A 121896-nucleotide genomic window follows, 5' to 3' on the forward strand; every position below is an offset into this window, starting at 1 on the left:
CTACTGTGACTGTAAATCATCAGTTGGAAGCTACATAGTGTGATACAGAAATTGCTCTCATGATAAGCAGCTTTCCCTTGTACTGAAAACCTGGCTTGACTGGACTCCTGGCCAACATTTAAATGATGACCATGTTTTTCAGTCACTTTCTGAATCCAATTCCTAATTTCATTTGATATGATGAGGGCATCTGTTTTTATATGAGCAGCATGTGACGCCTGCTGTACCTAAATCACTGAATGAAGAGCAACCATTGTGTTGCATTGTCACAGGAATATGCGTGTATTCATTTGGTGATTTATTAGATGTATAAATGTTATTATACTTGATTCTAATCTGCTGCTGAGTCTCTTACACTGATGAAAATGCAGATAGCACAGAACACACATCACGATAAATCGACTTTGATCTGTGGCAAACCATTCGTCTCTTGTCCTGTTTTATGACATTGTTGCATTTGACTGGTATATTTTTATGCCCTTTCATTTTAACCTACAAGCATAATTTTCTGTGGAAGAACATGGATAATGTGTTGATAGGAGTTATGTGACAGATATGACCCAAGAATTAGATCCGCGGATCAATCATAGATGAGTTTCATACGCCTGTGCTGGGAAACCATGGGTTAATTTAGAGAGCCGATAACGAGCTTTGTGTGACCATTTATCCTGGTCCCAGTGTTAGGGTCAGTGATTCCAGATAACAGAAAGATATCCTGGATATGCTGAATTTCCTACTTGGTATACAGGGCTCTAAAGTAGCATCTACCAAGTCAGGTACAATTAAACCTAACAGTTAGTACATGACAGAAAACCAATGTTATCTCTTTTATTAAAGATTATGCGTGTATACACAGTTCATGCTGATTATTGAACAAAAAAACAAAAACAAAGATGAGATATTAATAGGATGTATTTGCTCTCTCCCTTAAATATGTTTTTAATGTTAGTTTTAATTCAAAATTTGGACTGAAACAACTATGACACATACGAACGTCAGGAGACAAAGACCTGACAGTTATAACCTCAGTAAATAAAGTCAGTGTTCTACCTCTGAGAGGTGGCAGTCAGCGGGGGTTTATGCAAGTTGTCTTCTGGGAGCTGCGCTTTTTCAGCGGTATAACAACTCGACTGTTTGTGAAGCAAACTAGTCTATTACATGCTTTGCTGTGATACCGGGCTGGGCAGACCTCTCCGAAATCATGTAAGCACTTTGGCAAATAGGCTCTTTCTTGACAAACCGACCAGATATCTGAAGATTAAACCACTAAATTCTGCTAAAGAAATATTAAAAGTGTATTTGGTGACACACAAACAGGGTATTTCAAATTATAGTTTAGTTGGTTTTCATATGTCCATTGTTGGTGTTGAGAAATGCCCACTGAAACAGTGGTTTTCACTCGATCAGGTTTTAACCCTTCCCCCTTTGATCGGTGGGAGTGACAGATAAACACAACTCATGAACACAGCCGCAGGGCCAGGAGTGCCAAATGAATTAAATAAATACATCAATAAATAAGTAAATGTGTCAATAACTAATGTTACAAAATCAGTTTTACCCCGTTTCTTTTATTCGTCGAAACTTCCAGAGATGCCACCGGAACTCAGTAGTCATTTCACAAAACCTTTATTCATCTTTATTCATCTTCATTTAAGCATGCACTTCTAGAAGGGAAGACGAGGCCGGTGTGTCCCTCTGCAAAAAATCTTCACTCCTTTGTCTGTGAAACACAGTTTTATAGGGGCGAGCCTATCATAAAACCCCCCACGGTGTGCTGCAAACTCTGTCTGTGTTTATGTGCACGAGCACATGAATGCCTACATGTGCGCTTTCCCACGTGTCTATGTGAGTGCTCGTGTGTGACTGTGTACGCATACCTGTGTCTATGTGTGTGCACATGAGTGAGTGTGCGTGTGGATGTGTGTGCATGACAGTTAAAACACTGTGGGTGTAGGTGACTCCCTAGGTCATAAAACCCATCTCCCTTCCAGACCACAGTTATCCAGTTACAAATGTTGAGACCCCCACCCAAACATTCTCTGGGGAATTTCCACTCAGCATTAACTCCTCTCTGTTTTACTTTCACAGTTCAAGTGGGGGAGGGGTCTCCTACAATCTACTCCTAAGTTCACGACACAGTGACGCCTTTATTACATTGAGGGCAGTGTCAATGTCTCTACAATAGTTCTACATTCTATGATAACACATTTCTAAACTCTAAAATAAGCTAAACATTCCTACACTAACTAATTAAAGCTATTTAAAGTGCGTGTTCTCAACGATATGGTCTGCAATTTGTTGCAATCCACTTGGCACTGTGTGAGTCAATATCTCCGAGGTAGTCTTACTGAGTCCCCGGTGCTCCGTGAGTGGTTTGTCCTTACCTTTGTGCATAATACTTTACGTCAGTCGACTGCTCCATTTTGTTATTTTTTTAATACTCAAATTTCCCATTGAGAGGGCCAATGTGCGTTTATCATCTTCCAAATTGAGTTGATTGGTTCAGCTGTCCGTCACTACCAGATCAACTGCCCATTTGCACATGTGCGAAGGTAACTCTACTTGGACAAACTGCCCGAAATGCGTTGACAGAAACATTTCAGGGATATTTTGAGTCATTCTGCACTCGAGATACGTTAATAGCGTTACATTTTTTTTATCGCATTAATCGTGATGACGGCTTAATTAGGAAGTATTTTTTGTACCAGCACTTTCAAGATTACCTTTTTTATTTTTCCAAGAAATGATATTTGAAAGAAGTTGTAAACATTTTCCTTGTGTCCTTAAAGTCAAGATTGACCATCATACAGGCTCTGTCTCATGCTGCAGAATGACAGAGATCATCCAGTGTAGTGTTATTCAAAGAAACGTAATCAACACCAAGTGAATTACAGGAGCATCAAGAAACCTCAGCATTACTTTTCATACTGCAGTGTTTTGAAGGGTATTTTGATTCAGGCACCGCCCAAGTTATTCACACTGCCCATAGTGCCCTGATATTCCTATCTTGCATAGATAATATCAATCAAAGGCTTATGCACTGGTCATTATTGCTGCCAAATTTTAACACTGAGTTACCGCCTAAAGGGAACCAATAACATAGTGATAGACACTCTGTTTCAGGGAGGCTCTTAAAGCAAAAATGTAATATTCATTTTTTCATTCTGTTTGTGCTCTCCAGCTTTGCTAATGTGGAAAAATTTCCCTTATTTATAACCCAATAGAGAGCAACTTCTTCAGATTTCATTGATATAAAACAAGGTTAAATAATATTCTTGCATGACCAGAAAGTTTAGGTTTGTATAAATATTTAAAATGCATTTATAAATTGATTTCAATAAAAGTTTTCAATAAAGGGTAAGGCTTATTCATTTTATTTTATAGGTTGTGTGTGTTTTGTTGTTTTCTTTCTTTCTTTTGTTTTTGTTTTGTTTTTTCCTTTTCTTTGTTTTTGGAAAATTAGCTTTCAGGTTACCATCATAACTTCACTTGGTGTTGCACCTATAGAAAACAACCACAAAGAAATGTTCCATTCAGCAGGCCAATCACAACTCACATTTCCTTTAATGGAAAATGTTCATGTGTCATGACATCTGTTAATAGGACGTGTTGCTGTCTTCTAACTCCAAGTTATCGTCATTAGACATGGACGGGGTGCATGCATTTCTGGTTGTTCTTTTCGGTAAATCGTCTAAACATTTTGAAGATATCCATTTTGGTCCCATTTTAACAATGAACATTTTTTCATTCTGAATTTTTTTTTTAAAAATGTGCATATGTGAACATTTTTTTGTTTCTATCTTCCAGGAGCTTTATCTTCGAGTCAAGATCTGAGAAATGAATCAGTGATAGAGATGAGAGTGAGACCAGGAGAAAACATCACTCTCTACTGTGATTGTAAATCATCAGTTGGAGTATACATAGTGTGGTACAGGACTTGCTCTCATGAGAAGCAGCCTTCCCTGGTATTAAAAACCTGGCTGTATCGGAGATATGGTGACCCACACTCAGATTATGAGTCTACTTTCTTCCATCTCCTGAATCCATTTCCTGATTTTCATCTGGTAAAGAACAATTTCTCTCAATCTTATGACCTGCTGATCACAAACATCACTGAGACTGATGAAGGCCTTTACTACTGTGGAACTGAACAGCTCGAGGTTAAGGATGAAGAGAAAATTATCCAAAGATATGTGCGCACATATAGTAATATCACAACAAAGATCCTGCTTCATAAGGATTCTGGTGAGTCTTGCATTATCTGTGCACTGTTTTTTAGCCCTTTGAAAAACTAACCACAGTAAGAAGATATGATCCTACATTATGATGCATTTTAAAATGGACAGTTTGATTGTTTAGTAGATAGTAGGTGAATGATTATGATGATTTGCATGCCACCAGAATAAATTTAAAATGAAACAAGAAAGATGCAATTTTTTTTTATTTTTTGACAAACGGAGTTGTAAATGAAATGCAAATTTTTTGTGTTTTCTTTGTGGTGTTTTAACACTTTCCGTCCCTCAGAATGCTTTGCTTGGCCTTAAATAAAGCTGTCTTAAGCTTTTGCCAGTAAGCAAACTGCATTCTAAACTGAAATCAAGTCAATGACGTGGCCGTTACTAAATATTTTATTTATTTATTTATTCATTTTACTTCTTTAAAACAAGCTAGATGCTGTTACAGCACATTCTGGGTTATCCTCTATAATATCAACTACATCTGTAAAAGGCCCTCATCTTTGTGGCTAAAAGATGAGCCTGGTGTCAGAATGTAGGTAAAAATGAGAACATTTATACTGTACAACTTCGTCTGAAGTTTTAAAGCACATATCTTGCAAGGTTATATGATCTTTTGTACTCTAATTTCTACTTTGTTATGATAATTCATAGACAATTAGTTTTACTATTGAAACTATCATATATAGTAATGTTCAATGCTGGCATTAGAGCAATAGAATAAAAAATAAACTTGAGCTTCAGATTTTGAGATTACTTAAAAACTGTTTTTCTTGCAACTTTGGTTGCAATTTTTTAGAGGAGCTAATAAGTTTATTTCGAACATAAAAATTTTATATCACTTGCTCCTATATTTAAAAGTTGTATTTTGTGTTGTGATTCACTGTCCACAACCTAAATAGCATTTGGCTTAATCTGAGCTGAAAGCAGTTGAGATTTTGGTGAGGTCTGATGCAAAAATTCACAGAGGGTTCCTGCATTTGTTTGGATTTTCACTCATTCACACAGGGTCAAAATTATATGTACAGGTTCAAATATGTACAGTGGTGGCTGTGACACATTAAAAAATAACACATTACTGTAATCACATTATATTTTCCAGTAACATTTTACTGTACAAATTCAATAATGCAGCACATTACAGTTACAATTATGTTGTCACTTGCGTTACAAAGGTTCATTCATTTGCTGTGCGGCAGAAACCATTTGCACATTGTTAAAATCAGGTGATTTCAGTTCATGTCTGAGAGGAGAAAATTGGTGGAGCAGTACAGCAATACAGCTTTTGAGGAGTGGACATTAATTACATTTTTATTGCACAAAAGGACACAAGCACGATGGTCAAGCGGAAACAGCTTCCAGGACAGAAACAACCACATTATACTGCTAACACAACATTAACTCTTTGCAAGCATCTACATACACAACATGCTAACACAAAGCTAGACAAGAACTGAGAGAAATTTTAAAGCTGAGAACAAACTGACTGATCTTCAACAGGGACAAAAAACAGTGATGAGCATTGAGGCTAATAGTCACCATTTCTACCTGTTCATGTTTCTAAAGTAGAATGACTGTGTCGATCATTTTCAAGTTTCTTTGAGCTGGTTTTAATCTTTGCTTTGTGTTGTCAGCTTAGTGTTCCTATCTAAAAACTGAAAGAAATATTGTACGTGTGTCCCCATTAAGATCGAGATTTGTGTTGGTACATGAGGCTGTAGCCTACATTAGCTGGTTATTATCAAACGATGTGTTTCAGGTCATTTTATGGAGTAATGACTAACTTAATGTAACATATGAGTAGTGTAACAAATAATTTTTCCTGGCAAGTAATTATGCAAAGCATAGCATTACTTTTAAGTAAAGTAACAAGTAATGTATTAAAAAGAGGTGCTGAAGGTTCTACAATGTCTTTGAACCCGATAAAGTCAAGGCATATTAATGTCTCATTAGTGATCACAACTGACTACATTTGGTAGTTTCTTTTTGCAAACATAACAATTTGTACAATAATTATAACCATAATAATTTATTTGTTAGCAATCTTTGGATTGACCAAACTCAGAACAATGGGAAAGTCCAAGGAACTAAGTGAAGACCTAAGAAAGAGAATTGTATAAGTTGGGAAGGTCTCTTGGAGACCTTTCTAAATGACTGTAGAGTCCAAGATTATCAGTTGAGACAATTATAAATAAGTGCAACTTATTTGGATGTTTCCATTTTGCCAAGGAAGAAGACCCAGACAAACCCTGAAATAAGAGGAATCTGGTTAAGATGTTCAGGGGCAATTCAGTGCTCAAACATGCCATGAACTGAAAACTCCTCAAATGCCAGCATCACTGCCCACAGTGAATTGAGTTTTACATTGCCATGGACTGAGAGGGTGTTGACCAGTAAAGAAGTCCCTGCTCCAAAATCGACATCTTCAAGCTCGACTGACATATGCAGCTGCCTATGATGAGTTTATGTGAACCACAACTGTAGAAAGTATATCCCTCTACACGTCAGAATCATTAGGTTTATGTGACATATTCACAAACAGAACTGGACAGTGTGCACTATTTCTTACATGTGATGCCATATGCATGGATCAAGAATTTTAATTGTTTCATTCCAGAGTTTCAAAATTGTCACAGTTTCTTGTATCATCAGTCTACACAATGAGCTAACCTCGATAACTTCTGTTTTTCAGGTTCAAGTGAGAACCGCTGTTTTACAGCTTCAAGTGAGCACCATCATGAAACTTGCTGGATGCTACTTTATTCCTTGTGTCCCGCTTTTGCTGTTATCTCATCACTTCTCTCTTCTCTTTTGATTTATTACTGTCAGAAGACAAGTAAGTCCTCAACGTTTAATTTGTCTACCAAATTATTTTTCATCTCTTTATTTCCGTGCTCATTTTGCCATCATGATTAAATTAAGTTTTTGTCTCTAAAATTGAAATATTTTCACTTTCTCTATAATTCTGATATTATAATTTTACTATGATTTTTCCTTTAATCTGGTTCTAGTTGTTTTCTTTTGGTGTACTGAATTATAATAACACTATGTTAATTTCTATAGCTAAGACACCTCAGGATGATGAGAAAAGATACAGCAAAAGAGTACAGAAAAGATGGAATGAGGTAATTAAGAACTTTCATCAGTCTTTATATGTACTGATATTTAATATTTATAATACCGTATTTTCTGCACTATAAGGCGCACTTAAAATCCTAATTTTCTCAAAAATCGACAGTGCGCCTTATAATCCGGTGCGCCTTATGTATGAATTCTTCTTCATCTGTTAATTAGCATTAGATTTTTTAACATGAGCGCATATGGATGTATCATGTCTATCCCCATTCTTTTAATGATATATGCTACTCAAGCAGAACGTGTCTATTTTAAAAATTGTTTTAAAATCATTTTTAACTAGTACTCACTATTAAGTTTTCTTAACTAAATAAAAAAAACTATTTTGAAATTTCATGAACTAATTGATTGTAATAGCAGTGATAATTCTAAATAACAAATGTCGTATTGTTTTTTTTAGGATGAAGACTTATGTTTAACACAAGTGTTGTTCTGGGCTCAGGATAGATATAAACATCAATAAACAAGATGAAGAAAACAGTGGGAATTTTCCACATTTTCACAGAAAAATTAAAATCCCAGTGTATTACTTAATAGTTGTGACTTGCCAGTCTTATTGTCATGGTCCGGAGTCTGGTGATTCCATGTTTGTGTTTTTTGATTATTAATATTCTTTAGTTAGTTTCTGGTTTTCTTTAATGATTTTAAGATCTTAGGTTTTGTCATTGTGCCTCTCTTGTGTCTCACGTCTTGTCAAGTTATGTTTTCATGTTTGTGCTTCTCATGGTTTTCTTGTCAAGTCTGTTTCTCCATGCCTGACTTGTCTTTCCTATTTTACTTTGATAGTCTTGTGTCCTGTGTTCAGTGTTTTGAGTTCTGATTCCCCCTTGTCTCATTATGACAGATTAGTCCCAATTGTGTTTCCCTCCTGTTTCCCATTCCCTCATTACTCCCTTGTGTATTTAAACCATGTGTTTTCTTCTGTCCTTTGTTGTGTTGAACACCCTCGTTGCTGTGTGTCTCCTCTGTGCACCTGACAATTCCTAGTTTTCTGCTCTTGGTTTGTTTTCTAGTTTTGAGTTTCTTGTTTCTAGTTCCCAGTTAGTCTTTGTATTAGATGTCTGAGTTATCCCCAGCAAATAAAGCTGCCATTTTGAGTTCAAACTTTTGCTTGAGTCCTGTGTTTGGGTCCTCATCCTGCCTGCCACACAGCCGCACGTGACGGTTTTGCAGTTTTAGCTTCTATCTTCTTTTTTGCTGCTTTTCATTTCAATGAATTGTGAAGTGGCAGCACGGTGGCACAGTGGTTAGCACTGTTGCCGCACAGCAAGAAGGTCCTGAGTTCAATTCCACCATCAGGCCGGGGTCTTTCTGTGAGGAGTTTGCATGTTCTCCCCGTGTTTGCGTGGGTTCTCTCCGGGTACTCCAGCTTCCTCCCACTGTCCAAAGACATGCACTTAGTGGGGATAGGTTAATTGGTTAATCCAAATTGCCCATAGGTGTGAATGTGAGTGCGAATGGTTGTCTGTCCCTGTGTGTTGGCCCTGCGACAGAAACCTGCGACTGCAACCTGTCCAGGGTGTACCCCGCCTCTCGCCCTATGACAGCTGGGATAGGCTCCAGCACCCCCCGCGAACCTGAAAAGGATAAGCGGATGTGAATGGATGGATGGATGAATTGTGAAGTGTTAAAAAAATAGTTGTAGTTGTTAATGTTCACACATCCAGAAACTATAATATAGTCTGTTTTTTTTATTGTATACTCTTGCATATTGATTGTAATGGACTGCAGTACTTAATATTTGGGGAAAAAACCTTTACAAATTACAAAAAAATGTCTGCCTGTCAGATAAGTATTTTTCTGGTCAGAATATGTATTAATGAAATGTCATTACAAAATAAATTTTCTTTGTCGTCCATTGTTTTCTTTCTTTGTATGTTTTTTTTTTTTTTTTTTTGTCTTTTAAACCTCAGGGGACTCTCATGTTTCCTCAAATCCTCTCACCGAGGTTTCCTAGACTGTTTCTCTACAACAGGTTGCTTTTCTGCAACTCTGGGCAGCCTAGGCAGAGTCCTGCCACTACACAAATAATATAATGGATTGCATTTATATAGTGCTTTTCAGGACCCCTCAAAGCGCTTTACAATACCACTATTCATTCACTCACACATTCACACACTGGTGAAGGCAGACTGACAGAGGCGAGGCTGCCATATTGCGCCATCGGCCCCTCTGGCCATCACCAGTAGGCGGTAGGTGAAGTGTCTTGCCCAAGGACACAACGACCGAGACTGTCCGAGCCAGGGCTCAAACCGGCAACCTTCCGATTACAAAACAAACACCCAACTCTTAAGCCACGATCACCCACTGTATACACACACACAGATACCAAAAGAGGAGAGGCAGAAAACTATAAGGTGGAGTGAAAAAAAAAGGAAATTGGCAGGTCCACATGGATATCAAAACATCTTTCTTCATTACTAGTTATGTAATTCATTTACTCAAATTGAATTGTTATTGCAACTATACAATAAAAATAGCATATTTTAAAGATGAAAAATCAATACTTTTCCTTAACAAAACTTGCAACTTTGGTCCCAAAGTTTGTGGTTATGAGGTTGAGAATGTAGATTGACCAGTAACTCGACAGTATCATTACTAAGCTCAGCTCTCTGTTACCACAACAGACAGGACACTTTCTGTATCACTGTTAACACTGCACCAATCAGTCTGTTAATTTCCTGATCAACTCTCCTTTGAAATATGAACAAGACCCAATAATACTTAAACTCCACAATTTGTTCCTGCCCCACATTAGGTACTCCACCTTTTACTGGCTGAGAAGCATAGCATGGATGTGCTAATTCTCCTCCCAACAAGTTCACACTGATCTTCTAACCCCACCACGTACACACTGGGGTTGATGCATCAAATTGTGTGACTGAAGCCAAATGCTACCTTATCAAAGTTGGTTGCCTGTCCACTTTATGTAGTCTGGCAGTTACACTGCATGTTTCCCATCCAACATTAGTTTAACTATTTAGACACTGCTGGTACCACCACTTAACACTTACAATCTATTTTCAAAATATCTGATATTTCTACCCTGATTTTGGTAACATAAATCCACAGTGTTTAACATGATATACATTTACATCTCATTCTTTTCTCTTGTTGATTTCTTCTTGTGCGTATTTCAAACAGCTACATTACATTCACTTTCATGTCACAAGATAATAGAGCTCACAAACCACAACCATTTTGTATGTGAGCAGCAGGCTTACAGCAAAACCACAGAAACAAACAACCCAAACAACGAATACAACAGACCAGTGGTGGTGGTCCAATGCATTTGTGCACCCCTCTTTTTTTCAGTCTTCATTCTTTATTTTTAGAAGCCACATGCATATGATGCCGAAAACACACACAAAACTGATTTCCGAGCAGAGGGATGCAGTCAGTTGTTTCAAATACAGATATTTGGTGCGCCTGCTTGCTGCTGCTGCTCATACACAACACAAAGGGGAGGGAGTGGGCTGCTTCCCATGCACATTTAATTCATAATGTTGTAAATCCAAGCCCACTATGTATTAATTACAGTGGGATTCAAAAGTTTGGGCAACCTTGTTAATAGTCATTATTTTCTTATATAAATCGTTGGCTGTTACAATAAAAAATGTCAGTTAAATATATCATATAGGAGATACACACAGTGATATTTGAGAAGTGAAATGAAGTTTATTGGATTTACAGAAAGTGTGCAATAATTGTTTAAACAAAATCAGGCAGGTGCATAAATTTGGGCACAACAAAAAAAGAAATGAAATCAGTATTTAGTAGATCCGCCTTTTGCAGAAATTACAGCCTCCAAACGCTTCCTGTAGGTTTCAATGAGAGTCTGGATTGTGGTTGAAGGTATTTTGGGCCATTCCTCTTTACAAAACATCTCCAGTTCATTCAGGTTTGATGGCTTCCGAGCATGGACAGCTCTCTTTAACTCACACCACAGGTTTTCAATAATATTCAGGTCTGGGCTGAGATGGCCATTCCAGAACGTTGTACTTGTTCCTCTGCATGAATGCCTTAGTGGATTTTGAGCAGTGTTTTTGGGGCGTTGTCTTGTTGAAAGATCCAGCCCCGTTGCAGCTTCAGCTTTGTCACTGATTCCTGGACATTGGTCTCCAGAATTTGCTGATACTGAATGGAATCCATGTATCCCCCAACTTTGACAAGATTCCCAGTCCCTGCACTGGCCACACAGCCCCACAGCATGGTGGAACCACCACCATATTTTACTGTAGGTAGCAGATGTTTTTCTTGGAATGCTGTGTTCTTTTTCCTCCATGCATAACGCCCCTTGTTAAGCCCAGATAACTCAATCTTAGTTTCATCAGTCCACAGCACCTTATTCCAGAATGATGCTGGCTTGTCCAAATGTGCTTTAGTATACCTCAAGAGGCTCTGTTTGTGCTGTAGGCGGAGAAAAGGCTTCCTCTGCATCACTCTCACGTACAGCATTTCCTTGTGTAAAGTGCACCGAATGGTTGAACGATGCACAGTGACTCCATCTGCTGCAAGATGATGTTGTAGGTCTTTGGTGCTGGTCTGTGGATCGACTCTGACTGTTCTCACCATTCGTCACTTCTGTCTATCCGAGATTTTTCTTGGTCTGCCACTTTGAGCCTTAACTTGAACTGAGCCTGTGGTCTTCCATTTCCTCAATATGTTCCTAACTGTGGAAACAGACAGCTTGAATCTCTGAGACAGCTTTCTGTATCCTTCCCCTAAACTATAATGGTGAACAATCTTTGTCTTCAGGTCATTTGAGAGTTGTTTTGAGACCCCCATGTTGCTACTCTTCAGAGAAAATTAAAAGAGGAGGGAAACTTAAAATTGACCCCCTTAAATACTCTTTCTCATGATTGGATTCACCTGTGTATGTAAGTCAGGGGTCACTGAGCTTACCAAGCTAATTTGAGTTCCAATAATTAGTTCTAAAGGTTTTGGAATCAATAAAATGACAACAGTGCCCAAATTTATGCACCTGCCTGATTTTGTTTAAACAATTATTGCACAATTTCTGTAAATCAGAAATCTAATGTGTTCTCAGCTTGTTTTACTTCTAGACAAAGGGGAGTAGCAATTTTAATACATAAAAATTTTAATTTCACAGTACTCGATACAGTTATAGATGCAGAGGGCAGATTCTTAATCATTAAAATATCTATACTTGATAAAAAGCTATGTGTTGTAAGTGTATATGGTCCAAATGTTGATGATCCCTCATTCTTTCACGTTTTTTCAGTGCACTCTCTGAACACTTAGATGGCACACTTGTTCTTGGAGGCGACCTCAACCTTGGACTAAATGAAGAAATGGATAGGCTCAATACAGCGGGAACTCAGCGTAATTGGCAGTCCACAAATATAATCAAACAGTATATGAGCGACTTTGGTCTTTGCGATGTATGGCGCTCCCTTCACCCCACCAGTAAGGAATATACTTTTCTCACATGTTCATCACTCCTACTCTCGTCTGGATTATTTTTTGGTCGGCAGCTCACTGCTGAGCGACATTTCAGACACTGAGATTCACCCTATAGCTGTCAGCGATCATGCTCCTGTATCTTTAACACTAATGCACAAGAATAACACTACGCCAGGTAAAAACTGGAGATTGAATACATCACTGCTTAAAGATGAAGACTTTATTAAATATTTTTAAAAAGGAATGGACTCTATATTTAGACTTTAATGACACTCCCGGAACATCAGCTTCTGTCCTATGGGAAGCAGAGAAAGCTGTGTTGAGAGGTAAAATAATTTCTTTCTCATCACATGAAAAGAAAGAAGAAAACAAAAATATTCAGGAATTAGAAAAAACCATCAAATCCCTTTAAGAAGCCTACGTGTCACACCAAGATCAGGAAACATTGAGCAAAATACGCAAAACAAAACTAGAATGAAATGAGATAATTAATAAAAAAAACAAAATTCTTAGTACAAAGACTACGCCTACAAAATTATGAACATGGTAATAAATCCAGTCAATTTCTAACGAACCAGCTAAAAATAAATAAAGAAAAAACAACTATATGTGCTGTTCAAGATTTATCTGGGAACACATGATATGACCCGGAAAAAATAAACAACATTTTCAGGGATTTCTATAAAACTTAGTATTTGTCAATATAAAATTGTACTTAGTAGTCAGTATAAGCTTTTAATGATATAAGTTTGCATATGATAGAATACTGCATGATGACCTTTTTATGACTTAGTCTGTTGTCCACTACAAGACTTGTTTTATAAATTCTTTCTCACAGCAATAATAGCTGAACAAGCTGTTATTATTTCACTCCTGCCAGGAAGAGGAGAGCTGGACACTCTTATCTGCACTCCCTAACAAGAAAAGGGGCCACGTCCTTCAGAATCACACACACACACACACACACATACACATACATACGCACTAACATTCTTCTGTCTATGAATAGATGTATTCACTGTTGTATTATTTTTGTATATAAATAAAGACAAGTGCAGGAACAGAGCGCACATCACAGGGCCCCCACTCTGGTGTGAGCGTTCTGTGATCGCCCTTGCAAGTAAAAGCTGCAGCGTCTGTGTGTGTCTTCACTCTTAGACTCTCAGCTGAAGAAGTGTCATTTAGAATAAATCTCTTGACATTTATTCACCACAAATAAACCCATCTAAAAACGAAACTGATCAGTTTTTGAACAACATAACGCTTCCAAAATTATTAGACACTCAAGCAATGGCACTGGATTCGCCACTGACGCCAGGTGAACTCCAGGAAGCCTTGATAAGTGTGCCCAATAATAAAGCTCCAGGTCCAGACGGCTTTCCTGCAGAATTCTACAAAGAATTGTAATTAATTCATTAATTCATCCTGACCAAACTGGTTTCATAAAAGGTAGGCACTCATCAACAAATACACGTAGATTACTTAATTTGATGGACTACTCATACAGTAAAAACATCGAAACTACAATATTTTCTTTAGATTCAGAAAAAGCGTTTGACGGAGTTAACTGGAAATTTCTATTTGCAACTTTACACAAATTTGGTTTTGGTGGACGGGGCTTTACAATTCCCCAACAGCTTGTGTCAAAACAATAGTGATGTGTCGGTTGCAAACGAAATGGCTCTTAGAGCCGGGTCTTTGACATGAACGACGCAAGCCGGCTCCTTATCGCGAGCCATGGTTTGTTTTTTTTCTTTCTCTCACCCTCTCTCTCGCACTTTTTTCCCACTTCACTCCACATGCGAGCCTTGTGCTTTGTGCTGGGCAGAGGGGGGAGGGGCGGTAGTTACACTCTCAGTAGCACAGGAACAGAACAGGAGGGAGAGAGAGAGAAAGAGAGCCAGGGACAACAACGTCACATTAGAAAGGTATAGTAATCATCCACAACTATTTTCAGTTGCGGATGATAAAGGATTCAGAAAGTTTATTCATGCAGGTCCATATGACAGAGAATATGAATCTTCTTTTTGTTTTCATATTTTAATTTATATTTAATTGTGTTGTGGTTTGCAGCGTTTTGTGTTATTTCATTTTAAAAGGAAAAAGCTGAAAATTTAAATAGTTGAAAGTTGAACTGTGACTAGTTGGTTTTTGCGTTATATGATTATTTTATTACATTTTATGTGGAGTGAATAAATAAATGTATATTTATGGTGGCCCCTAGAAACAAAACACGTAAAAACTTCAAAACACGTACAAACCCTGAAGCACGTACAAAACACAACAGAAGTGCTCCAGGATGCTAGGCCCTGAGCTTTTGTTACCTAGAGGCTACACAAGCCAGCAAGTACCAACGACCGGATTTGGTGTGTGGTAGTAACAGGTAAATGAAATTTTTTTTTTAATTTTTTGAATATATATATGAGTGCTTGTGTATAAATACACAAACAATACACATATGCTTTCAATCTTGTAATATAAGTGATCTAGGTAGCTCTGCTTTGGAAGTTCAGTTAACGCTAGAAATGTGTTTTGGAGTTTGTATGTGCTTTGTCTCTAGGGGCCACTGTATATATTTATATATAAACATATATAAATAAAACCACTTTTTTTTACATTAGTAATTCCTTTTGTGCATAATTTTATATTATTGTTAATAATAAATTAATTAAAGCAACAAAACAACCTGAAGAGCTGGTTCTTTTTAGTGATCCGAGCCGAAAGAGCCGGAAATCCCATCACTACAAAACAAATGACCAGACATCCTCCAGCTTCTGTCTCCTGAGGGGCACCAGGCAGGGATGCCCACTCTCCCCTTGACTGTTTGCAATTTTTATTGAACCACTAGCAGCAGCAATTAGACAGAATACAGTAATTAAGGGCATAAAATGCAAGAACGTGGAACATAAAATCAGCCTTTATGCGGATGATGTGTTACTTTTAAAGAAAGTAGAAGGCGATCTGGCTAGATGCAAAGGTCTAACCATATCACTCATGGGAAGGGTTGCCACTATAAAAATGATGGTCTTACTAAAAATAAATTATTTATTTTCAATGATCCCAACTAAACCTCCTGGGTTTTATGTGGCTCCCCACACCCTCTAGCAGATCATTACATGAATGAACCTTTTAAATACAAGCGCGCTCATACTCACAAGTGTGCTCACAGACACAAACTCACAGACACAAACTACACCCTTTTTGGCTCCTACCTCAAAGCACACTATGCGCTGTCGATTCTACGTGCTGCACAATAATATTCAATATTTAGTATTTACTGTTATATTCACATAGATCGTCACGATGATGTTGTTTATTATATTGCTCTCTCTCTTTTTGCTTTTTTTCTCTTTTTCTTTCTTAGCAGGTGATCCAGGTGATTGATATATGTTTTTTTTGTCTGTTTGTTTTGTTGGTTTTTACCCTTTATCACCGTTCCTCTTCTCCGCTGTTTTTCTTTCCCTCTTTCTTTCTCCCTTTTCTTTCGCCCAGTCATGTCTGTCCCATGTGTAGCAAGTGAAAATAAAATAAAATAAACAATAAAAGCAAAGGTGAATCAAATAGACCAATATGGCAAGGCCGGGATGGTCCATTTGGTAAAGTAAATCCATTGGGCATCTTTCTTTGCCTTTAGACAATAATTCTGATGGCAAAAGAACCAAACGGGACAGGCGGGTAGACTGCAACATCAGCAGAATACTTTCATGAAAGCTACAGCCCAAAATAATGCAACACTGAAAGCTAGCTTTGTTGTGGCTGGAGAAATGGCCCAAGTTTCAAGTATTTCTTGGAGGGTGCATTTTTTAGGTGCTGCATGCCAAAGGTGAGCAGGTAAGTCCCAAACACTACACTTGCTACATTCTTTTTGAAAGCTATAAATTTACAGTTGTGTATTTTTTCATAATACACATCAGACAATTGAAGTGTGAAACTGTCAAGACTGCAAAAAACACAACCAAGGGTAACGCTATGTTCCTAGTAACTTAATACAGAGACGTTTTTGACTGACACTCTACTTAAGTATCATCTGGAAAAAAACTTTGCTCTTGATGTCTAGACAGTCACAAAACATCACACCAATAGAAAACAACCACAGAATGAAAGGTTTCATTCAACTAGCCAATCACGACTTGCATTTCCTTAAATGGAAAAGTTTGTGCAGGCAACACCCAAGAGTCAAGAAAGATGCCAGTTTTAGTGTCTTTTTGCTGCAAGTCATCAAACATGGAGAGGCTTAACACCCTTCTTGTCCTTCTTTTAGGTAATACATTAGTACTTTTAATAAACTATTTATTATACTGATTCTATTTGGCAATCTACATTCACTTCTGTACTCAACAGCTACAAGCATTTAGTATGATAAAAAAACACTGCCGACATTTGCTGTTGTGTTTGTATTTCAGGACATCGTTGGATTTTTGGATCAGTAGTGAATGTGACAGTGGGATCAGGAGAAAACATTACTCTGTACTGTGACTGTAAAATATTGACTGATGAAATTATTATGTGGTACAGAAACTGTACACATGAAAATCAGCCTCCTCTTGTTCTAGAAAAAGAAAAGGATCCATTCAAACCCACCAGTGGCCGTGCAACTCTAGTGAATTTGCTACCTCGCTTCCATTTTGTAGAAAATCAGTCCTCTAGTTCCTATGATCTACTGATCATGAATACTTCTGATTCTGATGAGGGCCTCTATTACTGTGGAACTGAGCGGTCACAATCAGTTGGTGGAAATAAACACAAATATATTTACGGATATAGCAATGCTACAACACGGATCCGATTCAGTAAGTACTCTTCTATTCTTCAATTTTTTTTAAAATAATGCCTTTGCCTATGACAAATAAGAGAGTGTGCTCTTGTATTTAGTGGAAATTATATTCGATGGTTTAACATAACCCTCTTGAGGTTGCACCGAGCTTAAACTACATATACAGTAATAGAATATGTATATAAATATGGTTTATTTGAACAAGTTGAAAGTCAAAAGCAAAACGACTTGTGCTAGACAATAAAATGAAGGAGGCTAGAAGGAAAAATGCCGATGCTAATTATGTGATTATTTTATTATTTTTGCTATTTTAATTTTAAAAAGCCATCAAATACTAAAATTTTAAATAAATTTTATACACATGTGCAGGTTAAATACCCCACGGATAGCTGCACTGCTGTGCATTGTGCACATAATGGCAATGTTGACTCATTATTAGCAAAGAAGAGCTTTTTATGAAAAACACCTTTGTGGTATAAAAGCAGAAAAAATGGTTGCTATGTGTTTAATCTCTTTAAATAGCTGTTATCTGGTACTGATGTATGAGATTTGTGTAAAAGAGAAGTATAAAAATATACACAGAGCTAACTGAAACAGTTTGTGAACAATTTAGAGGCCAGTGAACAAATTTCAACTGATCACCCAACTCTACAAGACTGCAGCATATGTTGGAAGCTGCTGTTCATCCTGTGTCCAACTTTTGCTGTTCTGTCCTCTCTACTTATCTCCCTTCTTGTTCATCGCCTCTGCCAGAAAACAGGTAAATACTAAATGAAGTAGTTTTATTCACTGGATCCTTTACTTAATTCCATGACTTAGTTTTGTGATTGGTTCTATATGCAATATCAATTTTTTTTCTGAAGTCTAAAAGGACTTTTAATTACACAATAAAGCTTCACATACAATTGCTACTAAAGTCATTTGTAATGTTAGATGTTATTGTTTAATAATGTTGTATTCCTTTTTGTGGCTAAAAGATGATCAGCCCAGATTTCAAACCAGTGGGCAAACAAGAAGGAATCAGGTAAATTACATCAGTATCAAATTTGATTTTTATATGTGTATTGTTTTAGATTATGTTTTAGTCACTTTCATAATTCATTCCCTCTCAATTTTTTCTTTCCCTAAACAAACCAAATGTACAGGGTGGGCCATTTATATGGATACACCGTAATAACATGGGAATGGTTGGTGATATTAAAGTCCAAACAAAGAGAAACTTGTAAATAACTCATGAAAGAATAAAGCTACTTTGAAACCAAGCACACCATTGTTTTTCTTGTGACATTACCAATAAGTTTGATGTGTCACATGGCCCTCTTCCTATTGAATAAACAAAAGTTGTATCCAAGATGGCCGACTTCTAAATGGCCACCATGGTCACCACCCATCTTGAGGAGTTTGCCCCCTCACATATACTAATGTGCCACAAACAGGACTTTAATATCACCAACCATTCCCATTTTATTACGGTGTATCCATATAAATGGCCCACCCTGTATAATGTCTGCAGTGAGTTATATGTATATGCAATATATGCAGACTTTGTATCTCTGATAATTACTCATCATAAACAGCATTCTATGTATTTTCTGCAGCAACAATCGCAAATAATAATTTGACATTATATTAACTTCTGTACCTACTTACCTATACATCATACCCTGTGTAGACATTAAAAAAATCTTCCCTGGTATAGTGCCATGAAATTAGACTGTGAGCAACAAAATCCAGCAATGATACATAAATACTTATATACACACATAAGATGTGAACTACAGTGAATAATTTTAGGTGGTTAAGATTACTTTAAAGCTACCTGCTAGAAATGGTAGCCAAGTACTCACTGAGGAAGGAGGGAGGAGATTATTAAGCATAACAGAAAAGTACAGCTGTCTGGGTTAGGGTTAGGGTCGTCAGCATAGCAATGATAGGAAAATGACACAGGGGTAACTTATAAACTGAGCACAGAAGCGATCTAAGGATTGAGCCTTGAGGGACCACATCTATACAGGGTGGTTTATATTAATAACATACAGCTATTTATTTAAATTTGGTAATGTCTATCAAATCAGTATGAATAGCATTTGAGAGCAGTGTCAGAGATGCCAACCCAGTTTTATAATCTGTCAATCAAAATAGCATGACTATTGGTGAAAAACTGTGCACCTGAGTCAAATGGAATATTTGACTTTATCCAAACTCAAAAGAATATTGTCAGTAATTTTTAGTAATATTGTTTCAGTGTTTTCAGTACCCAGATTGGAATTTATTAAATATTGTTTTCCTTAACCGATCCAAGAGAAGGAACGATAGAAGAGTGATCTCAAGATTTTTTTAAATGATGGGATCTAGGGAGGGTTTTGTTATTAAAAGGGAAAATGCTGGTTGTTACAAACGTGAGGCTTCACCTTCGTAATTCTGACCAGAAAAATGTGAGTGAGTGCTAAGCATCTGATTATGACTGTAAACAACAAATGTCCCCTCACAGGATGAAGATGTGTTTTATGCTACAGTGGAAACCCGTCAAGCAGCACACAAATCAAAGAAGATAACCTATAGTTCTGACATCTGCACCTATTCTGCTATCAACACCTCTGGCATATAGATTTAACAGTATTTCATGTTGTGAATTTGTCAGCATTCTTAGCTTTACCACAAGAATTGACAAGCGCTGGCCTTTTGCCGTTATGGAGAAGTTACCTCACTGAAAGATGAAGCAACTTGATTATTTGCAACATTGCAATAGGCCTGTGCTGCTGGAGTGTTTCTTCTTAACTAAACTTTTTTCACTCTCTGTGTTTGTACTTTGCATTTAGTCGTTTGTTATTATTAATCTTTTTTCCTGTCTTCCTCACCTTGTATCCTACTGGTTGTGCCAGATTGCTCCCCATCCCTGAACCTGGTTCTGCTGGAGCTTTTTCCCTGTTAGGGGAATTTCGCCTGCCTACATTAGTGCTTGCTCATTGAAGGTGATCTGATTTTTTTGTGTTTTCTCTGCATTATAGAAGCGTCTTTACCTTACAATGTAAAGTGCCCTGAGGTGACAGTTGTTTTGTTTGGCACCATGTAAATAAATTTGAATTGAATACTAAAATGTGATTTTATTTGTGATGTGACACTGTTTGCAGTGTCTGTTGTTTTGTGGTATAATTAGTAGTATAAGTAATAAACATGAAAAGGAACACGTACATGAAATATATGCTACACTTAAGAATTTTTTGTTCTTATTTATAACAAAATTCCTTCTGTCAGTTGGTGCAGGGTCTTTGGCACTCTGTATCAAGCATTTCTTAGCATTAAAATCATGAACTAACTACACAAGATAGTAATTATATATACATTTTGCTATATATATATTTTTTTCTTTTTTTAATTGTTAATATTGTATTATTAATAATATTTGAAATTAAGTTCGACAAAGACCTCAGCCATCATGAAATGTAGTCTGTGTGATCATTAAGCTATACAGGAATTCCACACCGACATGAGTATCAGTTACCTGACAAACAGATCCACTTGTGGCTACAAACAAAAACTAGGCTCATGAAAATCACTTTCTTCAAGAGTTAACTATTATCCAAGCATGAAGCCTTGAATGCTTATACAGAAAAAACAGACATTAGACCTAATGAGGTTGCACTTCCCTCTGAATGAGTCTCATTTACAGTGTTTCTTTCATCACTAATTAGTTGACTAATGTTCATGAATTGACAACAAAAACATTTTCAATTGGTAATTGGATTTGTAAAAGCTTTCAACACAGAAACAAAAATGTTACTGCAGAACTTAGTCATTTCTGCAGTAACCTTGGGCATTTTAACATGAGACTTTACAACACACAGGCCCCAGAGTTTTTGAGAATTAACACATACTGTACATACTAAAATACCTCCTGTTGTATAACATATTTAAACACCAGGTATAGATATATTGCATCTTATGTAATGGTTAGCACTGTTTGCAATATAAGCTCTGTTCTTTTTTTTTTCTTCTTTTTTTTGACAAACTACTGATGTCATAGCTGTTGGAGTCAGAGGCTTACATGGATTGCTGTTTTCGGTTGCCTGCTTGAAATCATCTTGTATAAAAGTTACTGTAGCATTGCACGTTGTGCCATGGGTTCCCCAGTTTCACACATTGTGGCCAACTTGTACATGGAAGATGTGGAAAAGAAGGCTCTGTTATCCTACCCTGAAAAACCACTGGTCATTGGTTCAGGTATGTGGATGACACCTGGGTGAAAATCAAATCGCAGGACATACCGCAATTCACTAATCACATTAACTCGGTGAACCAGCACGTCAAATTCACCAGAGAGGCTATGAAAAGTGGCAGGTTAGCCTTCTGAGACTATGAGATTTCTATAAGTAATGGGGGTCATCTAGTCTATCCTGTCCTAGCCTATCAGTCTATTTACACCTACAAGCCACTCTTTCAGTAATGACAATGTGCACATCCTGCACAACGAGGAATGCTGGTTTGAGCATAGAACAAGGGGATCACTTATCTGCAAAACGAATGAGTTGAGTAGAGGACCTAAGGTTACTTGTTTCACCATTTTACAATGCTTTGACTGCATCCATTCCCCAACTCTCTATGAATGGTATTCATGGCCACTGATCAATTGTCATTAATCAGTAGTCTTTGATCAGTGGTTGTTGATTAGTGGTCATGACAATTTGCATATTACTGATCATGAAACTGACCTCATGGCCCATTGTTCATTCAGTGGTGAAGTTGTTCATTCAGTGGTAGTTTCAGTCATTGTGCAAATGCACTGTTTACAACAAAGGCTGTGGAAACCTGCAGTCAGCTGAGACTGAAGAAGCCACTTGGATGAGTGACAAAACATTTCTTCCATGAAAACACTATTTGCAGATAAAAAGAATGAACTATTTGGGATTTCCTTACCTGGATGATTGAGCATGCATCAAACCATATTTAGAGGAGTGGCTGAGCTTCAGTCAATGTTGGATCATTAAATGTCCAATATTCAGTAAAATCCTGGTTCATGAGTAAAGGTTTGTCTTAGCAACCCTTGGTAGAAACTTACCTTTCATTCTCCTTTCTGTTTAGGAAAACTGTGGAGCAATTTTGGAGAGAGAGCATTGGCCTTTGCACATAATCGCTCTTGGGAGATGAATTACTGGGAGCTGGGATTATCACTGCTCAATGAAATCACATGTCATTGATTGATTTCTGCTTTTCCCTAGTGGAAAAACTGACAATTTGTCATGTTGTATTTGTTCTATTTTTAATTTTGTGTTGCTTTTAAATCTGTAATTGTACTATGAATTGGTAAAAGATTTTGTGAGTCATGTCATTGAGCAGTGCTAAACAAATATATTTTGCTTGCTCTTTCCTAGACTGAATATTGGGTGGATTAATCTTATTGTTGATCAGCATCAGGAATTTAAAAGATGTTTGCATGTTTTCTTTGCCAATTTGTTATCAGACTGTTCATGCTCTAACGGTTAAGACTGAAAAGTACATATCTGACACACTGTCATCTTGAACACAAAAAAAATTGTATACTGTTACAACAGTAACGTCAACAGAAAACAACCACAGAACAAAAGGTTCCACTCAACGAGCCAATCACAGCAAGCATTACCTTTAATGGAAAAGTCTGCGCAGACCATGACATTCAAGAGTCAGGCAAGCTTTAGTGTCTTTTTACTGCAGATCATCATCAAACATGGATAGACTTCACGTTGTTCTTGTCCTGCTTTTAGGTATTAAACAATACATTATTTAATTGATTATATTTACAATCAAAATAAAATTTTGTATTTAACAGTTAAAAGCATTTGGCATGGTTTTGTGTTTGTATTTCAGGAGGTCATTTGATTTCTGGATCAGTGGTGGATTTGACAGTGACAACAGGACAGAACGTCACTCTGAATTGTGACTGTGAAGCATTATCTGAGGAATATATTGTGTGGTACAGAAATTGTACCCATGAAAATCAGCCTCCTCTTGTTCTGAAACTAAAAGAAGATGCATGGAAAAAAATCAGTGACCGAGCAATTTCAGTGAATTCTCTATTACGCTTCCACTTTATAAAGAATCAGTCCTCTGGATCCTATGATCTGCTGATCATGAATATTTCTGATTCTGATGAGGGCCTCTATTACTGTGGAACTGAAAAGGAACAGTGGGCAGATGCCACAGACATTCAGGTCAGATATGACCACAGATATGCCAGTGTCGCAACAAGAATCTTAATCAGTAAGTACTCATCTGATTTTTTTTTCAATGATCTAAAGGAATATATCCATGACTTAGCAATTAACATTATAGGGAAGTGTTCTCAGGTATTCAGTAGAGAATTATTTATTTATTAATGATGAAGTGACAAATGACCATTATAAAGTCAAATTCGGTATATTTAAGTGAGTTCAACCATACACTATTATGTCAGAGTAATATATCTGATTGCTCAGTAGTTTTCTTTTTCAAAGAGAACAACAGGGTGACCAATATAAAGCAAACTATCTGTATCTTAACAGAAAATAACAGTCAGGATCGTTTTCAGAAAGCATTTTTATAAAGGACAAAAGTGAAGTTAATAATACAATACAATACAATACAGTTTTATTTATATTGCACATTTATAAACCCGAAGGCACACCAAAGTGCTTCACAATAATACAGAAAACCAACATAAATCAAGTCAACTTGCTCTTGATTTTCAATTTTTTACTGTAAGGGAAGAGTAATATACCATGATTGATCAATATGGTTATTTTTTCAAAGAAACCCACAGTGTGACCAAAAAAAAGGAAACCAAATTTGTATCTTAAAAAGTAACACTCAGATGAACAGAATCAACCTTTTGGTAACTATTTGGCAATTTTTATTTTAAAAATCCCTTAATATTAAAATGTTAAACACATGTTGCGTATATATCCAATTGATTACTCTGCAAATAGGACATACTGTGCAGTGTTTACACAATGGCTAAGTTAGATCGTTATTACAGAAAAAAGAATTGTTTACAAGCAGACAAATATTTTTTTATTGACATGGCATAATTCTTTTGAAACTAGACTGACAGGGTACTAATGTTTGAGTTTTGTGTAAAAGAGAAGTATCATAAATATACTCATACCTAACTGAAACATGTTTGTGAACAATTAAGATGCCAGTGATACAACTTCAACCCATGAGAGGACTCCACAGGTTGAAGATTGCACCATGTGTTGGAAACTGCTCTTTGTCCTGTGTCCAACTTTTGCCATTCTCCCCTCTCTTCTTGTCTCGCTTCTTGTCCATCACTATTGCCAGAAAACAGGTAATTACTATAAATTGTACTTGTATTCAATTAGTCCATCATCAGTTCACTACATCACTGAGGTTTTTGATATACTCAGTTTACAATCTCAAATTATTGATCAAAATCTAAGAGTATTTTTAATCCCATAGTAATGTTGGATGTTGTTGCCTAATGATGTTGTATAATAATTTCTGTGGCTGAAAGTTTATCACCAAAGACCTGAAACCAGCAAGCAAACAAGAAGAAATCAGGTAAATTACATTCATATTCAATTTCTGTAATAGCACAGATAATTTTTTCATAATTATTTCTCTTTTTTTTTTTATTCTACATATGGCATTTGTAATGGCAGCAATCTACTTGGCAATTGTGCTTGATGACACACTAGTATGTAAAATTTATTGTGAATTCTCTTTAACAAGAACTAATCATGAACAGTGTCCTAATGATAGTGATTAAAAAAAACTTTATTTGTACTTTTAGTCCTTTAAAACATACACACAGTTAAAAAGTGCTTCGCAGTTTGGATACAATAACATATTAAATATAAGTGATCATGTCCCACTGTACAAATATATATTCAAATACATTGTCTTACATTAATTCTGACATAAATAATTCTATACACATATTAGATGTGAACTATAAAGAAAAATAATGGGTAAAAGATTAAGTAAAAGCTAATCTATAAAAAAAATCGCAATGAAGTTTTCACTGAGATTGGAGAAGCTATCAAGGTTGTTAGGCTTAACAAAAAAGTACAGCTTTGTATCACTAGCATAGCAATGATAGGAGATGGCTTTGCAGCTAATAATTACATATCCCATGGGTAACATATAAAGTGAGAACAAAACTGGTCCACGGATTTAGCTTTGCGTGACCCCTCATACAAGGGGCACAGGAGAGGACAAATTGGGATTTATATTAATTTTATGTCAGATGAATATGATGAGAACCAAATGAGAATAGAGCCAGAGATGCCCACTCTGTTCCAAATCTGTCAATCAGACTAGCTCAATTATTGGTGAAAAAGTGTTCAGACAAAAAGGAAATTTACCTTTTACCAAGTTATACAATACAATACAACTTTATTTATAGAGCAAATTTAAAAACAAACAGTGTGCTTCACATAAAAGACAGAAAATAAGACATACTTTTTTTTTTAAATATCACAGAGAAGTGATGTGTTTCTGTCAATAACTAAATTGGGATTTAGCAAGTATCCCATGTCGCTCAACCAGTCAAAGTAACTGATGAGCAATGACTTTCTCAAAAAAAAATTCAAATGAATGGAAGTTTGGAAATGTAATTATCTAACACTGTGGGCGCTAACAAAGTTTCTGTTTTTTTAACAATATGTAATACACTAGCTCTTTTTATTTTGAGGCTTAAAATTCTGGTTGCCAGATTTAAATGTCAATATAAAGACTTAAAGAACATTATCACTGTCAAGCATTGGAGCATTTGGCTACTGTCCTGACTGTAAATAACAAATGTCCGTTCACAGGATGAAGATGTCTTTTATGCTACAGTGGAAACCAGTCAAGCAACACAGAAATCAAAGAAGAAGATAATGCATAGTTCTGATTTCTGTACCTATTCTGCTATCAACACCTCTAGGGTCTAGATTTAACTTTGTTTCATTCAATTATGCATAATGAATTATGTTTGTTAAACCAACTTTAATAATCCGCAAGGATTGACAGTAGGTCCTTTGCTTTTCCCCTCATCTATAAATGAGTGAAAACTGTAGTGACCTGACTGTGTGCACATAGCCTAAACCACAATCTCCTCGCTGTCCTGTTTAGGCATCATATCAGAATCTCTAGGTGCCAGTACTAGATGTTGATGCCAGTAAATTAAAGTTATGCATCTTATCTGTGAATGTTCATGCTTTGGATCATTGGTATATACATGCAAAACAATTTGTATCATTTGTCTCGTTTTTTTTATTGTTGTTCATTTATATATTTTTAAGCAATTATAATAGCAAAATCTAAATAGTTTTAGCTTTATACATTACATTTTTGCTTCTCCCTGAGTAAAATGTGTAATTATATATTTTAATTGAATAACTTAACAGCTGAAAAAAGAAACATTTACTAAACAAAAAACAGAATTTAAACAGAAACAGAAGTAGTTTACCAATGCAGAGATGTAATGTTATCTGTTGATGCAGTTAACATACTAGAGTGTGATTGTATTTGTGGTCTGATGCTCCTTGTAGTTAATTTTTATTTTGTTTATTTTGTCTAATTAGTAGTTTAAATAACAAACATACAATTGTAAACAAATTCCACACTTAAATACCCTGTGACAACTAGAGCAGGGTCATAAACACTGTGTTAGAAATTTATAAGTACAGTGGTCCCTTCCTATGACGCAGTTCACCTCTTGCAGCCTCGCTGTTTCGCGGATTTTTTTTGGTGCAATTTTGCATGCTTTTTTTTAACAGCGTATTGTGTTCTGGGTCTTGATTGGCTTCAGACCATTGTCAATTAATCTCCTCTGTGTCGTGTCTCCTCTCAGTACAAAATGCGCTCAGCTTGTCAAATTTACATAAATCTTCGATCGCTAGTAGTGTGACTCTGAAGTGCTGTACTGTATGTTTGTAAGTTTTCTCCCAAACGAACACAACAATATCGACGAAACGTTTTGCACCGTAAAAAGGCACCTGCGGTAGTTCCAAAAAGGCAAAGGAAGATGCTAACCATCGCGCAAAAAGTTGGACTTCTGGACATGCTAAAGGAAGGTAGAAGTTACCATATATTTTGGACAATAAGGCACACCGCATTATAAGGCGCATTAAGCAAAACAAAACAGTCAGATAAGTCAAACTTTACTCAACTCATTCTTCTTGCTTCCTCCACTTGATTCATTAATGTTGAATTCTCTCGCAGCTGTTCTATTCCCATGTTCTGGACCTGAAAACAGGGTTTGCTCTTTGGTTTCATTCTATAATACTGGATTTGCTTTTCTATGAAGGTTTGAACTTTGGGAGCGTTTAAGCAAGAGAGAAAAGTGTGAAAATGTTCATTCCTGTCTAAAAGTGTATAAAGTGTGTAGTGACAACTTTTGCGGCCTTAAAACATCTATAAAAATTGTAAAAATAAATAAATAGAGCTGGCTACTTCACGATACGATTTCACCTATCGTGGGTTATTTTTAGAACATAACTCCCACGATAAACAAGGGAACACTGTAATGAAATTTGAAAAATAAAACAATACTTCGTGCATGGAACTGTGGTTTCATATTTTGTATATATTTTTTTAATTATGAATGTTAGAGAAGAATAGAAAAACCCTTTTTTGTCATTGTACTGTAGATGTACCATGTAATTATGCGTGCTCCACACCAACTGTGTCATGGTACTGGGTCATGTGACCCAGTATGTGGGTTGTTAGTGTGTCATTTTGTATTCATTTGTGTTCTAGTTTCAGTTTAGCTCATTCAGTCAATTTCTAGGTTGCTGTTAGTCCTTTGTTTCTTCCCCTGTGTTAAAGTTCATCTTGTTGTTTATTGGGTGTTATTGCTCATGTTTCTTGCCTGCCTGGTTAATGTTGTCAAGTTCGTGTCATGCCAGCTTCTTGTCATGTTTTCCTGTTTATTTTGAAAGTCCAGTTTTCATATCTTTGTGTTTGGGTTTACATTTCCTGTGCATCATTATGTTCATCCTAGTCAGCTGTTTCCTCGTGTGTCTCCACTCCCCCTGATCACCTCATTGTGTATATTTAAGTCCTTTGTCTCTTACCGTTCTTTGTCAGATCGTCTGTTATCCTCGCCACAGATTTCATAGTTTTTCCTCTTTGTTTCACTGTGTTTCATAGCATTCCTAGTTACTCTGCGTTCATAGTTTTTCATAGTTCTTTCACAGAGTGTCATAGTCTTTTAGTTTACACAATCTTCTTAGTCCCCTTAGTTTTCCCAGTTTCAGTGTGTCTCTAGAGTTGTTCTCATGCCATTAGCCACAGTAAAGGCTCGCTTTATTTTTGGAAACTTAGTTCTGTCTCCACCGTGCTTTTGGGTCTACCTCATCTACACATCGGCGCAGCCCGCCGTGACAAACTGTGCAGGAATAAAATATAAATAGTAAGAGGGAGTAAATAACAAACAGGAGAAATATATATACATATATATACACATACATATATACATACATTTATATATATATATATACATATATATATATATATATATATATATATACATACACATATACATATATATATATACACACATATACATATATATATATATACACATATACATACACATATACATATATATATATACACACATATACATATATATATATATACACATATACATACACATATACATATATATATATACACACATATACATATATATATATATACACATATACATATATATATATATATATATATATATATATACATACACATATACATATATATATATACACACATATACATATATATATATACACATATACATACACATATACATATATATATATACACACATATACATATATATATATATACACATATACATATATATATATATATATATATATATATATATATATATATACATACATATATACATATATATATACATATATACATATATATATACATATATATATGTGTGTGTGTGTGTGTGTGTGTGTGTGTGTGTGTGTGTGTGTGTATATATTTGTATATATATATGTGTGTATGTGTATATATTTAAAAACAAGAGAAAGGCCCACAGTGGAGAACAAAGGGCTTGGAAGTGTCAGGGTACCTGGGTCCCTGACACAGTGCTTTTAGTTTGGACTTTTGTCACTGTTTATTTTCCCATGTGTTTCCTGTTTTATTTTGATAACCTTTTGGTCGCGTGCATTATTTTTAGTTTTACTTCCTGTGTTCCATTAGTTAGATTCATTCCAGCTGTGTTCTTACCTGTTTCCAGTCCTTTTTATTCAGTCTATGTGTTTTTCCGTGTTTTTCCTGTTCGCTCAGTCATCCGTCTTTAAACACCAGGCACTTTCTTAGCAGTCCTGCACTTGGGACCTATCTTTTCATTCTCCACACATCCGACCTTGACAGAGCGACGAGACCCGTGCTGCTAACATGGAATGGAACCAGTGGACTTCAAACTATATGAGCGGCAGCAGGCAGCGCTTTCCCTGTTGGAGGGGAAGCTGAGGTGGAAACCATGACTCATATAAGCATATCTTCTACAGGACTCATCTGGCTCTGGGGGGTCCTTGAAGCAGGCGCTCCTCCACCTGCTGCCCCGTCTGCACCCAAGCCTCCACAGCGGAGAGTGGGCATTACTCGATGATATTCGGCTGCTCACTCTTCTGCCTCTCTGCTTCACGCCACTCATCCACCTGCCTCCTCATCAACCAACTCGTCTGCCTCTTTTTCAATTCTCCACACACCTGACCATGACAGGAAGTAGTGCAAAGGACTTGGACTGAGTTTAGAGTCCATATTTGAGTGGCTTGAGTAATGAGGATACTCAGACCATGGCTCAGATTGGTGAGGTGAGTGAGCAGGGGTGGGGTGTGGGGGGATAGTATTTGTTAACAGTCCAAATGGCCCAGGAAAAGAACCTACTTGTGAGTCTGGAGGTGTGGAACCTGGTGGACCTGAGATGCAAACCAGAGGGCAGCAGGTCAAACAGGTGGTGGCCGAGGTGTAATTGGTCTCCTGTGATGGTCTTGTTTTTCCTGAGACAGGAGGATGGCCTCTGGGGGTGGCAGAGGGGAGCCACTGATTAATCTACAGTAGACTGAAACAATTTCATACAAAAAAAACCATTAAAAACATGTAATATAGATACCAAAAGAACTGATGTAAGAACTATTTTTGAATGCTATTACTCAGATATTATGTTGGTTCTTACATGGTAAATACCACTCTACAGCAGCTGGGATAGGCTCCAGCTCCCCCGCAATCCTGACTTGGACAAAGTATTGGATGGATGGACATGGTAAAAACATGGTGTTAATAATATCCTTATTTACACATTGTTTTCTCAATAGTACCACATCATTACCGACTGTGCTATAAAGTTAATAAAACCTCTTTTGTTGTTGTGCGTCTTCTTTTGTTTTATTTCTGAAGTAAAAAAAAACAAAAAAAAAACTAGGATTACATGTGAAGATATAAAAGCCCAAGTCAGGTAATTATTAGGCTTTATGCTAAACATTTGACTGGTTATAACACACATGTTAAATAATAAATTGATCAATCATCAAATGTTAGTAAAAACGTTATAACCCAAATACAGCTGTGTTTTATGATCTCAGGTGTAACAATGCTCCCAACATGTTCTACATTTAGAGCAAAATATAATTAAATTAGCAACACAGTGCTATATGACAAACTATAGCCTTTTTTTTCCACACACAGAAACGGTGACAAGCACAAAATCTAATCTTCTTACAAAGACAAAAACACAAGTTATGTAAATAAATTTAGCTTGCGTTTTTTAGACTGATGACTAGGATGGATGGATGGGTGATTATGACATGTTTTCACGTATCCCAGTCACATTCTTTGTGAAAGCTACTAAGTTTATCTCATTTTGCATCATAAACATCAGACTCTTCGTGTGTCTAATGGTTAAGACTGAAATGTGAATGTCTGACACACTGTCGTCTAAAAAAAAAGAACACAGCATACCATTACATTCACAGAAAACAACCACAGAACAAAAGGTTCCACTCAACGAGCCAATCACATCTAGAATTACCTTTAATGGAAAAGTCTGCACAGGTCATGAAATTTGAGAATTAGGCCGGTTTTACTGTCTCTTTACTGCATGTCATCGTCAAGCATGGAAAGACTTCACATTGTTCTTGTTCTGCTTTTAGGTAATATTTAGAATGGGTAATTAAATATACAATTTATTATAGAATAAACTATTTAATTAATTATATATAACATTCTAAATTAACTTTTTTACTCAACAGTTACAACCATTTGGTGTGGTTTTAAACACTGGCCACATATGTTGTTGTGTTTGTATTACAGGAGGCCATTGGATTTCTGGATCAGTGGTGGATTTGAGAGTGACATCAGGACAGAACGTCACTCTGAATTGTGACTGTAAAACATCAACAAACATCAAGGAATATATTGTTTGGTACAGAAATTGTACGCATGAAAACCAGCCTCCTCTTGTTTTAAAGCAAAAAGAAGATCCATGGGAACAAATCAGCGACCAAAAAAGTCTGCTGAATTCTCTAGCCCGCTTCCACTTTGTAGAGAATAACTTGTCTGGATCGTATGATCTGCTGATCATGAATATTTCTGATTCTGATGAGGGTCTCTATTACTGTGGAACTGAGAAGGAACACTGGAAGGAGGAGGATAAAAGTGTTCAGGTCAAATATGTTCACAGATACAGCAACATCAGAACAAGAATCCTAATCAGTAAGTACTTGTGTGATAAATATGTATATTAAGGAATTTAACTATGACTAACTGATGAACTAATGAATGTGTGCTTGTGTTCAGTTTAAAGTAAATTTTAATGATCGAGTCACAAACAACCATTATGAGGTTGTATTATTTTTGTAGTAAATATTTGAGTAGAATTTTGTACACATACAATTGCTTAAATTTAATCTTTTAAATGTTAAGTAAGAGAAATTTCTGGATCCTAAAAACAGTAACACTCGGGATCATTGTCAGAAAGCATTTTTATTTTTATGAAGAAAAAATACTGAAGTTAATTGTATGATCATGGAATTTTTTGGCAGTTTTTAATTTAAAAAGCCATTAAATACTAAAATGTTAGATACATTTTATATGTACATGCATTGTGCACATAATGGCTATCCAAAAGAGACGAAGAATGGTTTTCCAAACAATCCTCTGCAGCTTAGAGGCAGAAAAAATATTTTGATTGGCATCTATTTATCTATTTAAACTACATTTACTGGGTACTGATTTTTGAGATCTGTATAATAGTGAAGTACCAAGAATATACACACAGACCATAACTGAAACATGTTTATTAACAATTTAGAGGCCAGTGATACAACTCCAACCCATGAGAGGACTCCACAGGTTGAAGCTTGCGGCATGTGTTGGAAACTGCTGCTTGTCCTGTGCCCAACTTTTGCTGTTGTCCCCTCTCTTCTTGTCTCACTTCTTGTTCATCACTACTGCCAGAAAACAGGTAATTGCTAGTAATGGTACTTTTATTTAATTTTGTTTATTGTATCAATTCTGTCATCAGTTCACTACATCACTGTTCACTACATCAGTTTGTAATCTCAAATTATTGTCCAAAATCTGGTATTTTAAGTATTAAGTATTTTAATCACCAAGTAAAGCTTCACACACATTACATACTATATTTAAGTCTGTCTGATGTTTGATATTATTTTTTATTATTTTGTTGTATTCCTTTCTTTCTGTGACCAAAAGTTGATCACCAACGACCTAAAACCAGTCAGCAAACAAGAAAAAAATCAGGTAAATCACATTCATATTCAATTTTTGGTATTTTCATAACTAATTCTCCTACTAATAATTAAAATTTACATATAGCATTTATAATGGCAGAATTTGTATTTATACTGATCTATTTGGAAATTGTACTTGATAGCGTATTTATCAAGTACAATTTGACACATGGTATGCGGAACCTGCACATCTTGTAAAAAAATGTATTGTAAATATTCTGTACCAATTACTCATCATGATCAGTGTCCTATCCCTTTCCTGCAATAATAAGGAAAAATGACTTAATGTGTTATAGATTCACATATTTTCATTATTTCATCGATAAAAAGAATATAAATAATAAGAATAACTTCATTTGTTTTGCATCTTAAAACACACACACAGTTTTAAAAAGTGCTTAACAGTTTGGATAAAACTGCACATTAAATATAAAGTAAACATGTACCAGCATACAGACACAAGCTCAAACAAATAGTCTTATATTTACTCCTACATAAATAGATGTGAACTATAGCTAAAAAAAATAATGCCAGAAAGTTTAAGGAAAAGCTAACCTCGAAAAATGACCATTCTGTTACATTAAATTAAATTGTATTTATATAGCTCCAAATCACAACAACAGTTGCCTCAAAGCGCTTTATATTGTATTGTAAAAGCCCTACAATAATACACAGAAAACAGACAAGGCACAATCACTCAGTGAAGCATTCACTGAGGTAGGAGAAGCTATTGGGGTGGTTAAGAGAAAAGTACAGCTTTGTCTTACCAACATAGTGATAATAGGAGATGCCTTTGGAGCAATAGTGCATGAGCCTGAGGTAACATATAAGGTGAGAACATTTAGAACCATTGGATCTGCCGTGTTTCTTTAATCAGAGAGAAGATGCTGGCTGTTTTAATTGTGATGCTTAACACTCACAATGGCGACCAGATTTATATGCCCCTAGAAAGATTTATAGACAATCATGTCATGCATTTGACCATCTGATTATTGACTGTAAATGACAGATGTTCATTCACAGGATGAAGATGTGTTTTATGCTACAGTGGAAACCCGTCAAGCCACACAAAGACAAAAGAAGAAGATAACGCATAGTTCTGACTTCTGTACTTATTCTGCTATCAACACCTCTGGGCTCTAGATTGTTCATTGTTTCATTTAAAAAATGCATAATGAATTATGCTGGTTAAACCAAAAACTTCTGCAAGGATTGAGATTAGCACAATCCTATGCAAAGCTATTCTAGAGCCTATAGAGCTTTTAATCACTGAGGATGATGTCTGGTGTAAACTGCAAGGAAGCCAAACACACAGTGCTGTTGATGCAAGATAATTAATATTTTTCATCTTCTCTGTGAATGATCGTGGTTTGGATGATCGGTGTATACATGTAAACAATTAGTATCATTTGTATTCCTGTTTTGTTTTGTTTTAATTCTAAGATTGTTCATTTGTGTATTTTTTTCGCCATTTTTAATAGCAAAATCAGTAGCTTTAGCTTTTTAGATTACATGTTTGTTTTTTCTTTGTTAAAATGTTTAATTATATATTTTTGCTTAATCATCTAAAAGATGACAAAAGAAACGTATCATAAACAACAAACAGTGGTGTTTGTCGTTTATGATGTTTGAGTGTTTTGTTTTTTCAAATCAGTTGTAGTAGTTTACAGTATACCAAAGAATACAGACCTTTACAGAAGTTTACTGAAGCAGAAATATTATGTTATCTGTTCATGCAGCTAATATATTAAATTGCGATTGTATTTGTGGTGCGATTCTCCTTCTACTGTTTTTTTAAGCCTCTCTAATTAGTAGTATAAATAATAAATGTGATTGTAAAAAATTCGACACTTCTTCCTTGTCCTTGATAACAAAATGCACAGTTTCAACCACAGCAAGGTCTTTTACACTGTACTGAGAAATTATTAAGCACTGAAATTTGAAAAATAATCCACAACTAACTTGATTAATATTAAAATCGTTCTTTTCTGCTGACATTAGTTTTTAAAGCCTTCCAGGAGTGGACATCACAGGAAATTTACCAAAGGGTGAGACTCTGCAACAAAAATGCAAAAACAAAACCCAAAAGGAATAAAAAATTAAAATAAAATAAAGGTGTTCCAGCTGTTACTCTTCAAAAACAATACTTCTTCTCAACTGTCAAACATAGTGGTAGAGAGGTGATGATTTGGACTTGTTTTCCAGCCGCAGGATTTGGGCACTGAATAGACAACGAACTCCTCTGTATAACAAACTATTCTATTCTTGTGAGCTTTTGAAGTGAAATGAGGCCTTGAGGTGACTTTTGTTGTGATTTGGCGCTATATAAATAAAATTGAATTGAATTGAATTGAAATGTGAGGCCATCTGTCTGATGTTTATAGCTCAGTTCAGGCAAGGGTCAAGGAGCATGCTCGGAGCAGTGCTAGCAGTTAAACCAACTTTATTGTGGAATAGGCAGGTGTAAAGGGGCAGGGTTATGAGGAACACGACAGGGCTCAACTTAAGGGTGGTCTCAGGAGTTCTGTCAAAATTAATTCATTAATCAATTCATTAATTCATTAATCAATTAATTAAATTAAGCTGGATTCTGCCTTAGTGTTTTACCAGGCCGGACAAGCGTGGGGGGAGTTGGCAGTTGACAATACTGTTCCAAATTATAGCCAAGTGGTGAGTAAACAGGTAGATTAAGGATGGGCTTAGCAGAAGTATTACCAGAGGTGCCAGAGAGAAGAAGGTGTGCAGATGAAGTCAAATGTGGTATTCTGGACAGAAAGATCCTGAACAAGGTTTCCAGACATGGATGAGCAGAAAAGACGGGTAGCTGGGCAGGCAGGCAGGGGTGAAGTAAGGGAATCTCAAACCAAAAGGGGCTGATTATCACCATGATGGTGGAGAATAACCACGCAGTTCAGCACCAGTTTAATTCATATTAAAACCAAAATTCATATTATAGATTATTAAAAGATCTGAAATGAAACCTCATATATTTCTACACTGTGTTATGTTCCTGAATTGACTGATATGTGTCTTTGCTACACCATGAAGGCAAAACAAAAAAATTCAGATCAAAATGTGAGTCTGAAATCTGTAGGAGTGAGGTAAAGATTAAACTTTTCATTCTGTTTACTAACAGCTACAAGACAAAATGCAAGATATGTATTTTTCAAAGAATCCCCCATTTACCATTTGGTTGGCAGAAATGTGCACAATGTTGATTCTTAACATAAAACAAGACTCTTTTTTTTCTTGTAATTTTTTTTAAGCTACGCTTTAAATTTCCACTTCAGCTTTAACGCATGCCCCATATTTTTGGAAACTCTCACAAGTTGAAGGTGCTCACAAACCACCACCATTGTAGACAATATAGTGAGCAGTAGGCTCACAGGAAAACCACAGAAACAAATGTCTACTTGGACGACAGAATGCAACATGTTTTGGTGAACCCCGTACTTTATTCAATCTTTATTTTTTAATTCTAAAACCAAAAGACAGAACAGATTTCTGATAAGAAACAACTCTGTTGTTTCAAGTACAGAAATCACCATCACTATAGACATATGTCGTATTTTTATAACTCTATGCTAAGTGAGTTTGACCAACTCACGACAAAAACGTTACTCTTCAGTTGTTGAATGTTCCACTAAATTTACCAGCTCATAGCTTTTTATGCTGTTTTTGGAAAATAGTGTTTTCGATCATTGCTGTAAGACTGAGCCAAAGCAGTAAATCTACAGGCCATTGAGGCGACTTTTGTTGTGATTTGGCGCTATATAAATAAAAATGAATTGAATTGAATTAAACTAAAAAAAGAATAACTGAAACATTTTAGTAGTAATAGAAGTAGTTTCGAGTCAGATAAAGTTTACATCTGTATTCATATGCATCTAGCAACTTGATTTGTTCATTTTTATTGAAGTATGAAGCGGATATGCTAGCACACTGAAAATAGTTTGTAACGTGGAGATTTGTGCAAGTGTCACACTAGATCTTGGTAAACCTCCCCCAACCCTCTCCCTGCGTGGCACACAGAAGGTAACCTACAGCTGATAAAACCAAATGTTTCTGTCATGTGTTCTCTAAATAAATTACATTGTCACATAGTCATCATTTAATGAACTTAGATGGTCACATAGATGAACTAGAATACACGACATATTACACTGTGTCTTTATCTTAATAAATAATAATCAGTTCTGTTTGTTTGTCTGTTTGTTTTTTCAAATTGGGTCAAGAACACACCAGATGTAAAAATCAATAAAAGTTTTTATGGATCGCCTTCAAACTTCACAGTATGCTAGACCTTGGGGTACATGAGTATCTAGGTTGGCTAAGCATTTCACCTTGGCCTTTATATTGTTAGTGCTCAAGGTCAAAGTTGACCTTAAATAAAGTTTCAAGGATGCATATCAAGTAATATGTCATTTTACTGTACAGCAAACTTTTAACCTTTTTAATATGATACCATATGACATCAGAATGATGCCATAAAAGACTGATGTCAGAATGTTGTAATAAAAAAAATCATAGCTCATCAAAATTCGTGTGTACCTCTTGTCCTTTGGGAGAAGATGTAATCCCTGAGTGTTCTTGTTCATGTCTATAATGGCTAAGACTGAAAAGCATGTTGAAAAGCAGTCTGTCATGTTAAAAGAACTTTAATTTTTACATCCAGACCATCACATGACATTGCACTGACACAGTGTAACCACAGAATAGAAGGTTCCACTCCACCACCCGATCGCAACTTGCATTTCCTTTAGTGGAAAAGTTATGCGTAGGCGATGACATTCGAGAGTCACACTATTCTTACTGTCTTTTAACTGCAGGTAATCATCAAACATGGACAGCCTTCATGTCATTCTTGTCCTTCTTTTAGGTAATATTTTGTACAACTAATTAAATTATACATTAATATTATAAAACATTAAATGAATGTGTCAACTCTATTTGGAATTCTACATCACATCTTGTACTCAACACTGGCAAAATTTGTTATTGTGTTTGTATTTCAGGAGGTCATTGGATTTCTGGATCAGTGGTGGATTTGACAGTGACATCAGGACAGAACGTCACTCTGAATTGTGACTGTGAAGCATTTTCTGAGGAATATATTGTGTGGTACAGAAATTGTACCCATGAAAATCAGCCTCCTCTTGTTCTGAAACTAAAAGAAGATGCATGGAAAAAAATAAGTGACCGAGCAATTTCAGTGAATTCTCTATTACGCTTCCACTTTAAAAAGAATCAGTCCTCTGGATCCTATGATCTGCTGATCATGAATATTTCTGATTCTGATGAGGGCCTCTATTACTGTGGAACTGAAAAGGAACAGTGGGTAGATGGCACAAGCGTTCAGGTCAGATATGACCACAGATATGCCAGTATCGCAACAAGAATCTTAATCAGTAAGTACTCATGTGTGATTGGGGTTTTTTTGTTGGTTTGTTATATATATGCATACAGTACTGTGAAAAACTTTTAGGCAGGTGAGGAAAAATGCTGTAAACAAAGAACGCTTTCAGAAATGGAAGTGTTAATCATTTATTTTCATCAATCCACAAAATGCAGTAAATGAACAAATGAAAGATAAATCTCAATCAAATCAATATTTGGTGTGACCAACTTTAAAACAGCATCAAATCTTCTAGGTAAACTTGCACACAGTTTTTGAAGGAACTCGGCTGGTAGGTTGTTCCAAACATGTTGGAGAACTAACCACAGATCTCCTGTGGATGTTGGCTTCCTCACATCCTTCTGTCTTTTCATACACTCGATGGTGAGATCATGGCTCTGTGGGGGCCATACCATCACTTCTAGTACTTCTTGTTCTTCTTTAGGCTGAAGATAGTTCTTAATGACTTTGACTGTAGGTTTGGGGACATTGTCCTGCTGAAGTCTGTTTAACAAAGACATTGCTTCTGTGCATCTACTGTATTTAATTCTGACATAAGCAAAAATCTTTACCCATCCCTCATTTTTATTTATTTTTTATTTTGTCCCTGATTTTCAGTGCAACTCTTGGGTAATTTGGCCAGTTCTTTGGTAGAAAGAGCTAAAATTGCTCTTATGATGTTGAAAGTTGCCGACCCCTAGCCTAGGTGAACCATACATGTATCAACTGAAGGGCCAGCTGCATTTCCAGCTGCAAGTCTTGGTGGATTGTTTTTTAACATTTTCTTAAGGAAATCACTTTCAAATGCAGTTCATTTGGTGTAGATAGTGTTTTAGGTCTTCCACTTCTTTTGTCCTGCACTTGTCCAGTTTCCACAAACTTTTAAGTACACACTGCACACCAAGTTTTTGGCTATTGTTTTTGCATCACCTTCTTAGTTAAAAAACACTCATGTTTAATATCCAGTAAAATACGTAAAGGAAAATAATAAACTGCAAATGATGTTAATATTATTAAACCTGAATTTTTTTCAAATGGGAATGCAAAGGTAAGTCTTGCTGTAAAAAATGTTTCTTAATGTGTTTATAATTTTATTTGCTGGTTTGAAGTGTTTGAATATGCATTATGGTATTACTTTTGTAAATAATAGTCCGTTTAGAGTAGAAAAGACGATGAAGCAGGATATACTTTAGCGTGGGGCTTTCTTGTGATTGAAAGTCATCTTACATGAAGTAAACAGAGCAGTGTGCTTGCCACTTAAGACGTACAATAACTAAAGTCAGTACTAAACTAGATTGCTACACAGTGTTTCTATATTGTGTAAACTAAACACACTATACAAAGCACTATACATAAGTGGATTGTAGTAAAAATGTAGATCTAATACACAACTTATTTCATGCAGATTCACCTCACACAAGTCCTTGCCCTGATTCCAGTCCTTGCCCTGACTCCACTCTTCACTCTGACTCCAATACTCGACCTGACTCCACTCCTCGTGCTGTCTACGACAGAACCTGTGGTTCCAGTCTCGTGCCCTGGCTGATGATGTTTACACCAGGATTTTCTATTCTCATTTCATTTTTTTCCTTTATTTTTATTTATCAGTTGTGTCGGAAAACAGGTACTGTATATTTTAATTATTAGAATTTAATTTTTCGAATTGTTTGACTCACCTTCAAACACACACACACACACACACAGTCCTCCACAAAACTATCTACAACCATTAAATGGCAAATTCTTAATGGCACTGTTGCTGCTGAATGCTCCAGTATGATAGTGCATTTTTGTTTATGCAGAAAAAGAACTTCAATTTTTTCAGAACAGACCAGATCACAATAATCAAAGGAGACAGAATGAGGTAAACTTTCTCTTCTTCATTTTCTTATCTACACTTGTTTTTGTTTTTTTTTATTGCATAAACAGCTGTGTGTGGGTCACTATTCAAAAGAGTAATGTAATACACATTATTATCAATTACTTACTATAAGATCATCAATTACTGTACAAAATTACAAAATGATGGATAATTTTTTTAGCTAGTCATTACAATGTTTTTACATCACATAGCTAGCAGTTAACTATATAAACCTTCTGTTACAGTCCCACACATTAACATAATCTCTATCCTAATGGGAATGAACCCAGGTGATTAACTTTTAACATAAAGAAAAGGAAAGGGGAAAAAAACTTTTAACAAAAAGCTGACAGCGTTAGAAAACAGACCAAATAGAATAGAATAGAATAGATCTTTATTGTCACTGTTACAAGAACAATGAGACACAGTTTTGCACCATGTAGATTTAGATTCGAATTCTTTTAGGATAGGAGAATAAGATAAAATAGACTTAAGTTTCTGCAAAGTTACATAAGTATCTACACAAAAAAAAGGATTGTTGTTGTGGCCTGGGCACAGTTTCAACTCTGTCACCACATGCATGTCTTTTTGTGAAATAAAAATATCCAGTCTCTTTAAAATCTGTAGACTGCTGTACAGTTTATCGTTTCCCACCACATACTCTAAAGTGAGCTCATTATACCACAAATGCAAGGGGGGATAATTACTGATGTGACTCATGTGATTACTGAATTTATTACAGTTATTCATTACATTACTATACTTGGGAATTGAGTAGAACCAACTCTTCTCAGTAGTTCAGTTCCTTGGAATTCAGTTCACTTCCTTGGAAATTAACTAGTCTGCAGCCTTTATATAGACATTACTTTTAGTTTTAATGCACAAAAGGATGAGAGCAGGAGCAGAAGTGCAAACTGTGTCCAGAACAGAAACAATTGTATTATGCAAATAACATAACTTCAGTGCTTTGAAAGCATGCCAACGCTACCTAGTGCTAAGATAGCCAAAATCCCGGAGTAACATTAAAGTTAAATGAGTGCTGACCCCAGCAAAACAGCCAGACCCTGAACTTATATAACAAAAGAAGTGATTAGCAGTCAGGCTGAAGCCTCCATTTCTACCTGTTCATGTTTCAACAGAATCAAGTCTGTTTGTGCTTGTTTTCAACTTTGCTATGTGCTGTCAGCTTTGGGTTCATACCTAAAAACTAAGAGAAAGATCAATTGTGTGTCCTTATTAACACAAGTACTTGTATTGTGTGTGAGTGGGTGGGGTGGGGGGGCTGTAGCTCGTAGGTTTATATTGTTAAATGACCACTAATATCAGATAATTTCAGGATAAATGCGAATGTAATGTAATAAATTAATTTCATTAATACACTATTTCATTAGAGGAATGACTGCAACACTGATCACAACAAAGAGGGGAAATACCTGCAACATTCGCAGACATTAGTCCACACAGCATGAATAACTTGCACAAATGTAATGTCTTTGATATGTTTCTTACTGATGGTGCTGGCTCTCAAAGTGGAGCCGATAAGGAATAAAATTGATAAGTGATATCAATAATGGAATCAGAATTGCTAAATTCTTATCAATTCCCATCCCTAACTATAATGTGATTATAACAGTTTATTAGTTTGTAATACATTACACACAACACTGATAAACACAAATAATGTGTCAGTACTTTTTTAATGACATATGGCATTCAAACAGAACGTCCTTTTTAAAATTCCATATTGTTCTAATGATTGCAGTATTCATTTAAGTAATTACTTAATATCAGAAGAAGTTATGATTCTAAATGTCAAATTGTTTCTCAGGATGAAGATTTGTGTTTAACACAAGTCTGGTTCCAGGCTCAAAATGGACAAAAAAATCTTTAGACGGATTCAAGATGGAGAAAACGCTGTCTTCCACTGAAAATTATATACGTAGTTTGTTTTATTTATTTGTAACTGAACAGAGTTAGTCATTATTGAATTTTAATTTTTAGTTTTAATTGTTCTTTATGTTTTCCTTAAATTGTAGTTTTGGTGACTGATGCATGTAAATAACTTTAGAAGTAAAACTAACAAAGTATCCAGAAAAAGAGTGATGAATTCTGATGATTTTGTCAGATTTGTGTAAATTACAGCGCTTATTATAGGAAACAAAATTTTTTAAATAAAAAATATCTTTTCGTACCCATGGTCTGTTGAATGTCTTTAAAGAGTATACTTCCTTTGCCTTTTTTTTAATTGTTGATTTAGACTAATCCTTGAAATTATATACTCTCTAAAATTATTATCACTATTTTTTTAGATTTCAATCAGTTTTTGGTTATCTTTTGTGTCTGCGGACACACCACCACAAGCCTCAATATGCAAACATATTTTCACTGTTGTACTTTATAAAGATATTTATGCACAAGCATAACATCTCATACCAAACCAATGCTGTGTTCTAATATTTTCCTTGGCCTTTATTTGGAAATAAATTGCCATGCAAACTATAATTACAAAACATATCATATCAAATCAAAGCAACACAAAGCAGCTCACGGGATTTGGAATATGACGATGTCTGCGATATCAAAAATACATAGATGGTTCATTTCTGAGAGAGACGCAAATGCAAAAGAAGGTAGATGGAACTGAGACAGGGTGAGCACATGGGACAGCAGTCATATCCTGGAAGACCCAGACAAAGTGTGTCAGCAATGCTGATCTTGTTACCCTCTGATAAGCAGTGTTGGGTAAGTTACTTTAAATTAGTAACTTAGTTACATTACTAGTTACTTCTATCAAAAGTAACTCAGTTACTTCAAGTTACTCGTTACTTTCAGAGTAACTAGTTACTAGGGAAAGTAACTTTGGTTTTTCTCAGAATTCTCTTGTTAATGTGTTGCTTCCGTAACTGGATATCCAGCAAGATTGCCAGTCTTCTAGCTTGCTTACTTGCCACAAGTGCACTGTGCCACCTACCAATAGAAAGGAAAAGATAATGTGCACATTTCCACGAGAGAAATCCCACGCCTGATTCTATCCTAGCCTGTTTTTTACATCCAACACAAAAACTGCAGTGGTGGTGCTTTCGATTGTACTCAGAACTCTGAAATTCTGCCTTCTGAATAGGAAGATGTAGGTAACACCAGACTGAAGATGAGCTGCATACAGAGCTGGACTGGGACAAAAAAATCGTCCCGGGCATTTTGACTAGAGACCGGCCCACCATTATAGGAAAACTCATAAAGCCTTTGAATAAAAATAAACACTGTTGTGACAGTGATGTACACTGTTCTGATGATATATATGTATCAATCTGGCCAGAGGGGCCGATGGCGCGATATGGCAGCCTCGCTTCTGTCAGTCTGCCCCAGGGCAGCTGTGGCTACAACTGTAGCTGCCTCCACCAGTGTATGAATGTGAGAGTGAATGAATAGTGGTATTGTAAAGCGCTTTGGGTGCCTAGAAAAGCGCTATATAAAAATCCAATCCATTATAATCTATCAATTGTTTGTTGCAAGACTCAGATAATTATTTTTTTAAAAGTGAGACATTTTAAATGAGAATAAGAAAGTATTTCCTTGTGCCCCCCTTTCCCTTTTAATGCCCTACATGGACCCCTGGCAACACTTTGCTAGACCCGCCCCTGCATAGTTACCAGCTGTCAGCTACTTAGAAAAGGATCCTGGTGTTATTTGTCTCTCAGAAACAGTTCATAACTTCCCTTCAACTCATTCATGTCACCTAAAAGGTAAGGATGATCTGATATCCTCGTGTTGGTGTTGTTCCCAGACCATCATGAAAATGTTGTTCTAGGTTCAACATTGCAAGTGACCAATCACATTGTTGTGACGTTATTCTTTTGCGCGCCAAGCCATTCCTGCATTTATGAAATTCCAATGTTGCAAGGACAATATCAATTCTGCTTACTGTTTATTAAAGGGTTACGGTTAGGGTTAGGGTTAGGGTCCGTTGATCGGCGGACAGAGGCGGTTTCACGCAGCTTTAGTACAGTTTTTTGTTTTACGCCGGTTTTTCCCGAAGTCGCAAAAGTATGACGTCACAACATTCTGATTGGTCACTTGCAATGTTGATCCTGGAACAACATTTAGTATGATGATCTGGGAACAACACCAACACGAGGATATCAGATCAACCTAAAAGGTAAACCTGTTTCTCCATCACAGCTCTGATGATTCAGTAAGGACATCTCCTGGTTTCATCTTCATGTTTCCCTCTCATCACATAACCAAACCGATATCATGACCAGCAGGTTTACAGCTGTGGCTCCAGCCAACATCAGCAGATACTAGAAATTAATATTAAATGAATTCTAACAACAGCTGATCAAGCTTAAAAGTGCTGCTGTTGTTTACCGCGACATCCGCTGGTTTCCTCTTTCTGGCGCAAAGTGGGCGATAAATAAACAAGAGAGAAAAGCCGATCAGCTGATCATTGATCAGTTTCATGATTGAAGTAGAAACAGGAGAGGGAGGGTGAGAGGATGAGAGAAGAAGAGGCAGCTGTGCAGCGTAAACACAGAATAACTCCAGCTTTGTGTCTTTTTCATTGTAGCTGAAGTCCGGGACAAACTGTTCCTTTTCACCTCAATACGAAACCCGTAATATTTTCTCTGAATACGAGACGATTCCATTTTTTACGGGATGGTTGGCAACTCTAATAATTAACCTTATGAACAAAATAAAGTTCAACATCAGTAACATAGCACCCACCAGCCCGTTCTCACTCCCGAGGCGTAACATGTCGACGTTTTGTCACGTCCCGCGGCGTTCCTGAGGAACGCGAAAGGAGACCTTCGGCGTTCTTATGGTACGCAGCGGGCTATGGCTGGAATCCAGTGCAATGACGCTCCCGCTTCGGGTCTCTCCTCCCTTTTCCTTCATCCACCTGCTGGCCTCCACCACTTGCTAATGTTATTGAATCTGTGGAAGCTCCGCGATAGCCACCACACGAAGTAACGAATAACGAGCCTATCTAAATCCCAGTAACGAGTAACGCGTTCCCGGTTTTGGCATAATAACTAGTTACCGTGCTCGTTACCACAATAATAACGTAGTTACTGTAACGCGTTACTTAATAACGCGTTAGTCCCAACACTGCTGATAAGGGGACATTCTTCAAGACAGAAGGGGTGAAACAACAGTCTCCACCATATTTTCTTCACGGGGTTGGATGCCCTGCTACCCAACCCTGGATTAGCAGAGAGTTGTGGGACTCTCTTTTCCAACACCCTGGCATAGACTTTCCTGGGGCTGATGAATGTGATCCACTCATAGTTGGGGCACACACTCCAGTCCCCTTTCTTAAAGACAGGAACCACCACCTGGTCTGCTAATTCAGCAGTACTGTCCCTGATTTTCATGAGACACTGAAGAGGCATGTCAACCAATAATAATAATAATAATGGATTGGATTTATATAGCGCTTTTCAAGGCACCCAAAGCGCTTTACAATGCCACTATTCATTCACTCTCACATTCATACACTGGTGGAGGCAGCTACGGTTGTAGCCACAGCTGCCCTGGGGCAGACTGACAGAAGCCAGGCTGCCATATCGCGCCATCGGCCCCTCTGGCCAACACCAGTAGGCAAGTAGGGTAAAGTGTCTTGCCCAGGGACACAACGACCAGGACAGAGAGCCCAGGGATCGAACCGGTGACCTTCCGGTTACAGATGCGATTCCCAACCCCCTGAGCCATGGTCGCCCTGGCCCCAAGACAAGGGATAGCGTGAGAAGTTTGGCCATTGGGGTGGGGCTCAGAGTAGAGCCGCTATTTCTCCACATTGAAAGAAGCCCGTTAATTTGATATGGTTTTTCTTTTTACATTAAACAGCCGAACACACACGGCCCCTTTAGATTCTAATTCAATCCATTTGTTTTGACGCAGAAATCTGTACTTCATAATATTACACTGACTCTTAGTTGTTATAAGATATCGTTTTAAAAATTCTGTACAACTTCACATGTCGTCCCTTGCACTGTGCTGGTAAGCCATAAGTTCAGAAAAATTACTGTGAATCGAACAGAATTACACTGTAAGCCTAACACACAGATGCCCTTTCAGTGGTCTCTGTTAACAGAGCTGCAGAGCGAGAAATATCTTAAACCAGAGAACAGAGTATGAGTCTGAGGATGAATGTGACATGATATAACTCTTTTCTCTTCTAGCTGTCTTTTTGTATTTGCAATGATTATACTTTAAATTTCCACTTCATCTTCAACTTTAATCTATGAATGGTGCATTTCAAGGGTTCGAGATAACAGAGTTGACAAATCATAACCATAATGTAGACCATCTAGTGAGCAGCAGGCTCACAGGAAAACCACAGAATAAGCATGCCCTCGGACAGCTGACTGCAGCATGCAGAACAACACAATCTGCACACTGGTGGCCTGTTGAATGCTTTCATGCATCCTTCAATTTGTGCATTCTTGACTGATGGCCAGGCTCATAACATACATTACAATAAGAAGTAATGAAAAATGCTTTATTTTTTTCTATATGTTCTTTTCAAATGAGCCAGAAATGAGGAGTCTGAGGTTGAAATACTAATGAATCACAAAATATTTCTTTTGGTAAACACTGAAACGCAACAGTTAAACCTAAATGACAGTTCTGTTATTAGATGCCAGTTTTGCTCCTATTAATAAACTGCCATAACATACTCTGCATGCATATATGGAAAGTGGATTGCTTTGAACCTAAAGCTCAGAAGTGGTTGCTGTGCAAATCACACCCATATATGACCACAGATACACAAAGTATCAGTATAGCATAAGAAAACAGCATAAAAAATAAAAATAGTAAAATTACTCACACTTCTAATCTTCATATAGATTTATAATTTCTCAAACTTTTATCATTTTCATGATGATGCTGTTGGAATTTTGTTCACTTCTTTGGAATGTAAGCAACACTTTAGGAAGATCTACAGTTACTTTCCAATGTTAAGTGACCTCTAGTGGTTGTGTGAGGAAGTCGATGCTGAATGTTTTCAAGAAGTTTGGCATTTAGATCTTTAGCAGCATTATTTGGGATTTAAATATTACATTTATTCTGTTTGCACAATGAATATGTGCCATGGTTACTTTACCAGTAACAATAGTAGAGACCCCTGCTATGTAACAGACCACAAGCATTACAACATGATGCATGTGTGCCAGATATTAACTGCACAATACATTGTCAAAGTTTATAAAGTATAAAGGTTTATTTTCTGGGATTGTCTTGAGACTGGTTGATACAGCTGTGTGATAATTTTGGAGAATGTAGTTTGAGGTTCTGTTGAACTGTGTTGCATTTTACAAAGGTATGTTGCTGTTATTTGGCCTACTCTCATTTACATAAATGCGATGGACAGAAACCAAAGATCTGCACCTATCCTGCAATCAAAAGACACTTGGGGACCAAAATATATGAATATATATAAATTCATTGTGTTTTAATTAATAATTTCCCCTACATGATGTATTAAACAGGATGTGTAAATACATATAAAGCAGTGCTCACTCTTGTGTACTTCTGTGGGATGTTAAACAGAAACTGTCTGTATTATTTAAAAAATAAACAAACAGAAGATGAAAAAGTGCTTTCTGCAAGAGATACCAACACGCATCATTACATCCACGAAATTGGGCCAACAGGAAACCCACAGAGACAAAAAAAAAACCCTACATCTAGGCTGGTCAAGATGAGTGGCCTGTTGAAGGCGTTGCCTCATTGCTTTTTTGCACTTAAAATATGTTTGTTGACATGAAAAAACCCTAAAACCACAGACAACAGAATGCCCGGTTATGTTACAATAACTTATGCGTTACGTTTGAAAATAAGTCATACTAGTTGTTTTTTGGCGACTCATTTGGTAAACTGATTATCTTTGCATGACTCTTTTTTTAACAATGAAATTCCATTTTTAAAAAATAATATGAATAAAGACATTATACAAAAAAAAAAATGTAAAACACCAATATAATGAATGCTTATCATGTGACTAATTGGCACAATGCAGTTTTTGCTACAGGTTTTTAGCACATTTGCTAATGTGCAGTGACAGTAGAAACAGAGAGAACAGAGAAAAGAAAAAAACAAGAAAACCTCATTGACACCTTTCGTTTTGTGTCAGTAATAAATGCAGGGTAACGTTTCTCACTGTTTCTAAAGCTCATCATCACATATAAGTTGGTTGCATAGTTTTATCTGAACATTTGTTTGTAATTATTGTTATTTGTCTCTTTTGGGTTAAAAATCTCACATTTTAGATTCAACTTTAAAAACAAAAATTATATTCTCAATGCTTCATAGCTTCAAATCCTTCATAGCATTCAGATAAATTCTATGACAATGAAGAAAAGTATTTGTGATTATAAAATGTTCATCTTCGAGTCACCATATCTGTTCAGTGGAAGTAACAGTCTCTGTGGTGACTGCAAAATATTTGTTACACAACACATAGTTCTATTGTAAATTAAGTTAGAGTCTATTGCACATTTAGAATCCATTAAATTATTCAGAGAACAACCTTACACTTGTGAATATTGGAAGTTAGAACACTGTTTAAGGATATAATTAAAATGGCATTTATAGATGTGGTGGTAGCTCAGGAGGTAGAGCAGGGCATCTAGGTCATCTAGTAGGTCAGTTCAAAGGTTGGTGGCTCGATCGCTGGCTGCTCCAACCTGCATGTCAAAACGTTCTTGAGCAAGATACAAAACCCCCTAGTTGCTTTTTGATACATTTAACAAAGTTTGGTTGGTTACCTTATTAGTTTTGTAAAGCGCAACAGGCATTTCAATATCTCCACATTTTGGGATTCTGTTTGTATTCCAGGTGTTGTGTCCTGCATTCATAATTTAATCAGTGGATCAGTGTTGGAAGTGACAGTCAGACCAGAAGCCAATTGTAAAACATCAAATGGAAAATATATAGAGAGTTATTATCATGTGAACAAGTTTCTCTTGCTGTGAAACTAAACAGTGACTCATGGAAACAAAGCACTGTAGTCACGGCCTTATTTTTACTTCATTTAGAAACAGCCAAGGCAGGAGGCAAGAAAAAATACAATTACATGACAATATAACAACAACAATCCCATTCAATATGCATTCTACTCTAATTTTTCAGTCTGCAATATTAAATGGCTAACACTTACCAGGGTCAAACTATAACTGTAGTAGAGACCCCTGCTATGTAGCAGACCACAAGCATTACAACATGATGCATGTGTGCCAGATATTATCTGCACAATATGTTGTCAAAGTTTATAAAGTATAAAGGTTTATTTTCTGGGATTACAAAGGTATTTTGCTGTTATTTGGCCTACTCTCATTTACATAAATGCGATGGAGAAATAACAGAAACCAAAGATCTGCACCTATTCTGCAATCAAAAGTCACTTGCAGACCAAAAAAAGCGCTTTCTGCAAGAGATACCAACATGCATCATTACACCCATGAAATCGGGCCAACAGGAAATCCACAGAGACAAAAAAAACCTACATGTAGGCTGAGTCCAGATGAGTGGCTTCTAAATGAAGAAATGGATAGGCTTAATGCAGCAGGAACTCAGCGCAATTAGCAGTCCACAAATATAATCAAACAGTATATGAGCGACTTTGGTCTTTGCGATGCATGGCGCTCCCTTGGCCCCAACAGTAAGGAATATACTTTCTTCTCACATGTCCATCACTCCTACTCTCGTCTGGATTATCTCCTAGTCAGTAGCTCACTGCTGAGTGATATCTCAGACACTGAGATTCACCCTATAACTGTCAGCGATCATGCTCCTGTGTCCTTAACATAAGAAGAACGCTACACCAAGTAAAAACTGGAGATTTAACACATCACTACTCAAAGATGGAGACGTCATCAAATAGGGCTGCTCAATTAATCGAATTTTAATCACGATTACGATCTGGGCTTTCAACGATCATTAAAAATGACTGAGCCGATTATTAGCCCCTCCCTCATGCTTTACTCTCGCGCTGCTCCATGTGGTAAATCAAGCGCACCGCTCTCCATTTCGAACACGCATCACAACAATTAAGAGGACCGGAAAGCTAAGCAGAAGTTGTTTGGAGAGGAGAGTGACTGCCGTTGGTTGAAAAGAGAGGTAAAAAAAAAACTTCAGTGGTGTGGAAACATTATGGGTTGGCGGAGTCAGACGTGGATCAAGTAGACATAGTGTGTAAACTTTGCTACAGTGTCGTAGCTGCACCACAGAGCAACACTGCAAAGTTCACTACACATAGATGTTTACATTTTTCATTTATTTTTTATATTGCAAACATTTGCACTGTTATCAGTATTTGCACACTATTTTATATTATTTTTTAAAGTCATTATTCAATACATTGTTATTGTTAACCCTTTAAAGCCGGTCAGAGCAGCACGCTCCATTTTGTGTAACTATTTTTAAATCCCTGTAGAACCTGAACCATGTAAGCTAGCGCAATAATTTGTTTTGCATATGAAACCGGAGGAGTTGTACTTACATCTTATGCCATCAGCTTGTCCTAGGTCACAGTTTCCTTCCACATATGCAAAAATTGCATAAAAAGCCTTGCAGGAACAAAAACATAATATTCCAGAAACACGCTTTGTCAATCCGATCAGCTGTTCTTAACACGTCCCACATTGAAAAAGACGTCAGCGCGAACTATCGCATTTCCTGCCCGAAACCGGAAGTGACGTCATTCTCGCGGAAAATGTAGCTTTTTACTTGTAGGCCTTAAAAGCCTATACTAGTGTTTTTACAAGTCATGTTTGACTTTTCTGAATAGTTGCTGGGATGCTTAGAACTCGAATTGCACTGCTGGAAATAGTTTATTTTGATGCACGTGCTGTTTTCTTTGCAAATTTGCATCATAGGATTGTTTTTTTGTTTTTCCTGCAGTATATAAAAATTGCTGTATCTCCAAAATAAAACTATGAAGACACTCAAAATAAATTTCCTGTTGTTGTAAACTATTTTTTGCAACTTTTTTGTATTTAAAGTTTTGAGGGATAAACCTCTTAAATTTCTCCAAGTAGAAATATATGTAAACAAAACAAAAACGATTTTCAATTTTTTTGTAGTTTATTGCACTTGTGGTAAATGGCCTGCATTTGTATAGCGCTTTTCTAGTCCATAGGACCCCAAAGCGCTTTACACTACATTCAGTCATTCACCCACACATTCACACACTGGCGATAGCAAGCTACATTGTAGCCACAGCTGCCCTGGGGCGCACTGACAGAGGCGAGGCTACCGGACACTGGCGCCACCGGGCCCTCTGACCACCACCAGTAGGCAAACACAGGGTTAGTATCTTGCCCAAGGATATTTGGCATGCAGCCAGGAGGCAGCCTGGGATCGAACCACTGACCTTCTGATTAGTGGCTGACCTGCTCTGCCACCTGAGCTACAGCTACCCCACTTGTTTGCAATTAATGTAGTTACTATGGACTTAATGCATACATATTATTAAAATATGGGCTATAACAGTTGTATTGATGTATAGCAACTTGAAATGCTCCCACAAATGGCACTACAGCATGTAAAAAAATAATATAAGCTCTGGCGGACTTGGTTCTATGGTAGGTCTTAAAGGCTTAAATAAATATCGTCAAATAATCGTGATCTCAATTTCAGTGAAAATAATCGTGATTATCATTTTTGCCATAATCGAGCAGCCCTATCATCAAATACTTTAAAAAAGAATGGACTCTTTATTTAGGCTATAATGACATCAGCATCTGTCTTCTGGTAAGCAGGGAAAGCTGTGATGAGAGGTAAAATAATTTCTTTCTCATCACATAAGAAGAAAGAAGAAAACAAAAATATTCAGGAACTAGAAAAAACCATCAAATCACTAGAAGAAGCCTACGTGTCACACCAAGATCAAGAAATATTGAACAAAATACGCAAAACAAAACTAGAATTAAATATAATTATTAATAAAAAGACTCAATTCTTAGTACAAAGACTTCGCTTGCAAAATTTTGAACACGGTAACAAATCCAGTCAATTTCTAGCTAACCAGTTAAAAATCAATGAAGAAAAAACAACCATATGTGCTGTTAAAGATTTATCTGGGAAAACAATATATGACCCTAAAAAAAAAACCAAATTTTTTAGGGATTTCTTTTTTTTTTTCTTTTTTTTTTCTTTTTGCCTGTCCCGTTTGGCTCTTTTGCCATCAGAATTGTTGTCTAAAGGCAAAGAAAGATGCCCAACGGATTTACTTTACCAAATTGACCATCCCAGCCTTGCCGTAATGGTCCATTTGATTCACCTTTTATTGTTTATTTTATTTTCACTTACTGAATACGGGACAGACTTGACTGGGGGAAAGAAGGGGAGAAAGAAAGAGGGAAAGAGAAACAGCTGAGAAGAGGGACGGGGGAGAAGGGCAAAAGACAAAAACCAACAGAACGGGCAGAAAAAAAGAAAAAGAAAAAAAAATGCATATATCAATCACCTGGGTCACCTGCTGAGAAAGAAAAAAGAAAACAAGCAGAAGAGAACAAGAGTAATAGAATAAACAACATCACAATGATATATGGGAATATGACAGTAAATACTAAATATTAAACATTATTGTGCAGCACATAAGATCAACAGAACACAGTATGCTTTGAGGTAGGAGCCAAAAAAGGTGTAGTTTGTGGGTGTGATCATCCGTGTGTACACCTGTGAGCATGGACGCGCTTGTTTTTTTAAAAGGTTCCTTCATGTAATGATCTGCTAGAGGGTGTGGGGGGGGCCACTGCCCCGTCCTCCAGGGCATGAAGCAGGTATGGAGGAGATCAAAACTCCAGACATCCAGAGGCCCCCAGAACACAAGAGACCAAGGAAGACCAACAGAGGGGCAGCCGCGCCACTGTCCCAGAAAGAGCTGAGGAGAGTCCCAGATGAGGGCTCACTCAGCAGCCGCGGAGCAGAAGCCAGGGGGAGTTGCAGTGACGCGCCCGTGAGCTCCGCCGGCAGCCAGCCGTGCCTGAGTGACCGAGCCCCAGGCCGAGAGGCCGGGGGCACCCCACCTCCGAAGTGGCCCGAGCGAGCCCCAGGCTCCAGGCCCCGCTAAGCGGCCGCCAAGGAGTGAGCTGGTGTGTACCTGGACGCCCATCCCCGGACACCAAGAACCACCAACACACCGATGTCTGAGGGAGTCCGCCACTGGCAGGGGAAGTGGTGGTAGGGGGAGATAGGCCTCCAAACCTTGGAGGGCCTGAGATGTCCCCAGAGAGGTGGCGCCTGACACCCAACCTGACATATAGACACAGACATACAGGCACACACAGATACAAACATCCATTCCCACCCTCATGCTCTCATATGCACTTACTCCACACTCAACCAACGTGGAGACAGACATGAAGAGACGCTGTACACACAATCACACTCCACAAGTGTACTCTACAAACCGGGTCTAGGTACCCTTGCCCCTGGAGGGGGGAACTGCACCTAGACCCAGGTCTTTTTAGGGATTTCTATGAAACACCACAAATAAACCCATCTAAAAACAAAATTGATCAATTTCTTGACAATGTAACTCTTCTTTTCTAAATTATTAGACACTCAAGCAATGGCACTGGATTCGCCACTGACACCAGGTGAACTCCAGGAAGCCCTGATAAGTATGCCCAATAATAAGGCTCCAGGTCCAGACGGCTTTCCTGCAGAATTTTACAAAGAATTCTGGACAACTCTGGCACCAATGTTTCACAGAATGCTGCAGGAAATCAAGGAAAATGGCAGAAGACCACCAAATGTGAATTCTGCAAATATTAATCTCTTACTAAAACCAGGCAAAGACCCTTTATTTCCCTCCAGCTATCATCCAATATCCCTTATAGATTATTTTGAGATCCCTTGTAGATCTCAAAATAATCTGCAAAGCTCTCTCAAAGAGATTGGAGAAAATAACCCCCCTTTTAATTCATCCTGACCAAACTGGTTTCATAAAAGGTAAGCACTCATCAACAAATACGTGTAGATTATTTAATTTAATAGACTACTCGTGCAGTAAAAACATTGAAATCAAAATATTGTCTCTTGATGCAGAAAAGGCGTTTGACAGAGTTAACTGGAAATTTCTATTTGCAACTTTACACAAATTTGGTTTTGGATCCTCTTTCATAAACTGGTTAAAAATATTATATAATTCCCCAACAGCATGTGTCAGAACAAATGACCAAACATCCTCCAGCTTCTGTCTCCTAAGGGGCACCAGGCAGGGATGCCCACTCTCCCCTTCATTGTTTGCAATTTTTATTGAGCCACTAGCAGCAGCATTTAGACAGGCTACAACAATTAAGGGCATACAATGTAAGAATGTAGAAAATAAAATCAGCCTTTATGCAGATGATGTGTTGCTTTTTCTCCAAAACTCAAAAAATAATCTCTCTGGGGTAATTGCATTGATAAACTCTTTCTCAAAAGTCTCAGATTATTCAATTAACTGGTCAAAATCTACAGTTCTTCCGATTAATTGCTCCTTCTATAATTCTTCATCTACCCCACTGCAATCTGGAAATATTAAATATTTAGGTATCAATATCTCTCCTAAGCTTGCAGAATTAACTAAATTTAAACCACATCCCACTTTTAAAGACAGTAGAAGGCGATCTGGCTAGATGGAAATCTCTACCCATATCACTCATGGGAAGGGTCGCCGCTATAAAAATGATGGTTTTGCCAAAAATAAACTATTTATTTTCAATGATCCCGAGTAAGCCATCACAAGATTGGCTCAGATCTCTAGACTCGTATATTTCTAAATTCCTTTGGAAAGATAAACCCCCACATATCAGCTTAAAAACATTACAAAGGACCAAGGACAAAGGAGAAAAAAGAAATTTAAACCCAGTGAAGCTGAATTACAAACGCCACAAAGTGTGGTACAATCTTTTAATCTAACCCCCCCCCCCCCCCCCCCCCCCCCAAAAAAAATTATTGTCTAAAATATACAGAACAATTTCTAAAACAGATGAATCAATATCCCATCCTATTGCAAAATGGGAAGCGGATTTTTTGATCAGCTTAGACCAAATCTTCTGGTCTCAGATATGCTTAAAAACCTTTCAATGGATCAGAAATCCCAGTTTGCAATTAATACAATACAAATACTATATAGAGTGCACTATATTTGTCATAGGATGTTCAAGATGGGCTTTACGTCTTGCAACAACTGCTCACACTATGAAGGCAATGCACCGGATAATCCACACTCTTTGGTTCTGTCCACCAGTTCAGAAGTTTTGGCGCGAGATATGTGAAGACTTATCAAAGTGTCTGAAATGTAACATTCCAGCCTCCCCTTTAGTGTGCTTGCTGGGCAACTTGGATGAGGTCACTACAGAAATAAACACAGCCCACAATCCTCATTAACTGGAAAAATAAAAATAATCTTAATTTATATAGTGCTTTTCAATTCCACTATTCATTCACTCGCACACACTGGTGGAGGCAAGCTACAGTTGTAGCCACAGCTGCCCTGGGGCAGACTGACAGAAGCAAGGCTTTCATATTGCACTATCAGCCCCTCACCAGTAGGCAAAGTGTCTTGCCCAAGGACGCAACAACCGCGACTGTCTGAGCCGGGGCTCGAACCGGCAACCTTCCGATTACAAGACGAACTGCTAACTCTTGAGCCACGATTGGCCCTTAATTCTAAACAATTTAAAAGCCATCTAATACATCACATTAGTCTTGATACAGCCTCTGCCACCACATTTGATCAATCCCTCTGGGCTCCTTTGATCGCCTTCATCGCCTAGTGGGGGGGGGTCATGGTTTGGTCCTGCCTTCGCTATTGTGGTAGATATGGGGGTAGGGACAGGCTTAGGGCGTCTGGGGATTCCCTAGGGACGTTTTCCCTGGAGGGCCTAACCCGGGGGTTGTTGCCATGACCTGGTTAGGGGCTCTGGTGGCTCTTAGATGGTGTTTTCCTTGTGGCTGCGTACAGCGTAGATGGGGGAGGGTCTGTGCTAGCGGACGTTGGTTACTGGCCTGGTTGCCCCTGGGTGGGTCCGGGACGGGCGTGGGGGCTTGGGGGTCTGGATCCTGGTTATTGTGTCGCCAGGGTTGTGGGTGGGCGGTTGGGTGCATGGGGACTCAGCCCTGATGCGGGGGACCTCTAGTGCATTGGCCCAACTGGAGGGTTCTTCAACCGGTGAGGAGGCTGTTACATCTATACAGGTGGTCTCCTCTCTCCAGGAGCTCACTCTGCAGGTGGGGGAGAGATATTGGAGAGGTGGAGAATGAACTCAACCTGGGTGTCTATTGTCTTGTGTAGTCTGGGAGATGAGTGGATGATGGGGTGGGTGCAGTTTTCTCTGCGGTGGGGTCGGGTGGGCTGCCCCGGACTCTGTGGGGCTGGGCGGTACTGCTGCTGTGGGTCCCGGTCCAGATGGGCCTGGGGGGCCCCTTGCCCTGGTGGGTTCCAGGGTGTGGGGGTGCCTACTGGGGTCAGTGGGGGAGCTGGCCCCAAGGAGGGGCCACATGCCGCTTCCTTTTTTCCCTCCCCATCCTCAGCTGCCTCCCTCTTCCCGCTCCACCACACCCACCCGCACATGCAGGGCTTGGGTTCCAGGTGTGTCACCAGGGTGCAGGGGAAGCACTCCCCCTCTGTCCCCTTCTGGCCGCCTGTGCCCCAATTTTATTCCACGACCTAGACATCCACATTACTCATACATATAGGGCCTTGGGGGTGGGTACGTTATACAGCATCCAGAGGATGGTCTGTGTATTCAAACCCATCTCTGGCGCCCAACCCTCAATTTTAAATGCATATAGACACTGAGGGTTTTCGGGAGGAGCCGTGCTGCTCTCTGGCAGGAAGCACCGTGCCCTCCTGTGTTTTAAATGCACTTTAGTACAACACACAGCAGCACTACATATGAGCGAGCGGAGGGAGGTTTGGGGTCTTCACTCAGATTGGGCTCTGCGATGCGGGGCCTCCCTGCTACTGCAGATAAGGTGGCTGTCTGCTTGCCTCCACCCCAGGGAAAACGGTTACATCTCCTGGGTCTAGGTATGGTTTGCCCCTCTGGGGGCGAGGGTACCTGAACCTGGGATATAGAGTATGTTTGGGGAGTGTGATTGTGTGTACAGTGTCTATTTCTGTCTGTGTACACATTGGTTGAGTGCCGAATATTTGCTTATGTGTATATAGGGGAGGGAATACACGTTTGTGTCTGTGTGCGCCTGTTCGTCTGTGTCTATATGTCAGGTCGGGTCTTAGACTCCACCTCTCTGGGAACATCTCAGGCTCTCCAAGGTATGGAGGCCTATCTCCCCTCACCACATTCCCTGGTGGCTGATGCCCTCAGACGTCGGTGCGTTGGTGGTTCTTGGTGTCTGGGGCTGGGAGCTCATGTATGTACCAGCTCACTCCTGGTGGCTGATTGGCTGGGCCTGGCGCCTGTGGCCCGGCTGGGCCCCTTCTTGGGGGTGGGGCGCCCTCAGGCCTCTGGCCTCTGGGCCTGGGGCTCGGTCCTCTCTGGCACAGCTGGCTGCCGGCAGAGCCCGTGGGCACGTCACTGCAACCCCCTCTGGCCTCTGCTCCGTGGCTGCTGGGTGACCCCTCGTCTGGGGCTCTCCTCAGCTCTTCCCAGGAGGGTGGCATGGTTGCCCCTTTGGTGGTCCTCCTTGGGTTCTTGTACTCTGGGCCCTTTGGATGTCTGGGGCCTGGATCTCCTCCATACCTGCTTCATGCCCTGGGCGATGGGGCTATGGCTCCCCACACTCCCTAGCAGATCATTACATGGAGAAACCTTTTGAATACAAGCGTGCTGATCCACACAGGTGTGCACACAGGTGTACACACATGTGTTCACAGACACAAACTACAACTTTCTTGGCTGCTATCTGAAAGGTAGTCAATCTTGCGTGCTGCACAATAACATTTAATATTTAGTACCTACTGTTAACTACTGTTAGCTAGTTTATTGTGATTTTGTTGTATTTATTATGTTGCTCTTTTTTATTTGTTTTCTCTTCTGTTTTTTTTTTCTTCTCTCGACAGGTGATCCAGTTGGTTTTTTTGTTTGTTTTTTTCTTTTTTGTTTGTTTGTTTGTTTGTCTCTCTCCCCTCTATTTTGTCTTTCTCTCCCTCTCTTTCGTTCATTCTTTCTTTCTCCCTGTCCTATCCCCCAGTCAGTGAAGGTGTTGCCTCATTGCTTTTTTGCACTTAAAATATGTTTGTTGACATGACAAAACCCCTAAAACCACAGACAACAGAATATTTGAATGTTAGATAGAAAGAACTTAGTGAATGATGCATGTTATATAAGCTATTTGAGTGCTCAATTAGAGTAGAAAAGTGCTCCTCTTAACTAATCAGTTAAATATATGTATTTACCATGTGGTATAGCCAATGTAGGCCACTGGCTGTACCACTAACTAAGTTAATGTTAACTGTTAACTATAAAGTCACAGTCTCCACAGTCATTGTGCACAGCAGCCTCAATATAAACCACTTAGTAACTAGCCAATCAACTACATTTCCTGGAAAACTGTACATACATCATATCTGTGTGCTTCAGAGGCTGTCTTTCAACTCCCCATGGTCTTCACTAATGGATGGATTGCATGTTATTCTTCTTGTTCTTTTAGGTAATTTTGGCATTGAAGTCACAATCTTTTAATCAACAGACTTTCAGTGTTTTATGTTATTTGTCACATTTACATATAATTCTATTTTTTTGTAGGAGTTGTTTCCTGCAGTCAAAATGGAATTTCTGTATCAGTACTGGAAGTGACAGCCCAACCTGGAGACAACATCACTCTGTATTGCGACTGCAAAATGACCATTGGAGTACATATAATATGGTACAGGAAGTGTTCTCATGATAACACTGTTGTTTTACGGTACAAATCTGCGTCTTGGTTTCCTTTGGAACCTTTGTCTCATTTGCACTTTGTGAAGAATGAGTCCTCTAATTCCCGAGACCTTGTGATTTTAAATATCACTGATTCTGATGAAGGTCTCTACTACTGTGGAACAGAAGAACAGCATGGGGAAAATAAAGACTGCAGATTTGTTTACACATATGGAAATTCCACAACAAGACTCAAATTAGGTAATTGAATTCAATGCAATTCAGTTTTATTTATATAGCACCTAATCACAACAAAAGTTTCCTTATGGTGCTTAGGTACGTTTTTTCTTTTAATAAATGCAGTGGGTTGCATTTGTATGTATTAAGATTAAATAGGAAAAGATTTGCTGTTGAAAAGAAAGCAAAGTCTGTCATTTATCGAAAATATGCAAGATTTAAACTATTACAAAATTACCATGTTTCAATGTTATTATGCAATATTACTTTTTTGTTTGTTTGTTGGGCCTAAGGTGACAATATGTATGTTTTAGTCACTATAGGAAAACCATTAATCGTGCAAGAACAGCGTGTCATGGATGTTGGTGTAACCCGTCTGTCATGGATGATGATGTTCACTCCAGCCTTTACCATTCTCACCTCATTCTCCTTTATTCTGGTATATCACACTTGTCAGAAAGCAGGTACATACTTACTATCTTTCCTATTTTTGTGCATAATAGCTTTTTTTTTTTTTTTTGAAATGTTTTATTCAGTCATTTTGCAGAGTCATACTTGTTATTTTTTTTCCACAAACCCAATAGATAGATGCTTTTAATCTGTTTAATATTACACTGCTGTTGTGTTCATTTGTGCAGAAAAGAAATCGCATCATCATCAGAAAAGATTGAGTATCAAACGACAATCAAGGCAAAATATGGTAACCAAGGTTCCCTTCATAATTTTGATTTGTGCTTTTGTACCTTATGCGTCACATTCACAGGTCGTTAATATTAACACGCTTGTTAAATGGAAAACTAGCATTGCAAAACTAAACTAACTAACTAATTACAAATGTTATATTGTTTTTCAGGATGAAGATCTGTGTTTAACAACAGTTGTGTTCCTGTCTCAGGACGCACAAACACATCATTCAGATGACAAAGAAGAAATAAATAACTAGCTTTGTCTTTAAGTTATATTTGTAAGGTTTACAATCAAAAGTACACGTTGTTTTTTTTCAATCTCTCATTTTTGGTAACTCTGTCACTGTGTTTTTGTCATCATTCCTGCAGTCATATATGTTCTTGGCTACTTCTTAATTAAAAATATATATACACCGCGTTCCAAATTATTATGCAAATTATATTTTTCTCTGTTTTTCCTAAATAGTCAATTCAAATGACAGTTGGCATAATTTTCGAGTCATCGACCAATAGAGTATATTTCAAATGTTACTGAACAAAACTCCCAATGAAAACAGTATGTTTTTCAAAAATAAAAAACTTAAAATCCACTGTTCCAAATAATTACGCACACAGAGTTTCAAAAGATTTAATAGGTTGTAGAGAATTGAAAATGGTCATTTGTTGAATTTGCAGCATTAGTAGATCAATTTCACTGAAATCAAAAGCTATTTAATCAAAAACATCGTAACAGGTCAAGTTACATATTAACATAGGACCCCTTATTTGATAGCAGTTTTACAATTCTTGCATCCATGGAACTTGTACGTTTTGGGAAAATGTCTACTTGAATGTCTTTGCAGGATGTCAGAATAGCCTCCCAGAGCTGCTGTTTGGATGTGAACTGCTTCCCACCCTCATATTTCTTTGCTTGAGGATGTTCCAAAGGTTCCCAATAGGATTGAAGTCAGGGAAGAATGGGGACCACACCATAAGTTCCTCTCCTTTTACCAGCCAATGATGCAGAGGTATTCCTTATAGCATGAGATGGTGCATTGACTTGCACGAAGATGGTTTTGTTGCAGAGGCACAGTTCTTCTGTTTCTACCATGGAAGAAAGTGGTCAGTCAGAAACTCCACATACTTTGCAGAGGTCATTTTCACACCTTCAGGGACCCTAAAGGGGCCGACCAGCTCTCTCCCTGTGATTCCAGTTCAAAACATGTCCATCTGGACCATCCAGGCTTGCACTGCACTCATCAGTGAACAAGACTGTTTGAAAATTAGTCTTCATGGAGTTCTGGGCCCACTGCAGCCATTTCTGCTTGTGAGCATTGGTTAGGGGTGGCCGAATAGAAGGTTTATGCACAACTGCAAGTCTCTGGAGGATTGTACACCTTGATGTTCGCAGGGCTCCAGAGGCACCAGCAGCTTCAAATATGTGTTTGCTGCTTTGTAATGGCCTTTTAGCAGCTGCTCTCTTAATCTGATGTATTTGTCTGGCAGAAACCTTCATCATTGTGCCTTTATCTGCACAAGCCCATCTGTGCTCTGACTCAGCCACAAATCTCTTAACATTATGATGATCACGCTTAAATTTTCGTGAAATATCTAAGCTTTTCATTACGTGTCCAAGGCATTCAACTATTTCGCGCTTTTCAGCAGCAGGAGATCATGTTTCTTTCCTATATTGCTTGAAAATGGTGGTCTGCTTAATAATGTGGAACATCCTTCTTTAGTAGTTTTTCCTTTAATTGGGCTCACCTGGCAAACTAATGATCATAGGTGTCCGAGATTGATTTCAGTGATGCAAAGAGTCCTGAGACACTATTCCATCCATGGGCTTAATTGAAAAACAACTTATTTAATCTTTATGACACTTCAACACAATTTGTATAATAATTTGGAACGTGGTGTATATATAAATTTTTGCATATTGAATAAGCAATATACTTTACAAAGATTTCTGAAAACAATATTTAAAAAAAAAACAAAGTTTTACAGGTGGACAGGAAATATGATAATCATATCACAGCACAAGGTTCCTGCTTTGCACCACCTGGAAAGCTTAAGCTTTTTCTGTGAGTAGTGTGTATATTTTATGGTGAGCGAGCAGGTAGGTCCTGACCCTGCAGAACATAACACTAACACTAAAAGTCATGGAAAATTAGCACAATAGCTTCAGGAAAGTCTGTGCTATTTTAATGCAATATATGATAGTCAATTACTAACTAAATAATGCATGTGTGGTCTATATTCTCCTTTGACACTGATCTCATCTATGCCAAAAAATAAAACAGTCATTAAATATTAACAGATGCACTCTCTTACACCTAACAAAGGTAAAAACTAAATGCCATACAGTCTGCTACTATTAATATTTCATTTGTATCTTCTTTTAGTTGCTGTTTTTTATGACTTTGTTTTTGTGAGTTTAGTATCTGACCTGTTTACTCTTTGAGTAAGAGTTTGTGGACAGAAAGAACAATGCAGCATGTCAAATTAATCTTAATCTAATGAAACAAGCTAGAATTAGACAATATTAAGAGCAGTAAGTTTGGAAGGTTTTACTGAGTAAAAGGAAGAGGGGAGTGGGAGAGGGAGGGTTTCTGATCCCTCAACATCATGCAGAAGCATCACATGCTGACCTAGACAATCCTGACATCTATTGGAGATGACAGGTAATGAACTAAAAACTTCTTAACAAACACTTCTCTCAACAGTCAAAGCTAAATTATATTGTTTTCTTGTCCTCAAATGATTGCTGGAAGTTTGCATCATGACTGCGTGATATATATTCTTCATTTTAATGAATCTGTAATGCACTGTAGGGAAATCATTAATGAGTTTCCGTGTAACTGTGTATGTAGGTTCCTCTCAAATGCAAGAGGAGTATGGCTGCTGCAGTGACAATCTTTACACTGACTGTGATTTTAGTGTAGTGTTTTTGAGCCATTGCAGTTACTTCAGTTACAGAATTGACTGTTTTTATGTAGTGCTCTCCATGGAACCAGAGATTACAGCTTTTTAATAATGGTTTTAAGAGGTTTAAACATTTTATAATCATGATGTGTCCTGACCATGATATACTTTGATACCACAAAACGGAACTTGAGGATCTTTACATTATTCTGTTGAATTTTAATTAAATAAAATATTCAGGAGACAGAAGTCTTGTTGGCTATTCCGAAACACTTAGTTTTCAAAAAACTAAACACTAAAAATAAAAATTAGGAGGTCATTGTCTGCTTCCAAAAAGTTCATATCTGTGATTTTCTTCTTGACATCAAGGAAGTGCAGTTCACAGGCAGGTCTGCTTATTATGCAAGTGGGGATAACCAATATTCTGCAATTTGGAAGTCTTTTTTTTCACAAATGACACATTTAAGATGCTGTAGTTATTTTCAGGATTTTATTTTAACACAATGGACAGCATTTTTAAATTTGACCAATTTTGTAACCTGAGTTATCATCAATTTCATATAAATCAGTAAATAACAGCCCATTTATTCATGACACAGTTAATCAGTTTTTCTTTTCTAACACAGGGGAAAACATTTTACACTCATGGTACTTGACACTGAAACAACTTACAAGCAAAAGTGCAGTTCTCTTTGTTGTAGCATCAATCTGAGTTATTTGTCCCTCGGGTTCTGGTGGTAAATACATTTTTGTTGTTCTTCTATACATGAACAGGTCAGCTGTTGCTCACATGATAATAATAATGCACCCCTCTTGATACATTCTACCTGAATCTTAGTCATCAGGACCTAACACAGTCCCTAGAAATTTCAGAAGAGTTATCTCTTATATCATAAACATATTGTTTCTCATTCAGCCTCCTGTTATTTATTTTCATTTCCACAGTTTTCAGAGAGAAACACATGTGTAAAACCTCAACTTATAGATTATTATTTTTCTTATGACATCACTGACCCCCTTCATCAGGTCTGCTCACTTTGAGCCAGTACTTTGGACTGCTCATGGCATATGTTAATTAGTGTACTGTTTGCATTTTTGTGAATGCATCATCAGGTAGCTTTCTGATGCAAAAAGAGGGTTTTGTACTGTTGCACACCATTGCCAAATCTGGCTCTAAATATTATGATGACAGCTGTGACCACTCATTTTGCTATTAATGGCTTTCTTGCAAGAATTAGACCGAATTTCAACTAATTAATCCAACTGCGAATATTTTATTTCCTCAGTTGGAAAAATAGTGTAGCAGTGTTGTTCCTTTGCACTCAGCAGCACTGCACCTCTGATTACAACTGGTATAAAAATACTTAATTATTGAAGAAAAATCTTCATATTTGAAGCGCTTAAATAAAAAAAACGAAGTTAAAACAAGAAAATGATTTAATGCCTGAAAACAATTAATGAGCTTTAATCATTCAATAACATAAACAATTTAGAAATTAAATATGTGATTCTTAATACATTAATTTCAGAAACTAAGACAGCTATAATAAAAAATTTTTACATTTGTTGTTTTACAAAAAATAAACTAATCTCTATGCTTGTAAGTTATCAAAGCAAAACTAACAAACAAAAAAATAGGGAGAATTCTTAAAGAATAAAAACTATGATTATCTACTTTGTGAATCCTGATCCATTTCAAATCTTGCTACTCACTTATCTACTTTCTACTTTCTATCTACGACTACTTTCTGCCTAACACAGAAGTAATCAAAAATCCTCCATATTAGCAGTGCAAACAGTCAGCAGTTTCATTTGCGACAGTGCATCAGAGAATCATTTTGTCTACTTTGTTTAAATCTATCTGAAGGCCGTTGTTTAACCACACATCAAAAGTGCTGATGGCGACTGTAAATGCCATTTAATTGCAAAGGGGCTAAAGAAAATAATACTGAACCATCTATGAAAAAATATAGTATGAAACTATTACAAATATTTGTTGTATAATAAATGATTCTTTATTGTGCTGCATATTTTTAGAGCTATTCAGCCGTCAAACGTGTTTAAGGACTCTAACAATTGCTGTGGTAATTAAAATTAAAAAAAAAAAAAATTAAATAGGTAAATAAAAACTGTCTCTATTTTAATGTTCATTTAAAAGCATGGAGTTTAACCCTAACCCCCTAAACCCTACACAAAATTCAATTCCAGTTCCTTTAAATTGTCCTTTAATGTTGATATATATGTACATTATGCAGCTGTACTGAAAATTTCCCAAAAATTTCTAACTAGTCAATTTGGATAAGTTTAGGAAGGTAAATTTAATTCGGACATCACAAAGTTTAACTCAGTTTCTTTTGCACAAGAATGTGTTAACTTTAGCACTGTATTAAACAGTTTTGATTGAGTTTCTAATCTTTAAAATGAATTTAAGAATTGCCACTGTCATACTGGAAAGAAGCATCTGTTAAAACTTTTAATCCTTCAACCACACATAACTATAAAAAAAAAACTAAACTACTATATCAACCATGTGTCTATAAGACTTAGTATAGAAAGTAAAACCAATTACTAGTTAGTTTGCTTTTTGTCATTTTGACTCTGTAGGAGTTTAGATAAAAGAAGATGGGGTTGGCTTTGAATCTTCTTTTAAGATATAACCGCTATTCTATAAACAAGATGGTCAAGATTAACTGGATACATGTCCGATATACAGCTTCAGAAAACATATAAAGAAACCTAAGGTGGTTGCAGTAAATGCTTGGCAGGGCATCTCAAAAGATTAAATGTAAAATTTGGTGAAATCCATGTGTTTTACATTTCATTAACTAAAAAGGACTTTCATCCAAGGATTAAAAACAGCCCTTAACTTAATCTTAACTTTAACCTTAACTATTTTTGATTACCCCTAAAATTGGGATAGCGTGTATAATAATATAATGACTCCAGTTCCTTAACAACTAATGCAACACTATAGTTGAACCCCTTGAGCTAAAAGGTTTGTAAAACCTTGACTACTGAATGTCATCAAAGACAATTCGAAACTCAGTTTCTATAAAATGTTCAAAAGAAAGAAAGAAAAAAATCAGCTGATTGCTAGAGTTTCCGAAGAGCACCTTAAAGCTTCTCTGGACTCGACTCATTTTTCTTTTTAAAGAGATTTTTGAGCTTTAAAGGTTTCTTGCTCTTTTCCTTTTCCTTGTTCTTGTCATCTGCGGCCTCCGAAGGCAATGAGGGAGCAGGAAGGACAACCCTTGGTTTTGGCAGAGGTGGCTCCATCTCTGCTCGCAGCCTGCCAGCAGAGAGGTTTGTTGCTGAAGACACGGAGCTGCATGATTTTTCAAGGATTCCATCATAAACGAGCTGGCTCAGTGGCCCAACAGTAAAAAAGTCTGATGAAGACTTCCATGGCACCTGGGAAGTTAACATGAGATCAGGCTGCACATTGTGAGCTGCCAATGAACTTGATTCTGATAACTCTTCCCTCAAGATGAATTGTTTAGGCATTTCCCTTGGGATATCAACTCTATCCCAAGAGATTTTTCCAGTAGGAGTGTCTATGGTGCTTTCAGCATCCTCTCTCGGCATTCTTGGCATTCTCCTTCTGAGAGAACCAGCAGACATTTCAAGTTCATTTCTCAGTAAACCTTTACTTGTTGATGGCTCTAAACAAAACTCTTGCATCTCTGTAGAGGATGAGGTGTCCACAAGTGCTTCGAGTCTCTCTCTGGGCAGTATCTTCATTGAAGCAACATCTGTATAATACTCCAGCTCATCTCTAGACATTTTTCTTGTTGGTATTCTGGTTGTCTCAACTATTTTGTCTTTTGCTGATCCCCTCACAGAGGAATCAAATTGATTTTCCCCTTTATGGAACGCATGTTTCCTGGAACCTGTGTCTTGGGAAACTCCCATTGAATCTCTAGTAATCCTTCTGGAGTCAAATAGATGCTCAGGATCATCCCTTGTCATCTTTCCTGAGGAAGTGTCAGTTGAAGAGCCCATCATATCTTTTGATATCTTCCTTTTTGCTAGATCCACTGATGCTTCTACTTCATCCCATATCATCTTCCTCACATCTATTCCCAAATCACTTCTTTCTCTGAATGTATTCTTTGAGGGAACTTCTGTCAAATCCCCCACTGTGTCCTTCTCTACTTTCCTGGGTGAAAACTCTGCATCTGTCTCATTTGAAATTCCCTTTTTAAGCGCAACATCAGTGGAAAGTCCAGTCCTGTTGCGTGACATCTTCCTTGATGTTGAATCTGTACATGACTCTTCTGCAGACATTTTTAAAGAAGATGTTTCCAACGTTTTGTCTCTAACCATCTTGCTACAGGCAATATCAACAGAAGTTTCAAGGTCTTCCACTGACATTTTGTGAGGTGGCGATTCAACAAGAGCCTCTACTTCTTTAGTTAAAGTTTTTGTAACAGGGCTCTCAGCAAGCAGCTCAGTGTCATCGTGATAGAGCTTTCGAGAGGAGATGTCAACAGCAGAACTAGGGAACAGTTTGCTGAGAGGAGGAGAAGTCATATACTCTGAATCTGAGAACCTTTCTTGGGAATCTCTATTAGTGAGAGAAAGGAAAGGAAGCATAAGCAAAGAAAACAGGAAAGGAAAAAAAAATCAAAGGACAGCTAAGGCTGGTATAAAGGTAGGATAAGAAAGTGGTTTAAAAATGCACAGCAAGTGCATTTTTAAAAGTTGGGAAAAGGCAGACATACTGTTTTTTTAGTGTTTTTCGAAAATGTTCCTCTTCCTCGTCATAGGAAGAGTAGGGAGTTCGGATGGGGATAAGAAGGTCAGGGTCTGGGGAGATCATGGTGGCTGATGGTTGAGGAATGATCCCTGAGCGACGTGACCGACGTATGGATACCCGTGCTCGAGGAGACCGTTTAAGTGGTGCAACTGCAACTGGTGAGAAACAATTATTAAAAATGAAGAATTTATGCAGAGCAGATCCTGTAAGAGCAGAAATTAATATGTACCCTAATTTTCATTCCAGAACACTACTAATTAAACTTTGTCTGTGAAGCTGCAGTAAACGTACGGTTAGAGAAGTTTGGTGATGTAGGAACAAGGATGGTATATACATGTATGTGTACGTATACTAATAACACCCATTAACAATATAGTTAACAATTTCTTTTACCTCTTTAGTATTTCTGTTATTTGTGAAGCGTTATTAAGGAAGGAATCTGAGCTCTGTTATGAGTGCTTGTTTTTCTTTTTCAGTCAATGAGTTTGTGTATTCTTAGCAAAACACAAACTTATCAGCTACTTAACAAATCCTTCACTTTGGAAATATTTCAGAGTTTTGAGGTTGAACACTGCATACACTATTGTACTTTGATTCTGATCACAAATTCAGTTACTAGAGTTATTTATCTTTCATTCTAAAAAGTTTTAAATGTGCTGTAACTGGGATCCATTTAATATTGGAATATTTTTTGAGACAGAGGATAGTTTTGTCATATATCAGGTTGTTATTAAACTCATATTTGCAGGCAATACAAACCAAATAACTTAATGTGAAATATTAAATTCAACGCCTATTTGCATACTTCTGAATGCATTGATTGGAAGTGTGCAAATCACATATCACGTTCCAGATTCCAATCAAATCTAACGCTGTGTGACACTGACAATAACAAGGACTCAACTAAAGCCTTAAAAGCTCCTACTTCCTGTTTCTTACCTGGTATCTGAGGTAAAATAGGAGAGGTAGGCTCATCTAAAAGATCCTCTATGGAGCCATGAATGGAGCTGTGGCACGAACAAGATGACTGGCACACTCTAGGCAACCCCAGGGCAATTGAGTCGGAGTAGAGTTGAGCAGTGAGTTTTGCTAAACCCGGATTCCTGATGATGGGAAACCCACAGAGGAGCTCAATATGTTGCCAGCGATGAAGACGCTCCCGCAGGCAGGCTGTTACTTCAGACAAGGCATTCCTTTAAGAGATCCAAAAAGCTTTGTGATGTAATTTGTTGAATCTTTATATTGACAGACACAAATACCTGCACAGAGGTAACTTTGTGACTCACTTGGCCTCCAAAATCTTGTGGTCTACTTGGTCTAGAGAGGAGCTGTGGGCCACGTGGAGTGTCCCCAGCACAGAGTTTCTCTTCTTCTTAATCTTCTCTGCCTAGAAAAAAGCATACATATGAGTCTGGGCACTTACATATGAAGGATAGTCACTATAAGCATTATTACTCTTATGTTGCTATGCATTACCTCCTCCTTGGCAGTGGCAAGCTGTAGTTCTGCACTCTGCTTTTTAACATTGTAGTACTGCACCTCTACCTCATGTGTCAGCTGCAGCCACTGCTGAAGCACCTCTGTGACAGTCCAGCTGGCTTGCATGTCCTTCTCGGCCTGCTTCAGCGCTCCACGGACCTAAAGAGGTGGCAAATGTTAAAAATCATCAGTATGCAGAAAATAATTTAGGGTAAAATCTTCAGGCCTGCCAAACTAGGATGATGAGTGTCTTGCATTTGTGAAGCTGCTTGCTCTCGCTGCAGCATTTCTACCTGTTCCAGCTCCTCCTCTGCATATCTGAGGCGGCTCAGCTCACTAACAGCTCCCTGCCTCAGCTCATGCAGACGATGAGCCTCTTCCTGTGCCCCCATGATCTCATCTCTCATCTTCTCCTCTAGGCTCTGTTTTTCTTCTGCCACATTACGCTTTTCTTCCTGGGCTCGCTCCAGTCTGAGTAAATCAAAGCGTGTTTAGTTCAATCACACAAAGCAAAGGCAATCCGGTAACTTACAGTAGCTAAGAGACTGACAGAGAGAAGAAAAAAAAATCACAGTTCTTACTGTTCTTGTAGTTCTATGAGGCTCTGTTCAGCCCTCTGGAGACTTTCTAAATCTTTCATCATTTTAAATATGTGGACTTTGCTGGCTTTGTTCTGAGCCTGGGCAAACCAGCAGCCGCCGACTCCCATCACAACTGACACAATGAGCAGCAGGTCTTTCATGTAGTTATGAGGGGGCCCTATGATTGAATGGACATCAGATCGCTTTAAATAATAATCACATCAAAATGTATTTCTATAGCACATAATAATACAACAAAGTTGAGCAAAGTGCTTCACACTCAGTCAGGGCAATAGCATAAGACAGAATAAAAGAAACAGTTAAAAGGAGGGCAGGATACAATATGAACAATATGGGTAAAAAAAAAACCCACATAACTAGCCACAAAATAGCATACTAATTTGAATCAAAAGCTAGACTAAAATAATAAGTGATAATAATAAGACGCAATTTAAAAGATTGGACTCTGAGGAACGAATATAAGGAGGGAGGTTATTCCAGACTCTGGCAGCTATGACAGCAAAGGCCTGATCACCTCTGGACTTCAGACGAGACCTCGGTTGCGTCAGGACCATATGATTGGAAGATCTAAGTGCCTTATTAGGGATAGACAAATGGAGGAGTTCGCATAGATAGCTGGAAGCCAAATTGTTTAAAATTTAAGGTACATTAAAAGGTAAGCAAGAGAATTTGGAAATTGATGCGATATTCAACAGGGAGCCAATGTAAGTTGGCTAAAACTGATGTGATGTGGGCATAATTTCTAGTACCAGCTAAGAGACGTGCAGCTGTGTTTTGAAATAACGATATGAACATTAAGTAAGTTGAAACGAAAGGCCTTAAATGTAAACCGATTTAGCAACTTTGCTGCCTAATCCATCATTTAATGCTGATTTTAGATTAAAGGTTAAGAGGAAGAGTAATACAAAAGTAGTTATGCAATGAAAAGAATGGCAACAGGACATGAATGTATCTTTCCTGCTTCAAAGACATCAAAGCTACTGTCTGAGGGAATAAAGTGAGGATTTCTTCTTACGTGTAGGTGGTCCGAACAGAACAACATCCAGAGCTTTGATGGTGAGCTTCTGTTTGTCTCTCTGGTCCTGAACTCTTAGCTGGCCACTCAGGAATGAAGGCTCATTAGCTGCAATCCTACAAATGGATTTTATGGTTTTTATTTTAATGGCTTATTTGGGATTACCAAAATATGCATACATGTGTGTTTTTAGGGTTTCCAGGGTGACGAGCCCTGCCTTGTATAACATATGTATGGTTGCCAGAAGAGAGTTAACAGTAGCAAAAGAAGAAGAACAATGGCGACACATGTTGACTACAGATATCACTGTGAATCAAACAAACGGGAGAGAATGTGGTTCCTTCAAAACTTAATCTGAGAATATAGTTTCTAGAAGACCAACTTGTTTATGTGGCGAATTGCCTGTACACCCTCTTCAGTTATTCTCACCTGGGGAGTGTGTTTCCATTGACCTTAAACTCTTTAAAATTTCTCTCATACTGTGGCAATTCAACAAAATCCTTCAGCCAGCGGAGCACGTCATCCTGAGTCCAATTATGTACTAAAACAAAACAAGATCAAGTTTCAGATAAAACATGATACTGGACACAAACACACACACACACTCTGTTACACCCGGATACCTTCGGATGACTTCCAGCTTCTCCAGAGCTCCTCAACTGTGATGTGCTGGTCTTCTCTGTGCAGGTTGCTGTGTTTGTTAGTCTGTTGCTGCTTCATGTCTTCAATAATGAACTGCGACATTGGAGAAAAACAGTACAACAGAGTGAAAATAGGACTTTTTAAAATTTTATTATGAGGTACAACACTAAAATGCGAATATAAGTGTCACAAGGACATCATATTGTTTGAACTTTATGTCCAGGATAAATAGAGTGAGTGCTGGTGTGAGTCATGTGCTTAGATTTCAATCTAGGAATAAGGAGCGGTTGTTTTTAGTTTGCATTTATTTAGAATGGTTGCAGAACCATAAGTGTGTGTTGCAAACTTCAGGGATTGCGTGTGTGTGTTGGTGCTGTCTTGGAATGTGTGTTTGGCTCTAGACGAAGGCTTCATATGATGGCTAGAGGAATTTTGGGACTTTGATGAGCCCAGACACCTCCTCTGACATCTCTATGGTAACTGCAACCTGAGCCCCTGGATACTGTATCCCTGAGCTGCATTCTGGAAGGCAAAGGCATTAGAGAAGTCTAGGTTGATTACCTGACGCACATACAAACAGTATAGCAGCATATTAACGTTGAGGTAGTTTACCATTCAAAGAAATCTCAGGGGGGAAAAAATTGTCATGACACACTGCTTACTGTTACGAATGACTACAAAGGTCACCAGTGTAACGGTTTTCTATTTGTGCAAACCAATTTTTGTCACTGAGCCAAAGGCAAAGTTATACTGCTATCCTTGAAGGAGCATTTGACTCTAGCAGCAGTGATGACACCTGTTGTTGCACTGCTAAACACTATGTGCATCAATCATGCAAAAACATACAAGCACAGGGATTAAGTAAAATAATTCAATAAATAAATAAAATAAGAAAATGGGTTACATATTTCATGAAGAGCAAGGTGTCTACCTCCACACTCTCTTCCACCTCAATCCCCCCATCTTGGTCATCATCCATCATCTGATGGATGCTCCGAAGGGCCTCCAAGCTGAAGCGATCAGCCTCGCTCATGCATGGTGGAGACACTACGGCGCAGGGGTCTGCATGGGTGGGAAAGGCAATAATAATACATCTCATTATTTTTGCTCAGTTTATTCCAAAAGAACTTTAATTTGCCAACTTTACATCGTTATTTAAGCTGATCTATAAGAGCTTTTCATTATTTTGGCTCACATAGCATCATCTATAATGTCCACAAGATCAACATGGAGAGCCTGGGATATCTTACTGTCTCCTTTGTGCATTTGGTAGTTATCACTATATCTCAAAAAAAAAAAAAAAATCCCATGTAATAGCAATTCTAAATTGCATGTTCATCCGCTGGGAATTACACTGTTCTGTTTAAAAATGGTTAAGAGTCCCGAAGTAAAGTACAATAAATCTCAGTGTCCTCTGTCTGATTCTAGGGAGGTACATTACTTGCATCCTTTTCACTCTTAATGTTTGCTTTGTTTTGTGTATGTATCCCTTTTTTCCTAACAATATACTTAAAATACAATCCTATCAACCTATTAAAATAAAACCAAAGTAAAAGCAACACCATTTCAACCCAGATAAATTAGAATAAAATGGAAGACAAAATGGAAATTAAACCAAGTGCCCAGTCAGTACAATACATTAGCTGAGAGTTAACAGTTTCCCTTTAAAATCTACTTATTAGTTAAACAGACTGCGGAGGTGGTTATTTCACTGGCTGCATTCAATGTCAAGAAGCATTGAATTTAATCGTTATGTGGTGTTTCTAATATAAATAATTTCATAAATACTGTACTCAAATTCTTTTTTGGTACTTTTAGTACTTTTTTATGACATTAGGAAACTACCCAAAGTCTAAAGTTCCAGTTTTCTGAATGAATTTATTAGAGTTAAATGGGCTTAAAACAGCTTTCACAAATTTTAGCAAACAAATAAGGTTTTAGGATCAAGCCTTCACTCCATGAAGCAACACACTATGAGAAAATGTGCAGGAAATACATTTCATTGAATCATAATGACAACTCATTATGATCAAATCGACCGTTGTAATTTGGTTTAAATCGTACAGTGAGTTCCTGGCTTGAGTACAAGTACACTGATGCATTAGAAGATAACGCATAGCTTTCCGTCATCTGTCAGTTTGCTGAGTCACAGCCCATTTTCGTCTCAGTGACTCTCAAGTCTGAGTGTTTCAAGGGGCAAGAGGCTGAGAGTCAAAGGTCTGCTAGCTGAGCCCACCTCGAGCCACCTCCAGTGATGCTAACCACTCTGTGCCAAAAATGTAATGAAGAAATAATCCATGAGTAAAGAGAGAGAGAGGGGAAAAAGCAAGAGGGAGAGAGACTTCTATGGAAAAAACAAACAAACAAACAGAGGATTCCCATTTCGCTGCATCCTGCCCTTAATCTTCTTACAAAAATATCGGCATTTATCTCTGAAGGTTCTTGTTGTGTTTTTTAATATGAAGCAAATCCTCTGGGAATTTTTGCATTTTTAGACAGTTACAACCACACGAGCCATATGTTTTCTTCCTGTGCAAGATTATCTTAAAACATACACAGATACATAAACACAGGGTGTGTTTTCAGAAGGTTTCTCAAGTAAGGAAGAACAGCAGAAAGTAGGAGTAAAATGATTTCAGATTATTAACTGTTTGAATGATGTAGGCATCTCCTACTCAACACAAGTGATGTGCTCTTTTCATGATAAGTAGGAGGGAAAACTCATTTAAAATGTTATAGCAGAACATTTGGTAAGCCGATGTTTCACTTGCTGCTGTCATAACAGAAATCTATGACAGTTACAGGCTATATGTTTTTGTTCTTCTTATCATCACCACAGGCAGGAGAATCTACAGTAACGACATATTTTATAAAAGAAAAGATATTATCCCTCGTTTGCTGATGAAACTTGAATTCCAGAATAAGGAGAAGCTGCTTCGATGATGGAGCTTCTTCTGCCTCACAAGGTGGTGTAAACAAAGGGACCTAAAACAGTGTTTGTGCCTTTACTGCTCACTTTGTGTGAGAATTGATGTGTGGTGCTGTTAGGAATCACTTATATTTAGGGACAACAATTAAAATGAATTAATTACTGCCAGGGTTAAGGTTGGGGCAGCAACGAGTAGAAAAGGATTCCAGGAAATAGCTGTAGGTCGACGTAAATGTCCTCTGTAGCGATGGGAAACACAACTGTGAGTTTGTGCGCAGGGGATTGTGTGGGTTTAACGATGTCCCTGTAGGACCTCCACATAAAAACTTTCCACAGGTGAGCGGAAGCTGCTGGAATCCTGAGAGAGTGGAGCACATTGTGGCACGTGTATATTTAGATTAAATTGTCAGAACGCTATTATTAACCCCAGCAACAAGTTTGTGCCCGATTAATGGACACGTGTTTGTTTGTTTGTTTGTTTTTAACAGATAAACAAAAACAACAAACAAAAAGTTCCTGTTTCCTAAATATATTTTTGGCAGCACGTGCAGGTTGCACAAACACCCCAAAACGGAATTCTACTAACAGATGCTCTAATAACCTGATGGATTTCTTTTAAAATAAACAAACAACTAAATGATCAAGGTTAAATTTCCAGGTTAAATTTTAAAAAATGAGTCTTTCCTTAAGTGTAAGTGTCAAACAGCCGACTATCACCGCTATAATCGACGCAACATCAACAGTGATAGTGCAGACTTAAGATCCAGTTTAAATACTTAGGCATGCTTTAATTTCTTTCGTGTTTTCTCTTTTGTTGGCGCCATGCATCATTCAGTACATACGCGCCGGGTCGAAACTTGCGCTCTCACCGGTGATGGTAACACCCTCGAGGTCCCCGGCAACTTGTGCGGCCCAGAAGAGCGCAGCGGGGAAAACGAGCAGTAGCGGGGACGGAGGGAACATTTCACACGGATGGCAATGTTGTCGTCCAAAGCTGAGAAAGTTCTCAAAATAAACAAATAAAGAACGTATACATAACCAAACCCCCGTTTCGGAGGCACCAGCGACAGTCTGCGAAAAAGTGTTAAGCGATCTGCGTTGCTATTATGGGTACATCCAGAAGGGAGATGTGATAGGCTGCTGATGTTCACTGGAGAGATCTGGCAGTGGCACTGGTGTGCAGATTGAAACGTAAAGTTTAGGTGGGTAAAAATGATATATAAAAAAGTTGTAATCGAAGCGTAATTCAAACACAAAAAGGATTAATCAAAGTTTTTCAAACTTGCGCATGATATTCCAGGAAAAAGACAAAAACAACATCAAAACATCTGATTCAGATATAATAAATCCATATTCAGTGTGATATAATCATCAGAATAAATGGTCCTGGGTGAGATACAATTTTTTTTTTTTTTTTAAACAATCCAGTTACAACTTAAAGGCACAGCAGTTTAAATGGTGGTTGATCTGTTTTCTGATTTTTATAATCCAACTAGTCGTACAAAAGGTTCCCTGGCCTCTCTCTCCCTGCAGCCCTTTCCCAGAGATGTCATGTTCTTCCTCAGAACTCCACCCCCTCACTCCATTTGCAGCATGGGGGCCTCTTAATTAGTTTTCCTAACATATTTCCCAGCCATACAAATGGGGGTCAGAGTTAGTTTCCTTTTCGTTAAGGTAGGGACAACCGCTATAATACACTGTACACTGTTGAGTGTAACCCTTAATGTTTGGATGAGGATCAATTAAATCCCATAGATCTCACTATTGGAAGTATTTCCTGAGATCAGCTAATGATTGGCTGTCCTGATATCATCGCCTGACTGTCTGGGCGAGGGAGTCGTATCTGTGATTGGAATTCTTCAAGCTATTTGAAAGGGTTTTGCCAATGTTTGCACAGCTGTTCATTAATGATGTCTATATGTAGCTATGCCATTTATTACATGCTCAGATGCACACTCTTGTTAAAGTAAAAGCATTGCTAGAAGCATAAAGAGAGATGGACCAAAGCAGACCACACGGATACACAGGCATACACACCGAACACACAAACATTAACAGCAACAAAGTGTCAGGTTTCATTCCAGCAATACGGCTCCCAGTTTAAAAATAAGTCAGACAGATTTGACCTCTATCCCGGGTAGCATGCTTCAGTGGATAGTGTCTAAGCAGGCCCCAGCAGGAAGTGAGTATACAGCATGTTTGGTTACATGATAGACAGAAACAGGAAAAGAGTGCATACATATTCATCAAGATTATGCACAGATACTGATATTATCAATTCACCAAGACATGGACACTGGAGGAAAATTGAGTCAGGATATTGTGACTTGGTGATGCAGTAATTCACAATTAAATATTTCATCAGGTAGGTATATTTCCAAATATCTTAAATACCTCTGCTCCTGCAGACCAAGAGAAGGATCAAAGACATCAGTTTTTTAGGTCAATTAAAGTTGGAGCTTCTAATTTCATCATTAGTGTTTAAAAAAAAGAAAAGGAAAAAGAAAGAAAGGAAGAAATTAAGAGATGATTCACCTATTTTACATACCGGATGAGTCCAGTTGTTGTATGCTTAGAGGATGGTCACAGAAGGGACATTTACACTTTGTTTTTACAGTCTAACCCTTTACTAGAAGCACCTTTTGTCACATCAACAGCTATTTTGAAATAAGTAATAATTCAATTTAAGCTAACATGTCTTTGAAACAGAGCACCAAGTAAAAAAAGAATCATGCATATACAGACAGAACAAGGAAAGCCCACATAGAACAGTCTCAGGAAGGTTTGACTCAAGACTGTTCATGCAGGGCTTGAAACAAATAATTCACACTGGGAATTCTTCTCCTACCCGTACCCTTCTCTTCATCCTCTCACTCTTCTTATCTCTTATTCTTGGTATAACTGGTACTAAACTAGTTATTATTGCCATGAAAACGCATTTACAACTTATACAGCATAACAGCATAATGCAATAATATCTTGTCAGCTTGTACAAAATTAAGCAAGTCAGATCCTGTAGGACTAGGATGTTACCACCTTGGTATGATTGTTCAAACTTTTATCCTGTACCTCTGGGAAGTAACTGAAGTCGTTTATGGGGTCACACTCTGACCCCCCCCCCCCCCCCCCCACACACACACACACACAGTATTCTTTGTTCACATGTATACCTATGTAAGATGTTAATGACCCTATGCATATTCATGTAATCACAATAAAAGGAGTGCTATGGGGAACCTGGCTGAGAGTCTGACGGAAGTCAAGTGGTGGAACGACACTTGGCTCCAGGCAGGTCTCCCTCATGTATGAGTAACAAGAACTTTGCCTACTTCGTGTCTTGCTTGCTGTGTAATTATATTGTCTTCAACGTTCCAGCGAATAGGTTCAAGCTACAAACCTATCAACCTCATCACTTAATGACCCAAAGGGCAGCCAAAGATGACTATTAGCTCTGCTGAACTTTTGTTCAGGCATTGTTTGAAAAAACTAAATTCAACAAAAGGTCAGCATCAGTATGACACTAATGATAAATTGGTTTACTGGGAAGAGATAGTATTTCTTTCCCCCAGTACATGAGCTCACTTTAAAACCCTTTAAATCTCAGCTCAAACTAAAGATCAGCTCTTCAAGAAAGCAAGACATTTTTGACATTCCTCCTTTGCTTCTTGACTTTCTCTGAAAATATGCAAGCGATAAGACACTTTTTATAAAAGGCTTCACTTATATGTGGGAGAAAAAAATGACTGCTGCTGTATGCATTGCTATGGTAACAGGAGGAACTGCTTGTTTAGATTTGAGACCCAGTACAGAGAGTACAAAAAGAGCAAAATCATTAAAGAGAGAACACTCTGACAGTGTATTACAGGCCTGCCCCTCCCTCTCTCTCCCTCTCTCTCTCTCTCCCTCTCTCTCTCTCCCTCACACACACACACACTCACACACTCTACATTCATTAAAAATTTCATCTTTGATATAAAAGAGAAACCAAAACTGTTCAGTGGCCTGGAAAACATAAAACAGCCAAGCCAATAACTGCAAGCAGACAGAGATATCTTCATTTTCTAAAGTGCTTCCAAAGACTGACTGACTTTTTCATTGCAACACACTCAACTGTTAACGACAGCAAGTAAGCTTTAAAAAAAAGAAAAAGAAAAAGGTGAGAAGCTGTTGTCTGACTATTACACACATGAAAAGCAATTTTCATCTTGACTCAACTGAGAGAAAACAGGAATGGGAGGCAACAATATGAAAAACTATCTTGGTAACAAACTGATCTTACTATGCAGTGTATCATACAAAAATGTACCTCAGAAAAAACTTATAAAATACAATATGAATAAAATAATATAATAATATTCCTTGGTCCATAAAACTATGTTATTCTTACAAATTTTCCCTTGCTCAATGCAATTACAAGTTTGTGTTCATCTGCAAACATAATGCTGGTAGTAAGAAAGCAGTTAAAGTAGCTTCCAAACCTGCCAAGTATATAAAAACAAAACAAAAAGGTTATTTTACAAATGATGTTGCTATGGGAGTTAGATAGTTCACCTTCTTTTAGATGAAGAGCATAGATATCACGTTACTCTGAGTGGAGCTTATGATATGTCCACATCAATCCACAAGAGGGTGATACAGTACAATCAGAAATCACAACTCTTGCTTCTGAAGTTGTCTTTTTTTCCTCCTCATAGTTTCACAGTTCCTCTAACAAAGAACTTCTTAGCTTCTGTGCAATTCTTCACAGGTCCATGAGCCTCTTTGGAGAACATGCTCACATTTTCTCACTCAGTCACTGAGAGCACAATCACAAAACACGTTTTACTATGACAGCACCGACATAGCTGAAGTCCCAGACGACATGCCAGAGTCACTACTGCTGTAGGCTCCGTGGCCATCCCCAAGCACACCCATCAAAGATGAAGGTGAGGATGAAGATGCGGGTGATGATGAAGAGGTGCTGTGTGACCGCAGAATAGCTCCAGCAGCACTGCAGTGAGGTCTTGGCCCTGGTTCGGGGGTATACGTGAAGGTCAAGGCAGTGGCGTAGATGATTCCATCACTGCGAACCAGCGTGACAGGGACCTGAACTGGCTGTCTCACCCAGCGCCAACCCTCCCTAAAGGCAGAGATGTCTGGCACCACGCAAAGGATGCTCTCCCCACATCTAAGGAAGTAAGCGGATGGGACAAGGCTTAAAAAAAAATGAAATGAAAACACACGGGAACAAAGTTAACACTCGCAGACATATTTACCTGTACATGGTGTCTGCCTCCACATCTCCAAACCAAACTCTGAGGTTAGGGGTGAAGTTCTGTCCTGTCAGCTCCAACATAGCAACATCTCCTCCACCATTTAACTGGACAGAGACAAACATAAAATCAATCAAGTCTTAGAAGATTCATAGTAGTTGAATAAAAACAAGAGACGTATACTTGGGTATCAAGAGTGGAGAGTGTCACTCGTGTTTGCTGGTAACTAGAGCATATCTTCCCCGGAAAAGGCTGTATGTGTACCTGCAGGCTTTCAACCACAGGGACAGGTGTTACTGGTGTGGGCACGGGGCCCATGCCCTCATAAAAGGTGTACTCTGCTTTGTCAGTACTAATGATAGTCCATGAAGCACCATCATTAATCATGTCCTTGTTGGTCTCTTTGGAGCACGGTGTAGCCTGAAAAACAAAACAAAACAAAAGAAACACAATTAATTTTAATTCCGTACAGTTATGTCCAACCAGGCACCATCATGGTGGCTGATAGAGGCTCGGACTGTTATGTTTAACTCTAGAAACTGGTGCTCAAATCATACAAATGGCTGCTGTAAGTACTGCTCTAAAACAGCTCTATTAATATTTATCTGTGACAAACAGATTCTTCTAATTATTGGTTTGTTTCAAACACACCAACACTGTTTATATTTATACGACCAAATCTGTCTTTGCAAGAAAAACAAAACCAAAAAAAAACTAAAACCAAAATGTTTCTAATAACAAACTCTTAGGTAGCCCCATGCCAAATAAAATCATACATAGTTTTTATTTTTAAATTACAATTTCTCTGGATAAGAAAATAAAAATGTCAAACTCTTATCTGTAAAGAAAAAAAACCTTCAGTAATAATTACCTATATTTTTAACTGAACTATATACTGATTATTTGCAGTAGTATATAGATACATTAAAAAAAAAAAGTAGGAACAGCCACATATAACACACAGCAGGTCATCTATGGTTTGATTTGTCCGCATGTGTCAGACTGGATGGGTTGTTACCAACATCTGGTGAAAATATCATGTCAACAGCACTTTTAGAAATATATTTACTTTGAAAACTGATGACGTGTTCAGTTCTCATTTTACCTGCTGTATACAAAATATATGAAGGAAAACGTGGCAGTTAAATATTATTCACACAGTCATTAAAACATTTGTCAAAATGTTTGACAACATTTGGTATTCACGGTCCTGGTCAAAAAGGTAATGTAAGTTCAACATTACATTCTAAAATGCGGTCATAGGTTGTGCTTTTCCTGATGCCTTCATACAGTATGATACAACTCTTCTTTATGTAGCGACATTACCAAAAAACCAAAGGGCTTGGAGAGGAGTTGGTAAAACAGTTAGGACTTTCTCTTAAGTACTAAAAAGATGTTACTCAGCTCATAAAACATTTTACTGACTATTCTATTGGCTGCATTTCACAACCCAAATATTTACAGGTAGTGAAATGCTCCAAAAAGTCTGTGAAAAGCAAAACCACAAATGTTTTCTTAAGTCATTATACTGTTAGAAATAATAAAAAATAATAATAACAACAAAAACAAGTCGCTTGTTTCTATTATTTAATCAATTTTTAGAGTCAGAATCGCAGCAACATACTCACCAAGCCTTAGCATGAATCCTGCCCCAAACCTAAGACTTATAAATGCTACAGGGGATAAGTATCAGTAGTCTTCCTGTATATGAAGTTGCTACACCTTCAGCTTTCAAAACCTTTACTGCAGCTGCTCTTCCTTGGATTGCAGAATGGATTGCAGAAATTGCAAAATAGTTCAGCCTACTTTTTTAAACTTCCTAAGAATGAAGAACTAAAGAAGGGGTTTGTTTTAAGGAGATCCACACTGACAAAGACCTGATGACCAACACCAACATCAACCTTTGCAGTTATCATTTTACACCAGAAAACTATATTTATTGAAATAGGCTAGGACACATGACTAACTTTCTCTGAGGAATGAATCATCCTGACCCATTGACATCAGCACTACTAGTCACAGAATACAGACTGCAGTTGGCAATTCAGCCCATAGTAACTGTTCCTTAAGAACACCAATAAAATTATTATGTATAAATTGCGATTTTATGTTAATGTAAGTAGCACACCACACTCCAGTGGAGCTGACATGAGAGCTTGCAAGTCAGCACTACAGATATGCCTTAAACATTTCAGAGCACAGAATGCTGATTATTTCTTCTTGATTTCCAATCCTAATTTTAATATCAAGACCTAATTTTGTGCACTTCTCTCTTTTTTTTAATAATTCAGATTTACTAGCTGCATTTACCAGCTGAATAATTCATGTGGTTATTGCATTTTTCTTTAGTGATACAAACTCAAAAAATATGTTTACTTCTGCTTTAGACATACTTCAAACCTGTTTAATTCTGGATCAGTCTGGATTTTGAGTCAGTCCATAGTCACCCTTCAACAAGAAAATACTCCAAACGGCACTACTGGCAGATTTCCTCTCCTTAGCAACAGCAGCAATTTATTACTGTTTTGATACCTGCTCATCACAAAAAAATTCTAATATAACTTGATTTCACAAAAACAAAGTTGAAATAATTGAATATATACATGTCTATGTGTGTCAGACTTTGCACACCTGGAACTGGATGATCCTCTCCTGTGATAGACAGAGATACATCCTGTCTGTATCTTTCAGGTAAAAGGCACACTTGTGAAGCTGGGACACCGGGTCATCAGCATCCATTAAAGCTGCTTGCTTGTCCACTTTTCGAATGATCTGGGGATCATAACACACTTATTGTAAGTACTGGTCACTAGGGGTGGGTTTTGATAATCGATTTATCGATTAAAATCGATTCTGGCTTGGATAACGTGATATCGATTCATTAAAATCTTGAATCGATTTTTTTAATATTAATTTATTTTGCCCGAAATGCCAGAATCTCAGGTTAAACCTCACAAAATTTCAAGAACCACCAAACAGCTAAAACAGTAAATGAGAGCAGGCACACAGATTCTGCACAAAGATGTAAACACAAAGCTCGGACCCGCCGACGGACCAGAATCAGTGAGATGTCGCCTTCTCACCCGACGGCACGGACACGGTCGGGGCTGAAAGCCGACAGCTCGCTGATACCGATGTTTCGGCGGGTCCGCGCTTTGTATTTACGCCCTTTTTGCGCTGATTCTAAAGCTGTTAGTTTTATCTCTCTCCAAACATTATTGACCGAACCAGCAGCAAAAGAGTTACGCTTCAATAAAAAAAAAAAAAAAAAACGTCATGAATTCCCTCTGACTTTTGCTGTTTTGCTTCAACCACACTTCATGCACAGCTCTCTCTCACTTTCTCTCTGTACTTCAAGAACAGTTTCCCGTCTAAAAATCTGTTTTCTGCATTATTCGCTTGCTTGTTACGCACAAGTCTACCGTTGTTTACAGCGCTGTCGGCCGCTGTTTTTTTCCCTTTTACTTACTACCGAAAATAAATCCTCATTTCTGCTGTTCAATAGGCTTCTGAACAAATGTAAACTTTTTAAAATTATGCAAAATGCAAAACACTTAGCTGTGTCTCTGATAAAACCCCTGTAACTTCAGAGGTAATGTTCATATGTTGATTAATGGTTTTCTTTCGTTTTTGATGTACTGCAGAATATTTTTATAAAATCCCAGGCCAGGAAAACCACCTTCATGTTTTTCTGTGTTTTATCTTCAGCTACTTTGCTTACACCTTTGATAAAGTTTTGCGAGTGTCAGCTTCCTTTTTATAGATACAAAAATATGTAAATGTACTGATCTGAATTATAATATTTCTGACTGTCTGAGGCAAAATTTCCAAGATTTAAATTGATTCGAATCGAATTGATTCGGGACCTTGTGAATCGGAATCGAATCGATTCTAGAAATCAGTGACGATACCCAGCCCTACTGGGCACACACATGAATGTCAGACTATGTTAGGAAACCTTGATTTAGACTGTGTGGGCTTTTACTGCTATTATTAATCTCTTTGTCATTTCTGCTTTCCCACGCTGTCAAACTTGCATCATTCTTCATTTTATCATCACCTCTCTGGTCCTTGCTCTCTTTCCCCCCAAATCCCCACTGTTATTCTGCCAATATAGAAATGCAGTTCCTTGACTGGCCACTTGAGGCTTTGCTCTACAGGTGAGTCAACAGACTCCGATGTGAATTTGGCCAGCTGTCCAGCAAAATTAAATTTGTTTACAGTTTTGGATTCTATATTTAATTTTGTAATTTATGGCAAGGCTACAGGGAATACCCTTTTTTGTGTGTTTTCTTTTATAGAAATCACTCATTTGTATGATACAGTGACACCTGGACGCCACTACAAGCAGCTCATTTTCTCACAAACAGACAACAGAAATAAAAAAGTGCCACATACCAGTCTTGGCAGGGCCATGCCAGTCACAGAACAAACCAATTTGACTGTCTGGCCATAGTGAATATAGCCATCTCTTACAGCAAACTCCTCCCCTTCAGACTCATCATCGTCCACTAAATAAAAGAAAATAACAATTTAAAAAAAGATTAAATGTCTCTTATTTAAAATCTTACACGATATAAAAGAAAAAAGTGTAGCTCACAGAGGTGAATGTAGAAGGCACCCCACTGTTGAGAGCTGGCATGAAAGTTTCCCCCCTCCACATGGAGATACCTGGTACTGACCGTCTGGGAACGCAGGCGGTTAAACAAGGCCACCTTTGTCCCAGATGCTATACATACTGGAGGGGAATAAAAAACAGAAAGTGAAACTGGAAAAAGAAAATCATTTTCAAATCCAACTTAAACATCAAGCTGTTGTGAAACCATTCAGCACTCTTCGATTTATGTGTGTCCAGCAACTCACAATCAGCATTTTTCAAGGACTGTTTCTTCTTGGAGGGCTTGGAGATGACCTTGATCCTCTTGCTGAAGAAGACTCCAATGTTGGCACTGTTTCCATACAACATCTTTACAGATAGCATGAAGTGCTTCCTTTTATCTGAGTCACTGATATACAGCGTCTTAGCTGTGCAGAAGTGCTACCCGGGGAGAAGACAAAGGTTAGGGGACTTTTATTTTTGCTTCTCTCATATCTCCTACTGGAGAACAGGCTCATTAGCAGCATCTGTGCAATGCGAAAACATGCCGATGTGCAGTAATATCAGCTACAGCGTGAACATGGTTAATAAGGTTGGTTTCTGGTTTTCATGGTTTCTGCAGCAGCCAACAGGGGAAATTACACAGCAAAGCATCTGTATATCTGACCCCTGTGGTTACTTCTGTTACTTTGCTTAGCATAGCACTTATGGAGCACTGAGAAAAAGCAAGCGACCTGCTTATTCATCGGCTGAGAAAATAATCAAAAGCTGATCTAAAGAGATAACATCTCTTTCTTCTCTATCTTAAAGATCCAACGTGAAGAGTGTTGTCAGGGAGACAATAAATCTTCACTTAAAAGAACCATTTTAACATCTGTCAACCTCTTATCACAAACTGAACACAAATTTAATCATACAAATTGTAACTGGATCCCACACAGGAAAATTAATAAGACAGCAGACAAACATCAGGCACTGCCATCGATGGAAGTCATCTTATCTCAGAAAAAGCAAACTCCTGATAGCAGTCAACAAGGCAACTATCTGACACAGATGTTTAGCCTCTAAATCACTGAATCTGTAGTGCCATTATAACTACCCACCTTGCCCTCCAGATTGAGCTGCTGCATCTCCTGCTCACTGTTGCCAATTCCAATGAAGGCACAAGGCTGGGCCTCCTGCTCAGTACAGCCCTCCTTCTCCATTTTTTCCAACTTCTTTTGCCATCCGGTGCCCATCAGATATACACACGGTGGAGGACAGAAAAACCTAAGTGGCAAAAGAAGAAGTAAAGTGAGACATTTTTCTTTAAACACAATGAAACTTAGCAGTGCCACACAAACCTTTTTTCATTGCCATATGACTTTTGTGCGACTTTTGCGTGTAGAATGAGCACCGTTTGATCATCTTTGTCCTTCAAGTAGTTCCTCATGGCTTCCCTGCAATGTGGAGAAACGCATTAAACCTTTTAGAGCACTTTTTAATGACATGATCATTTTTCCCCTAGATTATAAAGTCTAAGATTGCACGGGGAACAGCTGGCTGTGTTTCTCACACTCCACCTTGTTAATCGCTGTGGCTGAGGTCGCTCACCAAACTTCCTGCAAAACAAAAACATCAGGGGAAAAGTCTTTTACACGTGGTTTTAGTGCTGGGGTTAGTGCAGCAGAAACGTAAAATAAGCTTGAGGGAGAGTATGTAAGAAAACAGATTTAATAGAGGCGATGTGATTTTCTTTAAACGTTTTTTGGATTAGAAGAAAATTAGGAAAAACGCTGAAGAAAGAAAGCCTTTGAACAAAATGGGAATCGTTTGTTTTAATGAGCTAAGCCAAATTTTATTTCTTTCTTCAGTATCTGACAAAGTTGCAGTTTTCTCTGAGGGTGTTATGCTGATGTAGTCAACTCTTAAAAAATATTAAGCCAAAATAAAAAACTTAAACTGGCAAAAAAAGTTTCTGAAATTGTTTGAAACTTTCTTGATAGGGCAGTTCAATAAACTGTATAGAAAGCAGGCGATACTTCGAAGAATAGTTTTGCACAACTGAGCCCGCACCGTGCCACAAGGTAGTACTATTATGTGTGATATGCCTACTAACAACACCGAAAAACATCGCTCCCCCACCAAAAAAGTAGTACCAACTGCCAATATCTTCCCCAAATAAAAACAGTCAGGTTTTGAAAACATACAGCTTTAAATTTCTGCACTTACCCCGTTACAACGGGCGCCATCTTCCGAATAACTCTCCCCCCCCCCCCGGAAAAAAAAAAAAGTCCCAACAATCGCGAGATCCCTCCCCCAGTTCCCTGACCAAAGCCAACGGCACAACAGAAGAAGAAGCAGACTGGAAGGAAAAGAAGGGAACGAAAGAGGGAGGGAGGGGAGAGTGACGGGGCAAAAGGGGGTGAGAAGAGGGCGAGGGAGGGGCGTCGGGCAGAGGGCAGACGCCACAACAACAGGCGTGGGAAAGTTGCAGCGTCGCGCGAGAACGGAAAAACTCTCACAATACACACGCATGAAGGAAGGGTAGTTTTATCGCGAGATCTACCGCCTTCACAACTCGCTCTGTTTTTTTCCCACAGGGCGCGCGCGCTGTAACTCGATTCCCACGCTTATTGAGCAACGAAGCAGGCTGCACCTTTCTGTGCTGAGGAGCTAGAAACACGGCCACGGGATAGATATGTGTTATATGAACTACAGCACTGGAAATATATGGGAGAGTGGAAGATTAAAGCACAGACCTTAAATGGGAAGAGTGGAGAATCACAGTGAATGCAGATGCTTCCACAGAGCCTGTTACAAGTAAAAGAGGCCAAGAGGGAATATCTACAATAACGTAGTCTAGAAGGAGGGTCAAAGATTGCTTAACCCGCTTGTCAAAGTCAAAGTCAACTTTATTGTCAATTCTGCCACATGTACAGGACATACAGAGAATAGAAACTTCGTTACTCTCAATCCCTAGATAAAATAGAAAATGAACATTTAAATATAAGAGTGATTAAAAATGCAAGTAAAATATTTTAAAGTAAAAAAAATTAAATAATATAATACAATTTTACATATAACAAGAAAGCTATACAATATACAATATAAGGGTAAATGACATTGAGTGCAAACCAGGCAGAGTAGTGCAAATAGGCAAATAGTGCAAATGGAGATTTGGTAATGTACGGTATGAGATAGTGTAACACAAAGTCTTATGAGGTAATGGCAGTCCAATGCTCCACAAAGTGACTGGTAACTGGTGCAGGCCAGTGAGTGAGTCAGAGAGTGTGTGTGTGTGAGTGTGTGTGACAGAGTTCAGTGAGACCGTGGAGGAGAGAGGGGAGAGGGGGCAGAATCGGGAGGGAGTTAAGCTTCCTGACAGCCTGATGGATGAAGCTGTCCTTCAGCCTGCTGGTCCTGGCCTGGAGACTCCGCAGTCTCCTCCCCGACGGCAGCAGCTTGAAGAAGCTTTGCATTGGGTGCGTGGGATCAGCCGCTATGCAAAGGGCTTTTTTAGTGAGACGGGTGCTGTAAATGTCCTGGAGGGAGGGGAGAGAGACACCAATGATCCTCTCTGCAGCTCTCACTATGCGTTGGAGGGTTCTATGACAGGATGCATTGCAGGCTCCAAACCACACAGTGATGCAGCTCGACAGGATGCTCTTGATGGTGCCTCTGTAGAAAGTGTGCATGATGGGGGCTGGTGCTCCTGCTCTTCTTAGTTTGCGGAGAAAGAAGAGACGCTGCTGTGATTTCTTGGCCAGTGCTGTGGTGTTGTACGTCCAGGAGAGATCCTCTGTGATGTGCACACCCAAGAACTTGGTGCTGCTCACTCTCTCCACAGACGCTCCGTCAATGGTCAGAGGAGCATGTTGGGTGTGCATTCTCCTGAAGTCCACAACAATCTCCTTTGTCTTCTCCACATTCAGAGAGAGATTGTTGTCAGCACACCACGTGGCCAGGCGTCTCACCTCACTTCTGTAGTCGGTCTCATCCCTGTTGCTAATGAGACCCACCACCGTTGTGTCGTCCGCAAACTTGATGAAGAGGTTGGAGCTGTATGATGGAGTGCAGTCATGGGTCAGCAGAGTGAAGAGGAGGGGGCTCAGCACACATCCCTGCGGGGCCCCCGTGTTTAAAATGATGGTGCTGGATGTGTTACTGCCGACCCGTACTGTTTGAGGTCTTCCGGTGAGGAAATCCAACAGCCAGTTGCACAGTGAGGTGTTGAGCCCCAGCTGGACCAGTTTTTGAGTGAGCTGTTGGGGGATTATAGTGTTGAATGCTGAACTGAAATCTATGAACAGCATTCGAACATATGAGTCTTTTTTGTCCAGGTGTGTGAGTGCTGAGTGGAGTGCAGTGGAGATGGCATCATCGGTTGAGCGGTTGGGCCGATACGCAAACTGGAAGGGATCCAGGGAGGGGGGCAGGACAGTCTTGATGTGTTGCATGACTAGTCGTTCGAAGCACTTCATCAGGATGGGAGTAAGTGCAACAGGACGGTAGTCATTAAAGCAGGAGGGAGATGACTTTTTTGGAACCGGAATGATTGTGGTGGCTTTAAAACATGTGGGGACGACAGCCTGGATGAGTGATATGTTGAAGATGTCTGTGAAGACATCAGTGAGTTGTGTTGTGTTGTGTTGTGTTGTAATAGCGAGTAAGGCAGCTGGATTTAGATATATGGGATACATCACCACATTTAAATTGTGATTCTCAGGCACACTGTGTAAAGTGTCAGGAAAAACTGAGGAAGAGTAGCTCTTCCTCAGTTACATCTTAATGCAGGATCATTAATAGAATAATATAGATTTTAGTAGATTGGCAGCGCATCATTACAAAAGATGAGTTCACATGTGGGGCAGCACGGTGGCACGGTGGTTAGCACTGTTGCCGCACAGCAAGAAGGTCCTGAGTTCAATTCTACCATCAGGCCGGGGTCTTTCTGTGTGGAGTTTGCATGTTCTCCCCGTGTTTGCGTGGGTTCACTCCGGGTACTCCGGCTTCCTCCCACCGTCCAAAGACATGCAACTTGTGGGGATAGGTTAATTGGATAATCCAAATTGCCACTAGGTGTGAATGTGCGAGTGAATGTGAGTGCGAATGGTTGTCCGTCCCTGTGTGTTGGCCCTGCGACAGACTGGCGACCTGTCCAGGGTGTACCCCGCCTCTCGCCCTATGACAACTGGGATAGGCTCCAGTGCCCCCCGCGACCCTGAAAAGGATAAGCGGAAGCGAATGGATGGATGGATGGAGTTCACATGTGGGAGATCAGTGGTGGATGTGGAAAAAGGAGAGCAAATGCATTTGAGAATCAGGATACTGTATTAACCCCTAAGGAAATTATGTGGTTAGTGTTGCTCCAAGACAACAAGAACAGTAACAGACTGAACTAAATTAAATAATGCAATATGTTACAAAATATAAGAAATAGCTGTAACATATACAAAGAGCTCAATAATAAATATCCAGAATATTACACAGATAAAATATAGATGACTGACATTTTACTCTAAATTGTAAAACCGTGTTACTTTCAATGTAGAGGATATGTAAAAGGTTGTAACTATTGCAGTGTGTACTGTGCAGGTTGTACAGGGAGGAATGATTTGTCGTGCAGTGGTGCATTGGGGTAATCCCATTCTCTCACTGAACGTGCTCTTGTGACTGCCCAGCACATCATGGCCTGGGTGGGAGGTCCTCATGATGTTGTCCTTATCTTGGACAACATCCGCTTCTCTGACACCAGCTTAAGGGAATACAGCTCCATCATGGAAACATTACTGGCCTTGTGGATCAGTTTATTGAGTCTTTCTGTAGAGTGCAGTGGTGTTTTAACCCAGTCCAATTTATTATCTATGTGTTTCATAGATCAAGACAACCACACAGGCCTCAGTGCTGAACCCATTCAATGACAACATCTGTTGGCTCCGTTACACTGTTACTGCCCTTGTTTGGGTCTACTTCTTCTCTTAGAAAGAGGGCACACTTCAAATAAATACATCATTGTACCAATTACTTGACTTTTTGCCACTATTGAAATAAAGAGAATCGGGTATTAAAACAAATACTGGCACCCTCATCCTCCTATTAGATGCACATGTGGTATAAATTTGAAAATCCCATATGATTTTCAAAAAAGATGACCTCTGAATTTGAGGTCAATGTCACTGGGATTCAAACCTATCCAAGATTTAATCTGTTTAAAAGTCCTACGTTCACCTGGTTATTGAGTTGTTGCATTCAGAAACTTGGGTGTCCACGTCACCTGCCTGCTTGCCCAATGACATCAGCCTTTTACAGCTGAGGGGTAAAAATGACCATCTGAGAGAAATTTCATCTCCTCCTCATCACCACTGTAACACCAAATGAGGGAATATTTTTTGGAAGAATGGCTCTCAAGTAGAGTTTTAGGACCTGTAGCATTAAAGCTGCTCTAGTGCCATGTGGTGGATACCCACTGTTGTTTTTTCTTTTGTGACATGTCACTGTGTTGCTACACAAATCCCCCATATGACATTTTTTTGTTTAGAATTCTTTCACATATAGAACAGAAATTACCATATTATAGGAAATCAATCTCGAACTATTTTTTAAAATATAGATTTTATTATATAAATGTATTTTCGAATAGTGTATATAAAAAAATTAGATAAAAGTTTATCGAAGTAAATGTCATGAAATAGAAATGGTGACAGTACTACATGAGCAGCCCCCCCCCAAAAAGAAAAATATTATCCACAGCATCTGGATATTCTATAGACTGAACAGATGATTCTGCAAAAACAGGTGGTAAATGTTTTATCAACTGCAGATGGTAACAGCGAGCGCATTTACCCATTACGGTGGGAGTAATGGGAACAGTCTTATGATAAGACTCCATCAAATATATTTATGGTGCTTTTTCAGATTACTGTGTAAGGAAAAAAAGCACATTTGGCAAAACAGCAGCAAAAAATTTGGGGAGTATTAAACTAAAGATGATAAAAAAAAATGCACATGTAACACTAACACACAAAAAATAGCAGCACTGTGACTTCTGTTTTTTGAAGACCATAAACCCCCCCCCAAAAAAAACCCGTGCTGCTTCCACATGAAACCAAATACATAACATTGCTAACATGCCCTCTTTTAACTCCCCAGAACATTTGCAGCTTATTTAATTTGACAGGTCATCTTAAATGTAATAGAGAAATGGAAATCAGAACAGTTTGGAGGTTTTTCTCGTGTCTTTCTTATGTTTGGTTGGTTGGTTGCTCAGTTACCCACATCGATTGTGAGATGTACATAAAATAGGAGCACAGTGAAGCCAGCAGTTATTCATTATATTCGCAAAACAGAATCCAGCGATGAACATGAGCTATAGCTATAGTGCTACGCTCTGAGCAGCACAGACACTACGTCCTGGGTGGGGGTATGGGATATATGAAGCATCTACTTATGATATCCAAAAACCTAACGTCAGCCTTTAGGGTAAGACCACAGCACTTCACATGACAACAGAGAAGTCAATAGGGCCTGTTAAAGAAATACTGCAACACCCTGCTTAAATACTCTGCCATTTAAGATGTACTGGTATACCAAAAATAGTTTATTTAAAGCTACTTTGGGCTGCTTCCTTATTCACAAGAGGTTACCATAGCGGTAGCTCCGCATAATTGATTTGGCACATTTTTACACTGGATGCCCTTCCTTATGCAACCCCATTATACTTGTGTCTCCTGCCGGGATTCAACCAGGGATCTTTTGCTTTGTAGGTGCATGTGTAAACTACTACACATTAAAGATGGTGTATTTACAATCCAAACTATTCTTCAACTCTTTTTTTCCTGAATCACTAAGGATAACTTTGCTGGTGCATAACTGAACAAACTGTTTATGGTAGGGCTGTGCGATATGACCAAAATCTCATATCCCGATATAAGACATCTATCGTCCTGATAACGATATAAATCACAAAAAAAAGAAAAAAAAAAAAAAAAATCACAAAAATTTAACATGTTCTGTAAATTCTGTGAATCTCGACTTGCGTGAAGTGTTTCCGGCTGGGCGTCGTGTACCTGGAGTCGAGTGTTTTAACCGATGCATGAAACAATACATTTTTAGACATAAGTTGCAACGGCCGCCGTTTTCTTTGTGAGTATTTATTATTCGGCGTGCTGCGGGGAAAAACCTGTTCTAACGTTTGAGTCTAAGGTTTAGTTTTTAGCACTGGACGGCTCTTTTTTTGCTTCTCATCCGTAAATACTCTGCATAGTCTTTCACGTGATTCAGTTTATTTTGAAAAGTCTCAACAGGATCTTGAGCTTTATTGTGAAAGGTTTATGTGGAAAATAAACAAGCGGACATGCGATGGTTTTACTGTCATTGCTGCTAACAACAACACATAAAAACAGGCGCTTGTCCGTCTGTAATGTGGTTATATTAAATATAAGAGAAAGAGAGAACTTTAAGAAATGAATATAGCCACTACAGTGACCATCAAAACGATGAAAAAATATTGCCATAAACAGTTTATTTTGCGACACCACGAAACAAACGATAGCGTAAAATGAAACTATAGGCGTTTTTATATCGTCATCCGATATATATCGTTATATCGAACAGCCCTAGTTTATGGGAAAAAATGTAAAAAGAAAGAAAGGGTAAATAACCTAACAGAATAGCTATGTGATGAAAGAAACCCCATACATGATCAGAGACAGAGATTCATATAATTATGATATAACCTTGACATAATTAATCTGCATTCTGTGTCCAACCAAATGCATTCTTGTTGTGTCTCCAGCATCTATGATGTAAACAATGTCCTGTGCTTTTGCTGTCCTGTGTTTAAATTTTCCAGAAAATCTTCTTTTTGTAAAGCAAATAGGAGATGATGACCCAACAGGAAGTGGCCACAAGGTTCTGAATGAGATGCTCAGCATGGGATTGGCTGTTGGACATCTGCCAACGGAAGGGAAAGTAGTCCTCAAACACTTTGTGGCCCACGTACACAAGTATGGAGTTCATACCTTAATGAAACACACAAGAGAAAGTGAAGTAGAGGACGCAATGACTACACAGAAATTCACAAGGAAAATAAATATTTGGCAGATTATATTTCCAATTGCATACTAATTCACACTGTGACAGAGCAGACTTCCACATTCACATCAAACCCCAAAAGTACAACTGTAACTGTGCAATCAAAAGCTGTCTTAGGCAAAAACTGTCTATTAAGCTTTTGTGTGATTCTAATGCTCACCAGGATAGTAGAAAGGTGCCCCTGACCACCACTTATTTACATCCACTATGTAGTAGATCAGCATTAGGAGCACAAAGGCAAAGCAGGCCAGTGTTGTCACGTAAGACAGAGACCTAGAAGTGAAACATTAAGACATTTTTTAAAAAACATTTATATGCTGTGCAGCATCAGGGTGCTTGTGTCAATGTCAATGTCCATCTCTGTCTGCCTCATTTTATGACAAAGACTATTTGTACTCCATCCTTTTATTATGTCTCCCCCCATTTGTTTCCCACCTGCCTGTCCAGCCTTAGTCATTGTCATACTGTATACCACATATAATGTAATAAATGAAATAACACTAGTCCCAGATAAACAGATAAACCCTGAACAAGAGGATCATGTAGATGATTTATAGAGCTGATCTGGGAAAAACAAAATGTTCTTGGCGCGCAACAGTGGATTCAGATCATAATTCTGATTGCAAAATCGGCCAGAAAGGACAGGACTTAAAAAAAGGGCGAAAAAAAGATATTTATCAGCACTGCACCAGCTGAAGGTCTGCCAATTTTTTAAAACTTAAAATCACATCTAAAAACATGCCGTTTTTCCATTCAGTTTATGCACTCCTGGATACCTTTAATACCTTTAATGTTTAACTCTCTAATGTAACTATGCATGTCAGAGAGTGTGTAATCTCGATGTTTATAACTATTTATGCATGAGTTTTACTGGTACAGGTGATTTTGGGCTATGTAAATAAACTCTATATTGGCGTGATAGACCACTTTAAATATTTGCCAAGGGTATTGCTGTATATTTGATTGGTTTCCATTTTTTATGAGATATTCTACAACTTCTCTTTTGTCTGATTTCACAATCCTGTGGCCACAAAGTTGTGAGAACGTAAGATGCTGGAGTGGAGAGCAAATGTGGAAAACCTAGTCATAACACAAATTATGTGACATTAGGTATTCTATTATATCTGTATAAAATATTTTACGCATTTTAAGTGGGAAAAGACTATAAAATCTAACGTTTGCCAAACTTAAAAATATTACTAGTGCTGCTTATTTTGCAGCAGTTTCCAAAATATTCAATTAGAATTTCCCAAAGTGCCCATTGCTTGAGTAAATGTAGTTCTAACTATAGATATAAATAAAACATGGCCCTTACCACAGGTTTTTGTTGACAGGAATGAAACCCTGGTCTGTGGAACATTTGGTTAGAAATGCTGATACGACACCCTGAATGACAGAAGACATTTTATTATTCAATCATAGATGCAAAAATGACTTTATATAGATCTCTCTCTCTCTGTTTGCTGTTTGCTTTGTTTGTTTGTCTCTTTTTAATTCTATGTTGTTGTACTTTTTCAACATGTTCAAAATAAAGATTCAATTAATCAATCAAAACAATGTGCTTACCAGTAAAAGACCCCATATGAGGAACCTCGACATAATACTTTTGGGGCGTTCTCTGTAGTGCAAGATTATTTTCCCTGCCTGAGGACAATTAAAATACAAAAAGAATGAAAGCCAACCATTTACTTCCTTTAACCTTTCAAACGGTTTTATATCTTTATTTGAATAAACAAGAAACACAAGGAGGCCAACACCAGACAAATATAAATTACAAACCTGTAATCCCAGAAAGGCCATGAGGATAGAGTTGATGCTGCCAAGAACACCTTCTGGATCATACGGTATACGAGTTGCATAAATCACCTGAAATAAAATGTAAACTGATTGATTTTTATCAACATCAGATGCAGTCTATCAGTGTTTGCATTATTGGGGTTAACAAGTGTGTACGTGCCCATCGGAGAGAAATCTGACACATTAAAATAACCTTAACATTTCAAGTTACAAAAGACTATCATGAAGCTATATTTGGGATGTTTTGGTGGTTACAAACCCTTGATGATGGATTCTGGTACATGTGCCTTTCTCCTAGAAGCAAGCGGTCAATGAAACCAGCAGCTCCACCGGTGCAGTTCACATACAGCCCCATGTCCCCAATCCCACCTGGACCCAGATAACCTCTGTACCAAAGAAATTAGTGCAGTCAGTGTTGTTAATGTAGCACTGCACCAAGAGGAAGGTTAGAAATTCCAGTTTATTAACGCTTAATGCTAAAAGTTCAATTATTGCAAAAACGTACGCAAAATAATGAAGCACTACACTTCACTGTCTTTGACTTACGCTGGGCAGTCTGGCACAGGAAGTTGAAATGTGAGGAAGAGCCAGAGTACTTCTAGAAGAATCACACACAGCCAGGCGGGCCAATACAGCAAGAAATCAATAGCTGGGGACCACCACGCATCCTGGAAAATAAAACCCACTCCATTAAACACATCTCCTTTCCTCAAACACAAATTTAACATAAACCTATTTAGCATAAAACAACACAGACTGTTAAACAATGCAGATGAAAAAAATAATAATAATAATTAAAAAAAGGCTGACCACTGTGAGGACGTCAAGTTGTCCTCTGGCCACCAGTAAATCCAAGCAAGCTACGACCAGATATGACCAGGCGAGGCGCTGCAACACACCCGGGATCCGCAAGTTTTCCCAAGCCACTGTGGAGAAGATATAAACACGCAATAAAAATGCAAATGAAAATAAATAACCACATAAGTTCAAGTTTGAAACAGTATTATAGTATATGGTTTAATCATCCACCTAAAGAGCTTGGAATACTGCTGTAAAGACGGAGTTCATACTTACACGCTCCCTGGCAGTAGTTTGGGTTGATGACTAGGACACCAATGATGAAGAGCTGCAAGCTCCGCCACACAGCTTTTCTGAGCAATGAGCAACGGGTCGCGCCTGCACGCAGCAAGGCATTGATGGAGAGTGCGATGGATGTGCCCATTATGAACACAAACCTGGTGGAAGAAGGGACAAAATGAGTGTTGGTTCTACACTTAAAAGATCTGCTGAGGGAACAAATGGAACTTTATTATTTCTATTTTTTTTTTATTCATTCTGTTGGATTTTCCTTTTTTATACAATTTTTAAGCCCCTTTTAGTCCAGTGACCACTTTAAAGAAAACACCCTTTATTTCTTGTGCACATTCAACTATGTAACTGGACCAGAATTTGTTAATGGTCCCTGTAATCCTTCTGAAGAGAATTCTGTCACCATTACAAAATAAAAATACACATTAATACAAATACTGCACATTTATATTAACGTGTGAGTACAAATAAAGACAATCCAACTGCATATAAGACAACTTTTTATAAGAATCTTTAAATTAAGCTTACCAAGGGAAGACTAGGTCAGCAACAGTAAGGCCTGCAAGATGAGAAATGGGGAAGGCCTGGTTTAAAATCAACAACATTGCAAATACCAAGGAGAGCTGCAAAGATCTGTAAATAATGAGGAAACTGCAACATGGCTAAAAAAACTAAACAAAGAAACCACACTGGGCTTACCATTCCAGCTTTCATGTCTGAAGAACCAGTATCGCCCCCCTCCATAGTTCACAAACACCATAATGACCAAGGAGATACTGACAGAAACACAGAAAATGCCACATTTACCGAAAAGCATCAAGCAAGGAGTACATGTTTATTTATATTAATTGATGAATAAAAATAGGCAAAAATATGAAAACATCAAAAGCACTGGATCTAGATTTAATACTGCCGGTGGTGGTTGATTAATAAGGGACAAATTCAGTGTCACCTACCACACTGTAATAAAAAACAAACAAGCATATGATACAGTATAATGATAAATAAGACAATGAGGACACTAAGCTGGAGGCACAAGAGTGAGGGTGGGGTCAGGAAGCTACCCTCTGAATGTATCCAAAGATCGAAGCCTCTTGCTGCTCGTTAGCGGGGGAGGGAGGATGTTATCAGTGACTGGCGGCACTACCCGAGTGGGGCCCAGTTCCTGGATGATGAAGTCAAAGCTGGATATTAACATAATTCTACTGGAAGTATAGATTTATCACCTGATTTATTATTAAGACAAAAACACACAGGATAGAAGCAGATCAGTAACTGTAAATCTGCTATATTAAAACTATCTGGGTTCTTATTTCATTGTCACTAAAGCACTCATAATTAAACAAGGCCAAACGATTGCAGAACACTCACAGAATTGATGAGTCTCTCTGTTTCCATGGAACTCCCAAGTCGGAGGACCAGACCTCTTACTGCATCAAGCCTGGACAAGAAACAATCAAGATCTTGATTGAGGGTTTTTTTGGAGTACAAACAAGCTCAGTTGACTCTCAAGACTGTGTGCTTCAGAGAGAGACAAGACTGGAAAAACGTTCTTCTTCTTCCTCTTTCAGCTGCTCCCTTTAGAGTTCGCCAGAGTGGATCATCTGCCTCCATCTCACCCTTTTCCTAGCATCCTCCTCTGCATCTCCTCTTTCACTATATCCATGAACCTTCTCTTCCTGCCTGGAAGCATCATTCAGCATCACAAATATCCACAATTCCTCCTCTGCACAAACACTCTCAGCCCTGCCTCTCTAACTTTGTTTTTAAAACACTCAGCCTGAGCTTTCCCTCTGATTTAATCATTTCTAATCATCGTGTCCATCACGGTCGCTTCCACTGAAAATCTGATCATCTTCAACTCTGTCTTTTTGTCAGTGTCACTCTCTCCAAACCATACATCATAGCAGGTCTCACTGTCATCTTGTAAATCTTCCCTTTCACTCTTGTTGCTATGTTTCAGTTAGCAATCATTCCTGACACTTGTCTCCGCCCACTCCACCCTGTCCGTACTCTCTTCTTCACCTCTCTTATGCAGTTTCTAATTGCTAGATGGTTGATTCCAGATATTTAAACTCATCTACCTTCACTATCTCTGCTCGTAATGGCTCAACAATGGAAAACACACATTTTCTGTCTCGCTTCTACTGACTTCCTCCTCTTTCCAGAGGATACTTCCACAAAGGCACAGAGCATCTCTTTCTGATGCATCTGCAGTGCTTACTCTTAACATTTTCAAACCATTCAAAAAATATCCACTTCTTTATATTGAAATTTACTGAATGAACATCAAAACAAAAATCAGGCTTACCCCCAAACCTTTTTTCCAATGGCAAACACCAAGGCCAGGAGAGCATAGATGAGAAAAGCAACCAAGATCGCTGTGTGGAGAGATATTAATTAAATGTATATTAATTATTAGTTAAAATAAAATCTTTTTCTCTGTGTGAGACACTCACGTATGTAGCTATTCACAGGGTCCTTATCAGTAACTACAGAGCAGTTGACTCCAAAAGATGCGTTCAGGGTTTTCACCCACAGGGAGTAGTTACCATGCTCGCCAAAGTGGAAAGGAATTCTGTGAATTTAAAAAAACAAAGGAAAAAGATTTATGTCATCAACAAATAAGCCAAACTCTGATCCTTAATTTTATATAACCAGAGTGTTGTTCTTTTTGTAAGTTGGAAACACGACCGTATTCGTAAACGTACTTGCAGAGCTCCAGCTCGATAGGTGTGCTGTTGATCTGCAGTGTTATTTCATGCTGTGTGCTTACAACAAAGTTTACTGAACTGGGCTGACCAGGCTCAAGCCCTGCAGGTACCACCCCTAGCTGCTGGTACAAACACTAACAGGCGAGAGAGCAGAAGCCAAGTTTAGAACATTATTGAACTTAAACCACACAGAAACAGAATCAAATGAGGGGAAATATCTGGCACGTGTGAGCCCACCTGGTAGCAGCGCTGTGACATCCAAGACACCTGCACCTCATATGACAACTCATTGTTGACCGTCAGCTGTGCCTCATCCATCTTCAGGGACAGGTGCTTATGATGATGTATATCAGCTAGAGTGAGTAAGAAAGCGCAGCAGGCATTGTGCAGATCAGTTGAAACCCAGCAACACATCAATTTTCTGCATATGAAGGTACAACGATGCTACAGTCTACGGTTTTCTATTGGTGACCCCACCCAAGCCGCTGTTCATATAATTAAAATCATCAGAAAACCATAACAGTGTGCATGCCATTACGCTGGTTATTATTCGATCAAAATGCGCAAACGTGCAAAATAATCTCATCTTTCCCGACTGCACAAATGTTATCAAACAAGTCAGAGAACTAATAACGGGTGGTCGTGATGCTTTTCGTTTTAATACGCGACACAAGAAGCCATCTTTCTGTAATTTGTCTCAAATCTATCGACCACAGCCGATGCTAAGGACCACAAACCTACTCCATACCAGTGTGCGGTAGCGAAGAAGCCCAGTTTGACAGCAAGCTACAGCCAGAAAGGTAAAGCTAGCGTCTGGAGGGAGAAAGCATGTGATAGAGCCAGTGGTCACATGCTGCATTAATCCCTAATTTACCACCGAGAGGGAAGTTCAAACCGCTGAAGCTCACTTTTCCATTATCAGCTGTTCTCAGTTGATACCGTTTTACAGTTAGCCGCTCGATAGCAGGTTAATAATTAAACATTTAAACCGCTTGTTTGTTGGAGTAAACCTTCAGCTATCGTCAAAAAACCCATAACCACTGCTGCTGTAATATAATTTCAACAAATACGGGAGTTGGTGTAAAACACTGCTAAACATTAGCTTGCTCGCTAGCTTGCTAACCTGGTAGCAGTAGTCTCCTGCTTTTACTTTCTTTCAGTTCAGGATACTTACACGAAGATATTTCAGCTGCTAGTGGTGCCACGCAAACAGCCACGACCAAAGCAACAGCAGCAAGGGCAAAAGTGGCACTTTTCTCCGTTTGTGCCATTTCTTTCTGGCTCTTTGGTTTAACCGATGCTACTGAATACGAGTGACATGTATTGTTTTTCTTAAGCTTCCTTTTTGCCATGGCAAAGGTTACTTTCGATCCGTGTACTTGTTTTGGCACTCTAGTGGGAGCGAGAAGGGCCAAAGTACTATACCTGTTCTACTACCCCAATAATTGTTAGGTAATGGAATGGTTATTGCACATATTCATGTTTGCGATCGGCACTAAAGTCGCACAGTATTCCCAATAAAACTGTGGTACTGGATGAGGAACTCAGGAGTGCCAGAGAGAAATATGTGAGGGTGGTGCAGGACATGTATGAGGACAGCGAGATAGTGGTGAGGTATGCCGTAGGAATGACAGGTGGCTTCCAGGTGGGGGTGGGACTACATGAAGGATCGGCTCTGAACCCCTTTTTGTTTGCAGTGGTGATTGGCTGATAGATCAGGCCAAGCTGGAGTCTGTGGACAATGGTGTTTGGAGATGATATTGTGATCTATGTGAGCAGGTAGCATGGTGCATGTTTGGAGACGGTGGCACTGACAAAAACACAGGAGGCTGAGATGGAGGTGAAAGAGCTAAAGATGCTGAGATTTTTGTTGGGAATAACCAAGATGGACAAGATAAGAAATGAGTATATAATTTCTAATCTTATCACAATGTCTCAGTTTAAACATTTGTTTTCAGTGGGGTTTTTTTTGTAATAAATGTGAATAAAATATGATCAAATCATTTAATTGTGTGAAAAAAGAAAAGTAAAGCTGTAACAAGAAACATTGAAATTGTTCCTACATTTTATGTTTAAATATGAAAATTAGATATTGTCTGTCTAAATATATGGAGATCTGTACACATTTCCACAATCTGAAAACTCCATAAGCCAGGAAACACTTTTAACAGAGAGAAAAAATAAGCTATATAAAAAAATTACACATAAATAAGTTTGGGTGTTGTTGTTCTTTTTTCTCCCTTTACGCTTGTACGTCCGCTGAAACGTCAAGGACTCTAAATCGATGATCGAGTGGCTCAACGGTGCCTCCCATCGGACTTCATCGTTCACAATGGCAGACAAACAAAATGCTCAGAAGAGGTAATGTGTACATTATTGCGAACATGACTTTTAGCGGCGTAGCTAAGCATAAAATCCATTAGAATAAATAATAGAAGTAAAGAAGAATTAGTTACAGCGAATTGAAGATGCTGATGTGGCCACTTAAGACAGCTCAATGAAGTAGCTAGCTAGCAGCGTTAGCTAGCATGTACAAAAACATTTCTCGTTTCTGTTGCAGTGTCAAGATAGCAACTGGAGCCGTGGTTTGTGTTGAAAGCGAAATCCGAGGAGACGTTACCATAGGTAAGACTATGCCCAGTAATCGGAGTTCAGAAAACTTGCTTTTCTCTCACAGCAGATCAGTCCCAAGGCAGGAGTTGAATGGCTGTCATCACTGTTCTTGATTACTTGCTGCACCTCTGTTTCTCCAGGCGCCAGGACCGTGGTCCACCCAAAAGCTCGCATCATTGCTGAGGCAGGACCCATTGTCATCGGAGAAGGCAACTTGATTGAAGAGCAAGCTCTGATCATTAACAGGTTATCTAAGGCCTCGGTGTACCATGTTTTCCACTAGGTTAACCATCGTTGACCATCTCTGGTGATCTGTCACTGTTCTTACATGCGAGCTTGTGTGATCTTCCCCACAGTTACCCAGAAAATATTACACCTGATTCTGAGGTGGAACCAAAAACAATGACCATCGGTATCAACAACGTCTTTGAAGTTGGCTGTGGTATCCTTTTATCTAATCTAGCCAGTACTGCTCCATATATGATTTTTAAATTGTAACACTAAATCTTTGTAAAAGAAATCATGTTTTGCCTCAACTGACAACAAACAGTATCGCAAGCTTTAAAAATTGGAGACAACAATGTGATTGAATCTAAAGGTGGGATATTGCCTTCCGTTTCTTTGGCTTTCAGTGAGTGTTCAAGTCTGTATAATTTCGATTAAGTCACTCACGTTACCAAATATCCTTTTTTGTTGACTAGCGGATGTTGGCAGGAATGTAATCCTCACCAGTGGCTGTATAATTGGAGCCTTCTGTCAGGTCAACACTTGTGAGGTCATACCCGAGAACACGGTCATCTACGGCTCTGGATGTATGAGGAGGGTGCAGACTGAGAGACCCCAGGTATGGAGATCTGTGACTGGAAAACATCGTTGGTGTAGTCAAATAACCTAGATGTAGCATTAGCATTGCAAATTGAATATCAAAGCATTATATTTTGAGCTTCCAAGTGGGCTAATCACATGTATGTTTTCCTGATGAAACAAAAAATCTGATGTTTTATTAGATTCAGATTTTTAAAACTAATTCTCCCTCTAACTTGTATCTGGGATCTATATAGAAAGTTTTTAATATTTTACAACTCTGAGCATTTCGTACAAGTGCAAGACAAATGCTACATTAGCCACACTTGAGTTTCATATGGATTTGGGTCACATTTATGATGCAAATAATTGTTTTTAAGCATTCAGCATTAGAGCTGAGAAACACAGTAACACCATGGGCAAAAACTCAGCATCAACAGACTGTCTGAAAATGTGTAAAATATTCAGTTTCTCTCATTTCCGTCACATTCACCAAGAAAACACTGAAGTGATATTTCATATTTAATGTTTTTATGTAAGATTTTCATACATGCCCACTTGTTTAAAAGTTTGTGTGCAGAGAAAACTTTTGTGCATTATGCTCATCATCATGTCTGTTATCTCATTTCAGCCACAGACTCTTCAGCTCGATTTTCTGATGAAGATCTTGCCAAACTACCACCATTTGAAGAAAACTGTTAAAGCAGGCCATGCTGCTAGCTAAAATTACACTTTATACCTTTTGAAATGCAGAGAATATCAATGTTTAACTAGATCCTGCTGGAAGAAAGCATGAATGTATATAGTTATGTACCTACCCTGTTTTTGCTCTTCAATTACTGATATTTTCTACTCTGATCTGCAACAGAAGATTAAGCTTCTCATCTTTCTCCTGCTATGCCGATGTACCTTTTGTTTTTTACGATTAACTTATAAGGTACACAAGCTGTACTAGATTTGCTCATTTCTTATGATGGCAGTTACCAGTATTTTTATCATTAAGTTGTAGAAGGTAATTTCTGCCATTCTGATAAAGAATTTACACTAACAATAAATGAAACATTTTAAATATTTAGATGGATTCAAATGTTGACTTTTTTAAACGCATAATGTTGGCACTTAAAATGGCAACTTATTGATCTAATCAAAGCAGTTTTGTGTAGCAGTATAATTTATTTGAGTTGGTTCAAAAATGCTAATATTTCTTAAACCACTATATCACGGTGTTGCAAAGTAAAACGCATTTAAATATTTTAAGTTCCACAAAGCTGAAGACATTTCCTGCTGGATGAGTTTTCAGTGTGATGCGATACACTGCACAACACACGGCTGTTTTTTGCAGTTATTACAAAAGCATAACCGTTGCTAACCATTCAAATAAAAACCTTCCACACACTATACTAAATATATACAAACAATATGAAAGAAAGCTACACAATTCAACCTTATTTACTTTAACAGTAAAGTTGTGGTTTCCCCTTTAATTGGTGAGGGCGCCAGCTATCCTAATGATCCAAGTATTCATGTCCTTTACTGACTTATACTCAAAAGGTTTCCACAACACAGCAACTACTGACTCCATGTAACATAAAACCAGAGATTGTTGAGAGGAATGCAAAGAAAGGGGGGAGAAAAACAGCTAATGTTTTGAAATAACATTCATCAGCAGTTTTTATGTTATAGTGAGTCTAGAATAACCATCTCCATGCATTTCTGTGTTACATATGGGACTGAATGAATATATTTCACTTCTTTATAGGCACGCCATCTGAGTAATCCTCCAGTAATCCAGCCAAATGGTCGTTGTGCGTCTTGAAGTTTCTCTTCCTCGGTCCGGCTGGCTTCTTTCTCTTTTGAATTGGTAACTGTGAAGAGCAAAGATAATCAGCGCTCATTCATTTCCTTGAACAGGTGTAACCATAAGAACTGCATATTAAAGACTTTCTTATTTCTTTCTAACAAATCTCTCTCTCACACACACACACACACACACACACACACATATTAAAAAAACAAAAAAAACACTGACCACTTTCTTTGGTCCCGTTTCTTGCATGGAGGAAATGCCTTGTTTCTTCAGGTACTCTTCAATCTTGTCCTCATCTATAGAGTCAACTGGAACACTCCTCCACAGCTTCTGAAATTCTGACATTGAAAGCAGCTACACTTGAAGAGCCGGACACATAATCTTAACTAACCAAACAAGTCACAGACCTGAATGAAATGCATAATATGAGTTTTACAAAACACTTCTGATATAGATCTAATACAACAAACATTTCATTTCACAGTTGAAGTAAAGTTGCCTGAATCTTCGTCAAAGCCAAATTGGTTTTCACTTTGCACATGCTCCACCTCTCCAAATAGCACTGAAATTTGGCAAAAACATTATAGCTTAAGTTGCAGACAAAGGCAATATAAAGCATGCTGTACCCCCAACATGGATCACAAGTAACATCGGAGGACAGAAATTCAGATCATTATGAATGTTCCAGTTCTAACTCGCGAAAATGTATGACGAAGACTTCCTTGATGTTAATTCTAACAACTTACCCAAGTCAAAATTGATAGCATAAACGTAGCTATTGTGAGATTGCCCACCGGTTTGAAGCATGTAGCCTTGAGAATTTCTGGACCTTGGTTGTTGGTCACTCAAGTGGTTAGCCAATGAGTTGTGTACCAAGGATAATCCTCCGTTTGTCTGATCTTATTGTAAAGCACTTTGTGATTTTTTATCTGTGAAATGTGCTATATAAATAAATTTTACTTACTTACTCCGTTTTGAAATACAGTTTGACCAGGATTTACAAAATATACTTTTTTGATTTAATATGATTAAAATTTAGTCATAGTATAACTGAATCCATAAACAACAAGAAAATGTTCACAGAGTTTTAGCTGATTTCAGTTCAACTTCTATAGAACTGATAGTCTTTTTGCAACCACAGCTATCGCCATCTGGTGGCATTCAGTTAGAATGCAGGTTTTCAGACAATTCACTAGCTTATTACTTATAAGCTACATCCATTTTTTTTTTTAAATCTCTATGGTGATAATTTCACACTTGGAAAATTCTTACATGAAATGAATGCAGAGTGAGGGCCAACTGGGTATGCATAGCATGCATAATAGTCAGTTTAGGTCAAAGACGGATACACAGAGAAAGAGGAAGACATGTCACCGTACAATTTACGGATAGACCAATACCGATATACCAATACTCACCTTCATCTACCGCAAACTGGCAATGCTTGTCATTGTAGAACAAGATCTTTTTCTTGTCTGGTCTTGTAACAAAGATGATCTGATCCCCCAAAGCCTGTGAACGATCACACAAGAAGTCTTTACCATGCTTTAATTGTTTAGTTGCCACAGTGTTCGCACATCACCGAGTGGCATCTTAGTGGTGTTTCCCTAAAAACTGAATAATGTTTAATACCTTGATGGCCTTGGCTGAATTGGGCAGCCCTTCCTCTACATCTTCTAGTAAGACTCCTCCCAGGCCCAGTTGGTCGTGCTTATCCAGCAGCCTCAGTAAGGCTTTCTTGTCCTTCAGGTTGTATTTAGGCTTGAAGCCATAGGTTCCATCCCGGACTTCAATTTTTGGATTGCTGACCAAGGCCTGAGATTGGTAGGTGAAAGTAAAGCACAAGATTATATATAACCCCCCTCCAATAAAAAACAAAATATAATAAAAACTGACACCTTGAAAAGACTAAACAAATAGTACAGTAGCTTTTTCTTCTTCGGTAAGTGTAGCCTTCCAATGTAAAAAGATGGCTTAATGTCATACGATGTATTATCAGCTTAATTTCTCATCACTTACTTTCAATGGCTTTTTTCTTTTGCAACATACCGAATATGTTTGGATGAGAATAACTTACAAATTAGCTTGAGGGGGAAAAACAAGTATTGTGTAGATTTAAGGTGAGACTCGTAAAAGAAATTGCTCAGAGAAAACGCAATTGACCTTAGTACTACTGACAATAAAAGATAGAGGTATGGCATTAAAAATAGCACAAAAGCACCTCATTCATGAGCCACTGTTTCTGCTTCATGCTTATGTCAAGAAGTTTGGTCTCATCAAGAATCTCATCTAAGGTCAGGAAGTGCGTGTCCCCATTCTGATGCCTCGTCTGAGAGATTAAGGACAGAAAAGCAGACATTAGGTAAACACACACACAAAACAATATTCACAGCTCTCTTATTTTCTGCACCATGGAGAAGATTTTAGGCAAATATCTACAGTAATTTTATAGGATTCAGAACTGTGCATTCAACAGGTGGCACAAATGCACACATTTAACAGGAAAATCTGTCAATCTGAGTGTGAGTTCTTCACCGAGGAATGAGTCAAACAGCTAGTGTGACAAGGCCTGGCTGCCTGTTTGCAGAGCCACAGCATGATAAACAAGCTGTTAACATACCAAAAGAAAGACTGGGGACCAAATGTTAACCCAGCGGGCACAAATGACTCACTCATGTTTTACAACAGACAAATGTCAAGCTTTATTATTAAACAGTTTGGTGAAAAGATAAAATCTTATTATTTGTGTTGGTCCTGCTGAAAAAAAAGGTTTTAATGTCCCCCTCAAAATCCTCATTACCTTCATGTAATTTACTATCTTGGCCAGGCAACCAAACTTGTACCCAGAGCTCGTCTTAATGTTGAAGCTGCCATTAGATTCTGTGGAAAAAAAACAACAACATTTAAGTTTAACCAATTTATTATCGCAAGACTGAATGTACAGTGAGATTTGAGAACTACATGGACTGACATATTTGTGCAAGAACACTTTGCTGAAAATGTATTTCAGATAATTGACTACTGTCATGTCAGCTCCTGTCAAATGAGCAGCGAGTGTTTAATGAGGTCATTAAAATCCAAACTGCATTCATTATTTGACATTTTCTTATTGTCAATATTCAGTGAAAAGACAGAAGCAAACAATGCATTTGTTTGCCACTCTCTATTTTGCCTGTCAGCCTTCATTTGTTCCTATTGAAGACGCTATCATCTGAAACAGGTCAAAGGAACACAATGACATTGAGGCTAATTCAGGTTTTAAGCAAACCTGACTCATACGAGAGTTAATGCTGGGGACTACTTCCAGATACAAAGTAACACTCCAGGAAGCTAGTGAGTATTTACAGCTGCAGGGTATGTATTTTGGGTAACACAGAAACACGTCACGCAGTGCAAAAATGTGGCAGATTTAAATGTTTGCAACATTAAAATACTACACAAGTCATATATCAAGCCAATCTGATTTAGTTTGACTTGAAGTCCGGCCAGCTGGTCTTATTCTCTGCTGGAGTCCAATAATGCTGCTCCCCTCAGAGACTGACTGAGGTCTGGACTCGGCATTCACCAATCAAAGCTGAAAACAGACACTGATTCATGAATGATTCATTGTGTAGGCGGGAGCTTCTGTTGCTTTGAGCTGCACAGTAGGCAGGACGGTGAAACTGTGACAGACCAGCTAACGAATGGTGCAGAGGCAGGGCTAATAGAAAGGAGCCAATGATGTAGACAATCCTGTGCTGTTCAGCTGAGACATGAAGAGCTGCAAGGAGTGGCGGTGGAGGAGAGCGACTGAAAGTGCACGAGAGTACTGAGGAGGAAAGCAGGTTGAAGAGTGAATGTGGAGGAGGGAAAGAGTGTAAACGAAGAAGATAGGTGGAGCACCAAAAAGAGGAGAGACATTTGTCGGCTTACATCTTCTAAAAACTGAGCCAGACACACAGGTGAGTCTGCATGTTTTTCTGAACACCATCCTCTGAATAATGTGCGTGACATCAACAGATCATAATAATCCACAATATAAATTTAAGCTACAGGCTACAGGCTGCACTGGGTTTTCACTATGAAGATATGAATATGAGGATTTTTTTTTAGAGCGTTCTAATATTTGCAGGATGAAGTCATGCATCTTTAAATGCAGTGGATGTATTTACAAAGCCAGGTCCTTTTGCGTAGTAATTACAACATTTAGACTGTATAAGTGAACAGTGGATTAAATATACATGGATCTGTCTGCTTTCTACCCACTTGAATACCAAGCATCAGAACCTGTCTGTGTGTACTTATGGATATCATGTATGTGTTTGTTTAAATGCATGACTCAAGACAAATCAATGAAGGACTGAGTGCTGTGAGGAGCCAGCCAGGGGCATTAGGAGTGTGTGTGTGTGTGTGTGTGTGTGTGTGTGTGTGTGAGAGAGACAGCCACTGTGTAGAGAGGAACCTCCAGCTCTACACCTTCAGAGCCTGGCTGGGGTGGGGCTGTTTTGGTGAGTGATAACAGATGCAGGAGTCAATCTGTCCCTGTCTGTATAATTGCTCTGACAAAAGAAAGGAGGGTGACCCCGGGGGGGGGGGGGGGGGGGGGGGGGGGGGGTATAAATTAGTAACAGAGGTTGTTGTAAAGCCATGACTGGGTTTGTAACAACAGGATCAAAACAGTTGATTCAACGCAAAAGACAACAACACAAAACCCATACTGTACACACAACTTCCAGACAAAGTGGGGAGAATCTGGTGAGGGCAATGTTCAAAGCTGTCCTTCCTCACATGTAGAGCATAATAAAGGAGACAGCCTGTCCAGCAGTCACGTGCTACCTGTGATCTCAAATGACAATTACCTTGACTACTCTCAATTGCACACTGATACACACTGCATGGACTTTTTCTATTCTTACATGCACTTCCATCAGGTGTCAAGAGAATTTCAGACTAAGATGAAGCAACCAATGAAAATGTCTCACCAGGACAAGCCACTAAGCTTTTTCACATTTAAGTTCCCAGGTCACCTGAAACTCAAGTTACAAACCCACTAAAATAAACACACAAACAAGTCATATTAAAACAACACAAGTCTATGCACGATGGCATGTGTTTGCACACATTTAGCCTTATTAAATCTCTAAAGGAAGAGATGGTGGAAAGAGATGCACTCACGCCCCACTCCTACAACTGGGTCATCTGCCTTCGCCTCAATATTTCATGCACAAATGTCTGTGATTGTCTGCATACAAGTGTGTGTTAAGAGCATGTATGTGCACTTTTGTGCATGGCTGTGTGGGCAGAGACACTCCACAGTGTGCCCCGAGGATTTTAAAATGGTAGGTGTTGGCTAAAAATGGGAAAGAACAGCTGAAGTGAGGCAAATGTGCACTTGAAGGATCTCTTAAGTTCATTATTTTATTACAGTTCCGTTACTACATTTGTATAAGGCATTGTGGCCAAAGAGCTGCACACCAAGCATAGATGGCACAGTTCTCTACACACCCATCCTTTATTACCAGCCTTTTAAGGCTATTTTTGTTCTGAGCAGATGGCCTCAGTAGGGTTTCTGGTGTTTTGCAATATAACCTGTGCTATAATAATACACCATCTTCTCATTTCACACAAAAAATATGTCTGTAATGACAGATGTAGACTAGGTTTTGTTTACATACATACAAAGCAGTTTATCTTTTTACAACATGATCCCCTTCGTGACTGATAACGAAGCGTTACATTCATTACAACAAATTACCTATAAGAGTATTTGATAGTTTTATGAGAGTAAATGAGTTTCCATGTCTGCCTGCTGTCTCGAGTGGAACAAATTCCTTTTTCAATATCAGTATCACAAAGATCATTAGTTTTAGTTTTGTTTTTAATTATCACAATAATCAGGAGCAAATGCTTCAAAAAATCCTGGAATAGAGCCAGGCACATCTGGTTAAAAGCACTGCATCACAATGTGTTATGCCCTGAAGACAAATTCTCCCATTACTGTCATTTTTTAATCAGCCTCACACCATGAAAACACGAATTTAACAACCGCTGCTTTCATTTTGAAATTTGATCTGCAGTAAAACCAAAACCCAAACACTGTCATAAGCATTAACAATCTTTTTTTCCTTGTGTCTTATTGTTTCCAACCAGAAATCATGACCAACATCACAGCTACTGTTCATCCAAACAATCTCCCACTGCGAGAAGAGGGAGTCCCTCTGTCCCTCGTCTCCTTTCAGGTCCAGGAAGTCTACCCATTTCATGATGGCTGGAATGTGGCCTGTTTTGTCATCCTTCTTCTTTTTATTCTCACCGTCCTGTCCTTGGCAGCGTTGGCTGTGCTCTATGAGCTGCTGGACTGTGGGTGCTGCGCCAAAGGGAAAACACACCACCAGCTACAGGAGGAAGGGCCGGGAAGCTGCAGCAAGCTTATGAGTAGCATGTGCAAGGAGCCAGAATCCCACACTGAGGTGGTATAGTGGCAACAAGGACGAAGTAAAGAATAATAGGAATTTGGATATTGTTGCTCATTTGGACAGGACCACACTACTGACTAAGATGTTTGCAAAAATGAACTCCCAAAAACCCCCCAAAACACTCAAAGTAATTCAGTTGTTCACAATTAGAGGTGAAAGCTGGTGACTGAACGATATAAATGTATCTTCCCACATCTACCGCAGACCCCGAAAGCCATATTTCACTTCTGAAATACTCCCAGAAGAAAAGAAGATCACCTGAGTATTTATAACATGGCTTAAAAACACAAATTTACACTACTTAAAGTACCCATATTATGCCCTTTGAATTATTCCCTACAACTTTATTCGAAGCCCATTTCTATGGAAGCCCGTTTCCGCCACTAAAAAAAAAAAAAAGCTAGTATCCATAACTCGAAATTTCGAGTTATTTTCTCAAAATTTCGAGTTATTTTTCTCAAAATTTCGAGTTATTTTTCTCAAAATTTCGAGTTAGCTCTGCCAATCAAAAATATACGTGAATGAGGTCGCTTTCTTGTTACCTGGAAGCATATGGCGCAGGACCGCGCACTCAAAAACGGATCCCAACAAATTAAAGTATGTTTGCTGATAGTAACACCATGTGATTCAGCTAATAACACAGGGATTTCATCATTTGTGAAGCCAGGCTGAAAACACTCAGCAATCTGTGCATTCACGACTGGATGTAATACCGGTAGCTTAGCTGTAGCATTTGTAGCTGAGGGCTTCAGCTTCCGGGTAACATGGAAATGACGTCATTCACGTAGATTACTGATTGGCAGCGCTAACTCGAAATTTCGAGTTGCTTTTCTCAAAATTTTGAGTTAATATGTCAAAATTTCGAGAAAATAACTCGAAATTTCGAGAAAATAACTCGAAATTTCGAGAAAATAACTCGAAATTTTGAGTTATGGATCCTTTTTTTTTTTTTTTAGTGGCGGAAACGGGCTTCCATACATTTCAAATAACTTATTAGTGAGAAAACTTTGCCTTTATTTTTATGGGAATGTTGCCAGGACAACAGAAAATCCCCTATGTTTAGTGCTAATACAGCTAGAGCTTCTGTACTCATCTCTTGCTCACAGAAATTGTATTCTAATACTGCAGAATTTCCAATAAAGCACTTCTCATTTACATAATATTCTTTTTCAGGTGTAAGCAAATAATCTCGATAAACTAGTCATAAACAGCCTGTTACCATAAACCATATACTATTTTTAAGCTATTTTCCACCCACTCCTCTGCATAGCTTAGGTCCTCACAAAAGCAACACTGGCTGACAAAAACAAGCTAAAGACTACGGCTCTACTTTACATTATATTGAAAGAGACATGAGCAAAACAAAGGGTAAAAGACGTGCTGCAGCAGTGTACAGTATAACAAAACTAATGCATGCATGTCCGTGTGTTTTACAAGTCTAAGCTGATGACTCAGCTAGTCCTAAGCACCAAGACAATAGTTAGCTGATGCATCTCTTAAGGTTACTCTTCATCATATATAAATGAGGCAAATTGTTATTCAGTTATTTTCTGCTGATATACACGTGAAATAAACTCCTCGTGTCTACAAATCTGCCTCTTCTGCCTGCCAGTGTACGATGCTACACAAGCAGCTCAGCTCTTTTATCCATGTCATATAGTGGGTGGCTAGTGCTACATCAATAAAGTGTAATGCTTAATTGTTTTGAACACTCTGCCTTTGGGTCGAACAGTTTTCCTGGACGAAACCCTGTAAATAATCTTATCCTGGTACACCACTAAAATACATTCATGGGCTTGTTAAGGGGCATGACATGGGGACTTTAATATAGGCTGTGGCAGAATGTGTTGCATTAAATGGGCATTTTCTTAGTTTGATTATTTTGGAAACTGATTATTAAGTTGCATGGGAAAAAAAACGTTGGGGAAAAAAGCATTTTCTTACCCTGCTATATGGGTGTTAAAAAAAAAACCTGTTCAGAAAAAACAACTACTGTGTGAGTGCTTTTTTTGTGACCTACTGGATGCAGTGAGCTTCTTCAAGACATGCTGTTTCTGAAATTGCCGTCCAAATCTTATTACAACAATATCTGTTGATCAAGCCTAGTCAGATGAAATCATTGCTTAGGATAAAGCTGGTGTTCTTCAGTAAATTGTAAGCCAGTGTTGTCAACATGTTTAGCACTGCAACATTATCTCATGACAAGTTCGCATGCTGCACAGTGATGTACGGTAAAATGTTATATTGAGCACTATGTGTAATTTCATGCCTTACCACAAAACGCCTAATAAAAGCTGACTCACTTTTCTGTTAACAGAAGTAGCTTTTTCTTTAAGAGTATATGGCGTGACATTGCAATTTCGAACGGATGCCAAGAGGCCACTGCTCACAATTCTTATGTTGTATATATATTTATGCATGTTGCTTTAATTCATCTGAAAGAACATTTTAAATGCAAAAGTGTCATAAGTATCACTTGTAATCCAATTTTCTTTTATCTAAATTTGACTGAGCAGTAAGAATTCTAGTTTTTTGGGTTAAGCTAAGGATTTAGAATGAGAAAAGATCGTCACCTGATTAATTTAACCTGTGAAGTAAGGTTCTTTCTTATTAGAAATAACAACCAGGAGAGTGTATTATTCCAGTGTCTTGGTTGTCTTGTTGAATCACAGTAAACTGACACGCACAACTTTAATTACATGGATCCTCAATTTACTGTCAAGTCTTTAGGGCAGATTAATTTTGAGTATCGACCCAGTTGAAAGTTCCTTCATCCACTCTAAAATGTCTTTTGGTTCACTTGTTAGACTTTCATAATATAAAAAGCTATATACTGATGAGATGAGATTATTTTATTCAAAGCTAAAGCAACTAGCATTGGTGCATATTTAGGCCTTCGAGTAGATATTAACCAGCTGGATGTGTGAAAATTGTTTTGGTGTCCAAATATGAGCAATCCGATTGTACAGAATAAGCCTGTTATGTTGCGAATAGATTTTGATTTTCAAAGAACTATAATTAATGGCACAGATAAACAAAAATCTACTTTTCTTCATTTAAAAATATGTTTTCCATTAAAGAAATTATTAATATTTATTTTCCCAAATCGTATTAAGTTACAGGATTTTCTGAATCAACAGAAAATAAGGTGATCTTCAAATAATCAATAAAAAATGTTTTTAGTTGTTGGTTTTTTTTTGTTTTTTTTATTCACTCGTGTCCATAATTTTCCCCTCATAGTTACTTTGAGCCATACTGAGGGTGCTCATTTGTGTCTGGCTCTGAGCTTTGTGAAACTTTAGCGTTAGCCACATTCCCTTTTCATATTTAAATGTCTAATTAGATTTCTTGTTTATCAATGTTTTCTCGCTGGTACCCCTACAGTGTACTTTGGTGAACTTTGTCTCTTCACTCACAGTGAGAAGCTTCCACACTAACACCATGTCAGGCTGTGAGAGTGCATGTGAATATTTTCCTACACCGCTATACAATCAGTTATATGGGAGACTGAATGGCCAGTCACTGGGCGGAGCTAAGCACTGGAAATCTGCAGAATCCAGTCCCTGGCCAGTCAGTCGATGCATCTCCTACTTGCCAACATATATCTACAGATGCTAGCCAGTGGTGATGTGAACCAATAGAGACATTAAAACACTAACAAACAAGAATAAGTGGTTTACAGCAACAAACATCACCCTTTTCAAGAAAATATTTTTCACCTACCACTACTGAGTTTGGAACTAGAGGAGCTCTCCTTGTCAACTTTGGGTTTCTTCTTTTTGTGTGATCCAGAGTCTGAGGCAGCCTGTCTCTTCTCTACAGTTGGGGTGGAAAGTGCCCTTTTCTTAAAAAGCTCCCTTTCTCTCAGTAGAGCAGGATCCATCCTGTTTGAAAGATTAAAAAAAAAAAGAAGAAGATTCATTTAACAAAAGGCAAAGCAACAAAGCTCATTTTGATGGATTCAAGGAATCACATTCTTAATATATGTAAGTATACGTGTAAGTAGCAAGAACCTTTGGTGGCCTTTAGCTTCAGGGACTTATGAGCTGTCACCTGGTTGATCTTTTTGTAATAAAGCCATCAAGAAACGGTTTTTTTTCCCGATACCAACAAAACAACTGATATATTAAAAAAACCAAAAACTAAGCTGAAAAGTCATACAGCCAAATACTGTTCGGAGACGAACCATAGTTATTAAATTTTTTAGAATTAAATGGCGTTAGAGGGAAAACAGTCATTACCCCCAGAGCCACAAATATAAAGCTAGTTAAACTAGCTAACAATAGCTAGTTTATTTTCAATTCCGATTACAAACGGCTTTCAGTTGACTTTGTGATCATGTAAATCCCATAATAACTACAACTAACATTATGTTAATAAGCGAACGTTACTGAGTATTATGGGGAAACCAGGATAAATAAACAAACGTGGTGAAACACTGTACCAGAAGCTTAGTAGTTAACCTAGCGTTAGCATCACGATTAATTCAACATTACCTGACACTTTGTTCCTGTTCTCACTCAGAGAAAGAAGAGGGTTAGTCCAAGAGCACTAACTATATGCTGTAGATGTAAAACAGAATGCGTCCTCCACCGAATCACTGTTTTTTGTCGTTCCTTCGGAGACAACACAAGTAAACTTCATACACAATTTTACTCATGCTGCACTTCCGTTTCTAGTTCGATTTTTCCGGTATCGACAGCGAAGCCTGTATGGCGTCATTACGTACGTACGACAAAACGATGATTTACGATGAATAAAAAACTGCACGTTTAGAAAATATTGATGACAACAATTTTCGAAATATATCTTCTATTTGTTTGGGTCCCTCTCGACAGATTAAATGTTTTGTTTTTTAATCCACCACAAAATCACATCAATTTACACGTTTTTTAACAAACTATAAAAGACAAAATATAAAAGAAAAAAAGATCACGCAGTAATTTTTGTTTGTGCAAAAGTTTGGTCTCTCCTTTATGCTATTTTGCTATAGTATTACTCGGGATTTATACTAATTGTCACATCCATATTCTTATTAACTACTGAAACGCTAAACAGGACAAGCCATAAAAATCAGAATCAGAATCAGAATCAGAATCAGAATGGGGTTTATTGCCAAATGTTGAGCAGGTTTACAACATTAGGAAATTGCTGCGGTGCTTCAGTGCAAACATGGTGTCATAAATAACACTTAAATAGACATGGAAAAAATAAAAGTAGGGATAAGAATTAAAAGTGCTACGTGGAAAGATATGTGCATGAGATATACATGAGATATATACATGAGAGTAAGAATTAAGAGTGCTACGTTGAAAGATATATACATGAGTGCAGGTGGTGATCAGTGCCAAACATGGAATGATACAGTGAACACAGCGTAGGGTCATGTGTTAGTGGCGGGGACAGTCATATGGTTATTGTTCATGTGTCCAACAGCAGAGGGGAAGAAACTGTTCTTATGGCGAGAGGTTCTGGTGCGGATGGACCGGAGCCTCCTGCCTGAGGGGAGCAGGTCAAACAGACTGTGTCCAGGGTGAGAAGGGTCAGCTGAGATCAGAGCTGCACGCCGCAATGTCCTGGAGGTGTACAGGTCCTGCAAAGATGGGAGTCTGCAGCCAATCACCTTCTCAGCAGAGCGCACAACACGCTGCAGTCTCTGTTTGTCCCTGATAGTGGCTCCAGCGTATACCACACGGTGATGGAGGAGGTGAGGATGGACTCAATGATTGCAGTGTAGAACTGCATCATCGTCCGTGTTGGCAGGTTGAATTTCTTCAGCTGCCTCAGGAAGTACATCCTCTGCTGGGCTTTCTTGATGACGGAGGTGATGGTGGGCTCCCACTTCAGGTCCTGGGTGATGGTGGTACCCAGGAAGCGGAATGAGTCCACAGAGGTGATGGGGGTGTCAGTCAGGATGATGGGGGGGAGTGGGGCTGTGTGCTTCCTGAAGTCCACAATAATCTCCACTGTCTTCTGGGCATTCAGCACCAGGTTGTTGTGGCTGCACCAGGACACCAGACGTTCAACCTCCCTCCTGTAGGCAGACTCGTCCCCGTCCGAGATGAGTCCAATAACGGTGGTGTCATCTGCAAACTTGATTAGCTTGACAGACTGGTGGGTGGAGGTGCAGCAGTTGGTGTACAGGGAGAAGAGCAGAGGAGAAAGAACACAGCCCTGAGGGGAGCCGGTGCTGATGGTCCGGGAGTCCGAGACATTCTTTCCCAGCCTCACATGCTGCTTCCTGTCCGTCAGGAAGTCAGTGATCCACCGGCAGATGGGATCAGGCACATTCATTCAAAATATATATCAACATAAAGTGTTTCTAGCTCACAGATTCCACTGCATGATAGTTGAATAAAAATGGGAGTTAAATAAACTTTCATATAAAGCTGCTAGTCTATTCGTGAATTGGGTTCATATAAGCAATACACTATCGCCTAATATGCACCAAATCTAAATTTATGTGTCACAAATAATTTTTTTGTTTTACATGGACAAATTAAAGTCTTCTTTCATTTTACTTCTTCTGTTCTTCAGTTCTGAGTAAAAAATAAAAAGCAACAAAACAGGATATTATTACTTTAATTTATTTTTGAGTGTGTTTTGTGTAATTTATTTATTTATTTTTAATCATTGGACTTCTTGTTTTTTTGGGAAGAGATTATTGGCTCAGCATCGCCACTTAGAGGTTGTTTTAAACCCCTGCTTCTCATACTTAAGATACTGCCTTTATACGTTATTCAGTGTGAATGACTCAAGTAATAATTAGTAAGAAAAATAGTATCAAATCGAAAGAAAAATGCTGCCTACCTTTTAATGGCATTATCTATATGTTAAAACAAACAAGCTACAGAGGATGTTTCATGATCCCGTCATGGCCATCCTCTGTGCTGTGGTGTGATGGGGTACAGATAACAACAGACTCGATAAACCGATTTAAAAGGCCAGTGATATTGTGGGTCCAGAACTGACTCTGTGACAGACGTTTTAGAAAGAAGGATGCTTTCTGAGTTATGGTGAATATTAGACCGCACTTTGTACCATCTTCTGTTGTGCTGGGGAATCACAGGAACAGGTTCAACCATAATGCACCACAGAAAACCACGGGAAGTCATTCCTATGTGTGACCATCAAACTTTTGGGCACCTCCTTATGACACCTGTATTATTTACACTTGCAATATCTTGTATATGATTCATTGTTTTAACTTCGGAGTATTTAACTTTAATTTAATACAACACTTTAAGTGAATGTCTGTAACAAAACCATTTCCACCTGGTGTAAATAAAATATTCTGATCACAATTCTTTAATTCAGTATGGAAAAAATGTTACCCAAAACATAAGACACGTGACAAAATGTCCGAGTGCATAAAAACTGGAATGCAATAAAAGATTGAATGATTTTTTAGTTTTCCAAGGATTCATTTAAAGAGAAAAACAATCTAGGAGTTAAAAACAAACGACTGTTTGCAGCACTATACCTCCATTGTTATTGCAACAAAGCTGACTATTTTTTATGCCTGTGGCCACAATTTGTCTTGCACCCTGATGAATAAAACATGATTTGGCCTTAGTTGTCGCCACTCATTGTATTTAGAGAGAAAATTTGAATCGGTTCAAACTTAAAAAGGCCACATGTCCCCCCCCTGCTTTTTTTGTTGGTTTTGTTATTAAATAAAACTCAGTATATCGGTTCATATGACTGAAGCCAGACTGCTGACTGAGGAAGGAAGGGGACTCCACTAGTGGGTAATCAGTTGTGAGAAGAGGTGAGATAAGGCTGCAGTATGCTGTACAACCAAGTCACCAAAGAAAATGAGAGAGCTAAGCACCCAGGAGCAGAAGAATGTGGAAGCCATAAAACAGAGCTGGGCCACAGTGTTCAGCTCAAACTGAAGCAGTCATATAAAAGATGGTATTTCTGAGTTTGTGCTCATTTGCTTCACATGCATTAGCTTTATACATAGACACAATGTCAAAGGAAGGGTGCCTCCTTGTTTTATTCAAGAGTTAAGCAGGAGCTTGCCTAAATCCAAAAGTTCTTTGGATGTTAAAATCAAGCACTTCATAGTTTTCTTTTTTAGTTTGATTGGCTTGAAAATAGTGTCAGAGAGCTTTCTTTGTAAGTTCAGCTGCTTTGTGCAGCACAGTGCATCGGGATCTTTGTTCCACAGCATTACTGTGTCACTTGTGTTTCACACTGTCTGTCAGCTTGAAGCCTCTATAAAGATCTGGTTTCAGATCTTACAACATTTTATCAAGTTAAAAAACACAGCTTATCCTCTGCATTGGGACTGTGTGGGTTGTTTGGTTTAAACCGACTAAAACATGCTTTTAAAAGACAAACACAGCCAGAAGAAAGAAATGCAGTGAACTCGCATGTGAATTAACCAATTCTAAAGTAAATATAGTCACTTAGATTAAAAGCTGATGATTACAATTGCAGGAGATCTTGTGGGGGAAAGTATCGTTTTCACAAGACTCTGTGCAGTCCTGTGGAAAAGGAAGTGCACTCCATGATTCAGTAGCTTGTAGAATCAGCACTAACTTAAAGTAATTGTTTCTTTTACAACTCTCACATCCTTGTGGAGGATTTTGGCCCACTCTTCTTTGGATCATTGTTTCAGTTCATTAACATTTGCACTTTTATGCAAAGCTCCCTTAAGGTCCTGCATCAGCATTTCAGTAAGGTTAATATCTGGACTTTGGCTGGGTCATTGCAACTTCAAGCCATACTTGTTGAGCCTTTTTTCAACATTTACAATCTACAATAAATCGCTGACTTTAGGCCGGTTTAATACATAAGTCTTCCTGTAAGTCATGCTGAATTTTCTATATGAAAAAAATAAAAATAAAAATCAACTAAAAAGGTGAAAAAAATAAGAACCCATTCCTATTCATTTGTGTATTGCACTGACATACTGTACAGCTTATTGACTGTTGGTATTCTAACCCCTGAGTGAGAGAAAATGCACAATACTGAGACTCGGTTTGCCTTCCTCTTGGCAAACTGCATGCTGTATTGTTATCTCATGTGTTTGTTATTAGAATGCATGTAAAGTAAGCAGGGATCAACAGCTCTGTCAGATTGATGTCTTTTAACAGAAAAGATGCTTTAATATGCTGGGAAAAAAAAATACAAGCTATAAAAAGTGTATTACCAGCAGCTACATGGAGATAGGGAAATATGAATAGGTGTACTGTATGTGTGTATGTGCCTGTGAACTTTGTGTTGGTGGACATTTATGGGTAAAAAAAATCTTATCCTCCATCTGTTCCTGCATAATATTGAAAACCTGAGTTGTTGATATCAAAATCTCAACATAGTCCTTGGTTTGGTGTGTCATTACCCCCCCTCTCAGTCCTTACAAACAATATCTGCACGTACATCAGCTCATCAAAACTTTCAGTTGTCCAATGCCGATCATAGAACAAATTAGCATCTCCAAAACTCCTACTTAATGATTTAGTGGGCCAGTCAAAGAAGTGAGTCCACATAAATGATTAAAGATGCGCTAACCTAATTTAGGCCCTAATCCATAATTAATGAATTACGCCATATAGTCGTAGCAGAGAGAGAATGGAAATGCGAGGGATACGATTTAGACGTCTGGGAATATTAAGGATGGTGAAGTCACACGCGTAAACTATTCTGCTTCAGATGACTCAATCACACCATTACCAAACAACTGCAGTTGCTCTCCAGCCTACAACCCGGGCAAATATGTGCAGTCAGTCAGTCAGTCAGTCAATATTCTCTCTTTATAGAGGATCAGTAGTTGGTTGTTTTTGCTTCTTCTTTGTTTTTTGTTTTTGGCAGATTTTGGTTGAGTGAGCGTATATGGGAAGGAAACAGCAAAGGGGGTTGTGTATTATGTACTACAGTGGCAGAAAGAGGGAGAGAGTGGGTCTAAAGGTGAGGAGTAATAGCAAAAAGAGGAGATGAGTGAAGTCCCAGAGCCGCAGCCAAGTGCAAATCCCTGTGGAGGAGAAAATCTCAAAGTGACAGCTTTCAATTACAACAGTGTGAACAAAGTTTGTGTGTGCGTGTGTGCGCGCACGTGTGTATGTGTGTGTGTGTGTGCGGGCACGTGTGTATGTGTGTGCGTGTGTGTGTATGTGTGTGTGTGTGTGTTACCTGTCAGCACTTCTAGGCTTCACTGACAGTTCCATGTCACAGCTTCTGAATTGAAAGTAGCTCTTATACACAAAGAAACCCCACACACATACACAAACACACACACTGTGTTTCTCTCTCATCTTCTTTTTCTATCTATCTGTGCACTTCTCACATTTGTCTGCACTGAATTCTCAGGTGTCTGGGTCGAACTGTTGTTGGACACTTAAAAAACCAAAAGAAGAAAAGGCAGGTGCAAACTGGCATGCACTACTGCAAAACATGTGTAAAGTAGGTGTATAACATCTGTGCCTATAACTACACATACAGCATGTAACAAGATAGAACCCTGCAGCCTTTACTCAGGAAGCAGTGACAGCAAGGGATGATATCAGATTTAGTTATTTGTTTATCCAACAATGACTCTATTGAAAAAAGAAATATTACTTTGGGAATAAGAAAAGAAATTCAATAGGCACAGTCAATATACTCAGTGTCATCTAGCTGAAGTTAATTTCCAGTCCTGGTTCAGTAAGTGTGCTGCTACCTGAACAGGCACTATATGGGGCAGGGATAGCTCAGTAGGTAAAGTGGTCGCCCCATGATCGGAAGGTCGGTGGTTCGAATCCACTTAACGGCTACCCTGAGGTACCCCTGAGCAAGGAACCGTCCCTACACACTGCTCCCCGGGCGCCTGCTTAGTGGGCTGCCCACTGCTTCACTGAGTGAATGGGTCAAATGCAGAGAAAAACAAGTAATTTCCCCATGGGGATCAATAAAGTATCCATTATTATTATTATTATTATATACTGACCTGACTGACAATGGCAAGTGTACTCTGACACCTGAATAAATATGTGTACAAACCCCACCCCCACCCACTAGTAACTTTTTCTAATCTCTTTCAAAAATTATTCAGTGTCAGCGTCTTCGCTA

General features: G+C 38.4%; 10 protein-coding genes and 1 long non-coding RNA gene across 15 annotated transcripts; 7 read left to right on the plus strand and 4 right to left on the minus strand.

Annotated features, from left to right (window-relative positions):
• Nucleotides 1-3224: 3224 nt before the first annotated feature.
• On the plus strand, nt 3225-17227 carry LOC146572686 (uncharacterized). The gene is made up of 5 exons (XM_085278500.1): nt 3225-3682; nt 3808-4245; nt 6928-7071; nt 7299-7360; nt 17201-17227. The coding sequence occupies exons 1-5, from the start codon at nt 3646-3648 to the stop codon at nt 17225-17227; spliced, it is 708 nt and encodes a 235-aa protein (XP_085134626.1). The 5' UTR covers nt 3225-3645.
• Nucleotides 17228-18191: 964 nt separating this feature from the next.
• LOC146572687 (uncharacterized) lies at nt 18192-20602 on the plus strand. The gene is made up of 3 exons (XR_014892928.1): nt 18192-18331; nt 18549-18595; nt 20063-20602. It is a non-coding gene; the product is annotated as an uncharacterized LOC146572687 (long non-coding RNA).
• Nucleotides 20603-21689: 1087 nt separating this feature from the next.
• On the plus strand, nt 21690-26480 carry LOC146572688 (uncharacterized). Its single transcript, XM_085278501.1, has 5 exons — nt 21690-21792; nt 23413-23805; nt 24719-24871; nt 25058-25104; nt 26361-26480. Exons 1-5 carry the CDS (start codon nt 21690-21692, stop codon nt 26478-26480), a joined length of 816 nt encoding a protein of 271 aa, XP_085134627.1.
• An 11598-nt stretch (nt 26481-38078) lies between these two features.
• On the plus strand, nt 38079-42752 carry LOC146572689 (uncharacterized). Its single transcript, XM_085276999.1, has 5 exons — nt 38079-38193; nt 38330-38722; nt 40115-40333; nt 40512-40573; nt 42399-42752. Exons 1-5 carry the CDS (start codon nt 38157-38159, stop codon nt 42459-42461), a joined length of 774 nt encoding a protein of 257 aa, XP_085133125.1. The 5' UTR covers nt 38079-38156; the 3' UTR covers nt 42462-42752.
• A 15649-nt stretch (nt 42753-58401) lies between these two features.
• On the plus strand, nt 58402-63787 carry LOC146572690 (uncharacterized). Its single transcript, XM_085277000.1, has 5 exons — nt 58402-59182; nt 59278-59649; nt 59949-60089; nt 60264-60325; nt 60479-63787. The coding sequence occupies exons 1-5, from the start codon at nt 58930-58932 to the stop codon at nt 60566-60568; spliced, it is 918 nt and encodes a 305-aa protein (XP_085133126.1). The 5' UTR covers nt 58402-58929; the 3' UTR covers nt 60569-63787.
• On the minus strand, nt 63688-75698 carry LOC146572691 (stromal interaction molecule 2-like). 2 transcript variants are annotated; one of them, XM_085276997.1, is made up of 12 exons: nt 75508-75698; nt 72641-72771; nt 71691-71802; nt 71497-71608; nt 71068-71183; nt 70032-70209; nt 69744-69921; nt 69448-69609; nt 69258-69358; nt 68911-69164; nt 67937-68126; nt 63688-67779 (listed from the first exon to the last, which is right to left on the minus strand). In XM_085276997.1, the coding sequence occupies exons 1-12, from the start codon at nt 75599-75601 to the stop codon at nt 66327-66329; spliced, it is 3081 nt and encodes a 1026-aa protein (XP_085133123.1). In that variant the 5' UTR covers nt 75602-75698; the 3' UTR covers nt 63688-66326. The 2 variants fall into 2 exon arrangements, with proteins under 2 accessions (XP_085133123.1, XP_085133122.1); XM_085276996.1 differs by having other exon boundaries at nt 75481-75698.
• A 215-nt stretch (nt 75699-75913) lies between these two features.
• Nucleotides 75914-86949, minus strand: LOC146572692 (recombining binding protein suppressor of hairless-like). The gene is made up of 11 exons (XM_085276998.1): nt 86699-86949; nt 86050-86088; nt 85831-85926; nt 85591-85756; nt 84754-84928; nt 84491-84628; nt 84289-84401; nt 82522-82662; nt 80155-80310; nt 79894-79997; nt 75914-79805 (listed from the first exon to the last, which is right to left on the minus strand). The coding sequence occupies exons 1-11, from the start codon at nt 86716-86718 to the stop codon at nt 79463-79465; spliced, it is 1491 nt and encodes a 496-aa protein (XP_085133124.1). The 5' UTR covers nt 86719-86949; the 3' UTR covers nt 75914-79462.
• Nucleotides 86950-91062: 4113 nt separating this feature from the next.
• On the minus strand, nt 91063-100562 carry hgsnat (heparan-alpha-glucosaminide N-acetyltransferase). 3 transcript variants are annotated; one of them, XM_085277002.1, is made up of 18 exons: nt 100337-100559; nt 99400-99515; nt 99160-99296; nt 98908-99026; nt 98760-98829; nt 97820-97889; nt 97513-97613; nt 97148-97224; nt 96977-97007; nt 96434-96594; nt 96170-96285; nt 95906-96027; nt 95619-95745; nt 95342-95428; nt 95129-95206; nt 94878-94948; nt 93723-93835; nt 91063-93489 (listed from the first exon to the last, which is right to left on the minus strand). In XM_085277002.1, exons 1-18 carry the CDS (start codon nt 100512-100514, stop codon nt 93308-93310), a joined length of 1956 nt encoding a protein of 651 aa, XP_085133128.1. In that variant the 5' UTR covers nt 100515-100559; the 3' UTR covers nt 91063-93307. The 3 variants fall into 3 exon arrangements, with proteins under 3 accessions (XP_085133128.1, XP_085133129.1, XP_085133127.1); XM_085277003.1 differs by lacking the exon at nt 100337-100559 and adding an exon at nt 99911-100267; XM_085277001.1 differs by having other exon boundaries at nt 95129-95428; nt 100337-100562.
• LOC146572694 (dynactin subunit 6-like) lies at nt 99813-103654 on the plus strand. Its single transcript, XM_085277007.1, has 8 exons — nt 99813-99962; nt 101435-101523; nt 101723-101787; nt 101916-102021; nt 102132-102217; nt 102326-102373; nt 102477-102619; nt 103211-103654. The coding sequence occupies exons 2-8, from the start codon at nt 101447-101449 to the stop codon at nt 103301-103303; spliced, it is 618 nt and encodes a 205-aa protein (XP_085133133.1). The 5' UTR covers nt 99813-99962; nt 101435-101446; the 3' UTR covers nt 103304-103654.
• A 78-nt stretch (nt 103655-103732) lies between these two features.
• Nucleotides 103733-115549, minus strand: gtf2e2 (general transcription factor IIE, polypeptide 2, beta). 2 transcript variants are annotated; one of them, XM_085277005.1, is made up of 8 exons: nt 115338-115549; nt 114565-114725; nt 107187-107266; nt 106608-106715; nt 106019-106201; nt 105805-105898; nt 104609-104724; nt 103733-104444 (listed from the first exon to the last, which is right to left on the minus strand). In XM_085277005.1, the coding sequence occupies exons 2-8, from the start codon at nt 114722-114724 to the stop codon at nt 104325-104327; spliced, it is 861 nt and encodes a 286-aa protein (XP_085133131.1). In that variant the 5' UTR covers nt 114725; nt 115338-115549; the 3' UTR covers nt 103733-104324. The 2 variants fall into 2 exon arrangements, with proteins under 2 accessions (XP_085133131.1, XP_085133132.1); XM_085277006.1 differs by lacking the exon at nt 115338-115549 and adding an exon at nt 114855-115096.
• Nucleotides 108023-113160, plus strand: smim18 (small integral membrane protein 18). The gene is made up of 2 exons (XM_085277008.1): nt 108023-108327; nt 110516-113160. Exon 2 carries the CDS (start codon nt 110521-110523, stop codon nt 110842-110844), a length of 324 nt encoding a protein of 107 aa, XP_085133134.1. The 5' UTR covers nt 108023-108327; nt 110516-110520; the 3' UTR covers nt 110845-113160.
• Nucleotides 115550-121896: the final 6347 nt, after the last annotated feature.

This window comes from Mchenga conophoros, linkage group LG6 (genome assembly GCF_057382185.1).
Source record: "Mchenga conophoros isolate Kocher_MC1m ecotype Shallow Benthic linkage group LG6, M_conophoros_male_GT1.1, whole genome shotgun sequence".
Lineage (NCBI taxonomy): Eukaryota > Metazoa > Chordata > Actinopteri > Cichliformes > Cichlidae > Mchenga > Mchenga conophoros.

What these genes read in the sequence shown, in the direction of transcription:
- LOC146572686 (XM_085278500.1), top strand. Translation starts at nt 3,646, where the DNA reads ATGGACGGGGTGCATGCATTTCTGGTTGTTCTTTTCG. An exon ending in ATTTCTGGTTGTTCTTTTCG is followed by an intron (nt 3,683 to 3,807) that starts GTAAATCGTCTA and finishes TCTATCTTCCAG; the next exon opens with GAGCTTTATCTTCGAGTCAA. An exon ending in TACAGAAAAGATGGAATGAG is followed by an intron (nt 7,361 to 17,200) that starts GTAATTAAGAAC and finishes TTTGTATTTCAG; the next exon opens with GACATCGTTGGATTTTTGGA.
- LOC146572688 (XM_085278501.1), top strand. Translation starts at nt 21,690, where the DNA reads ATGGGTTCCCCAGTTTCACACATTGTGGCCAACTTGTACATGGAAGAT. An exon ending in ACCACTGGTCATTGGTTCAG is followed by an intron (nt 21,793 to 23,412) that starts GTATGTGGATGA and finishes TTTGTATTTCAG; the next exon opens with GAGGTCATTTGATTTCTGGA. An exon ending in AGCAAACAAGAAGAAATCAG is followed by an intron (nt 25,105 to 26,360) that starts GTAAATTACATT and finishes GTCCGTTCACAG; the next exon opens with GATGAAGATGTCTTTTATGC.
- LOC146572689 (XM_085276999.1), top strand. Translation starts at nt 38,157, where the DNA reads ATGGACAGCCTTCATGTCATTCTTGTCCTTCTTTTAG. An exon ending in CGCAACAAGAATCTTAATCA is followed by an intron (nt 38,723 to 40,114) that starts GTAAGTACTCAT and finishes TATTTCATGCAG; the next exon opens with ATTCACCTCACACAAGTCCT. An exon ending in TCAGTTGTGTCGGAAAACAG is followed by an intron (nt 40,334 to 40,511) that starts GTACTGTATATT and finishes TTGTTTATGCAG; the next exon opens with AAAAAGAACTTCAATTTTTT.
- LOC146572690 (XM_085277000.1), top strand. Translation starts at nt 58,930, where the DNA reads ATGTGGTATAGCCAATGTAGGCCACTGGCTGTACCACTAACTAAGTTA. An exon ending in TCACACTTGTCAGAAAGCAG is followed by an intron (nt 60,090 to 60,263) that starts GTACATACTTAC and finishes TCATTTGTGCAG; the next exon opens with AAAAGAAATCGCATCATCAT. An exon ending in GACAATCAAGGCAAAATATG is followed by an intron (nt 60,326 to 60,478) that starts GTAACCAAGGTT and finishes ATTGTTTTTCAG; the next exon opens with GATGAAGATCTGTGTTTAAC.
- LOC146572691 (XM_085276996.1), bottom strand. Translation starts at nt 75,601, where the DNA reads ATGTTCCCTCCGTCCCCGCTACTGCTCGTTTTCCCCGCTGCGCTCTTC. An exon ending in AAGCTGGAAGTCATCCGAAG is followed by an intron (nt 71,609 to 71,690) that starts GTATCCGGGTGT and finishes GTTTTGTTTTAG; the next exon opens with TACATAATTGGACTCAGGAT. An exon ending in TCTGTTCGGACCACCTACAC is followed by an intron (nt 70,210 to 71,067) that starts GTAAGAAGAAAT and finishes ATTCAATCATAG; the next exon opens with GGCCCCCTCATAACTACATG.
- LOC146572692 (XM_085276998.1), bottom strand. Translation starts at nt 86,718, where the DNA reads ATGGCGCCCGTTGTAACGGG. An exon ending in AGCTCAATCTGGAGGGCAAG is followed by an intron (nt 84,929 to 85,590) that starts GTGGGTAGTTAT and finishes CTCCCCGGGTAG; the next exon opens with CACTTCTGCACAGCTAAGAC. An exon ending in TGCCTTCTACATTCACCTCT is followed by an intron (nt 84,402 to 84,490) that starts GTGAGCTACACT and finishes TCTTTTATTTAG; the next exon opens with TGGACGATGATGAGTCTGAA.
- hgsnat (XM_085277001.1), bottom strand. Translation starts at nt 100,514, where the DNA reads ATGGCAAAAAGGAAGCTTAAGAAAAACAATACATGTCACTCGTATTCA. An exon ending in ATCGAGCTGGAGCTCTGCAA is followed by an intron (nt 99,027 to 99,159) that starts GTACGTTTACGA and finishes TTAAATTCACAG; the next exon opens with AATTCCTTTCCACTTTGGCG. An exon ending in CAGACATGAAAGCTGGAATG is followed by an intron (nt 97,008 to 97,147) that starts GTAAGCCCAGTG and finishes CTCATCTTGCAG; the next exon opens with GCCTTACTGTTGCTGACCTA.
- LOC146572694 (XM_085277007.1), top strand. Translation starts at nt 101,447, where the DNA reads ATGATCGAGTGGCTCAACGGTGCCTCCCATCGGACTTCATCGTTCACA. An exon ending in CGTCTTTGAAGTTGGCTGTG is followed by an intron (nt 102,218 to 102,325) that starts GTATCCTTTTAT and finishes GACAACAAACAG; the next exon opens with TATCGCAAGCTTTAAAAATT. An exon ending in CAATGTGATTGAATCTAAAG is followed by an intron (nt 102,374 to 102,476) that starts GTGGGATATTGC and finishes TTTGTTGACTAG; the next exon opens with CGGATGTTGGCAGGAATGTA.
- smim18 (XM_085277008.1), top strand. Translation starts at nt 110,521, where the DNA reads ATGACCAACATCACAGCTACTGTTCATCCAAACAATCTCCCACTGCGA.
- gtf2e2 (XM_085277005.1), bottom strand. Translation starts at nt 114,724, where the DNA reads ATGGATCCTGCTCTACTGAGAGAAAGGGAGCTTTTTAAGAAAAGGGCA. An exon ending in TAGTTCCAAACTCAGTAGTG is followed by an intron (nt 107,267 to 114,564) that starts GTAGGTGAAAAA and finishes TTTTTTCCACAG; the next exon opens with AATCTAATGGCAGCTTCAAC. An exon ending in CCAGTTTGCGGTAGATGAAG is followed by an intron (nt 104,725 to 105,804) that starts GTGAGTATTGGT and finishes TTTCAATGTCAG; the next exon opens with AATTTCAGAAGCTGTGGAGG.